The 135899-nt window shown below is 31.8% G+C and overlaps 2 protein-coding genes and 2 long non-coding RNA genes across 6 annotated transcripts in view; 1 reads left to right on the top strand and 3 right to left on the bottom strand.

Moving 5' to 3' along the window:
* Positions 1 to 15782: 15782 nt before the first annotated feature.
* LOC127709187 (transmembrane channel-like protein 7) lies at positions 15783 to 61129 on the bottom strand. 3 transcript variants are annotated; one of them, XM_052214582.1, is made up of 19 exons: positions 56551 to 56668; positions 54308 to 54476; positions 52367 to 52702; positions 48258 to 48272; positions 45638 to 45689; positions 43191 to 43272; positions 42240 to 42502; positions 37555 to 37712; positions 35308 to 35452; positions 34697 to 34858; positions 29815 to 29975; positions 29392 to 29539; positions 27856 to 27953; positions 26425 to 26538; positions 26099 to 26174; positions 24986 to 25113; positions 22478 to 22645; positions 20665 to 20743; positions 15783 to 18257 (listed from the first exon to the last, which is right to left on the bottom strand). In XM_052214582.1, the coding sequence occupies exons 1-19, from the start codon at positions 56621 to 56623 to the stop codon at positions 18135 to 18137; spliced, it is 2550 nt and encodes an 849-aa protein (XP_052070542.1). In that variant the 5' UTR covers positions 56624 to 56668; the 3' UTR covers positions 15783 to 18134. The 3 variants fall into 3 exon arrangements, with proteins under 3 accessions (XP_052070542.1, XP_052070543.1, XP_052070544.1); XM_052214584.1 differs by lacking the exon at positions 56551 to 56668 and adding an exon at positions 60941 to 61129 and having other exon boundaries at positions 15784 to 18257; XM_052214583.1 differs by lacking the exon at positions 48258 to 48272.
* Positions 61130 to 67029: 5900 nt separating this feature from the next.
* On the bottom strand, positions 67030 to 98560 carry LOC127709579 (transmembrane channel-like protein 7). The gene is made up of 16 exons (XM_052215182.1): positions 97587 to 98560; positions 96876 to 96945; positions 96231 to 96312; positions 93805 to 94052; positions 92938 to 93083; positions 92207 to 92357; positions 90947 to 91108; positions 86802 to 86971; positions 86216 to 86366; positions 85128 to 85225; positions 82109 to 82222; positions 81025 to 81100; positions 73572 to 73702; positions 69288 to 69452; positions 68807 to 68885; positions 67030 to 68333 (listed from the first exon to the last, which is right to left on the bottom strand). The coding sequence occupies exons 1-16, from the start codon at positions 98558 to 98560 to the stop codon at positions 68259 to 68261; spliced, it is 2892 nt and encodes a 963-aa protein (XP_052071142.1). The 3' UTR covers positions 67030 to 68258.
* LOC127709202 (uncharacterized) lies at positions 88375 to 90095 on the bottom strand. The gene is made up of 2 exons (XR_007985545.1): positions 89181 to 90095; positions 88375 to 88511 (listed from the first exon to the last, which is right to left on the bottom strand). It is a non-coding gene; the product is annotated as an uncharacterized LOC127709202 (long non-coding RNA).
* Positions 98561 to 125227: 26667 nt separating the features above from the next.
* LOC127709201 (uncharacterized) overlaps positions 125228 to 135899 on the top strand; it is an 18613-nt gene continuing 7941 nt past the window's right edge. Inside the window, exon 1 of the long non-coding RNA XR_007985544.1 lies at positions 125228 to 125344. This is a non-coding gene — a long non-coding RNA (uncharacterized LOC127709201). The remainder of the gene's footprint in view (positions 125345 to 135899) is intronic.

Raw genomic sequence — 135899 nt, 5'->3', positions numbered from 1 at the left:
CTAGGCCTCATTTCACAAGTCAATATATTACCCTATCACCTATCAAATGTACTGATTATTATATAACTATATATATACTGTTACAATAGTCACGGGGCGGGCTCTGGTTCCGAATACATTTTGGGATTAGAAATACATTACAAAGGAGAAAATAAAGTTCCAGGACTTCACCCTCCAAACTTTGAAGTTCTAGGTCCCCTACAGGTTTCACAGAAAAAAACTCCGAAAAGATCAAGAAAAGCTGTAAAATAAGCCCGCATTTCTATGCACCTGTCCTATTAAGTCAGGAGCCTGTTGTTCAGTGGTTGTCGCTTGTTGGTGTGGTTCATAGGTGTTTCTCGTTTCTCGAGTCGTTTTTTATATAGATTAGACCGTTGGTTTTCCTGTTAGAATTGTTTTACACCAGTCATTTTTGGGGCCCTTTATAGCTTGCTGTTATGTGTGAGCCAAGGCTCCGTGTTGAAGGCCATACTTTGAACTATAATTGTTAACTTTTTATAAATTGTGACTTGGATGGAGAATTGTTTCATTGGCACTCATACCACATTTTCTTATTTATACTGAAGAAAATATTTTGAGTACTACAGGCACACTCAATGATACCTGGGAACAGTATATCTATATGTTCCTGATGATACAGTTTGTGTTTTAGTTTGTAATGCAGTTAAATCTAGGATAAAGATAATAAACTATACAAGGGTATCAGATAAAATTGAATAACCAGAAGACATAAAAATAGATCAAGTGTCAGCAAGGATTTGTATAGTAGATAACTATACAAAATAATCCTTGGTGTCAGTAATATGATAAATGAATAAAATGTAAAAAAAAAAAAGAAAAGTGCTAGCTATACAGACCTCAATTACTTCCAACGATTTTTCGACACTCCAAAAGTAATTTTATTCCACTATTTTCAAAGGCCTTGTGTATTCCGTTTTATAATATTTTTTAAAATTAAGTCAGATTATGTCTTATGTATCATGTCCCTGATTAAACAAGTCATTTTGGGGGTTAAGTGTTAATTTTTAATTGACTGAATAAAAAACACAGAGGCAGTGAGTCTTGAAAACATTAAACTATATTCGTTGTATCATTACGATGCCATGGGCTGATCCCAAAATGCCGAACTGCCATGACTACTGTTGATTCATTTATTTTCTTGGTTACCAATTTTCGTGGATGGAGAAACACAAATAGTTTCGTGGATATTTGATTTGTGTTTATAAGTATAATAGTCCCAGTTTCTACCAAAGTTTGCATATAAACCCATGGAAATTGTGTACTTAGTTGAACATTTAAATTTGTGGTTCGTGTTTACCCATGAAATCACGAAATTGGGTATCCAACGAATAATAATGAATCCACAGTATTAGAGAATATACTCAACACCAATATTATGAAACATTTTGATCAACAAAAAATAATATATGTGTCTACCAACCGATTCAGGAGACATCGCACGTCACGTGAAAAAAAGCCAACTAATTATTGGCGTAAACTTTCAAAGGATTGACTTCAAATTTACCATTACAGCACTTGGTTCTAAAGCTTCTATGTAAGCAACACACCTCTAGCGAGGAAATAATGATAGAGAATGCAAGCTTTGGAATTTCGTATCAATTTGGAGATAAATAATCCTTATGCAAGCGCTGCTGGAATGTGTAAAAGAAGACAACTATAGTACCACAGGTTGCAAATATTTAGGTTAGGTTGACCTCGGATGGTTTTTGTCTGTGTTGTTAAGACATCCAAGTTTGATTTTCATTCTTTTATATAGCTAATATTTTTACTTTTAACACATTCGGACAAACACGCACCTGGTGGTGAAGCTAATTCATGAAACACGTAGTGTTATGCACACATATTTTGGTCTAACTCGTTTTTTGATACCACCAGGTCTGTACCACAGCTGGTGGACTAGCAGTGTCCGAGGATACCGTCCGCTCAGTAGTCAGTTCACTTCGGTATTGACATGATTTGAATACAGTATAAATACAATTTGTTTGTCAATTTCGACTTCATGAATTTTGAAATTGCACTTAAACTACGGTTGTAACTTCCTCAATCATCGGTTTGTCGGTTCTTGTAAGCCCATTTAGTGTTAATGCTCTAAACTGTTAATCATTTCGGGATTTCCAAACTTTTAGTCTCGAACGTACCTGATCAGAGACATATAAACACGGTGTATATATGTCTCTGACCTGATGAAGGTAATGCAAGATACACATTTTGAGCAGATGCAAACTATTGTAAACCCCTGGATCATTGTCAAAGTAAAGTATATATCAGTTCCACCCTCCCAGTGTCCACTGCTTCTGTATTTCAAACATGAAGCATATTGAATGTAGTGTGCCTAGTCATAGAATGCAATTATGCTACAGATAATGTTGCACCCTCCTCAAGCAAAGTTGACCTTAGAAGGCTTGGAATGTTCTGTTTAGGATTTAGGACTCTCCAACGTATTTTTTTTTTCTATCCAAACTGTTAGTCTCGAATGTACCGAATGGAAGTTTTGCTATAGACGCACGTGTTTTGTGGTATTAAATATCTGCATTTTAGCATCCGACAGAATGGCATCAATTTAAGAACATATAGTTCAAACAATATACCATGAAAATATAAAAGAATATCAAAGATATTAAAATGAATAATTACATGTAGTTATCGAGCGTACTGACTGCATGCAATGGAGGGAGTATATATTGGTTGTCACATTGATGTTTACTTAACGCCTCCTTTTTCATACTAATACTTTAGTACCGAAATCATTAACGATTGTTTTCCAGCCATGATTAGCTGTCATAAAAAACGAACATTTCAAGTCAAATCAACTACAAACACTTTATGCCAGACCGGCATAGATCTTTTAATAAATATTAAAGAAAAGTGGAGCCGATTGAATAAAATGAGATCATGGTCAAATAAAAGTAGATCTAGCTGACATATTATTACCCACTACAAATGAAATCTATCGGCAAACTGCTGTGTTGAGGTATTCCTATAGCCGAGAGTCTGACTTTATCAATAATCATTTTTAAAAAGTCATTATTGAGCTATGAACAAATACAACTAGCGCAAACAAGAGCATAAGGCAACAGTAGTTTACCGATGTTAAAATATCATAAATCGAATAAGAAAACAAACCAAGGTTAACAAAATAAAAAAACCCGAAGGAATCGAATGAACTCTAAAAGGTGCGAGACCGGATGAGTCGACAGGGTAAGCATCTACTGCTATGCATGCACCACCCGAAAGCAAAATGTCACACCCGGGAATAGGACATAAACGGTAAAATTACAAATAACTGATTAGACAACGTTGATTATTGTATGACTATATACAATAAAAAGGACAGTGGGTGCCAAGCAAAGGAAAAATCGGTATACTATGTATATAAAGATGAATAGAATGAAATAAAACGTATATAAAGTGGATAGCCGCACGACAACGCCGCTGCTACATGTATTTATTATAAATAATGCACCAATATGTAGATATATAAATATGAAAACTTACTATCAAAACATAGATATCAAACTAACTTAAAAATTTAACGAGCGAACAGTAGGACGTTATCGTGCTGAATGAAGAACTATGGGAAAAATTCCCGCGAAACACTGCCAAAAGCGGTAACAAACTGAAACGCCATCTATACATAGAAATAATGAAAACACCCATGATTCTATTTCTCTTTGTTCAACCGAATGAAATTACAAGTCTATTATGGCTGGTTATGTCCCAGGTACTGTATCTAAAAAAAAATTAGACCCTTGGTGTATTTGTTTTTTTTTTTAACCAGTTTGGTCCTTCACAAAGTAAGATCAGAGATTATGTGTCTCTGGTAGGATTTTTTATGACATAAAACAAGAAATTTGTATCTACGAACTCCATTTTTGTTGAAAGTAGTACTGAGACAACGATGTGTTGAATGAGCCGATGTACTTGATCTTTCAATTGAACATGAGAAAAAGTAATGTAAAGTGTGGAGAAATCAAGTTTTGATATTACAGCAAAATTTTAAAGATTGTGATTTGAAAATTTTGTAGTAGAAATGTTTAAGTATTCACATCTGATTGACACCTTTGTTTGAATATACCCCATACAATATTTCTAAAAGCCGTCTTTTACTGTAGATAGAATGTTGTAAGAACTGTAGAAAAATGGGGGAAATGATGAGATTATAACGGATCAAGGTGATATACTGTGTAGTTTTAAAGAGTATTATAAAAATTTATACTCGACGCAAAGCCCTGATAAAACATCTAGCGATAAATATATATTTGAGACAAAAATAGACAAAGAAATGGATAAAATGATAAATCAGTCTGCGATGGGTATATTTATACAGTAGGCGAATGCTCAGATACTATTTATAAAATGAAACTTAACAAATCTCCTGGTTAGATGGGTTAACAGTCGAATTTTATAGAAAATTTTGGGATAAATTAAAGTACATAGTAGTAAACATTTTTAATATTAGATATAAAGATCAATCACTTACATATTCACAGCGTACAAGTGTATTAACACTTATATTTAAAAAGGGCGATCCCTTGTCACTAAATAATTATCGTCCTCTTTCTCTTTTGAATATTGACATACAACTTCTTTCGTACGCTCTAGCACAACGATTGAAAAAGATCCTACCAAAGCTTATCAAAGAAGATCAGACTGGATATGTAAAGAATAGATTTATTGGTTTTAATATTCATCTTCGACAGATACAAGATATTATTCATTTCACTGATTTATACAAAATTGAAGGACTATAGTCTTTGTTGATTTTTCTAAAGCGTTTGACTCTTTAGAATGGAATTTTATGTTTTCAGTTTTAAAACATTTTGGATTTAATGATTCTTTTATAAGATGGATTCAAACTTTATATAGCGATATTCAAACATGTGTTATGAACAATGATTGGATATCTGATGTCTTTAAAAACACCAGGGTATACGCCAAGGATGTTCTTTATCGGCTTTACTATTTGTTTTATTAATTGAAATCATGGCGTCACGATTAAGAAGCAATACTGATTTTAAAATTATCAAAATCAAACTAGATGGCAAACATCGTAGTATACAAATTTCGCAGCTAGCAGATAACATTTGAAAGTCCCGACTATGTACTGGTTACCTAAATTACACAAACAACCATTCAAATTTCGTTTCATCTCCGCATCTAGTAAGTGTTCTACTACTAATATGTCAGTGCTTCTAACTACCTCCCTAACTACCATCAAAGAACTTGTTATTAACTTTTGTAATAAAGTTCATGAAAATAATGGTATTAATTATTTGTGGAGTGTTGAAAATTCTTTAGAGGTTTTAGATGAAATACGTGCTTTTGGTGGTCCTTTTAATTCTGTTGACAGTTATGATTTTTCTACTCTCTACGCTACACTTCATCACAATCTTATCAAGAAAAAGTTTTCATATTTAATTAAATGGTCTTTTGAAAAATCTCATTGCAAATTTATTTGCTGTAACTCGTTTAAAGCCCTTTTCATTAACGAAAAAGGAAAGTATGCTAGATACACTTACAAGAAATGTGAAGATATGATTGAAGCTTTAAATTTTCTCCTGGACAACATATGTGTACGTTTCGGCGATAAAGTGTATCGACGGGTAATAGGTATTTCTATGGGCACTTATTGCGCCCCTTTAATAGCAGATTTATTCCTACATTGCTATGAATCATAGTTTATGGCAAAATCAGTAAAGACACGTCATTGTTACATTTAGTTGACACACTCAACAATACCTACCGTTATCTTGATGATATTTTTTCATTAAATAATTCAGAATTCTCTTAATATACTACCGAAATTTACCCAAAGGAACTTACTTTAAATAAATCTAACATAAACAGCAGTAGTTGTCCTTTTCTAGATTTAGACATTTCAATTTCTAAAGGGAAACTCCATACAAAAAATTACGACTAAAGATACGATTTTTCATTCCCTATATATTGTTAATTTTCCTTTTTAAGACGGCGATGTTCCTTTGGCTCCATCTTACGGTGTTTATATATCCCAACTCGTTCGTTACGCCCGTGTGTGTAGTGATGTCATAGATTTTAACGAACGTAATCAATGTATCACTGGTAAATTATTAAGTCAGTGATTTCGTTACCATAAATTAACATTTACTAAGTTCTTTCATAGATACAAAGAGTTGATTAGTAAATTTGGTTGTACCTGTAGAAAACTTATTAAAAATGGTATTTCACATCCTAAATATTACGGTAATATTGTACTAAAAGCGCGGAAATCACTATGTGATCCGTGTAAACTTATCGAACCTTTAAACAAACTTATTTTTATTAGTAAAGGTTATCTTATTAATGTTGTTATAAGATCTTTGAATATTGTTTTCATTGGCACTAACATCGATTTTGTCATCAACAAATTAAAACATAACTAAATTTGTATTCTTTTCGAATGTTTTTTTTTTTTTGAATGTATATATATATACACATCAATCTTTATTTTCTATTTAGAAATTGTGTTATCTATACATAACATCATAAATATCTATCATAAGGTTAAATCCTAACTATCCTACTGCCTGTCGTTACTTTTATTTTGGCATTGCACAAGTCATGTCTTCCTTGACTGTCCATGGCGTTAAAACACTAAATCCCTGCCTGGGATGTGTTTTAATTCATTTTAGTCTCTGATGCATAATTTTTGATTATTAATTGTATTTGGCTTTTAACTAGCTTTCAGTAACTGCGAGTACTCTCAAATCGTACTTTCGTGTTAATTTGACCTGGTGACATAATTTATAATTCATTGCTATTCAATGTTTACTTATTTTGTGCTATATCTCGTCTTACTATTTAGAATAGGTACCACCTTTGATAAGTATTTACAGAGACATATATATATGTGTATATATGTCTCTGGTATTTAGTATGACGAAAAAATTTTCACTTCTGTACTCGTACTGTGAATAACTAATTAGGGCCCCGCCGAATGGCGGACGCCCTATAGTGATCAGTCCGTCCGTCCCTCCGTCCGTCTGTCCGTCCGCCCACCCTTCCATCTGTCTGTCTGTCCGTCCTTCCGTCCGTCCGTCCGTAACAAATTGTGTTCGCTCTATATCTTAAGAACCGTTATGATTTCAAAGTTTATACTAGACATGTATATAAACCAACACCAGAGGGTGTGTCATAATTTATGTACAACTTCCTAGGTCAAAGATCAAGGTCAAAAACTGGTTTCAGTTGACAAACCCATGTCCAATGATAAAGATACAAATTTTTTACCACACATTATTCACAGCGGGGCCCACAGAGATGGCTCCCATCTCAATGATATCTAGTTTATTTTGTAAAAACCGTTTCTGTACTCCTAACAACAGAATAATTATATTTAAATTTATCTGTGTACGTTACTTTTTTTAACGCCATTTTGTCCTAGGTTAAAGTTGTCTTTTTGACATCGAAACATCTTTTTTATTTATATTGTGTCATAGATCAAACTTATTCGTTTAGTGTATATTTACTTGTTTTTGTGTATTGTCTTTTTGATCGAGTTGAGCCTTGTCAATGGATATTGTATTGTGTGTCTTTTTATGTTGTAATGTTATACCACTCTTTCAGGTTGGGATGATGGTTGGCGCCTGTTAAACGTTTAAACCCGCTGCATTTGTTATGCCCCTGTTCCAAGTCAGGAGCCTATTTTTCAGCTATTGAACCAAAAAAATGGCTACGTATTCTTAATATAGATGATGTGTTATATCAAAACAATTTATATGAATTCTTGTGTGGCCTTCGGCTGTTGTCTGCTCTATGGTCGGGTTGTTGTCTCTTTGACACATTCCCCATTTCCATTCTCAATTTTATTATTCATATATTTGAAAGAAAATAAACTTAAAATGTTTAGATGGAAATGAATACAACATATTCTACCTTTAGTAGAAGAAACTTTTATTTAAGTGGAAAATTGTAAACAATAGTTTTTGTAACTTTTGTACACAAGAAGAAGATTACGATTCTTCTTTATAATATGTCCGTATTTAGAACATTTTTGGAACAACATACATGAAGTTTTAAAAGAGAAGTAAAATAACTTTTAAGATAAAATTAAAACATTTAGTATTTGGATATAAAATTTCTGATGAAGAATATTTTGGTTTTAACTACTGTTTTTGATTGTTAGTTTTTCAATTTACAAGTCGTATTACATATCTGATAAAAAGACAAAAAATGTCAATGTTTTTTCAATTTTCATTAATGAATTCAATAGGATAGCAAGTGTGACATTTAGTAACCATTAAAAAACATTTGAACAATCATTATGAGTGATATTATTGAATATATATTTGATGTAATATAAATTTTACAACTAATGACTGCCCTGAGTGATTAGTGGAATGTAACAGGGTACATCAGGAGGAGCTTGGACTTCTGAAGGATATTGTAACAAGCCAGTAATTGAAATAAATATTTAATTATGTTGTTAAAAAAAAAGATCTGTAAAAAATGTTAAGTCAACAAACACATATTGATTTTTGCTTAACAACATAACCAAACCAAGCATAATGCATGTGCGTTGAGGCAATGGAAGGAGTAGATGTCGCAATAAATATCTCCCGATTGCTTGACTGCTTCGGGAATAACAGTGATTGTTGTCTTTTCGCTTTTGTGAATGTGATAACTATACTCTCGGAAGTCTTACCTGCATTTTGACGAATCTTTTCATGTATTTCGACTTCTCTACGTTTCTTATAAATTGCATTTTTTCGTCCATGCATGTTGCACATTGAAAGTATAACTTTATTTCAGAAGCGGAAATCTTGTCTCGATTTAACGTAAGTCGAGTTGCTGATACTATGAATTAATAAAATGTTTTGACATATTTCATATTACAAGTGGTAAATACTTATGTAAATCCGCTGTATGTATATACATTTATACGACATACGTGATGACCTTAACATCATTATTAAACTTAATGAAGAAAAGAACATGATCTAAATACTGGTATGACCGTATTGTAATTTTTCATGTAAATTACCGTCTCCAGGCAAGTTCAGTCCCTTAAAATGTATTTACAGGAAATTGAAAACTGTCATTTTATGTTCCTAAATGGTTTTATGACTGATCGATTTTTTATTATGTGTTAAACGCCACTTTTAGCACTATGTTTCATGGCGGCCAGTTTTTATTGGTGAATGCTTGTATGACAATTTCACAGTAGACATACACTTAACTCCAGTACTACTCCGATCAAAAGAATTGCAGGAGATGGACAAAATTGAACACTTCATAAGTTTTACAGTGGCAACTACTATCTAGATTTATGGCAGTTTAGGATCATTATCATTTAGTAACGTACGATTTGGACTCATGTCTATCGTAGGGAGCTCATATGAAGACACACGCTGTACAGTTAAAGCCAGTTGCACGACAAAATTGAAAACACTGTCAAATTATCATGATTTTCAACTGTCAAATGCCATTCGTTTTACTTCTTCAACATCTCAGTATAGTAAGGTGTGTTTAATGAAAATTCGAATTCTTATTCACTGATAGCGTAGACACATAACTTGTAGGATGCACATCCAATGATTGCCTGGCTGTAGGTTTAGTCATTGTCAGACTACCGGGGTAGTCGATGATAAATTGTTACAGCAAGTTTTCTTACCAATTACAAAGCCTATGAAAAGATGGATTCATAAGAATTTACTATCCAAAAAATGAGAAACACACATAAATCTGCGGATGGTATACATAAAGCTTTCGGAATTACATCGTCAACGTTCCATGTTTCACGATGTCATCTCAAGTTAATGCAAACATTTTGTATAGTGACTTAATCTATATGTATGCATTAATTCAGTTACACTAGGAATACAATATTATTCACCGATTGGTATCACAATTATCTTAGTGAACTTCTAGTAGGTCTGCCGGTAATCATCTGTCGACTTTTTAAGATGTGCATTCTGTAATATATTCTGATTTAAATAGAGAGACACTAATATAAATTCAGAACCAAAAAAGAGCATGCTATGTACTGTTTCATTTTCAACCTTAATTTTATACCCGATAAGATATGCCTGTCAGAAAGAGCAATTCGAAGACACATTTGCTGTTTTTTTTTTTTTTTTTATTTCGGAAAGACAATGTCAGTGGAGACTCAAACGAGTATTTCAACAAATTTTTCAACTTACCCTATTCGATGAAAGGAATAATAATAGCTTCATCTTCAGAAACCAATTTTCAAAATAAATGATAATGCAAGATATTTTCAACCATTTTTTGTTTTGAGGGCAAATAATTGAATTTCGAAACGTTGGATACAGCATACTCTTAAAGTTTTAATTATCGACCAAAGAACAATTTTTGTCCAGAAAAGTTGTGAAAAAAATTCTGTCAAAATCTGATTTTATTTTTTTTTTGCTGCATGTGCAACAGTGATTTCCCACCCAAAAATGTCGACACTAAATAATTTCAAATGCAATTTGTGATATAAGATGTCTATTACTACCTAGTAATTGAATTCTGGTAATATAAGCCATCAATCAACATGTTACGGATGACTTATACCTAGTGGTCCTCATTTCATCAGAGACATATAATACATTATATGTCTCGGATTTCACTAGAAAATGACTCACGACCTGGTTTTAATTTCACTACAGAATGATTTAAGACCAGAAGTCCTCATTTCACTTCAGGATAACTTCCGACCAGAATTCTTCATTTCACTACAAAATAACTTCCGACCAGAATTCCTCATTTCACTACAAAATGACTTACGACCAGAAGTCCTCATTTCACTACAAAATGACTTATTACCAGAAGTCCTCATTTCACAACATGATGACTTCCGACCAGAAGTCCTCATTTCACAATATGATGACTTACGACCAGAAGTCCTCATTTCACTACAAAATGACTTACGACCAGAATTTCTCATTTCACAACATGATGACTTCCGACCAGAAGTCCTCATTTCACAACAAGATGACTTACGACCAGAAGTCCTCATTTCACTACAGGATAACTAACGACCAGAAGTCCTCATTTCACAATATGATAACTAACGACCAGAAGTCCTCATTTCACAATATGATGACTTACGACCAGAAGTCCTCATTTTACTTCAGGATAACTTCCGACCCAGAATTCCTCATTTCACTACAAAATAACTTACGTCCAGAATTCCTCATTTTACTACAAAATGACTTATGACTAGAAGTCCTCATTTCACAATATAATGACTTACGACCAGAAGTCCTCATTTTACTTCAAGATAACTTCCGAGTAGAATTCCTCCTTTCATTACAAAATGACTTACGTCCAGAAGTCCTCATTTTACTACAAATGACTTACGACCACAAGTCCTCATTTCATTACAGGATGACTAATGACCTAAAGTTCTCATTTCACTACAGAATGAGTTATGACCAGAAGTCCTCATTTCACTACAGGATAACTAACGACCAGAAGTCGTCATTTCACCGCAGGATAACTTACCACATGAAGTCCTCGTTTCACTGCAGGATAACAAACGACCAGAAGTCTTTATTTTAACTACAGGATAACAAACGACCAGAAGTCTTTATTTCACTGCAGGATGACTTACCCCCAAAATTCTTCATTTCATTTCAGGATAACTTCTGACCATGAGGTTCTCATTTCAGTACATGATGACTTCTGACCAGGATTCCCCATTTCTCTACACGATAACTTACGATAAGAAATCTTTATTTCACTACAGGATAACTAACGACCAGAAGTTTTCATTTGACTACAGGATAACCTTTGTCATGAAGTCCCCTTTCGTTTAAGATTGTATGAATTACAATCAGGAGTCATAATTCAACCGAAGAATTTATGACTGACCATGCTTCAGAAGTTCTCGCTCAACTAAAGAATGTATGACTTACAACCAGAAGTTCTCACTCAACTAAAGAAAGTATGACTTATCACCAGGAGTTCTCACTCAACTAAAGAATGTATGACTTACCATCAGAAGTTCTCACTCAACTAAAGAATGTATGACTTGCCATCAGAAGTTCTCACTCAACTAAAGAATGTATGACTTAACATCAGAAGTTCTTACTCAACTAAAGAATGTATGACTTACCATCAGAAGTTCTCACTCCACTAAAGATTGTATGACTTACCATCATAAGTTCTCACTCCACTAAAGAATGTATGACTTAACATCAGAAGTTCTTACTCAACTAAAGAATGTATGACTTAACATCAGAAGTTCTCACTCAACTAAAGAATGTATGACTTGCCATCAGAAGTTCTCACTCAACTAAAGAATGTATGACTTACAACCTGAAGTTCTCACTCAACTAAAGAATGTATGACTTACCATCAGAAGTTCTCACTCAACTAAAGAATGTATGACTAAACCATCAGAAGTTCTCACTCAACTAAAGAATGTATGACTTGCCATCAGAAGTTCTCACTCAACTAAAGAATGTATGACTTACCATCAGAAGTTCTCACTCAACTAAAGATTGTATGACTTACCATCAAACGTACTCACTCAACTAAAGAATGTATGACTAAACCATCAGAAGTTCTCACTCAACAAAAGGATGTATGACTTACAACCAGAAGTTCTCACTCAACTAAATAATGTTTGACTTACCAACAGAGGTTCTCATTCAACTTCAGAAAATATGACTTACATCAAGGTTCTCACTCAACTAAATAATGTTTGACTTACCAAAAGAGGTTTTCACTCAACTAAAGAATGCATGACTTATCATCAGAAGTTCTCACTCAACTAAGTAATGTATGACTTACCAACAGAGGTTCTCACTCAACTAAATAATGTATGACTTACATCAAGGTTCTCACTCAACTAAATAATGTTCGACTTACCAACAGAGGTTCTCATTCAACTTCAGAAAATATGACTTATATCAAGGTTTTCACTCAACTAAAGAATGTACGACTTACCAACAGAGGTTCTCACTCAACAGAAGAATGAATGATTATAACTAGAGGTTCTCACTCAACTTTTTAAAAGAATGTATCACTTACATCGAGGTCCTCATTTTACAGCAAGATGACTTATGACCAGAAGTTTTCATTTCACTTCAGTATGACGAATGTCCAGAAGTCCTCATTTCACTACAGGATGACTTACAACCAGAAGTCTTCATTTCACTAAAAGATGACTTATGACCAGAGGACCTCATTTCACTAAATGATGTATGAATTCAAGAACCTTTAGTAGGCAAGCCCACATACTCCATGCTCCCAATACAAACGTAGAAAGCTTATACCTGATGTTGTAGTTTTTTTTTCTGATTACTTTTCAGTATGATTCTTTTCTGTTATGGTTTTAGACAGTAGTATTGTCTTGAACAAATAATTTTTTTTACCAAGTAACTTAAAAATCAACAAGGATTTTCTTATTAATTGTTACCTTATATCCAAGTAAAGTTGCAATAGCATATGTTCTACATGTTTAAGCATCTTGAAATCACCTTTTTTGAGCAAATTTTTGTAACAAACTTTGACCTTTGATTAAGCATCAGGAAACCATTTTTGGCACAAATTGTAGTATAATTTTAGTAACTATGACCTTGACCTTGGACAGTGACTTGAAAATCAATAGGGATCTTCCTTTCATTATATGTGACCATATATCAAAATAAGGTATTATAAACATATATAAAGTACAAAATTTAGCATCAGGAAACCACTATTCATGCTATTTGGCACAAATTGTAGCCTCGTTTTCATAACTATGACCTTGACCTTAGACATAGTAACCTGGAAATCAGTAGGGTTTTCCCCTCATTATATGTGACCACATATCCAAGTAAGATTGCAATTGCATATGTAGTATTTGATTAAGCATCCTGAAACCCCTTTTGTGCAGAAATTTCAGTTTATTTATAGTAACTACGACTTTCACCTTTGACTAAAGATTGAATGACTTATCAGATATCCTAATTGCACTAAAAATTGATTGACTTCTAACCAAAAGTCCTACAGAAATCATAACATATAAATATCTCTAACAAGAGAAGTTTGACATATTCAAAACTCCTCAACTCTTCAGTAAGTAATTCAGAGATACCATACTACCCAAGTCAGCAATAAGAATGTTGTAAGTAAAAATATGCCAGATAATAGAAAAATGTAGCTTTTATATTTCCCCAATATCTATGAATTCATTTATTTTTGTTGGTACCAATTTGTGTGGATAGAAGAAAACTTGTATTTCGTGAACTTATAATTGTGGTTTTGGCAAATTTTGCATACAACCGTTTCAGAAATTTGTACTTTATTGAACATTTAAATATGGTTCACCTATACATTTTTTTAAAAACTCCATGAAAATTGGTACCCTACAAATAATAATGTATCCACAGTATTGGTCACTGAATGAATCAAAATACTTTTGAGCATTGATCAAAAATCAATACAAAGTACCTTACATTTTTTATCTGAAAAGGCTCTACTGCCCCTAAATTGTGATATCTGTATGCAGAATATGAGTTCAACATAATGACTATAGATTGTTGCAAGGACGTAACAATATTAAGTTCTAAATAACAATTTCACCATAGAAGAGAAAATTATAAAAGATATAAAAATTGAATAAGACATCATTGTTATTTAATTTTTAATAGTTAAGATTATAAAACAATGTTAACAATGAACTGTGGAAGACAGAGTACATTTAAAGTTATTTGGTAAACTGGTTAAAAACACTCTTAATTTTACATTAATAATAAAAAGCTCTATTAATCATACAGTATATTGCATAAAAATCTTTGTAAATATATACTTTAATCTGACCTTACAGTGAACACTATATAATAAAACGATGCATTATCACAATTATTAAAATGACATCAATGATAACAAAACTACACAAGATATCGATCAAATTTAAAAAAAAAAAGGCAATAGTTTTACTTCTTGTGTTTCATTATCTAAAATAATTGCTTTATTTCATTATCTCTATTATGCATATAATATTAATCATCATGAATCACTAGCTTGATGCCAAGCTAATATTATATTCAAAGGCATTAAAAAACTAGCCAAATCTTATTCTGCTTGCACCATGAAGTGTTAATTCTAAAATCATTTTTTGTGTTAAGTGTATATCTATCTATATATGTCATCCCTTTAAAACAAGATGTATAATTACACAAAATCATAACAATCATTCTTAGTAGAAACACGGTATTTAGATCTATATAACCCAGTAAATAGATAATTAATATGCAAATATGTTTACAAATTAAATTGCACTGTTTTGTCAAACACTACATGTAAAGTTCCTCTGCAAAGCATATTTGTAAATTTAAACAAATTTGCAATAAATAAAACACAGAAAATTCATCAATACCAAAAAAGACAAGGAAAATATAATCTCTTTTGTGCAACAGTTTTACTGATATCACAGAATGATTGTTTTGCTGCATAGCAATTTCTGAGTATTTGTAAGATTTTTTCTATAAGACAGTTTTCTATTGATGTAATTGGAGGTAGAGTTATTTCCCTTTGCCACTATGTTAAAGGGCAACTAAACCAATCAAATACAACATGTTATACTGACCTTTCATTTATTTAAGCATTTTTTAATTCAAAGTTATGATCTAGTAAGGATATTTTATTAGACTTGCTTGTATCACATGCTTAAATTCAATTATTTAACCCTGAGACTACTATAAACAGGCTATTATTTGAACTTGGAATTATTTTTAATTATGGAATTTGCATTATTTCTTGTGCTTGAAATTTTTAATGAATTCCATGTTTATTGTGTATTATTATGTTTTGAGCGGTGACAAAGAAGATAGCACATTTTCAATAGAATGTACTGTGCCGTGCACAACACTATCTATACAAAATACATTGTGTGGAAAGTGTGATGCACCGCTCAAAACATAATAATACTTAATAAACATGGAATTTATCAAAAATTTCAAACACATGAAATTATGCAAATTCCATAATTAAAAATAATTCCAAGTTCAAATAATAGCCTGTTTATAACACACTGTGATATAGTAGTCTCAGGTCAACCAGTTAGCCCTCCAAATGGTGGCCAAGGAAAATAACTCGAACTCAAATTATGTAAAATATGTACCGGTAATTGGAAAACTATCTATTGATGACCAGGTTTACTTAACTATGCAATCTGATTGACAATGACTGATTTTTTAAAGAAAGTGTGCCAAAGTTCATATTTGTCAGTTTTTAAAATTCGCAAATATTTTGGTCCCAAAAATGTAATGAAACTAATAATAAATATAAGTGTAAATCAAACTACATTAAATGACAAACTCGTATAATTCATATAATCATTTAAAAAACAAAGTGATTACTTCATCTGGCAGTCTGTTGGGCTTTGGATTAATGTTTCAAGCGATTGTCTAAAACTCTGTATGTTATTGATATACATTCTAAAAAAAGAGGCTCCATCTTGAGAAGGTAAAAAGTTACCTTTTATTTAAATCAAACCTTCAAAATATATAAGATGACCAAACAATTGAAATTGACAGTGTCTTTTATAAACCAATTCTAGTTTAAAGGGCCATTTTGTTCCTAACATTATATGAAATGTCTGAAGAGAAAAAATGTTAAGTCTTGGTGATATGTTCATATATCTATCAAATGTTCTCCTTGCAGTAATTTAATATTGTTCAGACACCTCTTGCAGTGTATCCAGTAATAATGTTCTGACATTTTATATAAACTATTCAGTATTGAATGTTTTGCATAGGTAAATGAGTTTAGCTATTGAACATTCAGACAGTAGACTGAACACAACTTATTGTACTGAGGCAAAGTACCTGACTGCCACTTTGAAAACCACTGTAAGTATGTCAGAAAAAGTGAACACACCTCACTAATTTTCTATTCAGTTTTTAAAGACCAATTCAGATAAAATTAAACTTTTCAATTCAAAACCTTTGTATAAGGTGTGGTTAAACCTGAAGTTCATTTCAACAAATTAATGTTAACAATCACAATAATAACAATTTTTTGAGATTCATTGTATATGTTCTATACCACAATAAAATTAAAATATGTTTTTTACATTATCACATAAATACAAGCTGTTTCTTAATATTTTTAAGTTTAAGCCTCTTTTGAGTTGCACATGCAATTTCAAAACTTAAATGCAACCATCCACTTAATGTTTACTCCTCATCAAAAATCAAGTTTTGAGGTAAATGGGACTTTTGGAAGGGTTTATTCAGCACTATTTTATATAGTATATTATATATAATCGTATATATATAACACTTATTCAGTGTTTATCAATTTACAATTTCACATGCAAGTGTATATGATTTTCTTACTTTTCTGATTAAAACTTTTGTTTCCATACATTTACAACAACTAGTTAAAAGCTTAACATTTCTGAGAACAAAATAAACCAAGAAAGTAAAAGGGTATTGTATTCTCAAAAGCTAAAACCTTTGAAAACAAAAGGGTAATGTATTCTCAAAAGCTGAAAACTATGTAAAGAAAAGGGTAATGTCTTCTCAAAAGCTGAAAACTATGAAAAGAAAAGGGTAATGTATTCTCAAAAGCTGAAAACTATGAAAAGAAAAGGGTAATGTATTCTCAAAAGCTGAAAACTATGAAAAAAGGAATCCAAACTGACCCACCCTCAATGATATGTTTTTTATTGTTTAATTTTAAAATTACTTAAACATGATGCAAAGGTAAGGCATTTTTCCACTCATTGCATTGTTTGAAAATTTTCATACTATTTTTTTTTTCAAGACAAATATAATGCAATGAGTCAGAAGAGATTTCAATAATACATGAACAGTTCTTGCTATTTTGATTGGTCAATATTTTGGTTTTTACCCAAATCTTACTATATGATTTTTTATTGTCATCTGAAATTCATTTCATAACAATAATTATTTTTTTTATAAATTTCCCTTAGAAGTCCATGACTTTTCAGATTTCCCTAAGAATTCCATGGCTTTACTCCAATTTGCCTAAGAATTCCATGGCTTTACTAAAATTTCCGTAAGAATTCCATGGGTTTACTCCAAGATTTTATGCCTTTAAATAATCCTTTCTGTAACAAACTATTTCTGTACATAGCAGTATGTTATTACGTGTTGCTGACAATCAATCGTTATTCACCAGACTATTAATTATGTTGTTATTATTGCTGAAACATTTTGTAAACCAGCATTATTCAGTGTATTCTGATTGACTTCTGTACTCTCTAGGAATTCTGCAACTCTCTCCATGAGATATTGCTTATCTTTTCCTTCCTGTAAAACATGTTGTATTTTTATTTTACTAATATTAGGACAATCCTCTAGAAAATATAAAATGAAGTCAAATGAATATAAAAAACATACAATTTATTGTCAATTTTTTAAAGTCAAAAATCTGTTTAGAAAATATAAAATAAAGAAAAATAAATAAAGACATAAAATGAATTTTAAAACATAAAACTATTCCGAAATTGATGCCTCCCTCGTTATGGTCTATTGAAATACAATGTAGCTCTTTATAAACTGTTTTATCTCTTATAATCAAGAAATTATTCATAGGGGCTTTGGTAAAATCAAAATAAACTCAAGCCCCAATGATTTATTTCTATTGTAATAGGACAAAGACAGCAATTCTTTTGAATTGAAGTGCTCTATGTGAAGGCAAATATTTTGAAATTGTAGGTCCTCAATGCATTTCAACTTCATACTTAATTTGGCCTTTTTAACTTTTTTGATTCAAGTGTCACTTATAAGTCTTTTGTAGACAACACACACGTCTAGAGTACAGAGTTTAAATCCTGGTATCTATAATGAGTTTATTGCTGTTCCCGTAATTGAACACACTATTCATACTGGCGTAAAAGACAAAGAAACTGAATAAATGTTATGCTTCACATACTTAGACAGATTAGGATGAAATCAAATGATTATGAAAATGTAATAAGTGTGCATGTTTCTGTTGGAAAAGAAGAAACTCATCTTTGTTACATAAAAATTCTGTCACTGTCCAATGCAAAAGCACGTTGGATGTGTATCACTTCCAAGAGGTATTTGTGTATGCAAACCACAAATAAATATTTTAGACCTATATCAATTTCATTTGTATAATTACTTACTTGATAACTACTGAACAAATTTAATCTCTTTTTAAGATAAACTGTTATCACAGAGATATGTCTCGCCTTTTTGTAATTTTGATAATGCAAATGTTGAAATTAAAATAGCAATACTTTAACATGTAAGTTATGCAAATATTCAAAGTCAATAAACCATGACTGAAGGTACATGCCTAAACAATCTCCATGGAAATGAGATGTGCCAATGCTAATACAACTGCATACCAAATACCATTGACTTATTATAAGTCGTTCCCTTTAAACAAACCTAAACACAAACATTAACTTGTAAACTATGTAAAAGTTTCAAAGTCAATGAACCATGATCAGGGGTGGGGCTATATAATCTCCTTGGAAACGATACTTGCAAATGCCAATAAATTTGCATACCAAATATCATTGACTTAACATTAGCAGTTCATCTTAAACTGATCTAATCACAAACTAATACATGTAAACTAAGCAAAAGTTTCAAAGTAAATAGACCATGACTGAGGGGGTGGGGCCAAATATTCTCCATGGAAATGAGATGTGCTAATGCTTATACAACTGAACACCAATTAACATTGGCCTACCACTAATGGTTCCCCTTGAACTGACCTAATCACAAACTTATACATGTTAACTTAGCAAAATTTTCAAAGTCTATAGACCATGACTAAGGGGGCAGAGCCAAATAATCTCAATGGAAATGAGATATACCAATGCTTATACAACTGCATACCAAATATCATTGACCTACCACTAGTAGTTCCCCATAAATTGACCTAATCACAAACTAATACATGTAAACTATGAAAAGTTTCAAAGTCAATAGACCTTGACTGAGGGGGTGTGGCCAAATAATCTCCATGGTAATGAGATTTGCCAATGCTAATACAACTGCATACCAAATATCATTGACCTACCACTAGTGGTTCACCATGAACTAGACCTAATCACAAACTAATACATTGTTGACGCCGCCGCCGCCCACGCCGGAAACAGCATACCTGTCTTGCTTTTTGACTCTGTCAAGGCGAGACAAAAATGGGCTTTCAACCAAATTTGTTTCATTATTTTATTTCCATGTTTTTATAATATGACTTTCACATTCATGAGTTTCCTGTACAATGTTTGTATTCAAACTATCAGTTAGAATAGATCCTTCAATGACGTCATTTGCACTAATTGACCTTGGGTAACTCATTCATAAAAAAAATACAACATGGGAGTATGACAGCTCAAACAAATCATGATGTTGCGGATCAGCTAACATACAATATATTTGTATTTTACCACGGGTGTGTTACTATCAAAGCCTTTGAAGAACAAAATATCAGAATGATACATTGAACTATATATGATTGTAAATTAACTATTAATAAATATCTTGTAGTATTACTATTAACTGTAAATAATTTATCATTATTATCATAATAAACATACATGTATTTATTCTAAGACACAGAGTATTTAAGTTTAAAGTAGACAATATCCCAAAAAACTTCTTTAAAAACTTTGGTATGTCATACAAATAATATCATACCTGCAGTGTACCAACAATATAATCTATTATATCTTACCAATTTTAGTTGATGTTGGAGAATTTTTTCCGTCTTTTTGTAACCTTGACCTAACAACCAGTAGTAGTACATCAATAAACTGTAAAAGAAAGTGACAATTCATTACCCTACTAAAAATATAATTTACTGCCAAAGCTACAAATAATAAACAGCTGCGCCATGAGCGCATGATACGCCCGTCGCTTTTTTAAAGAATAAAGTTCAATAACTTCTCAATGTCATTTCAGAAATTTATGAAAAACTAAAGGGAGGTTAGCTTAATAGATATAAACCAGTCAACAAAGTTTCATGAAAACTGCTCAAAGCACTCGAAAACTGGAAAATCACCCCCTTTTTATAAATAAAATTCCATAACTCGGAAACCTAAAATCTAAAATTTATAAAAATCAAAAGGGAGCTTATGTCAATAGATATAAACAATTCACCAAATTTTCATGAAAACTGCTGAAAGCATTTTTGAGTTGTTGTCCGAAAACTGGAAAATCCCCCTTTTTTTAATGAATAAAACCCCATAACTCGGAAACATAAAATCTAAAATTAACTAGGGGACTAATAAAAATCAAAAGGGAGCTCATGTCAATAGATATAAACAATTCAATAAAGTTTCGTGCAAATTGGTGAAAGTGTTTTTGAGTTATTATCCGAAAACTGGAAAATCCCCCTTTTTTTAATGAATAAAACCCCATAACTCGGAAACTTAAAATCTAAAATTTATAAAAAACAAAAGGGAGCTCACGTCAATAGATATAAACAATTCACCAAAGTTTCATGCAGATTGGTTAAAGCATTTGAGTTATTGTCCTACATGTTGACGACAGACGGACAGACGGACAAGGGTATACCATAATACGTCCCGTAAACGGGCGTATAAAAATGATATGGTAAGCTGTGTAATAATTTCATCTTATTTGTACAGAGATTAACATTTCTCTAATTATGCATGCATTTAAACTGGCTCTGACCAGTTTGATTAATTTTCATAAACCACACATTGATTAAATTTGTTTTATGTAATTTCAAACCATATTCCTATTCATTCAGAACATTGCACTGTACCTTTTCCTTATCCAATAGAGAAACAGATTCTAACACTCAACCACATTGACTACAATCATTACTAACTCTCAATAGCTTGATATTAAAATTTTTAAATACTTGGTAAACCTCACATAATAAAGTTTAAAAATTTAGCAATCTTGAGTGGAAAAATATTTGTAGCAACAGGGTGGTGTGGTATAATCTATATCCATCAATCAAGGAGAAATACACGAGGGTCTGGATGGCAGGTCTTCATTTCTTTATTGTTTTATAATTTTTCAGGTCATTTTTCATTTTTCTCTATTCTTTTTAGTTTTTTGGCAATATTCTCTATTCTATATTTTTTGCCCTATTTTTCTCTATTCTATATTTTTTTTCTCTCTATTTTTTGGTAGATTTGGCCCATTATTCTCTATTCTATAATTTGTTTTCTCTCTATTTTTCGGTAGATTTAGCCCAATATTCTCTATTCTATATTTTTTTTTCTCTCTATTTTTTGGTAGATTTGGCCCATTATTCTCTATTCTGTAAACCCCATCCAGACCCTCATACATGTACTTCAGTGTTGATCAGAAACTTACAGCAAATACATCATCATTTATTTCAGTCATGACTTGAAAATTTAAACTTGTCATTAATATATAACAGTACATTAAAATGTTTTGACCTCGTTTAAAAGTAAATTACAAGTCATTCATTGCATCAATTTTATCATAAAATATCATGTATAATCCATGATATGTATTACTTAGTAGTAATCTCTATACTAACTTACCACAAAGCTATAATGACTGGCACAAAAAATCCAACAGTTCCAAGAAAACTGAATAAACCTCTCAAAAATTCTGGCCAACTAGCTACTGTATATGATACTGTATTAAACATAACAACATTGGCATCAGAATACAGCCTGAAGGGACCACAACTCTGGCTTGGCTGCAGACTGTGAATGGAATAAATAAGATACTGTATCAAACAAAATAACATTGGCATCAGCATAGTCTAAAGTGGCCACCACTCTGGCTTGGCTGGATACTGTATAGGGAATAAATTAGATACTGTATCAAACATAACAACATTGACATCAGCATAACATCTAAAGGGAACACTTCCCTGGCTTGGCTACAGACTATGTTAGAAATAAATTAGAAACTGTATAAATCATAGCAACATTGGCGTCAGCATAAAGTCTAAAGGGACCATAACTCTGGCTCGGCTGGAGAAAATGTAGGGATTAAAAGTATTTGTATAATAAACTGTTAACACAAAGATATGTCTCGCCTTTTTGTAATTTTGATAATGCAAATGTTGAAAAATAGCAATACTTTAACATGTAAGTTATGCAAATATTCAAAGTCAATGAACCATGACTGAAGGTACATGCCTAAACAATCTCCATGGAAATGAGATGTGCCAATGCTAATACAACTGCATACCAAATACCATTGACTTATCATAAGTCGTTTCCTTTAAACAAACCTAAACACAAACATTAACTTGTAAACGATGTAAAAGTTTCAAAGTCAATGAACCATGATGAGGGGGTGGGGCTATATAATCTCCATGGAAGCGAGACTTGCAAATGCCAATACATTTGCATACCAAATATCATTGACTTAACATTAGTGGTTCATCTTAAACTGATCTAATCACAAACTGTAAATTAAGCAAAAGTTTCAAAGTCAATAGACCATGACTGAGGGGGTGGGGCCAAATATTCTCCATGAAATGATATGTGCTTATGTTTATACAACTGCATACCAATTAACATTGGCCTACCACTTATTTTCTCCTTGAACTGACCTAATCACAAACTAATACATGTAAACTAAGCAAAATTTTCAAAGTTAATAGACCATGACTGAGGGGCGGAGTCAAATAATCTCCTTGGAAATGAGATATGCCGATGCTTATACAACTACTTACCAAATGTCATTGACCTACCACTAGTGGTTCCCCATAAACTGACCTAATCCCAAACAAATACATGTAAACTAAGCAAAAGTTTCAAAGTCAATAGATCATGACTGAGGGGAAGGGCTAAATAATCTCCATGGAAATGAGATGTACCAATGCTAATACAACTGCATACCAAATATCATTGACCTACCACTAGTGGTTCACCATAAACTAGACCTAATCACAAACTTATAAATTGTTACACAGAATTTTTGTTAAAGTATTTTATTTGTGGCAATCAAAGACCATGAATTTTCAAACGCAACAAAATAATTTTTTTTTTTATTAATTTGTAATGTACTTACCCGGTATAATGGTTTACTTTAATAAATTTTGACTTGGATGGAGAGTTGTCTCATTGGCACTCATACCACATCTTCTTATATCTAATTAGTCTGAAAATTAAGGTTTAAGATTTTGCCAAACAGTATTCCTTTATAAGCTAGATCATTAAAGTTCTATTTCACTTTCTCCCATGTTTATGCATCAACTTGAATCACTTTTCTTTTCGAAAAAATGGACATAATATTGTGGGCCTAACAGGGTTGATACCAAACCTACTTCATTATAAGGATTGTTAATGGAATTGAAGATGAAGTATATAAGAAATATTATTGCTATTTTACGAAAATTTCCTTTGATCTTATTGACTGATAATTTCATTTCTCAGCAGAGTCAAGTGATATGAAATTATCACTAGAAACTAAGGGGGCACGTGCCCTTGCTAATGAAATTTACACGTCATCATAGGTAAAATAGCGATAAACAGATTATCATTGGTCATCTCAACTGGATTGCTTTTCTCACTTTCGACGTACCGACTCAAGCGAGAAAATCAATCTCGTTGAGATGATCAACGATAATCTATAAATATCAAAACCTTCTCCCCATTGAAAATGAAAATAACACTTAACATACTACATTGTATCTTCAACAAATTTTGTTGCCTTTTTCAGGATTTACCTTCATCATGGATGCTCTTACCCAAACATTTGAAAGTCAGGGAAGTATAAATACATAGAAATGTTTGGATAGCTATTAATTTTAGGTCTACTTTGCCTGAGGGAGTTGGTCCATTAGTTTCTTAGTAATTTTTTTAACAGTTAATTTATTAGACTAACATTTTCAGTAATTTACTAAAGAAATATGATTTACTCAGTGTAGAAATCTTCTCTACCACCTCCCTTAAGGTGTCCACAGAAGAGGTTAAAGTCCATGACAACAGTGCCCTGGCAGTTATTTCATAACCACAAAGATATATGCATTCAAAATTTTAATCATTTAAGTCTTAGCTAGTATATTTATGTATATAATTAAAACTTACCGGCCAACCATATACCCTATAGGTGCTGCAGCAAACACGAAGGACAATAATAGCACTAACATGAATAATGAATTAGATCTGGATGTACGATAAGGACGCTCTTGAGCTTCACAATACTTCAATAAAAACTGAAATATATGGAAAAATTTAAGTAAAATCAGTATTCATAGTATGTATACAGATTAATATGTACAAGTTTTTGGTCACAAAACTTAAGCCAATAAAAAGAAAGAGAATACAAATGGAATAATTAATATCACAAGGGGATAATTAAAATCATAAGTAAAAAGAAACCAGACAATACCAGCTCCAAAAGAAAACAAAAGATAAAAAGACCCCATATAAAAACAAGGTGAACAAAACTTCTTACTTTGATTAAATTAATGAAACAAAATGACACTATTATATGATCGTCTGTACAGAATATTTTCACATCCTATCAGATATAAGATTTATCCATCTGGTCTATACAAGGGTTTCACGAAGTTATCAAGCATCAAACAAAATCCTCTCATAAGCACATTTATCTGTTGCAACTGATAAAAAACAAGAATGTGTCCGTAGTACATGGATGCCCCACTTGCAAAATCATTTTTTATGTTCAGTGGACCGTGAAATTGGGGTCAAAACTCTAATTTGGCATTATAATTAGAAAGATCATATCATAGGGAACATGTGTACTAAGTTTCAAGTTGATTGGACTTCATCAAAAACTACCTTGACCAAAAACTTTAACCTGAAGCTGGACAGATGGACGAACGGACGACGGACAGACAGACGAACAGATGCACAGACTGAAAAACATAACGCCCCTAGGTGGGGCATAAAAACTAAACTCTTGAAATGTAGAAATTTAAAAAGATAATAATATTGGTATCATATAATATTTGAGATGAAGAACAGCAATAAAAGCATTGTTCCTTTGTTTTTTGTGTTTTTTGCTGTGCATGTACTGATTTTGTGTCATGGATGGATACCCCATATCCTTTGTTTTCTATCATATGATATTTTAAACAGGTATATATTTCATAGTCTTTAGCTTTCAACCATAATAAGAAGTATAATAAGCTACCACAATGATATAATATATTATACATATGTACCTATACTTACTTTTTTAGAATAAAAGAAGATTAAGATTTTAAGAAATGTCATAAACGGAATTAAAGGACTAAACATCATTCCCAACCTGTAAAAGAAAATATATTATATATTACAAACATGAGTAAAGTAAAAATAACTTGTTTAATTTCAACTTGTAAGGTCATTTGAATACTTGAATATTCGTATTTCAAATAATTTGCAATATGTTGCAAGATAAATTACTCACAGAGAACTGATAATCTAGTCATTAATTTAATTGTATCTTAATATCAATGGATTGTACAAAGAAAATAAATTAAAAAAATTATGTATAAAAAGGCAAAATAGTTACTCACCAACATATATTTTGTGAGTAAACAATATCTACAACACTCTGAGTCAAATCAAATTCTTGAGGACCAATCGTCTTGATCACTTTTGACTTGTCCTTGAATTTTCGATACAATATACTGAAAGAGAGAAATTGATATTTAAAATATTTAAAAAATGTTAAAAGTTAATAGGACTACAGAATCCAGAAACATAATTTTTTTCAACTTTAATCCTTGGAATCTTAAATCAGTGCAAGTGCCTCCATGAAATTGCTATGAAGTGAATAACCATTCAGTTAAAGTATAAAATGTATGATGTACAAGTGAAATGAATAAGATAAAAGAAGAATGTGTATGAGGACACAAATGCCCCCGCTTAAGCTTTGCAATTTTCCAAGTTAAAAAGGGGCATCACTCTATAACAGTTAATGACCCACTGACCAAATTCAAACTCTTGTTTGTGTGTTGTGGTTCTTAGCAGTGTGTATGAGTTTCATATATTTGTATGAGGCAAACTTTAGAGTGTGGAAATGAAATTGAGATGGACGGAAGGACGGTCAAGGGTAACACTAAACGTCCCCTTTGCCTACGACAAGGGCATAAAAAAAAAATCTAAACCATGCTTATATATGATACAGATCTTTATTTGGCCTTTTCAACCTTTTTGATTTGAGCGTCACTGATGATTCTTTTGTAGACAAAACATGCATCTGGCATACAAAATTATAAGCCTGGTATTGTTAATGAATTTTTATGCCTCCGCTAGTTGAAGAGGGCATTAAGTGTTACCCTTGTCCTTCCGTCTGTCTTTCCATTTGTTCCATTTTTGTTTCCACACTCTAACTTAAGTTTTCTTTATCCAAATTACACAATGCTAAGAACCAAAAGTGGTGAACAGATTTTGAAATTGGGCAGTGAGTCATATATCGTTCTGGAGTTATGTCCCTTTATAACTTGGAAAATTGCAATTTTTTTTCTTTTCTGCACCCTTACTAAAGTTTTCCTCATGCAAATTATATAAAACTCATACACTCATACACGATGCTAAGAACCAAACTAGCAGACAGAGGTCCAATTTGGGTAGTGAGTCACTTACTGTTCTAGAGTTATGCCCCTTTATAACTTGGAAAATTGCAAATTGCGTTTCTTCCTCAAGCAAATTTTATGAAACTCATACACTATGCTAAGAACCAAACAAAGAAGCTTGAGCGGGGTCATTCGTATCCTCAAACACATTCTTCTTTTATTTTAAGTACCTTTATTTCTGCAGAAATGAAAATTTTCAGATGTTTACAATACTTTCTAAAAATCAAAAGTGCTGATTCTTTTCAAACAGGAAAAATATCAACTACTAAATTACAGACTTATAAACAGAGCAAACCAAACAATCTGATGCTGTTTTTTGTTCTAAATCTAAGATGATTCATGACAAATCTATCTTAAAATATATCTGACCTTCTCGGAACATTTCCAAAGAATAGAATTCCACATTCTACAAACAGATCCAATAGGACCAACTTGTACACCTGTTGTCCCACATATGTCTCCCAACACTAAAAATAAAAGATGAATATTTGTCTGTTTCTGTACAGCTTTTGTTATTCATGTCATTTCAACCTTGAATATGTAATATTAGAATTATCTCATTAAAGTAAAGTTGATTTGTTTGTCCATTGATAAGTAACAAGATGTCTTATATTTACTTTTATTCCATTACTTATTAATGTAGCAAATTAATGATATATATATTTCACAACTAATAAATTATTTTTGTAAATCAGTTATTTTTTTATTAAAAGAACATCCACATATTTTCCCTATCACTGTAATATACCATAGTTTGACCCTAGATGGTTTTGGCTGTTTTGATTGTTTATGCTCTCAAACATCAGAGTCTATAATTGTCAAATTTACAACTGTTGTAATATCCCTTCATGCTTCATGTGACACTTGGAAATCCTGACCCAGTGGATGATTAATGCCTATCAATATGGCAATTATTACTATTCATGTCATTTTTACCACTGCATTGTCTTCCCTAGATGGAAACTTACTTTGATATCTCCCTTGTGTCCTGACCCTGTAGCTGATCATCTATCACTGCCACATTTTCCACTGTGTTATCTCCCCTGAGAGAAAACTTACTTTAACATCTCCCCTGAGTCCTGATCCTGTGGCTGATCGTCTATCATTGCCACATTTTACAGTGTTATCTCCCCTGCAATGAAACTTACTTTAACATTTCCCCTGAGTCCTGACCCTGTGGCTGATCATCTATCATTGCCAAATTTTCCACTGTGTTATCTCCCCTGCAACGAAACTTACTTTGACATCTCCCCTGAGTCCTGATCCTGTGGCTGATCATCTATCACTGCCACATTTTCCAGTGTTATCTCCCCTGCAACGAAACTTACTTTGACATCTCCCCTGAGTCCTGACCCTGTGGCTGATCATCTATCACTGCCACCTTTTCCACTGTGTTATCTCCCCCGAGAGAAAACTTACTTTAACATCTCCCCCGAGTCCTGACCCTGTGGCTGATCCTCTATCATTGCCACATTTTACAGTGTTATCTACCCTGCAATGAAACTTACTTTAACATCTCCCCTGAGTACTGACCTTGTGGTTGATATCTATCATTGCCACATTTGCACTGTGTTATCTCCCCTGCAATAAAACTTACTTTGACATCTCCCCTGAGTCCTGACCCTGCGGCTGACCATCTACCATCTATAATTGTAATATTTCCCACTTCTTTACTGTAAGTTTAGAAGTTATTGCGAGCTTTTCATTAATGTGAATAATGCGACTCCTTGAGTATCACAATAATAAGAACTCACATTATGACATCTTGAATATATATCCGTATGTATATTTTCTTAAAATTGCAATAATTGAATTGGCATTTTTGTTCATTCTTCAAAAATCACAATAATAAATGCATGCAATAATTTCTGCTTTTACAGTATCTCCCTTGAAAGAAAAACTTACTTTGACATCTCCCCTGAGTCCTGACCCTGTGGCTGACCACCTCACATTGCCACATTTGCCACTGGTTGAGTCCTTTGATGTGACAATCAGTTGCTCATACAGAATAGCTAGGAGAACTATTGGTGAAGATAGACGGAGCAAAACTGATCTGTAAGATAAAATATAATGTTTCAAAAGAAGATAAGCGGAGTAAAACTGATCTGTAAGATAAAATATAATGTTTCAAACGAGATTTGTTTCTTCTTAATCAATTGATGAGATTTGAACTTCTGTTTTCTAAATTTTTGACAATTTTATTTTTTCCACTTAATCACAGTCAGATGAAAATTTGATACCACCATTTTATACTCTAGTATAAATCTATCTGACCACTGACCATATATAAAATTTAAAAACAAATAAAATGATATTCTGATTACTCACCTTGCTAATGTTAATTTCAGTTCAGTTTCGTATTTATACATTTCAAACTGTACCAGTTTTTGAAAGATGATAGGTACACCCAAATTTAATATGGTGATCGTTAGATATGGCACATACTGAATGATCAAGATAACAATATCTTCATATTCTTTCTTCTGAAGCTGAAAGTATATCGATAGAAGAAGTAACAACAGAGAACAATGAAAAGATTTATCATATGGTGTAAAAATCGTCCAAAAATGTATATTCTTTATCAGATAAACTTTTTGGTTACTTTTGTACTGCATCTAATAGTACTAGTGTACGGGTCAAGGACTAGTAACTGTCAATTACTGTCAATGTAGACCGATTTAAAAATGGGGCCCAATATCCAAAATAGTAATAGAAGGTTAGAACCCCCAAAAATTAAAAGATTTTAAATTAATCCCATAGAAATTGGTTAAAAGATTTGTATTTATTTTCAATTGAAGATTTCTTGCTATTGCACAATACTTAGTTAATCTGTTATATTATATAAATAACACATAGCTGAGAGGGTGATAGAGCAGATTGTTACCCAGAGAAAACATTGTCAACTGAGGCGAAGCCAAGGTTGACAATGTCTTTTCCAGGGGTAACAATCTGCTCTATCACCCCCTCAGATATGTGTTATTTAATTTATTATACTGAATGTTCAGTTATTACTGTCGATTAAATTTCAAATTCAAAGTAACAAACTATGACGTCTTGTACATAACAACCATCCGTATTTGATAAAGTGCACACTTGATCAAGCATCTCCATGAAGGGTAATAGAGTATTTGCCATAGGATAGAGTGGTATTTAATAAAGTGCACACTTGATCAAGCGTCTCTGTGAAGGGTAATAGAATATTTACCATAGAATAGAGTAAATTAATACCCTCGTATAAGCCAATCAAAATATTGCATTTTTAAGTGAAGTATAATAAATAATAATATACACACCCTATATGGTGTGTATCTCCTGCCATATCAGTATTTGTTGATTTTATATATAAATCAGAAATAATCTATGTAAAAATGGAAAAATTTTGGGAAAAAAAACAAAAAATTTTGAAAAAAATTTTTTTTTGTAAATCTTGAAGAAAAAAAAATTAACCTCCTCCAAAAAAAGTTGAAAAAAATCCCCCCCCCCCCTCCAAAAAAAAAAAAAATTGCAAAAACATTTAATCCCCGCAAAAAAAATTTTGTGCAAAAAAATTTTGAAGAAAAAAAATTTGAAAAAAAATCCCCCCCCCCCCCCCCCCAACTTTTCGAAAACCACCCCCCCAAATTTTTTTTGAAATTTTGAAGATTATTTTCTTTTCAGGAAAAATGTACAATTTCAGAGAGTTCCATAAACTTTAACAAGTTATTGTCTGGAAACTAGAAAAATGCCTGTTTTTGGCCCCTTTTTGCCCCTAATTTCTAAATTTTTGGGGTAATTACCCCCAAACTCAATCCCAGCCTTCCCTTTGTGGTATGGAACCTTGTAGTACAATTTCAGAGAGATCCATACACTTTTTTGGTTTGGTACCATTAAAACGTTTAAACCCGCTGCAATTGTTTGAACCTGTCCTAAGTCAGGAATCTGATGTTTTTGTCGTTTGTTGATGTGATTCATAAGTGTTTCTCGTTTCTCGTTTTTTATATAGATTAGACTGTTGGTTTTCCTGTTTGAATGGTTTTACACTAGTAATTTTTGGGGCCCTTTATAGCTTGCTGTTCGGTGTGAGCCAAGGCTCCGTGTTGAACACCATACTTTGACCTATAATGGTTTACTTTTATAAATTTTGACTTGGATGGAGAGTTGTCTCATTGGCACTCATACCAAATCTTCTTATATCTACTTAAACACAAGTTATTGTCGGGAAACTACAAAAAAGCTTGTTTTTGGCCCCTAACTCCTAAACTGTTGGTACCATAACCCCCAAAATCAATCTCAACCTTCCTTTTGTGGTATTGAACCTTCTGGTTAAATTTCATAGAGATCCATTCACTTAAACTCAAGTTATTGTTCGGAAACCAAATATGTCTTCAGATGCCGCCGACCATGACGACGGCATGATAGCAATATACGAACGCAAATTTTTTGCGGTCGTATAAAAACCTCTTTTTTGTTTGATCTGATTACAACAAAGAACTGTTGAGTTTTCTTAGTTTTTAATATGTAATGGGAAGAAATGTATCTTAACAGTTTAAAAATCGGGAAATTAAGCTAAAGAGGATCTAAAGCATATCTTATACATGTCATAAGTGTTTTTACATACCCATGATTTTGAATTTTGAAAGTTGGCAGGTGTGCACTCATGGGGACATATGGCACAATTACTTATGACAAACTCTGTTTTGGATTCCAAAATTTGGAAAACTTTAAACATTTTCAGACAAAGTTATATCAAAGCTTGCTTTAGAAAACACATTTCTTTCAAAAGAATTGATAAAGGTTTATATAAATTAAATAAATGGGGAATGTGTCCATGGGACACAGATGACGCCCCTGCTTGCATATAACCTTATAAAGGGACATAACTCAAGAACGGTAAAAATGACACTACCCAAATTTGTACTTGATCTGAGTTTTGTGGTAATAAGCATTGTGTATAAGTTTCATAACATTTGGATGAGGCATACTAAAGTTAGAGAACGGAAACCAATTTTGGGACGTACACACGGAAAATGGGTAAACTTAATGCCACCTCTGCTACAGCGGGGGCATAAAAAAAAATGTCTCTGTTTCATCTTCAATATAGTGCAAACTGCTGACAGAACTCCTTGAAAAATTTCAGCTTTAGTGAAGGAAGAATTTATTGGCAGTATGATGATGTATTTCCAAAAGGAGTACCTTTTAAACAGACCTGGGGTCAATTACATGCCAAAGTAATTAATTACATTGCTTTTTAAATGTAATTAATTACATCACAATTACATTGATTTTCAAATTAATTAATTACATTACAATTACATTGCCAATGTAATTAATTAAATTTCAATTACTTTTGTCCATGGACATACAAGAACTATATCATTTAGAAAAAAATCATAAAAATTACATGAGGCTAGAATAGAACAAAACTTTTATATATATATATACATGCACTTTTTAACAGTGAAAAAAATTGTACAAGATTTGTTTAAAAAAAAATGTTTTCAAATTTCTTAAGTCATTGTTACATTTTATCACCATTAAATTTTCAATGCTGATTATTCGATTGCATTTCTTATTTTTATGGGAAAAAAAAGATCCAGATTAATATAAAAAATTGTATTCTTAAAATAATTTTCTTACAAGTTCAAGTTTCTCCTAAAAATGTTAATTAAGATTTTAAAGGTTTTCTTATGAACCTCATGTGAAATTTGAAGTAACTTAAAAGCTTCCATTTATTACAGAAGAAGTAATGGTAGCATTTTCCAGCCTTGTCTTTTATCAAATTATATTGGACTCCATTCTTGTATGTTTTGACTGCTGTTTTAAAAAATATTATCCCCGGCTTAGTATATTTCTAGGAGTTTGATTGGTTAACGCACGTCGTTACAAAACCCATAGCCCCTGGGTGTTGCTAACCCATATCCCCGGACGTTGCTACCCATTACATCGGGGAATTTCACGAGCGTTTTCCTTAGTTCCATGGTTATTCCTTATGAAATATCGAATTCTGTAGATTTTCCATGATGTCTGTATAATTAAATACTTAATTCCCTTACGATTTTATCACTATGCAGCCACATTGTCAATGAATGGTACTACTGACCTAGCTATGCAAATGACCCACGTTGACGTCACACCATTTATGATGTAACTCTCACAACATTGCGCGCCAAATTCGACCCATTTCAGTTTCTCTGTCTCTAGTTTAAAAACGTCTTATATTTGTCTACATGTAGGGTTCTACCAAAGGTAGTACCCTACACCCCGTTAAAAATATGTCAAATTCCCAAATTTCAATAAAAGATATTCAAAAAAATGAAAAAAACGTTGCTTTCACGTTAAACTTTGTGGTCGAATTTCTCTAAAAATCGCCAGATTTAGACTAAGACCGGGGATAAATTCGTTATCTACGTTCATATCCGTAGATATGGATATTTTAACACCCTTCAGTACCCTATACACCCTTCGGCTGCGCCTCAGGGTGTACTTGGATACTTCAGGGTGTTAAAATATCCATATCTACGGATATGAACGTAGATAACTTATAATATCCATTTGTACAGATTTTAACATGAACATATTATGGTTAAAAAAAAAATGCCTGTGGCAAACTTGTACTTCATAATTAGTTAAGTGAAAGGAATAACCTGAAGCTAAGATTATTGTTAATTGTTAGAACAACATATTTACAAATTGTATGTAAATGAATTGGTATTGTTTTTAATTTTTGAGATTTTTATGTTAACATGTGAAAAAATTAATGAATTAAATACAAAAAAATATTATTATACATCCTATAATGATTAATTAAATATCAAGGAATTTTATATTTTTTTCATCATGAAAATTGTTTGAAAAGTATTATAAAAAATCAAAGTACCAAAATGTAATTCAAAGTAATTGAAAAGTAATTCATAATTACATGGCAAAAAGTCAATGTAATTCATTACTTTCAATTACATGTAATTGAAAATATGCTCAATTACACATTACATTAAATTACTTTCAAAATTGTAATTAATTACAGCTAATTACAATTACATTTTTAATAACCCCAGGTCTGCTTTTAAACAATAGTAAAAAAAAACTGAATTTTTGACAATCCAGTAAAGTAAACAGATTATTCATATAATCAGTTGAGCTGAAATAAGCTAGCAACGGTAGGCAGCCTAAGCTATCAATGCCAAGGAGCCTCCCAGTAATATTATGCCTAACTGGTACCTATATGTAATACCTCAATCATCTGTTGAGCTGTATAAGCTATCAATGCTAGGGAGCCTCCCAGTAATATTATGACAAGCAGATTTATGACAACTCTCTTGAAGTATATTGCACATCTGTCACCAAATTTCTTCAAGTTCCAAAGTTCAGTTCTTGTCTGTTCTTTTAAGTCTGCCTATATTTAATAACAAATGTAATTAATGTCAGTAGTTATACTGGTATCTGGTCTGGGTCATAAAAAACTCAAATGTTTCAGCTTTCTGTATGCTTAATCTTTTCTTACCACTCAATAATTAATTGATGGCTATCTAATGTCCAGCAGCAAACATTACATGCATATTGAGGAAATTAACATGTTAATATCATTTCCTGCTTTCTTCATGGTAGTTCACAAGGTAACAGATGTAGGGACAAAATTTACTACCAATAATGATACAAGTTATATTGGTAAAAAATAAATGGAAATTCAATAACATTCCTGAAAAAAATATAGTTTTTGAAGAAAATTTTCCTCTTGATGAATGTGCTTCAATTTTATTTTCATTAAACAAAATACCAACCAATATGTTAATTTAAAGTTATGAGAATTTTAAAAGTGTCCTAATGTGTTAACAAATTACTTACAGTTATTTCAAATTTAATGCCAACTGATTTAACTTTAGCATTTTTCTGATTATTAATACAATAATCCCAGGCTGCAAACACTTTATTTGTATATTTAGCCACTGATGATTCCAACCCTAGTGATACTTTAGCACTTTTAGATGCACTGAAAATAATAAAAAGGACAATGGTATTCAACTATTGGAGGAGGATTTAAATCAAAAGTGATGTTCAGTCTACTGTGGATTCATTTATTTTCATGGATGGAGGAAAAAATGTATTTTAGTGGACATTTGATTTCAAGGTTGTGCCAAAGTTTGCTTACAAGCCTATAGAAAATATATATTTTGGTGAAAATTTAAATTCAGGGTTTACCTATACCAGAAAAAGTTGGTACTCCACGAAAAATAATGAATCCATGGTATATCCACGGTAAATCAACGAGACAGTAATGGACAATCAACTCAAAATCATCTTAACTTTACCTTTGAAAATCTAACTTGATGGATGGACATTTAAAACTTATTGGATAATTGTACAACTCTAATCAGGAGAAGGGAAAGTTAATGCCATGTAAAAATAGACTCTGCTTTGTCGTAAACTGACATTAAGCTTGATTATAGCATGCTAGTCCATGACGTAATTAACAGCAGAAACATGTGCCCCTCCTCACTTCTTGCCCCATTGTATTTTACCTCTTTGTTTTTTTTTGTTAAAAATTGTTACTGTAAGGTTGGTAAATTGATCTACAAGGTCAGTTACCTGATTGAAAACTATAATAGATAGATACTTTAAATAAGAAAAAAATTTCAGCAGGATAAGATCTACAATATGTCAAGATGGCAGAAATTTTGAGTCAACTCGTTATAGGCCTTATTGCTCTTTAATGGTGATTTTTACCAAATTTTGTATTTTTTAATAAACTTTGGCAGATAAAGAAAAACTGTAACCAGCAAAAATTATCAGCAAGACATGATCTACAAATTGGTGAACATAGCTGAAATTGTCAGTCGATTCCTTATAAGAGTTATTGCCTTTAAATAATGATTTTTTACCCTTTTTTTATACTGGGAAAAAACTATAGTGGATAGAGAGAAATTGAAAACAGTAAAATGATCATCAGCAAGACATGATTAACAAACAAGAGATTTAAGTCATGCATAATATTCTAGGCTACGATGTTGGAGAGTGGAAACTGTTGAAGATGCACTTAGCCATAGGTGAGTGACAAAATCTAGTTTTGTTATTCTTATACTTTTTTTTGTTTGTTTTTTATTCTTATTGTGTATGAAAATATTTCAAAATCAGATAAACTACAGTTGACTCTCATTATCTCGAAGTCAGTCAGACCAAAGAAATATTTTGAGATACCCATAGTTCGACTCAAATACCGGAAGTTTGACAGACAAAGGGACACAACTCTTGCTCAATTTAGTAAGGCTAAAATAAATCCATATATATGGGTCGGGATTGATATTCTGGTCTGAGATTGATGTAGCTTTTTATTGTCCTTTATAATTATAATAAAATTATGTTGGTTTGTTTGTCCCTTTGTTGTTTCTTTTACCGGTAGTTTTCGGCCGAGAGAATATTTTTTTACATTGATTCAAAGGCAAGTCAAAAGAAAACAACACACATTTTAATAACACAAGTAAATAATTTCTCAGATTTTAGAAAATTTAGATTTCTTTTCACTTTCTTTTATTTTGATTACAAAAGACTAAAAGGCGTTGATGTTCAGTTTTGAGTTGCGCACTTTATGCAGGACCAATCTCATTAATGTATAATTACGGTTAATTAATTATAAAACTTTTTAAATAACTGTTCATAAGCTAATTAAAGTGATCAAGGAAAATCTTAGGTAAACATTCTTGGGAAAAGAATGTCATAAATCAAAACAGTTGTCAATGTCCAGAAATTTAATTACAGATGTGGTATCAGATAAACTGGTCAATCCATTTAAATCCCTGAGGTCATGTTTTGACATATGTGTATTACTTCGACAAAACGAATGCAATTTATATGCATTTGTTAACCCTGGGACCTTAACTTTGGTTTGACACAACCAAAATTTCAACTCATCTGATTTCGACTCATCAGGAGTCGAAATCCATATTTTTGTATGGAACGAAGTTCGGGACCACGGGAAAATTTCGACTCAACTGAAATTTATAGTCAACCGAGTTCGAGACACCGAGAGTTAACTGTATTTAATTTCATGTATGCTGCTTCATGTTCTTGCTAATTACCTTTATATAATATACTTACTTTTTGACAATTAGAATGAAACAGATAATAAAACTACAGCCGACGGCCAGTAAATAGGCTAATGACATGTTATATGTTATCTCTTTCTTTTCTACAACACTATAATATGTCTTGTTGTAATATACACCATAAAACAATATAGTTCTCTCCATCCAGCCCTGAAATAATAAAAAGATATAATGACTTGAAAATCACACTTCTAAAACTAACAATATCTTAAAAATCCAATTGAAAATTTAAAAGTGGATTAAAAATTCATGTAACGTAAAAAAGTTTATTTTCATTGAGTTTGAATTTGGCGATTTCCAACCTGTTCAGAATGTTAAAGTTAGGTCATTTTTGTTCCTGATTCTGAACATCTTTATTGAGTTTAATGTTAGGGGATATACTCACAATGTTATTTCAATTAAGAAATGAAAATTTACAGTCAATTACAGAATCATATTTAATGTTATGCAAATGAAGTGAAGGATACAACCAGATATGTTTGTTTACATATAAAATTTTAAAAGAAAGGTGTACATATGACTATGTGAATTGGATACTGTAAAGTCAAAAATTACTGCATGCATTTATCACACAATTGTTGAAAAATGCATAAAAATGTGAGATTAATTACTGCGGTTTCAGGAAATGTTGCATACAAATACAGCTATCTAAATTAAAAATGAAAGTTTCTATTTTTGCGATATCCAATCATGTCACAATTTTTGCAATAATAAAAACAGCGCAAACATTTATGAATTTACAGTACCAGATATTTTTACTGAGTTTTGGTAGCTTCTATGGGCCATTCAAATATCTCTGGAAACAAGATTCTCGGAACCTCTCGAAAATTTTTAAATCATTTATACAGGTAGTTTTCTATGTCTTTGATACGGTCCCTCTATTGATAGGCTACCACGTGACATTGTATATTTCAACAATCAAAGTTCATTTGTAGATCGGATGGTAAAAAAATAGACTAGGTTGTAGTAAAAACAAGCATTCTGATAGTATTGCATGGCAATACATAGACCCCTACCGGGTAAAAATTCATTATACTGGAACAAAATGCTAACTTGTTCTATAACTTGTCATGGTGTAAACAAAAAGTAAATATCATGTCAATATCTTCAAGCATGACTAAAAACAGTGTTGAAAACTGATTATATGAGTGAATTTTTCAAGTCCAAGGACCATAACTCTGCACAAAATTATGAGACCGAAACAAAAATTTGAACTTGATCTGTAACTTGTCATGATAAAACTATATACCAATTATCAATCAATATCTTATAAGCATGATGAAAAAAACATTAGATATGATTAATAGTTCTCTAGAATTAGATATGATGTAATACAGTGTATATCTATTTCAAATTATAATCAGATATAATTAATAGTTCCAAATATTTTTTTCTTTCATTTGTCACAAACTAATATAGATTTGTAACTTATCTATAAAATGTCAACAACTTTTATCTACACAATGTAATGTATTGAAATATATACATTAATACAAATAGATTATTATCTAATTAAAGGATTTCTCTTCATAATTTTTTTTGATATATATACATTGTAGCATTCAGAAAATTAGTTTATACTAAATAACAAACAAACCTGTCAAAAAATTCTTCAAATAATTTAACAAAGAATGTCTTTTAAAAAATGAGTTATCTCCCTTTGTACAGAAATATGGTTTAAGATAGTACTCCAACATTAGATATGGTCCAGAGTTATGGTCCATAACTCTGGACTAAATCATCAGACTGGAACAAAATTCGAACTTGATCTATAACTTGTCATGATAAAACTATATACCAAATATCAAATCAATCTCTTCAAGAAAGAAGAAAAAAAGTGTCGAAAGCTGATTTGCCGGACTGATGGATGGACAGACGGACAGATGGACAGACGGACAGACGAATAGATGGACAGAGTGCAAACCGAAAGTCCCCTTCGACTTCGTCGGTAGGGGACTAAAAATTATTTATATGTTAGAACCTATTTGCCTTTTGACAAAACATATGTGTTTTTAATAATTTTAATTATTAAATATCAAGAATAATGATAACGCAATTATATAATTCATACTTTGAGACGGTCCCGGTACAGGTTGTGTGTGTAGTATTTAATACAGCGTGCTGCTGTGGATTGTGATAATAAACCTGGGAATAGTTTATTAATATATAATGTCCCAGAATAAACTGATTATTTCTAAACGTTTATTTTGTATTTTAACCATAGCCTGGGAAAATGTCGAGAAGCATGCAGAAAATTAACAAAACAATATTTCTGTTATAAATATTTATCTAAGGTCAGAAACACAGTGGTCAGAAAGCTGAAAGATAATTAAACAAAAGGATTTTTCTGTTAAAAGTATTTAATTTTATTAATATAGACTACCAGACCAAGAGAATATTCAGTAAAATTATCAAGTTTAAACTAAGACTAAATTTATCCTTAATAGAATATAATTAAAAATGTTACATATAGGTGTATTATGTCCCACAGGTTTGAACAGTGAATACATTTATGAAAATTATATGCAACATATGAGAACCATTGAGCAGGGATGCGTATACATAAGTCAGTATCTAAATTTTAAATGGTAGTGAATGAAAAAAATACTTGCATGGTTTCAATTCACAAGGATTTTAAATCCTTGCATCTCACAAAAAAAAAAACGTAACCAATATTTTACAATAATCATTAAAAAATTTAATTACTACGTTAATTATTTTAAACAGTTTAGTATGGATTTATAAATCTCTGCTTATATTTTGTATAGCAATATATTCATATAGTGGAAAGTTATACTTTAAGAAGAGATTGATTTGATAAATAAAATGTCCATCAGTAAATACTTGATGTTTGTGTTTATTGATATTATGTTCTAAATTTTCGGAAACGATTCATTGACAGGAATGTATGTTAATTATTAAATTTAAATTCTTTTTTGTTTGTTTTCAATAGTTCAACCTTATAGCATCTAAATCTTTGCAATATGGTATTTTGAAAATTGTATTCATTGTGTTGACAAGCTATCCTAACGTCTTAGTTCATTTACATTATATATCATCCTGTTCACAAAACACACTATCGGCTTGCGTATCATTTTATATCTACATATCTTTTTATATAAATTGGTTCTTTTGTGAGTATGTTCAAGTAATCATAAAACTTCAGAAAATAAGATATTCTTCAAAACCAAGTTTGCCTGTAGAATATCTGGATTAATTTAAGTAACTTCAGGAAATCCTTAAAATCTGAGATGTTTTACAGTCAAGGGTCTAACTTAAATAATTATTTTAGAAAAATAACATACATTTGTTATTGAGGGCTAAAAAATCAAAAATCTGTGATAACATATGTATGTTACATGTTTTAAAGGGGCATTATACATCCTTTATTTTGTTAAATTGTGTACTAGTTCTATTGATATTATAATTGTCTTTATGTATATTAAACTTTAGAAAGATATAACAGCCCATAGTTTGCCAATCATGCATAACACACCCATGTTATTACAGAAAACATATGCCTGTAATAACTAAAGGGTGTTATTACAGCTTCTCTACATCTCTTCAAAGTCTTTTCTCCTACATATATCACAATGTATTCTAATTTATTGTAATAAATAATGATAAGAGCATGTAATGAGGTTCTGCACAAGCTTCCTAGTCATTCCCAAGTGTCTCATGTATTAAGTTAAATGCCTGTAGTAACATAGCCTTGTTATTACAGCTTAGTTATCACTTAAAAGCCTTGTCTCATTGATTTACCATGGTTGATCAAAAATGTATTAATTGAATTGGAAAATTAGTTTTCAAGGTTATGTATTAAGTTACTGCGCAAGTTTCAAGAATTCCCAAGTGCCCACTGGAAATAAAAAAATTTATGGTACATTTAACTGATAACAAACATATGTTACTACAGATTAAGAGAAAGTATCCTAATAACACATGTATGTTATTTTTCTCTAATAACTTATTCAAGTTACACCCTTGACTGTTTTATGAGACCAAAATAATTGTCAGTATATAAGAGGTCCCAAATGAAGCTGGTGTGTTACTCTCAAAAAAATATATATGTAAGCTTCTTATAAATTGCATGCCACAGGGTTTGGCTTCACATGGAAATTGGACTCTTAATTTATCTATACAACATCTACCATAAGTACAGACAGCTTCAATAACGAGTTCAGTATAAGAACAATTGAAGGCATCCAAGAAACAAAATATGAATATATGATAGATAAAATAAATGCATCCAGATTATAAAGCAAACTGAGTGCTTAAATTTATATTGCGATTGATTTGTGCATTTTGCATTAAACATCCGGTTTGCAGAAACTGGGATTTGCAATAGGACTATGAAAAAATGATGCACACTCCCAAGTAATAAATAAAATAGTCAAGCCTTAAAATGTAAATTTAAATAGTAGCTGTATATATACACTTTTCTATTCACAACTATCCAACATTGCTTTCAAATGACTTGTGCAAGAATCTACACACAATTACATAGTGTTTTAACATCATCATTATCTTATTCTATTCACTAGTCAATTATTTCAAATCAAAAGCAAACAAAAATTCAGCAACAATTCTATGGTGACCAGTCAGAGGTCTCGGGTTCACGTATTGCTTTTCTTTTTTTTTAAAGAAAGAACTTGTTATTTTCTTTCAGATACTTACAGTCCCTTGAAGAAAATCAATAGCCATTTCTCCTGCTGACTCCTGACTGGTGAAATTATCCATGTAATTTATATATTCTGCCGTACAGTCAATAGAATCCTGGCTATTGTTAACAGATCTTACAGAGTCTTCATAAGATGAGGGTCCTAATACTAGAAATGGTATGGTTATCACACAAAATGTTATTAACATTGTATATAGATTTAACCTCAGCAGCCATTTAAGAAATTTGAAATATGTCATCACTGCAGTTCCATATTCACCTGGAAAAAATATGGAAATGAGAATTTACATCATTTAGGCAGCAACCTAACATAAAATTCACATACAAAAAACAAAGAAATAAGATAGTTCTGTTCACAATACAACTGTTTCATATCTGCCCAAAAAAATATAGAAAGGTGAATCAAACATCATTGAGACAGCAAACCACCACAAAAAAAAACAACAAAAAAACCCACAAGTGGAGAAACATATCAGAAATATTGTCAAATATTGTATTAAACTAAAACATACTTTGTTTTAAGCTTTCATTCAATGAAACCTGCCTTCTCTGATATCTTCAGACTCACTTACAGACTAAAGGTTAAATGAGTGATAAGTTGAGTTAACACATAAATGAAGTCTGTAAAAAAAAACCTATATCATCTATAATTCCAATTAAATGTACTAAAACTATGCTCAGATAAAAATTTAATCAACATTTACAGATCTATTTCACCAGAGAAGGAATTTATACTATTGGCATAATGAAACAGATTTACACATGTATAAGTTTTTCGTTTGCCATGACTATATAACTACAATGAATTTATAACAATTGTATAACAGTTTTGATTTGCTCTTGGCCTAAAACATAAAAGTCTACAATTTTCTATGCACTGCTAGCATTCCCTCTAATTGTCTTTCTCAAATCACATAATGTTTATGACATATTTTATAATTATTTACCTTCAATTTTTTTAAAAGTACTGTACCATAGTGAGATTGTGTGTGAAAATTCATTGTAAGATCTCTTCACATTTTTCCATGTCTGTAATTTATTAAAAAAAAACAGTTCATTTATTAGATAAACACACACAGGGTGGCAAGAAAAAATAATTTCTTATACAGTAGATGGAATTCATCATTTTTGTGGGATAACAATTTTCGTGGATTTTGTGGGTGAACCATGTATTTCAATGTTCATCAAAGTAGAATTTTTATAGACTTTGGCACATCCACGAAAATCTAATATCCATGAAAATACAATTTTTGCTCAATCCATGAAAATTGATATCCTCGAAAATCAATAAAATCCACAGTACACATATTTTTCAACCAATATATATGACAATGACATGGAAGCCCAGTATTCTGCTAATGAAATCTGCTGATTTTTCACATGCTAACAGTGCTGAAACCATAATAATATCTGCTGATTTTTCACATGCTAACAGTGCTGAAACCATAATAATATCTGCTGATTTTACACATGCTAACAGTGCTGAAACCATAATAATATCTGCTGATTTTTCACATGCTAACAGTGCTGAAACCATAATAATATCTGCTGATTTTTCACATGCTAACAGTGCTGAAACCATAATAATATCTGCTGATTTTTCACATGCTAACAGTGCTGAAACCATAATAATATCTGCTGATTTTTCACATGCTAACAGTGCTGAAACCATAATAATATCTGCTGATTTTACACATGCTAACAGTGCTGAAACCATAATAATATCTGCTGATTTTTCACATGCTAACAGTGCTGAAACCATAATAATATCTGCTGATTTTTCACATGCTAACAGTGCTGAAACCATAATAATATCTGCTGATTTTTCACATGCTAACAGTGCTGAAACCATAATAATATCTGCTGATTTTTCACATGCTAACAGTGCTGAAACCATAATAATATCTGCTGATTTTTCACATGCTAACAGTGCTGAAACCATAATAATATCTGCTGATTTTTCACATGCTAACAGTGCTGAAACCATAATAATATCTGCTGATTTTTCACATGCTAACAGTGCTGAAACCATAATAATATCTGCTGATTTTTCACATGCTAACAGTGCTGAAACCATAATAATATCTGCTGATTTTTCACATGCTAACAGTGCTGAAACCATAATAATATCTGCTGATTTTACACATGCTAACAGTGTGAAACCATAATAATATCTGCTGATTTTTCACATGCTAACAGTGCTGAAACCATAATAATATCTGCTGATTTTACACATGCTAACAGTGTGAAACCATAATAATATCTGCTGATTTTACACATGCTAACAGTGTGAAACCATAATAATATCTGCTGATTTTACACATGCTAACAGTGTGAAACCATAATAATATCTGCTGATTTTACACATGCTAACAGTGCTGAAACCATAATAATATCTGCTGATTTTTCACATGCTAACAGTGTGAAACCATAATAATATCTGCTGATTTTTCACATGCTAACAGTGCTGAAACCATAATAATATCTGCTGATTTTTCACATGCTAACAGTGTGAAACCATAATAATATCTGCTGATTTTTCACATGCTAACAGTGCTGAAACCATAATAATATCTGCTGATTTTTCACATGCTAACAGTGTGAAAGCACAAACTAAAGGGGACATCCAATACCAATAGGTCTTAGTAGTTCATCAACAGTGATCACTAGACTGTAAACTGTTTGAACCCAGCTTATGGAGAGGCACTTCAGCTTCCTCCACCAATAAAAACTAGCTACCATAATATAGCCATTGTCACTGAAGTAGCTTTAAACAACAAACTCAATGATTATTTTTCAATTTTTTATATCATAAACTACAATAATATTTTTTTTATTTTCTTGAATCACATGATGAAACCAACTACAATTACAGTTCCCTGTATGGATTGTATTCTAGACTTTTGAAAGGGGTAAATGTAAATGAGACACCACTCCAAAAGTACAATAAAACCAACTTTGGTAGTCTTGACATATTGTATACAAACTTGTCTATTGTTTAAGACTGTATGTTGATATCTAAATGTCTATTGTTTAAGACTGTATGTTGATATCTAAATGTCTTTGGTTAAAGACTGTATGTTGATATCTAAATGTCTATTGTTTAAGACTGTATGTTGATATCTAAATGTCTATTGTTTAAGACTGTATGTTGATATCTAAATGTCTATTGTTTAAGACTGTATGTTAATATCTAAATGTCTTTGGTTTTATTTTGTGTCATTTGGTTGCTCTCTCATTGAAACATACCCGATATTTCCTATTAGTCAAATTTATGCATAATCCTTTACAGAATATCAAATATATCTAAATGGATATTGCAATTTTCGCAATAATGAAAAAATTTAAAACATTTTTGAATTTATAGTATCCATTATTATAAATATTTACATACCTTAGATCCATTGCCATGTCTTAATTTGTTCATTTTCCTCATTGTTGAATCTCTGAAAACAAAAAAAAATATAAAAATATCTGCATCAACTTTTTACTTATATTTTATATATTATATCTTTGTATATATATAATTTATCTAAAATTTAGCCCAACAATGTTAGATCGTCAAATTTGTGTAACTAGCAAATATACATATATATTACAACATATTCTTCTGTCTGAAATAGTATGATGGATTCTCACTTTCAAATAACCACCACTGGACATAAAGCAACCAACAATCAATCAATCAAATAACCATTCTAATGGTATCAAGGTTATTCATACATGCCAAATGATCCTGATAATGTTTCAAAATTATTGAGAAAATTCACATAATTTGTCATACTCTAGAAGAGAAAGGCATAGCAAATGTAATAGTATATTCCTATCAAACTGCTTGTGAGCCCTGAATGGTGAAGATTACATTCATTTTACAGTGGGAATTAAAAATTTAAGCATTTTAATCAATAACAAAAAATGACCTTACATAAAAATGTTAACTAATGTTTTAATGAGACTTTTCAATTATGGTTATTCAAATTCATTTAAGGTAAATTAACTCTATACTGCCATCTTGGATTGTAAAATAGCAGTACACAATTGGCATGATCAGTCTAGTTCTATGCTTAAATCTGCAAGTTTTGCGACAGATTGGAAATTAATCTGTTAGACTGTAAGAAAAATAAGTGCTTTAGTGAATTTTTAGACTGTTTTAAAATATAACATATATTTTATTGGTTTTCTTTAAGTGTTTTTTCATGAATAATCCATGCAAAATTGCCCAACTTGTAGCTTGAAAATAGACTGGAGACCCATACTTTTTATTTCATTTTTGAAAAAAGCATGATAAAATATATCTTTTGGCAAAAAAGTATAAGAAAATTCTATCTGAGGAAATACAAAGTGATGATCCACCTTAAATATTCCGAAACTCACATTTGGAATTTAATGTAACATATCATCTCATATTTTTGATAATGTCACTCAATTCTGTTGAATATAACACGTATTTTAAGCTGTTATTTTTTAGGTAGACTTGTATGTTAAAAAGAATTGAATCACAGAAATGGCTTATCTAAATACGAGATTATGAAAGATATGCTGAAAGTCAGAGAGGTCAAGGTCATACAACACACTGAAACCAGGGAAAATTGCAATTATTTAAAAGACAACATATCTATTAGTTCTAACACAACACTTAAAACAATTAAACATGAATATAAGGATGATTATACAGACCAGATATTTAAGATACATATGAAAACTTTAATAAACAAGTATTTCATAGGGTACTTAAAATAAATGGGTTTATTTTTTATCCCTTTTATTCATCAAAATAGGCATTAACTAACTATATTTCTTATGCATCTCAAATCGACAGGCATGGAAACCCAAAAAAGTTTGTGTTTCTGTAGCCACTTGTATTTCAGTACGGTAAATTGGTATTCTAAAAATGTGTAGGATGCTTATTTCAACTTGATCCTAATGTAAAAACATGAACCATGAATACAAGGTTTATATCAAAACTTACAATTACAATTCTATAGATATTGAGAAAAATACATTGTAGTTAAAATGGTATCAATATAAACTGGAAACTGATACAACAACCATAAAAAAAAACGTAACTCTACCAGATGGGCGTAAAGAATACAAATAATCTACACCAAAATAAAAATGATTACCAATATTACCAGTTTACTTTGATCTATTTATTATGCATGAGTGATTCATATCAATAATCGTATATATTAATTTAGGTATTGAAAGTCTGTGAACTGAAACTACTACTTTACTTGATGCCATATTGTTTTTTTTTCATATTTTACTTTTTATCTTTATCCTTTACTTACAATTTTCATATGATACATATTTTTTCCAGTAATATTGAAAAAGTATAAATATATATTATGCTTCATGAACATGGCCACAAATTTGGAGAGAAAAAAAGAGTTAAGAATGTTTGTTTGCATGAAAATGTTTATATCAAAGACACTTTGTACTTTGTTGTTAAAAAACACATTTGCACTATAATATGTTATTCATAATTGAATATGTTTACTATTTCAAATGGATTTATCCACCCTATTTTCCAGCAAGATGCATCTGAAACAAAAAATTCTATATAGCACTTAAAACTATTGGAATCAAATAGATGATGACTCATCACTCTGTATATATAAGGAACATATTTTGAGAAACAAAAATGCAAGAAAAATCATAATGAAGCATGTTCCATGCAAATTCATGCAAATAAGCTCATTAAGCAGGAACCTAAATAATCTACGTTCATACTGTTATACAGCAACTTACTACACAACAGGTTTCACATGTACATAATAGTTAAAACATTCAGACTGTTCTTTACTGAACTATTTTAAGGGAAATTAAAAATTGGTTTTGAAATGTTTTAGATTTGGTGCCTCAAATTTAGATTCAAACTTGAAGAAAGAACTGTAGCACAATGAAATGAAATTCATGCCCAATGAATTTGATTCATTTTGTAAAACCTGTAATGTAGCTATGATCAAAGCATGTCTATAATTAATTTGTTAATTCATTATCACAATACTCACTCGCTATGATCCTGCCTGTTAATACATAGGGCATTCATATACAAACATGCAATATACAATTCAAGCTATACAACATTACAAACCAATGCTACTCATCTGCTCCCAAAGTTTGCCTAATACAACAAAAATTCAACTCCCATGCAATTATCCATGCATTTTGTAAAATTTTTTTTCCAAGGACTGTGCTAAGAATCTGATAACTAACTTGCAGTGATAATTATCTGCAAGTGATATTTTTAACATACTGTTATACAAACAGCAACTTACTACACAACAGGTTTCTCATGTACTTCAGTTAACATTCAGACTGTTAGGGGAAATCATATACAAACATGCAATATACAATCAAAGCTATACTAATTCACAAACCATTGTGACAGATCTGCTCACAAAGTTTTTCCTCAGACAATAACTAATCACTCATGCAATTATCCATGCATATTGTAAAACATTTTTTTTCAGGACTGTCCTAAGAATCCTATAACTCACTTAGTGCTAATATTTTTGTTGTTTTTTACATCGCGATGACCTTGAGGTCATTATCGATGTATTGCTATCGCCTAGATTTCCATTATGTAAATTAGTTTTGGGTTTGTAACCGATCTATAAACATGATAAATATGCGCACATAAACGAGTGCAAAATAACATTCCTTGTCATTTGATATAAATACATCTCTTCAATGAATACTGATAAAAATATTTTTGTTTACAACATAAATTAATAATGTGAAAATGTTTTGTAGTTAGATATATATATATAAGTAAAAAATCATTGATAATATCAATGCACACGTACCGAAAAATTGTGTTAAAGCATGCGGAAGAATATCTCAAAGAACGTTTTGCGACAGGACCGGTAACTCTGTAATTGTTTTTGCGGGAAAATATGAATGCCTACTCGTATCCAATCTTAGAAAAATCGAATTTTTACAGAAAAGTGTCCACCATGCACTTGCATTGCACTATTATTAGAACAGTAGAATAGAATGATATACAAACGGATGCAAATCATATATATATGTAACTGTTATTTTAATATAATATATAACAACAAATCAGTGTATACTGATTTGTATCACTACAATATAATAGTTATTACGGTGAAGTTGAATTTCCTGTCATTTATTCATCATACTCGCACGCACTTGTCTAGAAAAAAATATATCTCTGTACATTAACCTCAGTTTCAGGTAAAGAGATATGTTGTTTTTTTTCTGAGACAAGTGCTTTTGACCATCCTCAAGAACTTGTGGTCATCCGATGTTCAGTACTTCAGTACTTTGATTTAAATTTAAGGTTGACAGAAATGTTCATCAAACAAATATTTCTTCTGTTTGAACTAAATATGTCTGTACATTACAATGCCCCTGGTTATAAGAAACTTTGTTCTTATTATTTTGCAATACAGCAAAGGGGAATATAAATTTACAAACATAAAAAATAAGATAAATAGATCTTAGAATATGACAATAACTATAAAGTATAGATAATTATTTATTGGATTACTAATTTCTTCCTCTTAAAACTACAAGGAAACAGTGATTTGTCAAAACTATACAATATTTCCTATTGCTGAAGTTATCCAACATTTCCTTAATTTTCCCATATTTCAGATAATACAAATAATCAATAAACAGGTAATGTACAATTTATTAAGATATAAATGAAGTTATGACACTATGGTTTACTGCGGATTCATCTTTTTTTGTGGATTAAGGAAAAATTGCATTTTGTGGATATTTGATTTCATGGTATTGCCAAAGTCTGAATATAAACATATAGAAATTTGTACCTTGTTGAACATTTAAAAAAAATTCAGCCAATGAACATTCTTATGAAAATGTCACTTTATATAAGGGACGGAATTATTTCTTAATGATAAAGAAAAAAAAAACACCTTTCCTGATACAAAATAAACAAACTTTTTATTTGTTTGTCATTATATAATAAATAATACAGTAATATCTTTAATAAAATGCTCCGCTGGGCGCAGCTTGATACAACCGCAGAGGTCGAACCCTGAACAGTTGGGGCAAGTATGGACACAACATTCAAGCTTGATACAGCACTGAATTTGGATTGTGATTAAATATTTGACACAGCATAGGTTTCTGACACAGAATGAATGTGGTCTAAGAACTTAAAAAAATTTAATTTACCTATTCAAACCATATCATTATTATTTGCTTTTATATATAAATCAAAAATAACCAATTTAAAAAGGAAAATTTTAAAGAAAAAAAAGGAAAAAAAAATCCCTCCCCCAAATTTTTTGAACCCCTTATGATTCATCACCCCAAAACTCAATCCCAACCTTCCCTTTGTGGTATGGTACCTTGCAGTATAATTTCAGAGAGATCCATACACTTGAACACAAGTTATTGTCTGGAAACTAGAAAAATGCTTGTTTTTAGCCCCTTTGAGGCCCCAAATTCCTAAACGTTAAAGGCAATTACCCCCAAACTCAAACCCAGCTTTCCCTTTGTGATATGGAACCTTGTAGTACAATTTCATAAAAATCCGTACACTTACACACAAGTTATTGTCCTGAAACTAGAGAAATGTTTGTTTTTTGCCCCTTTTTGGCCCCTAATTCCTAAAATTTTGAGGAATTACCCCCAAAATCAATCCCAGCCTTCCCTTCGTGGTATGGTAGGTTGCTGTACAATTTCAGAGAGATCAATACACTTGAACACAAGTTATTGTCTGGAAACTAGAAGAATGCTTATTTTTGGTCCCTTTTTGGCCCCTTATTTCTAAACGTTTTGGGCAATTACACCCAAACTCAATTCCAGCTTTCCCTTTGTGATATGGAACCTGATATGGAACCTTGTAGTACAATTTCAGAAAGATCCATACACTTACACACAAGTTATTATCATGAAACTAGAAAAATGCTTGTTTTTTGCCCCTTTTTTGGCTACTTATTCCTAAAATTTTGAGACAATTACTCCCAAAATCAATCCCAGCATTCCCTTTGAGATATGGAAACTTGTGATATAATGTCAGAGAGATCCATACACTAACACACAAGTTATGTCTGGAAGTTACAAAAATGCTTATTTTTGGCCCCTAATTCCTTAACTGTTGGTATCATAACCCCCAAAATCAATCCCAACCTTCCTTTTGTGGTATTGAACCTTATGGTAAAATTTCATAGAGATCCATTCGCTTAAACTAAAGTTAGAATGGGAAAACTAATGTGTCTTCGGACGACGACGCCAACGTCATACCAATATACGACCGCAAATTTTTTTTGCGGTTGAAATTTTTTTGCGGTCGTATAAAAATGAATAAAAAAAAAAATGAATAAAGCAGTTTTGTTGTATAAAACTGACATTACACATATTCCTTTAAAATAAAATGAGCTGCACTGCAATCTCAACATCATACCATTGGTACTTTTTCAAGTACCCTTTTAATACTTCTTATGCACAGCTTTAAGAATCACTTACTGTACACTTTTAAAAAGTCAGAAGAATTTAAGTGTGGGAAAGTTCATCTTAAGTATAAAAATCTCTAATTCCTCTTAAAATGGTGAATCTCCTAGGTGCACTGAGGTTAAAACTCAGGCTAAGTTTCATAGTGTCTTTTGTAAATTATTATCAAGAGATCTATACTAGAGGACTGGAGGATCAAATGCATTAGTCAATTATATCAATATAAATTTATAATACAGTACATTGTACAATGTGACAAATGTCATAGCATGCAATGCTTTGTGATATGAAAGCCTTCTATCACACCTCAAACATATCATTGTATATGTTGCAAATATTATACAGGTGCATGCTGAAAGATGCAAAAGCATTCTATCAACTCAAATGTGACATTTTTTATTCTATAGAATTTAATCAGAATTGTAGAGAATCAGGATTTGTTAATCAGTATGTAGATAAATAACAAATATTTGTAACATTGAATAGTGCATTGTAAATAAGAATTTAAAGTTGAAAACTTAAATTCCGACAAAAAGAATGTTTTTACTTTCATTTATAACCAAAATTATGATTGGTCAAATAAATTTTCCAAACATCAATGTGATCAGAATATATATTGCAATATGCAGCCTTATATCCAAATGACATGTATAACTAAAATATTTACCTCATCAGGGTGGCCAAATTTCTGGCAGTGACACCATCATTGTTTTTCATTTCAGAATATCTTTCACCAAGAGTCTTTGTAGTTTTTAATGAATCTTTCTGTGTAGCATTTCTCTCCAATTTTCTTTCCTTTAAAGTCTTGGATCTTTCACGTCTTTTGGATTTAGTTCGTTGGAAATAAGAGTCATCATCACCATCTAGTTGATCGAGTTGATCTAACTTATCAAATATCTGCTCCAACTTGACAGACTTTTTACGATTACGGACAACCAAAGTATGAGGTTGACTAAAACTTCCATCAGGGACATGATCATAACTCATAATTGAAGTATTATGTCTGTAAACACACAATGAAAAATTAAAACTATATCTATATTATACACGCTGTATTGTCTCCCCTGCTTTACTTATCTTGATTGATTTTATGTTGAGTCTTTAATGTGAAGGTTTTACTATGAACTCACATAAACCTAACATTATCAATGATCCATGTAAAAAAGGTCAAGGTCAGATGGACCCTGCATGAGGGACATGTGAACCTAACAATCATACCATACACCAAATACAGATAACCAATTGCTTATAGTATCTGAGAAAAAGACTTTATTACCAAAACTTAATGTTGACACATTAACCACAAAACAAAATTAAGGTCAGATGAACCCTTCCAGAGACATTTACACCATGCATTCATTCCATACACTAAATATAGTTGACATATTTCATTTAGTATCTGAGAAACAGACCATGAAAACTTAACACTGACCAATGAACCATGAAAATGAGGTCAAGGTCAGATGAATTCTACCAGATAGATATGTACACCTTTAAGTTATTCCATATTTGACCTATTGCTCATAGTATCTGAAATATGAACTTGACCACAAAACTCTACCTTTATTACTGATCAATGAAATGAGGTTGAGGTCCGGTGAACCCTATTTGATGGACATGTCAATTTTATAAGGATCACATTTACCTAATATAGTTATCCTATTACTCATAATAAGTGGGAAATACACATGACAAAAAAAATATACAGATTTTTTAAGCAGTAGCTGAATCCTGAAATGAGGTCAAAAACATGGTACACATGACAAATGGAAACTAATCTACCCTCTGAAATATAAAGCTTTATACTAATAGTTTATGCTGTCCACAAATAAGAATCTGTAGGTCTCGAATTCTGCAACTTTCATTGCAGAAGAGACAATAAAACAAGTTAATAGGCAGTTACATAAATCAGGCAGTTAGTTTTTATTTTAGAATTGTTTCACGTTTTGTCAGGTCAGGGCTTTTTATAGCTGACTATACAGTAAAGTGGATTCATCATTATTCTTTGGATACCAATTTTCTTGGATATTGTTGACAAAGGTGAACCATGAATTAAAATATTTAATGAAGGAAAAATTTTCCATAGGCTTTTATGCAGACTTTTGCATAACAATGAAATCAAATATTCATGAAAAAACAATTTTTCTACAATCCACAAAAATTAGTAACCACAAAAATATATTAATCCACCTGTGACCAATAGTTGCCTATATCAACATTATTTGAACTCTGGTCGATTGTTGTCTCATTGGCAATCATACCACATCTCCAAATTTTTAAATAATATTCAGAGATTCTGAAATTCTCTACATTTGAACATTAAAGAAAAGGAGAGGTTGAACATATTCTTCATATCCAGGTATAAAGGTAAAGTAAAAGTCTGGTTAAAATGAGAATTATAATACATATGTAAACCTTGTTCACTACAAACTGTCAACCTTCATAAAACTTTTAACTGTGCATTATCTCCCTTTGGTATGTTCATATAAAGGGAAAAATTATCGATATCTAATTAATGTCTAAATTGCATGCTAAATAATCTCTTTGAAATAATTCAGTACAAATATATATCATAAATGATTTGCTAATGTCATGAAAATTTAAATACCTTGGATAATCCTCCATAGGAACAACTTGGCTACCACTGTCACCCCTTCTGTGGTGTCCATTATTGTAATCTCCAAAGTTTGGTTCTTGGTTATACCCATATCCTGAATCACGTGGTTCCATAGTGCCAGGTTGATGTTCTTCTTCTAGGATTTGGAAAGGTTCATTTTCTATAAAAAAAAAAAACAAATATTTTAGGTGACAAAAAAAATTCTACATTTACCATTGATCAAAAAGTATCTTTTTGTATGGCCAAACCCCTTGATATGTATGGTTTTAAACTGGCATTATGACCAATAGTTTTTTTTTTAAGCTAAGAAAATTTAGATCATATATTCTTATGCTTCAAACATGTAAAAAGAATGACATTTTTAGACACTTTCTAAGGATGATCTATCAAATTTGGACCAAAGCAGTTCGGTAACATGTTATAGAGGTATTTCCCTTTTTTTTTAGTGGTATGTTGTTGTAACACATAAACTGAAAGTTAGAGAGACTTGGATGTTTTTCATACGAGGTCCTCAGTCCTTAAGCAGGGAATTGAGCACAAGGTCAATGGTCGAAGCTATGTTATAAATTTTGAACTTTTTTTTGTTAATGTTACACTCATATTAAAGACCTGAGGTCTTTGGATTTGAGATCCCTGACCTTTGACCTTGAAATTTTGTGTAACTTTGTTCTGGTACATGATAAAGCCAAAATGTCTTTGTATTAGCTGGACAATATGTGACCTTGAAAAGGATCAAATAAAAAGTGACATTTTGAAAACTGGAAGTAGTCATTTTTGCACTAATTTCATGTAAAAGTTCCAAGAAACCATATGTATCAGTTCCATGGTTGACAGTCAGAGTCATCGTCAACAATTCTCCAAAAAACTTTAAAAGAGAAGACTAAATGTAGAGTCTCCTTCTGTTGTAACATAGTTACAATATTTCTCCACCTAAAAAAGATTGTCAACTACAACAGAAAAGTGCCACCAATGGCAGAAAGAACCTTTAAAATTTGTTTAGTCCAACAGCAATCCTAAATTGGTTCGTGGAGTCATCTGTTGCTTTAGACATACATGCGCATGCAACTGTTTTATTCATTCTTTTAATTGGTTTATTTATTTTTTGACACATACTATTCCTTTTAGCAATACCATACAATGTACATACCATAGGGACTAGTGTCTAAAGGTCAGATATATATCTAGCCCTTTATTCCTTTGTGAATGTGTAGATAGTAAAAGTACATGTTTTTTAAAGAAATACATTTAGATGATAACAATTTTTTTTTATCTGATATCCCAAATGAGGAATACAAAATGACAGATGCTTGAATTGTATACAATTATGTGGGCATGTCAGCATATATTTGTGTGCATATTCCACTGGAAACTTTGTTATAAACAATGTCATAATATATGTTCCTGTTGGAACAAATATTCTATACCATTTATTCCGTTAGGAACATATCCTGTAATATTTATTCCGTTGGAAATAATATTCCAGAATATTTTTTCCATTTGGAACTTATATTATGAAGGAACTTCTATTTCGTGACGTAGCAAAGTGTTCACATTGATTATACAGGATAAAACAATTTAATTGTAAACACAAAAATAATGAAATGATACTCAAATAATGTGAAAATATCAGATAATACACAAGAACCATCATAATTATTGTGCCAGGATGCCTAGAAGGCCCCCAGTCACTTGTCAAACAGGAATGGAATTCATGTAGAAAATGTCAGTTGAAGGGTTCAAAAGTATGGTTTCTTCTCTAAGCCTGCAATACCATTTTTAAGGACTGTGTGGTCAATTTTAGTTAGCTAGCAGGTTTCTCTTGTCAAAACATTCGCCTGTTGAGAAGGACATACTGCTATGAATGGAATCTAGTGGTGGCAATAGTTTACATGTATATTGCCCTTTGGCTAGATGATCATAAATGACAGTCAAATTTTAACACTGTTTAATAATATAAAAATGTGTAGCAAATGAATTTTTTTATTTCATCTTCTTAACAGAAATTCAAGATTAAAAATGTCTACTGCGTATATTTTAAAAGATTCAAAAGTCACTTACTAACACACACATAGATCCTCAATACATCAGAATGTATAATCATAAACCATGTCAAACACTTGTGAATGAACTTAAAATTTTATTTAAGTTTTACTGTCCTGAAGCTAAAGGGTCATGGTGTTCATTTAAACTTATATACTGGTCAATTATTTGTTAAAGTTTGTGTGGACAAATACCTTGATTTTCACCTATTAAAGGTGTACAAACATCTATCCCATTAGCATCGGAGTTATTCTCAATACTAGCCATGTTTGTTTACATCCTGAAACGTCAATTTCACCTTACCTTATTTCTCAATATGAACTTTCCTATTTGACTTTATAGAAGAATCCATTGTTTAGTTTTGGGTGAATATTGCATTGTCTCCCTTAGTTTCTATTTCTATTTCCATATTTTTAAAATAATGAATAGAAAACTTCAAATTAAACTATCTAGTACATGATATAAAATGATGCAGATGCTATTTTACAGTTTTTACTGTCACACAAATTAAATACCAAAAAAAGGGGCATTGGAAAAAAGGATCATATCTGAAAATCATCAAAATCAAAATGTGGCTTGTCTTCTTGAAACCTCTGGATCATAGGCGGATCCAGTGGGGGGGGGGGGGGGGGGGGGGGGGGGGGGGGGGGGGGGGGCCTGGCCCCCTCTTTTGTGGGAAAAATTTGGTTGATTATATAGGGAATCACTGAAGCATGACTGGAGAGGGCCCCCCTTACAAAAGGTTCTGGATCCGCCACTGTTGATCATTGTAAAACCAGAGACATATATACACATGTGTATATATGGCTCTGGTAAAACAATTATAAAGGTACATGTGAAACATAATTCTTAATCATTTACTAGTAACTCCAATATCTCTGCAGTGACTTATTTAAAATCCTCAGATTTTAATGGTGACTTTTCAAAACAAAGGAGTTTGACAACTATTTCAAATTGGCACATAATATTTGGAAATACACAGAGTCAAGAAATAAAAATGAAAAACATAAGATTTTTTATCTGATGATGTCACGATTACGTCATAATATTATATGAACCATTTTCATGAAAACATTTGAAAAATACAGAATTTATGTAGTTTTCCATCGTTATTTCCATTATGAAAGCATCATGCACAGCCAAGAAACAACAAAATAATTTAAGAGAAGCTTTATTATAACTAAATATCAAGTTGTTTTTTGGCCTTGAAATTCAACTTTATCATAAGATATCAAAATGGCCATAATTTGGTTCTTAAATGGATATATTTCAAAAACCTTACAACTAGATTAAACAAATCTCTGCATTAGAGTACATTCTAAGCTTCAAAGTAAGCACATTTTGGATAAATCGTCAAAAAAACGATGATTTTCAGTATTTTTCAGACCTAAAAGCTTGAGGAAAGCCTGGGCCACAACCTAGGATCCCAAATGTTCTATTTCCAAAAATTGCCAATGATGATATTGAATCACTAAACACAAAAAATTTCTGGATCAGGGGTGGCGGCCAAAGTAAATTATGTTAAAAACTGTTAAGAATTACTGAAAATTTGACCAAAACTGACGTTACAACACAAATAATGCATACTTGAGGAGTCATTTCTTCTTCATTTTAAATGTGATGAGCAAAAATGAAGTTATTTTGTATTAATAGTTATATCACGACTATTTCTATGTTCTATAGTAGTATTCTGGCTCGATTAAAAAAACATCAAATTCTTAAGGCCAATCTTAACCCTTCGTGAACCTATACTCCTTTAAGAATATGTATGATAACTTTTAAATTTGCAGTAATATCTGGGCCAAATAAGGGCTTTATTGCCCCTACTCCTTTAATATTGAGTAAATTTTTAAAGCTTTTTTTAGCTTTTGACGGTTTGACCTCAACAATATGAAACATTTGGTGTAAAGTCTGAGGAATATTTAGAATTAAACGAATCAAAATAAAAAATAATACTGACTTAAGTTTCATTGAATTTTACATTCACATTCTTTTATATCAGTTATAGTTATAATCAGAATAATGTAAAACTTTTAAATATTTATTCCCCAAAATTTTAAAATATAGCTCAAAATTTTTTTTCTTACCTTGGTGATATTTTGACTATTACCAATGAGTTTACATTCACATTCATGAGTTGTTACTTTAGTTCAATACCATCATATTTATGAATTTTGTCTAAAACTTACCTAAATGGTTATTTACCGTATTTTATCTTCTTTTTTATTCCTCAAAATTTTAAATGCTTAAAAATTGTCATTCCGTTTCCTTGTATTAAAAATTGTAGTTTTCTTTAAAGACATGTCAACAAATTGTGTAATAAATGTAATTCATCAAATTTACAATGAGATAAAACATCAGGAAACCTATTGATCAAACACAACAATAAAATAACAGGTTATGAAATCACATCAGTGTTTTTGTAAAATAGATTTTCATTTTATTTCAAATATATTTTGGCATCTGGAACTATTATACTAACAATATATAATGTCCCAGTTTGGCCTATATATTTGTATTGATCATTCATTAGAAGTAACATATCAATTTCAATCATGTCCTGTCAATCTATATGGAAAAATTTACAACAGCTGCAGTAATTTATTGTTTTATAAATAGAATATTTTTCAGGGTCAAGATTAAATTCTTAGTACTTATTTTATAGTGAATTGAAGTTCAAAAGAGAGTAAAATGAAATTACATTAAACCTGTCTTTTGAATGGCTTCATTTATTGAAATAATTCAATAAAAGTTTGGAAATACTGTCTTTTTAATTGTTAGAGTTATCTCCCCTTTTCTCTTTAATAAAGGCCTTTAATGGAGTTTTTTTATTGTTGTTTGCTCAACATCCAATGGCAAATAGTTCGTTCATGTTCAGGAGGAGAACAAATTAATAGTTAATACAATAGATAGGGTCTGCAGGGTCTACTTGGATGAAGGGTGTGGAATTTATACTGCCACTGGAAAATGAGAATATTTTGGATAGGGAGACATTTTACTTTATAATAGGCAACCCAATGACCACTCAGAAAGAGTTACAAGGGTTCTTTAGCATGGCACTGGGACCATAAATACAATGTATTGTGTAGAGAGTATTATGAATTTTTATGGCTTATCAAAGTTTAATAGAACTTACTATATACTAACACTCAATTTAGTTGCAGCCAGTTTAAATACATGTATATTGAAAACAAAAGGATGTCTACTATTATTACATAGGAACAACAAAAGCATTATACTTGTGTGGAATTGGTGATAGAATGGAGGAGTGTAAAAAGACAAGGAACCACCATATATCTTTATAGATTCAGATTGAAGTAGAAAAAAAACAGAATAAATAATGCATTAAAGACTACTCAGAATATTAATTTCTTCTCAAGATATGCCAAATATATATATATATATATATATATATATATATGTAGTTTAAAAAAATTATTTTAATAGACATCAGTCAAAATTATAAATAACTGCATTATGAAATTAATTCAAGTTGTGTTCCCTATTAACCAGCCTTTTTACATGTAATTTTTAGACAAAATTATATATGATTCCTTTTACTTGCAAATTCATAAACAATAACGATTCTAAGTACTTCCTTCCTACTGATCATATATAAGTCTACTTGTCAGAACATTATAGACAAATCAATAGAACTTTATATAACTATTTTACTGTCTCAACTTTCAATATGTAAGTTCTTCATAAGAGATACTTCAAAGTAATTTAAACCTAAGTTGGTGTGAAGTACTGTCAGTAAGTAACTACTAGTACTTAAAGTAAGAACAGTTATCATGTGCATGGGACAGTTATACCTTTTAAACAATAATGTTATTGTTTCACTTCATCACAAGTTCATAATCAACAATCTACAATCAGTTTCCTTCCTTTAATGCCAATTTCAATTCAAACTACACTGTTTTGTAGAAACTTTATACATGTTCCTAAAAAGCACCTCTGATTTGACATTATATGTCTTATATGCAGATAAGTGATAGTTTATAAGCCAGCTGAAGACCACCTCCGAGTGAAGGAATTTCCGCTGCATTGAAGACCCATTGGTGGCCTTGGTCTGTTTTCTGCTCTTTGGTTAGATTGTATTAAAAAAATACAACCTTAACTCATTCAGTCAAGAAAACAGTTTTATAGGATTGTGTTTGTGTCTTTTAAGCACTTTGTATCACCAATTCCACTTTGCTTTACATTTTTTATCCTTAATTTTTCTTAATCTAAACGTTTTATAATTGAAAAAAAAACCTAACAATTAACAGTATTTTCACTTCTAGAAAAAGAAAGGCAGCTGTATTTCCACATGTCGGACAGTTCATAGTAATTGGAACTCTTATTGTGTGGTATAAAAACAGTGCTTGTGTTCCAATAGCCTGCTTTCACTTTAAAAATTTCCCACCAGTTTGAGCATTAATAATTTAACTGATAATATATATAATAGAAACATTCCTTACCTTTAATCAGCCAACTCTGTATCAAGGTATTCAACAAATAAAATTTAAATCTATGTAATATTAAAGTTCATTCATCGTGACATTAAATTCTAAATAAACTCATACAAATACAATTACTCACCACTTGTTAATATGAAAATAGTTCATGTCCTTTTCTTGATCACGTTGATTATTTACAATGATATCATATTGATATTTTGATAATTATGATTTGAAATTTACTTCCTAGATATTGAGCTCTACCTAAGGGAGGCAATATGAATGTAAATCTTTGTTGTTGTTTTTTATTGATTGAGAGGATCAATTTCACCACTGTCCTTGGGAATTTGTAATTAAATCCAGGTAACAAGGTAATTGTTATGGGACTAACTTTCCCAATCTTAACAATAAGAACTAAGATAACACTTAACTCCTGAATAGGAAATTGTCAATCTATAAAGAAAGGATGTGTGAAATTTCTCACAATTTAAATTGCTTAAAAACCAACTATATATTACATCATGGATTTCAAGTTGATTAAACATTTTATAAACTTGAAATACTGATAAAACTTCTGATACCAGTGATTAAACATAGGATAATGGTAATCTCTTAATCATAAAAAAGCTTCTGCCAAAGTTTAATAAACAGCTGCGCCATGAGCGCATGATACGCCCATCGTCTTGTGTGTGAATTTTTATGCAATAAGCATAAATAGTTTCTGACATACGGCGTGACATGCGAAAACCCCCCTTTTTTTTACAAAAAACTCAATATCTATAAAATAAAATTTTGAATCAAAACCAAAAAGTATACAGATCTTTAGATTAATATAACTAAGAAGTGTGTAAAATTTTAAGCAATAATCATAAATCGTTTTTGAGATACGGCGCGACATGGGAAAACACCCCTTTTAAAAAAAAAAAAATCAATATCTCAAAAATAAAATTTTGAATCAAAACCAAAAAGTATACAGATCTTTAGATTAATATAACTAAGAAGTGTGTAAAATTTTAAGCAATAATCATAAATCGTTTTTGAGATATGGCGCGACATGTGAAAAACCCCTCCCCCTTTTTTTACAAAATACTCAATAACTCAAAAATAAAATTTTGAATCATCACCAAAAAGTATACAGATCTTAAGGTTAATATAACTAAGAAGTGTGTAAAGTTTTAAGCAATAATCATTAACTGTTTTTGAGATACGGCGCAACATGTGAAAAACCCCTCCCCCTTTTTAACAAAATACTCAATAACTCAAAAATAAAATTTTGAATCATCACCAAAAAGTATACAGATCTTAAGATTAATATAACTAAGAAGTGTGTAAAGTTTTAAGCAATAATCATAAATTGTTTTTGAGATACGGCGCGACATGTGAAAAAAAACACACACCTGTTTTAGTTACTAAGTCCCGTAACTCAAAAAGTTTTAATCTTATTTTCACCAAAAAGTATACAGATCGTTTGACCATCATAAGAAACAACTATGTTAAGTTTCATGAAATTTGGATAAGTCATTCTAGATTTACGGTGCGACATGTTTACGCCGGACAGACAGACGGACAGACGGACAGACAGACGGACAGACAGACGGACGGACGCCGGACATTTGTATAACATAATACGTCCCGTCAAAAATTTGACGGGCGTATAAAAAAATTATATGAGATCTGACAAGGTCATTGATGTGTAAGAAACTTTAACACCAGACTGTATCTTAATTCTTGTTAACAGTAAAAAAAAACTAGGTCCATTTATCAGTAAAATACGGAAAAATGAAAATAAATATTTTCAAAATTTTGCTCTGGATACTGTCTTTTGGTCATAAACAAGCTTGTGTTCAAATTTCATAAAAATTCCATGAAGGTTTGACAAAGTAATTGATGTCTAAAAAAAACTTTAACCACAGACTGAACCTGAATGTTGAGGCTGCTGACGCCGCCTACATAAAGTTGGATCGCTTTGTCTCGCTTTTGAAACATAAATGTTGCAGGCTCGACAAAAAGGGGGGATATAAAACAGTTTCTATAAGCTTGGCCTTTAAATCAACTTTAAAATTTAAATATAGAACATGGCATGGGTGAAAAAGCAGGGCTGAAATAAATTGTGAAGAAATCTTACACTAACAATACTTTAAATGGCATTGTTACAATAGGTTTTTAGATGTTCAGTTACACTGGCCTACATATTTAGTCAAGAGTAAAATTATCTAAATTCCATATCTGAATATATTAAAATACATGGTAATGTAACTGCTAATGAGAAAGTGCCTATATCCTTCAGTCATGCTGTGGTCATCTCAATATATATTAAACACATGCTCATACATTATTTGTCTTCTTTGAGGCCCTACTTATATAAGGTTCTCTAATGTTTATATGCAAGTTCATGTATGTATGAATGTATGAATCTTACCTAATGTTTGCATATGGATTATTACAACTTGAATGGGACTACATTGTCTAATATATTCAAACTAGTGTTCTAAACTCTAAATATAATTTGTCTCTGTTGATGAACCAATAAATAATTAGCTGATCTATTTGTGCAAATTTCATAGAGTCAGCATATTGTGTCCGACTTCTGGGATCAATTAAAAAATTAAAATTAAAATCTGTCTAAATTTCATTATTTGAATATGAATCAACATTATAGTAATCTAATTTCTATCAGCTTTTGTGTGAGGTTTTAGGTCCTAACTTAAGATTTCTTTTTTCAAGCCAAATAAGCAGCTATTAAACTGAAAAAATTTGTAAGGGTTCCGCGGAACCCAGTGTCTCGCCTACTTTTGCTGTTAATCGCAGGCTCAACAAAAATGAGATGAGGAAAAAATTTAATAAAAATATTCCTCTCGATACAATTTTTTTATTGTAAGAAGCTCTTGTCCAAGTTTGGTAAAAATCCAGGATAGTTTATGAATCTAATAAATGTTTTAAAAAATTTAACTGCAGACTGTATCTAATGTTAACTGGAAGAAAAACTAAGTCCATTTCTAAGTAAAATATGGATAAACAAGTACAAAATTTTAATAAAAATTTCCTTCTAGATACTAGCTTTTGATCATAAACAAACTTCTTTCCATGTTTGGTACAAATCCAGGATAGTTTAAGAAAGTTATTAAAATTTTAAAAACTTTAACCACAGAGTGAATGTAATGTTTCCTGGCAGAAAAACTATGTCCATTTATAAGTAAAATACGGAAAAACAGGAATTTTTTTTTTTAAATTTACTTCTGGATATACTATCTTATGATCATAAACAAGCTTCTGTCCAAGTTTGGTAGAATTCCAGGATAGTTTGAGAAAGTTATTAAAATTTTAAAAACTTTAACCACAGAGTGAATGTAATGTTTCCTGGCAGAAAAACTAAGTCCATTTATAAGTAAAATACGGAAAAACAGGAATTTTTTTTTTACAAAATTTACTTCTTGATACTATCTTATGATCATAAACAAGCTTCTGTCCAAGTTTGGTAGAAATCCAGGATAGTTTAAGAAAGTTATTAAAATTTCAAAAACTTTAACCACAGAGTGAATATTTGTGGACGCCACCGACGGCGATGCTGACGGAATGTAGGATCGCTATGTCTCGCTTTTTCGACAAAAGTCTAAGGCTCAACAAAAATGAGGAGATGAGGTATGATTGACAATGAGACAACTGTCCACCAAAGTTCAAATAAAGTGGATGTAAGCAATTATAGGCAACCGTACTGCCTTCAACAATGAGAAAAATTCATACTGTATAGTCGGCTATTAAAGGCCCCGACATGAAAAATATGTAAAAATTCAATTGAGAAAAGTAACGACCCAATTTATAACAAAACAATTAACGAAAAACAAATGTGACAGACATGAACCAACGACAACCACTGAACTAGAGGCTCCTGACTTGGGACAGGCACATAAAGAATGTGGCAGGGTTAAACATGTTTGTGAGCGCTCAACCCTCCCCCTAACCTGAGACAGTGTTGTAATAGCACAGCAAAAGAACAATAAATGATTATTTCACCAAGTAATATGTAGGTTTATGTACCTTCCTGTGAATTCCTTGAGAAAATAAAGAGCTGTGCCAAAAGCACATTGATACGCCTGTCGAACTTTTAGCTAGTCTTTATGCTTTAAATGCATTTATATGATCAACTAGACACACTGTGAGCACAACTCAAATAGACCCCCTTTTTGAACGAATAAAATTCTATAACCTTCCAAAGTGTGAAAAATGGGCAGTTTTCAATGATTTTTCAAATAATAAAGTTCCATAACGTTCCCCTATGTTATATCAGAAATATATGGAAAAAAAAACAAAATAAAAGGGAGCTTATTTCAAAAGATATAAACAAGTCACCAAAGTTTTATGAAAACTGCTCAAAGCGTTTTAGAGTTATTGTCCGAAAACTGGAAAATCCCCTCTTTTAAATATAAAATAAAGTCCCAATACTCAGAAACGTGATATCTAAAATTTATAAAAATCCAAAAGGAGCTTATGTCAATAGATATAAACATTTCACTAAAGATTCATGAAAATTAGTGTTAGCCTTTTTGAGTTCTTGTCTGAAGTGTTGACGACAGACAGACAGACAGACAGACAGACGGACACAACCGGCTGAAGCCTGCCACTGGGTTCGGGATTTTCTCACTGTGTTGAAGACACATTGGTGGCCTTGGACTGTTTTCTGCTCTTAGATTGGGTTGTTGTCTGTTTGACGCATTCCCCGTTTCTATTCTCAATTTTATATAAAAAACCACTTGTTTTGTTTTGATATGAGCAACAGGCAAAATATGCCCTCCTATTTCAAATTCACATATTTTTTTTATTATTCAAAAGAAACTTTCAACAAGGGTTCTATAGCAATCCCAAGTCCTTAAGACTTTAATACCAAAATTTTCCAAATGTTTCACTTATTTACAAAGTAACAGTTATATGTAATAACTATCTTGTTTAAAATATGTACTATTTTCTTGTATGTCCTTTCTGACTAGGCCCACATCAGTGGTTCTATACCTTAACAAGAGGCTCTCAAGAGCCTGAATCGCTCACCTGTATTTCAGAGGAGGAGATTTTTAAATGTTAGCAAACTTGATGAACAAATTGTGTAAAATTGTCTTTAAAGGGCAATAACTCCTTAAGAGGTCAATTGACAATTATGGTCATATTAACTTTTTTGTAGATCTTACTTTGCTGAACATTATTGCTGCTTACAGTTTATATATATCTATAATAATATTCAAAATAATAACAAAAAACTGCAAAATTTCGTTAAAACTGCCAATTCGGTGGCAGCAACCCAACAATGGGTTGTTCGATTCGTCTGAAAATTTCAGGGCCAATAGATCTTGACCAATTAAACAATTTTACCCCATGTCACATTTGCTCTAAAAGATTTAGTTTTTGAGATATAAGCCAAAAACTGCATTTGACCCTTATGTTCTATTTTTAGCCATGGCGGCCATGTTTGTCGATGGATACAAACTTCGGATACAATTTATAAACAAGATAGATACCCTAAGGAACATTTAGTTAAAGTTTGAAGGTAATTGGCCCAGTAGTTTCAGAGGAGAAGATTTTTAAATGTTAGCAAACTTGATGAACAAATTGTGTAAAATTATCTTTAAAGGGCAATAACTCCTTAAGGGGTCAATTGACAATTATGGTCATATTAACTTTTTTGTAGATCTTACTTTGCTGAACATTATTGCTGCTTACAGTTTATATATATCTATAATAATATTCAAAATAATAACAAAAAACTGCAAAATTTTGTTAAAACTACCAATTCGGTGGCAGCAACCCAACAATGGGTTGTTCGATTCGTCTGAAAATTTCAGAGCTGATAGATCTGGACCAAATGAACAATTTTACCCCATGTCAGATTTGCTCTAAAAGCTTTAGTTTTTGAGATATAAGCCAAAAACTGCATTTGACCCCTATGTTCTATTTTTAGCCATGGCGGCCATGTTTGTCGATGGATCAAAACTTCGGATACAATTTATAAACTAGATACCCTAAGGAACATTTAGTTAAAGTTTGATGGTATTTGCCCCAGTAGTTTCAGAGGAGAAGATTTTTGAAATAGTTTACGACGACAGACGACGACAAAAGACGACAACAGACGACGGACGATGACGCACGCCAAGTGATGGCATAAGCTCACATGGGGCCCTTTGGGTCCCGGTGAGCTAAAAATAAGGAAGAGATTTATATACTACATACTGAAAAAGTAAGCAGAGAGAAGTCAAAATATAATTTATTAAATGCTTAACAAAAAATCACAGATAATAAACAATTCTAAGAAAATCAAAAAACATAATAAAATAAATACATAACAAATAATCAAATTCAAACAATTTTACCTTAACTTTTGATTGTCAGGCTAGATATTGTAAAACTCTCAAGAACCATAAATAAAACTTAATACACACAAATGATTGTGTACTTTATGCAATTTCACAAACATCAAAGTAGGTAAAAACTTCAGGTATTATCTGTAGGCAAGTATATTTAACTTTCTTTATACCAATGATAACAATGATTAATATAGATAAACGTTTTTTAGAAGAAGAAACTTGAGTATAAGTTTAATTTAAAATGCTGAATAGTGGGTTCATTATTAATCGTGGGATACTAATTTTCATAGATTTTGTCAGTAAAGGTGAACCATGAATTTAAGTGTTCAGCAAAATACAAATTTCTATTAATGGCTTGTATGCAGAATTTGTCAGAATCCTGAAAAAACATAAATATTCCTGAATCCTTAAAAACTGGTTCCCATAAAATGAGTATATACACAGAATACAGAAAAAAATTATATTAGAAATATAATCAAATGAACGAACTACTTTTGCAGTTTGAAGTACCATCTATTTGCTTTTCTGAGATCTTTCTGCCGAGATAAACCATTTTGTGAAAACATTTTATAGAATATGATGTTGGTGAGCAGAATAATTTAATGCAGGAAACATTATTCATTTTTTATAAAAAGTTTCAAGCTCTGCTTCTATGCATATATGACATCTGAATCAACAGCATACACTCAGAGTATGATTATTGCTTAAATTTATTACCTTTAGATTGATTTTGTTTTAGATGATGCCCTATGTAAAAGTCTTGTTCTGCAAACTTGACTCTTAATCCTTTGTGTATTTTTTCTGCCATTATTCAGAAAAAATAGTACCTTCATTTATGCATAATTCAAAAATTCACAGATAATTATTTTATGTTTTTGAGTTAGTCATCAGAAGAACAAAATCCTAAGAGTCCATCATTGTACTCTGCTGTTTGATGCATTAAGATGTAAGTATTGAGTTTACAATGGCAGTTTCCTCTGTAGAACACTTGTGTTTGACGTTTTACATTATGACTTGAGTCTTGAGTTTACAACGGCAGTTTCCTCTGCAGAGCACATGAAGATGGAAATGAAATACTTCAGTATTTGAGAAAACAAAACATTATGTCATCCATTAAGAATTAGTTGCATCTAAGTGTTGTAGGATTTCATTGACTTGAGCTACTAGGAATTGTTTGTCTCTTCCTTCCTGTTAAAATATAAATGTATCAGTATCAACATGATCAATCAGTGACAATCATTTTTGCAGGAACAAGTACTTGTATGGTCTAATAAAAAAATTAAAGTCAACCTTAAACAAAAATTGTAAATAAACATTGACTATACATCAATTTGATAAACTCCAGTGAATTTTCTTTATACATTAACAAAACAAACAACTATGAAAAACTCCACTGGAGCCTCTTAACATAATTAAACAATTGAATTGGTCAAAATCATGTAAGCTATCTTAAAACATTGACCATTGAATAGTATTTTGACTCCTGTTAACTTCTCTTTTAATCTTTTAGTTTGTAAGGTCGACCATTTGATTTTACTTGTACTTTTATGATACATGCTAATGTTTGATCATACATTCATTATAATAATTACAGTTGAGTATTCTTTGAGAGCTATAGATACGTAGGAGAAGAAATAGTAATGCTTTGTGTAACTACTTACCTCAGTCAGCTCTTCTTGTATTAGTTCTGCCTGTCTCTTACTTCCTTCTTTAGATGCCCAGTAACCATACATTATAGAACTGAAATGACACACAAAATCACTACATTCACATCAAAACCAAAAGCAAAAGCAGAGCTGTTGTTCTCAGGGGCGGATCCAGGATATTAGGTTAGGGGGGGGCGCAAACTTAAATTTTTTTGAGGTAAAATTATCGACATATACATTATTAAGCTGAGGACAACCCATGTTTTGCAAATTTTAGGGGGCGCACGCCCGCCACGTCCCTGCCTGAAACCGCCCCTGGTTCTTCATCTCAAGGTCAAATTATTTACTTAATTCCTCTGCAGATAAACATTTCTTTGTTTCAAACTTTTTTTTGTTTTACATTTATTATATTTTTTACTTTGAAATAATGGAAATACAATGAATAATTTCATTTTCTGTATATGTAATTATAAAAATGTATACTAATTAAAATTACCAGACTACAAGAATTGCTGGTATGAGGAAAGCTGTTGATCCAAGTACTGTGAAAACTTTTACTGCTGCTGAAGGCCAAGTCTGTATTTCATTAGGAATGACATCAAAGAATACATAACCTCCCATATATTGTCTGAATGGCCCACAACTCTGGGATGGGGAAATACTGAAATATGCAAAAATATGTAAACTTTCTCAGTTTCTGAATGACCTATAGCTAAGAGGCAGTAATACAATGTATTCTGATATAAAATGTCTATATATGAACTATAAACTGCCAAAATTGAGATCGTAAAAATTGTAATAATGCCTTACACATAAACAGTCTGGATGGCAAACAACATATTAATGAAAAAAAAGCCAATAATAAGACACAAAACATATTCTGTTTGAATAACCCACAAGAAAGTAATGGTAAATAAGCTGCTGTGCCAAGAGCACATGGTACGCTCTTATTGTGTATATTGAAGTTGCTGCAAGAATAAAATGAAACATTTAGAAGGCATTTAATCAAAAGCAAACAAAATGGCTCTGTAGAAAACCTTGCTTGAGGATACCTTAATCCTAAAAATAGTGTGTAAAATATGACTGTTAAAGTCCCACAACTCTGGATTGACAAACCAGACAATTTTCTATATAATTAAAGAACCTTAGTGAGCGCGCTCACATACCCCACGTCCCCACATTGTCACTGGAGAAATAAAATAACTAAGAAAAAAAAATTGTATAAGAAAAAAAAATTGAATCATAATTTCCTGTCGATATGCACATCTAGGTAGTATGTCCTTATTATCTGAAAAGGTATCATGAAATTCTATTGTGTGGTTTGAGAGGAGTTGCGATGACAAAAGGTTGCAGTAGTATATTGGGCAAATAAGTTCAAAGGAGCGTAACTCCTGGAAAAAAAATTGAATCATAATTTCCTGTCGATATGCACATCTACGTAGTATGGCCTTATTATCTACAAAGTTTTATGAAATTTTGTTGTGTGGTTTCAGAGGAGTTGAGATGACAAACTGTTGCAGTAGTACATTAAAGTAAATAAGTTCAAAGGGGCGTAACTCCTAGAAAAAAAATTGAATCGTAATTTCCTGTCGATATGCACAACTACATAGTATGTCCTTATTATCTAAAAAGGTTTCGTTAAATTCTGTTGTGTGGTTTGAGAGGAGTTGCGATGACAAGAAACAGGACTGACGGACTGACGGACGGACAGACAGACGGACGGACAGACGGACGGACGGACGGGTCAAAAACATTATACCCTCTGCAACTCGTTGCGTGGGGTATAAAAAAAAGGACTACTTCATTTTAATTTGCCTTGGAGTTTGATATTTTTTTGTTTGACCTTTTCACCAATCCTAACAACGGTTCTAAAGGAGAAGGTCCGGTAAGGGCTTATTTTGGCCTAAAATATGAAGTACATCTCATGAAAGATTTTTGACATTTTTTAAACACTTAAGTGCCTTCTTCAGTCGATTCAATTAGTTTATGTAAAAGATTTAAACTGATTTGGTCCTTAAAGACGCCTTAATTCAAGATTAAATATGAAAAATCTATCAAATATGCCACAAAACATCACTTTTCAGATGATTTTTGTCTAAAATGAAAGTGGCCGCATTCGTGTTCAGTCTCAACCTTTACATATGTCATGTATTATCATCAAATACAACATATATTTAAATATTAAGACTGAACACAAGTGCGGCCACTTCCGTTTTCGACAAAAGCGTCTAAAAATAAGCACAAATGCTAAAATTGTGAAGATTTCAATAATTTTGCATGCATTAATGATGCTAGTATCTGATGCATGTGCATTGTATTGTCAAAAACAGCCCATATTTATGTAACAAAAGTATTCTTCTTTCCAATAAAATGCTAAAAGTCTAAATTTTTAACAAATTTTTGAAAGGCTATATTCTGGGGCCAAAATGGGGTCTTACCGGGCCTACTCCTTTGTAGTACAAACTAGAGCTAGTTAATGATATTTAAAAAATGCTTTTTATTTATCCGACTGTCAAAGTCCCATAACTCTGGAATGACATATCAGATTTTTTTTTAAATTGAATGGTGTGATATGCGCACTAATTCCAACAATACTGTTAAATTTCCAGTAAATAAATGCAAGCAAACTCAAGAAAAATAAATTACTGAAATCTGACAATAAAAGTCCCTTAAGATTTAAACTACAATCCAGAAAGTTAAAAAAAAATTGAAATTGATCTTCTTTTTATCAATCCTATTACAGTAATAAATTCAAGTTTTGAGGAATTCCATTATGGCATACTGAAGTAAGTGTGTGATATGTGAAAAATTGCCTTAATTCTAACGATTATTATTATGTTACTCTTGAATGACAAATCAGAAAATTAAAAAAAAATATCACAAAGAAGATTCCTTTTACCAATCCCAACAATAATGTAAATTTTTGAGGAAATCAATCCAGGCATACTGGAGTTAGTGTGTAATATGTGAAAATTGCCTTACATCTAACAGTAAAAGTCACGTAACTCTTGAGTGACATAGCCAACAATTTTTATAATGATTTTTAATCGAAAGGGAGCTTTCTTCCTTCAATCCTAATGTTGTGTTAAAATGTCCTGTCGTTGACAACTTATTGTAAGATATCGACAAATAATTCCATGCTCAGTGGGTAAAATGAAAATTTTAAGTACATGTATTGCCAAACAACAAAGCGACTGCCAGGTAGATCTGAATTTCACTTACACAGAACAATTTATCATACAGTTTAAGACCAAACATCAAACTAAGTTATATGTAACCAAGTTATGATCAGATAAATATAGACAAATGAATGAACAAGGAGATTGCAGTATACTCTATGAGTGGGGATATAACATGTTACTGTCTTAATGGTCCACAATTTTGCATTGTGAACAACTGAAATAAATAATTACTATAGCTTTTTTAATATTTGAAAATTGTGACAAGGGAGATAATAAAAACTTTTCTAACATACGGTAAAACTATGACAAGGGAGGTAACTGTACTTTTTAAAAGAAACATTACAATTCTGCAAGTAGATAGATCAATAAGGTACCAGTCTTGTATTACAACTCCAGTTTCCGGTGCATGTCAAAACATGGAGTGAAATAAAATAGTCCATTTTTTTCTGAATTTTTTTCTGGACTCAATTTTCTGTTTGATAAAAAGTTTATGCTGAATTGAAACATCTATTCACTAAAAATATTGCATGTTTTTGGGGATATCAAACCAGTAAACTGGAAGGATATTGTGTTTACTGGAAGTTGTGCGGCCTAGTAAAAACAGCAAACAGAAAGTAGAAAAAAGTAGTTTTGACTTCAGGGTTTCATAACCTTTTTTTCCCATTAAATCACAATTTCACATTACAACATACATGATATGTACATAAAAATAATTCTATGTAGCATTTTATTTTTAAAAAATTTCAAAGATCAGCTGTTTTGCATGTAAGCCTATGAAGCAGTCAATTACAAGACTACAGCCATAACTCTTCTCTGTCTGAGGTAATTTTTAGTTGCAAAGGTAAAATTTTTGGTTAACAGTTAGTAAAATTTTAAAGATAAAACTGCAACATTAATGGTCATTTTAAAATTATTTTTTTTCATATATTTATACACACTATAAATAAATTTCCAGAACTATGGGATCTTCAATTTCACTATATTATTAGAAATACTGTATGTAAAAAATGTGTTTCTGTGACAATAGAAATAGATGATAAATATAGAATCTTCCTTTGCATTAAGCGTAATACAAATTTTCAAATGTAGAGTGAAGAAATATTTCATCACAAGTGGTACAGTGGTGGAACCACTTTCTTCAATAGTTTTAAGACAAATTGAAGCCAAACTTTATTTCATTTTTCAATGTATTTAACAATTGTGTTTTTTTTAAATGACATTATCAGACATAGTTGTCTTATTTGGTGATGTCATAATACCAAAGTTAAAGGGAAAGCAAGAAAATTTGATGATCTGATTTAATTTTGATCAATGCTGTGCTGAAATCAAGCAAAGCACATGTTGATTGACATAATCAATTGTTTGGAGAAAATATAAATCTGAAAAGAGTAGAGAAGAGGGTGAACATGTCATTTTTCTTGCTTGCAATTACTTCACAAATAACTGATGTCTGATTATCATTAAAGATGAAATCAGATCAAGAACTTTTACAGTTGTTCTAATGTTTATATTTTGCATCTAATATAGTCAGCTATAAGAGACATCTCATTATTACACTGTAATAAGGATACATAATATAGTATATCACATTTACCTACCTGCCTATGAGATATGCAAGTGGTATTGTTGCCAGCAGAAACGAAAGGAATAATACAGCAGCAAACAAAGAGTTAGTTCTAGATGTTCTGTAGGGTCGTACTGGTTGAACACAGTTTTTCATAAGGGATAGCTGAAAAATGTATGAAAATGTAGTATTCAGAAAAATTTCAAATCTTCTTTTTAGTTGCTAAGAATTCTTGATAATTTGGGAGGTAATACATGTAATTTCTGTTAATAGTGTAAAACAATTTTTACGTTCTGAAATTTGTGTCCTAAGTACATGGAATTAAACATAAGAATATAATTAGTTAACAATGTAAAATATATAGTATGTACATTGGCTATTATGAATTCAAAAGGTTGATTGAATCCTTCAAATGTCATGGATTTACCACTATTGAAGGATTCTTGGGTTTGAGACATACCTATTGATTAAGGTAGAGAAATCCAGTCTGAGATCGTGTTAGGGAAAAACGATATTTTTAAAAGTCTTTATTAGTTGAAATTTGTCTAAATTTATATTTGCTCCTCCTGGCCTGAGAACACAGTTATTTCATAGTGCATTTCTTTTAGACAATAAATTCAAATTAAAACTAGAGGCTCTAAAGAGCCTGTGTTGCTCACCTTGGTCTATGTGAATATTAAACAAAGGACGCAGATGGATTCATGACAAAATTGTGTTTTGGTGATGGTGATGTGTTTGTACATCTTAATTTACTGAACATTTTTCCTGCTTACAATTATCTCTATCTATAATTAACTTGCCCAGTAGTTTCAGAGGAGAAGATTTTTGTAAAAGATTACTAAGATTAACGAAAAAATGGTTAAAAATTGACTATAAAGGGCAATAACTCCTAAAGGGGTCAACTGACCATTTCAGTCATGTTGACTTATTTGTTAATCTTACTTTGCTGAACATTATTGCTGTTTACAGTTTATCTCTATCTATAATAATATTCAAGATAATAACCAAAAACAGCAAAATCACCTTAAAATTACCAATTCAGGGGCAGCAACCCAACAACGGGTTGTCCGATTCATCTGAAAATTTCAGGGCAGATAGATCTTGACCTGATAAACAATTTTACTTCATGTCAGATTTGCTTTAAATGCTTTGGTTTTTGAGTTAAAAGCCAAAAACTGAATTTTACCCCTATGTTCTATTTTTAGCCGTGGCGGCCATCTTGGTTGGTTGACCAGGTCACGCCACACATTTTCAAAACCAGATAACCAAATGATGATTGTGGCCAAGTTTGGTTTAATTTGGCCCAGTTGTTTCAGAGGAGAAGATTTTTGTAAAAGATTACTAAGATTTACGAAAAATGGTTAAAAATTGACTATAAAGGGCAATTACTCCTAAAGGGGTCAACTGACCATTTCGGTTATATTGACTTATTTGTAAATCTTACTTTGCTGAACATTATTGCTGTTTACAGTTTATCTCTATCTATAATAATATTCAAGATAATAACCAAAAACAGCAAAATTTCCTTAAAATTACCAATTCAGGGGCAGCAACCCAATAACGAGTTGTCCGATTCATCTGAAAATTTCAGGGCAGATAGATCTTGACCTGATAAACAATTTTACTTCATGTCAGATTTGCTTTAAATGCTTTGGTTTTTAAGTTAAAAGCCAAAAACTGAATTTTACCCCTATGTTCTATTTTTAGCCGTGGCGGCCATCTTGGTTGGTTGACCAGGTCACGCCACACATTTTTAAAACTAGATACCCCAATGATGATTGTGGCCAAGTTTGGTTTAATTTGGCCACGGAGTTTCAGAGGAGAAGATTTTTGTAAAAGATTTAGATTTACGAAAAATTGTTAAAAATTGACTATAAAGGGCAATAACTCCTAAAGGGGTCAACTGACCATTTCAGTCATGTTGACTTATTTGTTAATCTTACTTTGCTGAACATTATTGCTGTTTACAGTTTATCTCTATCTATAATAATATTCAAGATAATAACCAAAAACAGCAAAATTTCCTTAAAATTACCAATTCAGGGGCAGCAACCCAACAACAGGTTGTTCGATTCATCTGAAAATTTCAGGGCAGATAGATCTTGACCTGATAAACAATTTTACTTCATGTCAGATTTGCTCTAAATGCTTTGGTTTTTGAGTTATAAGCCAAAAACTGCATTTTACCCCTATGTTCTATTTTTAGCTGTGGCGGCCATCTTGGTTGGTTGGCCGGATCACGCCACACATTTTCAAAACTAGATACCCCAATGATGATTGTGGCCAAGTTTGGTTTAATTTGGCCCAGTTGTTTCAGAGGAGAAGATTTTTGTAAAAGATTACTAAGATTTACGAAAAATGGTTAAAAATTGACTATAAAGGGCAATTACTCCTAAAGGGGTCAACTGACCATTTCAGTTATATTGACTTATTTGTAAATCTTACTTTGCTGAACATTATTGCTGTTTACAGTTTATCTCTATCTATAATAATATTCAAGATAATAACCAAAAACAGCAAAATTTCCTTAAAATTACCAATTCAGGGGCAGCAACCCAATAACGGGTTGTCCGATTCATCTGAAAATTTCAGGGCAGATAGATCTTGACCTGATGAACAATTTTACCCCTATGTCAGATTTGCTTTAAATGCTTTGGTTTTTGAGTTAAAAGCCAAAAACTGAATTTTACCCCTATGTTCTATTTTTAGCCGTGGCGGCCATCTTGGTTGGTTGACCAGGTCACGCCACACATTTTTAAAACTAGATAACCAAATGATGATTGTGGCCAAGTTTGGTTTAATTTGGCCACGGAGTTTCAGAGGAGAAGATTTTTGTAAAAGATTAAGATTTACGAAAAATTGTTAAAAATTGACTATAAAGGGCAATAACTCCTAAAGGGGTCAACTGACCATTTCAGTCATGTTGACTTATTTGTTAATCTTACTTTGCTGAACATTATTGCTGTTTACAGTTTATCTCTATCTATAATAATATTCAAGATAATAACCAAAAACAGCAAAATTTCCTTAAATTACCAATTCAGGGGCAGCAACCCAACAACAGGTTGTTCGATTCATCTGAAAATTTCAGGGCAGATAGATCTTGACCTGATAAACAATTTTACTTCATGTCAGATTTGCTCTAAATGCTTTGGTTTTTGAGTTATAAGCCAAAAACTGCATTTTACCCCTATGTTCTATTTTTAGCTGTGGCGGCCATCTTGGTTGGTTGGCCGGATCACGCCACACATTTTTTAAACTAGATATCCCAATGATGATTGTGGCCAAGTTTGGTTTAATTTGGCCCAGTTGTTTCAGAGGAGAAGATTTTTGTAAAAGATTACTAAGATTTACGAAAAATGGTTAAAAATTGACTATAAAGGGCAATTACTCCTAAAGGGGTCAACTGACCATTTCGGTTATATTGACTTATTTGTAAATCTTACTTTGCTGAACATTATTGCTGTTTACAGTTTATCTCTATCTATAATAATATTCAAGATAATAACCAAAAACAGCAAAATTTCCTTAAAATTACCAATTCAGGGGCAGCAACCCAATAACGGGTTGTCCGATTCATCTGAAAATTTCAGGGCAGATAGATCTTGACCTGATGAACAATTTTACCCCTATGTCAGATTTGCTCTTAATGCTTTGGTTTTTGAGTTATAAGCTAAAAACTGCATTTTACCCCTATGTTCTATTTTTAGCCGTGGCGGCCATCTTGGTTGGTTGACCGGGTCACGCCACACATTTTTAAAACTAAATACCCCAATGATGATTGTGGCCAAGTTTGGTTAAATTTGGCCCAGTAGTTTCAGAGGAGAAGATTTTTGTAAAAGTTTACGGACGACGGACGACGGACGCAGGACGACGGACGACGGACGCAGGACGACGGACGACGGACGCAAAGTGATGAGAAAAGCTCACTTGACCTTTCAGGTCAGGTGAGCTAAAAATCACACCTGCGCTTTCTCAATAATATTTTTACAGTGTGGTGTATACTTTGGGGACAAATCATATATCAAAATTATAGAAAACTTCATTAACTTTTTCTCAAAATATGTACAATTTTATGTTAAAGGGGTCTTGAATTCTTTTGACAGCTTTCGAAATACTAATTTTTAACCTTTTCAGCTGGATCAAATCACTACTTTACCTTAAAATTCATGACCCAAATATTTTTACAGTGTAATTTCATCCCCTTTCTTGCTATTTGAGGCATAAAACATGAAGAAATAAATTTGGAAGGGGTATGAAAAAAAATTGCAAGTAACACACTGTCCTCACTAGAGACTATATTTGTAGACAACGAAAATCAAAGGACGATAACTGTGTTCCTGGACCACACCGATCAGATTAATTTAAATTCTCTTTTGTAACTTCCACCAACCTCCATTAAATTTTGGACAACATAGTTCATCTTTTTATTAGTTCTTCTATTTTGCAAGCCAATATTATTTTAGGGAATTAATCATGTTTGTAACTGCATGTTGTGTTCTGTCTTTGTAAAAGACATATCTAGCTGCTTTTTTATCCGATCAATTTCAGTAATGTGATGTTTTTTGTATGTTTTCCAAATTACCTGGGGAAGAGTATTGGACAACTAGACATACAAGTAATGTGTACCTAAGGTTTCAAAACCTTACATGTGCTGTTTTTTTAAATTTCTACAAAGAAAACCTAAAGTTTTGTATGCCTTATACCAGTAGCTAATATTATTTATATGAGGTCCCCAATCAAGATCATGGCAACCCAGTATTTACACATTTTAATAACTACTGTGGATTCATTTATTTTCGAGGGTATCAATTTTCGTGGATAGAGAAAAAAAGACGTTTCGAGACGTTTCGTGGTATACGTAAATTCGTGGATCGCTGATCACAAAAAAAAAATAAAATTCAGATTCGTAATTCGTGGATTTCTTTCTGATTTAGGAGATCATATAACCTCTTTAGTTTGATCAATAATAAAACAAACAAAAAAGAAGGAATTCATTGAAAAAGTTTTGAATTGTCAAAATCCTCGCTTGGTCATTCTAGGTTAAAGTGTTCATTGAAAACTTCTATTACAATAATGGACAGAGACAACTAATTATTTGTTTGTTTTACAATTTATAAATTCTTGTCGGAATTTTATAAGGCATTCAAAACTCTATGATTGAAAGCTCATTTCCCTAATCACGATAAAATAAACAGTCATATAAGTAAAAGGTGTGAAAATAAATGTTCCTGTCATAAACAATATTACCTACGGGCAATATCCCCGTACTTAATCCTATTGATTTTTAATCACCAGTAAACCAAACTATGACACGGTAATTAACAACTTGCAGTTATTTTCCATGAACAGTTTTAATCAATTTTAAAAAGTAAATTATCACTGATATTTGATATATTTATTATTGATTTAATCAAAATGCTTGTTTGTATCTTCTTTCAATAAAAACACGTGTTATGTTACAATGTTTATCGCTAGTCAACACTATACATGAACTGCATAACATAACCGGAAATAAACAGCCGACTCATACACATTTTTCGGGATTATTCTTCGTTGAATTCTTAAATTCGTGGTTTGCTGTGACCCACGAAACCCACGAAAATTGGTATACCACGAATAAAAATGAATCCACAGTACTATTTTTGACAGATTTCAATATAGGACTATGCAAAGTATAATTACAAGAAGGAGGTTTAAGGTTTTTAAGATACTTGTATAACATGATATTTTGCCTGGTTTATTTTCATCAGCCAGATCCTTTCAGATTCCATAAACTAGTCAATCATTTTGAAGTAATTTTGCATCAGACTTTTTACATTTCCATATAAAAGACAATAATCAGCAAAAAGTAAAGCATTACAAGTAACATCAAAGATGTGGATAATTTTTGTTTTCCTGTCAGACATTGGGTCCTGCATGTAAGACAGTTTTGCCAGTCCTATCAACTGTTTGCCAGACCTACTTTTTTCAAAAAATAATAACTAGTTCCCAGTTGGATTAAGATACGCCTTAAAACCTTGACTAGAACGACCAGGTTAACTAAGGATATGACCATAGGGTGGTTTAATGACTGAGACCATATTCAATTTAAGTTATCCTGCAACATCAAATAAATAAATGAGAATGTTGTACTACACTTGCCAATAAGACAACTGTTCATTAACTTTATGGATAGTTGTCTTATTAATTGGCATAAGAACAATGAGATCAAAAACAAAAACAGTTGCAAATTACATTTAGGTCATAATAAATATGTGTGTTCAAACATTAACTGAAATGAAAAAAAATACTTGAAGAAAACTAAAATAATACTTGTATTTGTTTAATTTGATTTACATAAATCCGGTCATAAGTTGTCTTTTGGTTTTTAATGCTTTTTAGTTTGCCATCTATTGTTCCAACTGATTTAATTCTTGCACCACTGATTTGTCATATGGAGACGAAACCCATGTTTGTCGTATTAAAAACAATGTTCTCGTTAAGTCGCTCATTCGCGTCCTGGACACATGGTTTTCTGTCTGGATGCGCCATTGCATGAACCATGTGTTCGAGGGACGCATTCTGATAATACTTGCTGAGTGTTGTAATCATCAGAATTATCCCTCAGCTACCAAAAAGAAGCCGAAAACATGCTTCTATTCAATATTTTTATCGGAAATTTACTTTCGTTTTCATTCATTGCTATGTGTAAAGATAAGTCCCGAGAAATACGAAAATAATTATGGTCACATGACCAAGCTAATTGGATAAACGCAGAGAAGATCGAAATCCATTTACATCAGCACATTTACTTATTACCGGCAATAAATGTGTCATTAGAACTTTTGGTTTTCAATGCTTTTCAACTACACAATTGCATTGGAAGCCAAGGTAACAAGGACCAAGAGAAATTTCAATTTTGACAGCCTAAAACAGTAAAAATATTTGCCGGTCATTGGGTCTGACACAAAGACTTCATTTGCCAGACCTTCTAAAAGTCTGCCCCCTAGGTCCGACAGGTCTGACGATTAGCTGCATCACTGTAATATGTTGTGGTAAATCGTTAATAAAAAGTCAAAATAATGTAGGGCCTTATATTACTCCTTGAGGGACACCATAATCAGTAGCTAATTTAGAAGATTTAACACCATATAGAAGTACCTGTTGTTGCTTGTCGACTGAAAAGTCTATTATCCAATCTAAGTTGGATTTCTAATTATAAATATATTTTATTATTACAAATATTAAGTTTATTAGCTAATCTTTGATGGTGGAGTTTATCAAAGGCTTTTGAAAAGACTAAAAGTAAAACATTCATTTGAGTGGCAAAATCTTGGACACTGATAATGAGTTGAGTCTCACCATACCTTTTACACCTAAACCCATGTTGACTGTCATTTAGTTCTTTTTGAATCAGTATGGAATGTCTACAACATACCAGTATATTTGGTACAGTTAGAATAATAAAATAAAATCATAGATTTTGGATACTTCCATAAACATACCTTTCTGACATAAAAGAAGATAAAACACTTCAGGAATCCTAATATTGGGGTCAGTGGACAGAAAAACAGTCCCATCCTACAAAATACAATAGTAACAAAGTCAAGTTTAGTTCTTTAGAATTAAAGTATATAATCTGATGTTACCAGTTGAATAGGTATTTTGTTTTTACCCTACTTATATTTGTAATGTTTTAGTATGTGTCACTGAGTATTTTACAACAATCAATTTTACACAACTCCTGACAATTGAAATATCTGTTGAACTTTCACTTTGGTAAGTAGTCCAAATAATTATGACGTCTTGAAAGGCTATTTTATTTTAAGGCGTCAATGCAAAAAAATAAAATAGCCTTTCAAGACGTCATAATTATTTGGACTAGGTGGTAAGTATCTTAAGTCCCAATTCAAATTCTGATTTTTTACAGACCCTTGTTCTTAGGTAAATCTTATATTTTTTAAGAAGCAATAAGGTATCCTTTTTTTTTTAAATTTTCCTGTAAAAACTCTATCAGTTTAACTTTGTATACAAGAAATGATTATATCAAAAATTTATTTTTATTTTTTTCAAAGGGGCAGGTACATTTTCTTTTCTGTAATGTGGTCTGTGGACACAGTTATCATCCTTGATTTTCATTGTCTATACAAATATATACCCTAGTGTGGACAGTGTATAACTTGCAAATTTTTCTCATACAACTTCCAAATTAATTTCTTTATATATTATACATAGAATAGTAAGTAGAGGAATGAAATTACATGTTAAAAAAGTTCAGGTAATGGATTTTCAGGTAAAGTTAAGTGATTTGGAACAGTTGAAAAATGTAAAAAAAAATTAGTATATATGAAGCTGTCAAACTGAATTATAGACCCTCTTAACATGGAATTGTCAATATTTTGAGTTAAAGCTGGTAGGCTTTTCTATAAGTTTGATATAATTTATGCCAAAAGTAGTACACTTCATTGTAAAAATCTATTTGAGATATTGCAGGTGTGATTTTTTTTAATCTAAATTTGTTGTCTGAAAGAAATGCATTACGAAATAACTGTGCCATGTAACTTTTAACTAACATTGTATGTAACATACCAGCACAAAGTCTGTGAATAAACGATATCTAATACAACTTTAGGCAGATTAAATTCTTGTTGTCCTACCATATTCACTAGTTTGTTTGTATTGTGAAACTTCTTATATATGATTCTAAAATGTAAAAAAAAATAATATCAAGTGTAATAATGTTCTAATAAAGAAATGTACACTGCAGATAACACTAAAACTAAACCATATGAACACCAGAACTTTACTATTTATCAAAATCAATAAGAATTCTTGTTTTTTAGTCTTATTGATTTTGAAATTTCTATTTCTGAACTTCAAAAAGTAAACTAAAAAGGGGTAAATGTCCAGGTTTAGACAACATAAGTAACGAGATGCTTATATAGTTGTAGCAGGGTAAATAATCATACAGCATCTCCTTATCTTATATCTTAGTATAACATTTACATGTGCAAGCCTTCAAGCAATCAATTTATCAATCAAACTGTTTTATAGTAAAAAAATACCTATTAATACCATTTTTCAAGGACTTAAGCAGTTCCCTATGTCCACTTTTCTTACATGGAAAACCATCTCCTTAAATTGTCCACAAATCTCACAGCAAAAAAGTTTGTGCACTTTTAAATTTGAAAGAATTTGATCCTTAACCTGTACACCCGTATGAAAATTTCAACAGGAGTTCAACTGGACTCTAGCTGGACTTGAGACGTATTCCAGTCTGACATGAGCCCTACACGTACTTTTTCTTATACTTGGGTTATTTGCCAGCCGGTATTTTCTTAAAAGTCCAACCGCACTTTTTGTAATGCTTACAAGAAAATAAACACGGCTGGACTTTTGAGGAAATTTATTCCTTTCTGTAGAATGATCAGCAGGATTTTTGTCTTAGAAAATTTTACATTCATTTATGAGCAGGAATTTAGACTTAGAAAATTTTCATCAGCCAAATATACCCTTACAGAAATAAAAAGTTTGCCACAATAGATTCTGTCCTTTGAAAGGAACAATTCTTTCAAAATGTAAAACAGTTAAAAATGAAAGTTTGCAAGTAATTAATAATAATGATAAATATTTTTTTGCAATATACTTTTAGTTCAAACTATAAGATGTGATACTTTCCCTAGATTTTCAATTCCATTTAGGGCATTATGAAATATTTAACATAGACTGTTGATGGAAAGTTAAAATTTAATTTTGTTGACTTTTGATTGAATTATATCCAAGTTAATATGTTTAATATACAGCAATTATTTAACATTTCTACTTTTTTCACAAAAAAAAAAACACTAGCAACATCTGTTACAGGTCAAATTTATATATTTTCTAGTATATTTATATTTAATTAGATGAATGCATAAAATTAATAATTATCATTCATTCTTTAACATCAATTAGAAACTTGAGCCATATAACAGTGATCAACAGTGATTTAATAGCAGTTAGTCTTGTAGAAATGTGCCATCTGTTTTCAATTAACCTCAGTCTGGACAGGTCACAGGAAGTACTATCTCCACAGAGATTGAGGCCATATGTGGGAGAACACATTTCGAAATACATACTTCTGCAATTACTATCACTTTTATTAAAAATTTCATAATTAAACAAATTAATAATTGATTTTCTTTTTTTAATATATCACATATTCAAAATTAAGGCACATGCAATTAGTCATAAGAGGAACATTTAAAACAACTCCTTCTCATGTATTGCAATACAACAACATTTGAATTTGGAATAAACAGGAAGATGTGTCTTCTTTCTTGAACAAAATGAGAATTTTATATCATTGGATGTAAATCAAATGTTTGGAAGTAGTTCTTTTCACATTAAATAGAGAAGATGGATCCTTCTGACTGGCATCAATGACAATTTAGGAAGATTGCTGTTTGCATGTGTTTTGGATTGCATAATTCTGGTAAGTACAATAAATTGAATTCCACCATTTTGGTGATATTATCTGATATGCTCTTTTTATTCAACATATTAATAAAATAATTACAATATTATAAATAGCTAAATTCTTATTTTTGAAGAGTAAAAAGAATAAGAAACCTACATCAAATATTTATATTCATGCAATAATTTTCATCTTGTCTGTTATGTCACTGTCACTTCCTGTTTTGAATTGTTGTGTAAAAAAATGTATTGTTATATTTTTTATTCCCTCTGTATTAAGGAATGGTTATTATTTGAGTTGTTTTGAAAGTTTATTGATTTCTACACTTTAAGTGATTTTGAAAGCCAACTTTATTTTATTTTTAGCCACTTTAAAATTATTTAGGCTATTTAATTACCACAAATTTTTAGAAGTTATCATTTAGCTTCTCAATACCCCATTTCTTGGTTTTGCCAGTAAGACAGTACAAAAAAGAAAAGAAATAACCAGTATATATGCATAATGTCATCTGTTTTTTTTTCTATTTTCAGATTATAGCAAGGGATGCATGATGCAAATTAAATCAGAAGAATCAACCATCTGAAGAAAAAACTGAGCAGTGGCGGATCCAGGGGGAGGGTTCCGGGGGTTGGAACCCCCCATTATTTTGACGATCAATGCATTTGAATGGGGACATATGGTTGGACCCCCTCCCCCTATCCTGAGTTAGGAACCCCCCTCCCCCTTTTGAAAATAGCTGGATTCACCCCTGCTGAGATCATCTTTAAAAGTCAAACCGCACTTTTTGAAGTCCAGCTGAACTTTATAGAGTTAAGCTGGACTTTTTAAAGTTCAGCCGGACTTTGTAAAGTCCGGCTGAACTTTATAGAGTCCATATTTTTGCCAGAAATGCCGGCTGGATTTTTTTTCAGACGTACTTTTATTAAAGTCCAGCTGGACTTTATGAACCAGACTCCTGCTAATTTAAATATTTCGAGCCGGTTTACGGCTAATTTCGCTGAAAGTCCAGCCGGGGTATCTATTATAAGCAATTCAAAGAAAAGTCCAAATGAATATTATAAGTACGGTTCTCAGTACTGCTACAGTACGGCTACTGTCCGACTGGAGTACGTGTCATGTTTTTCATACAGGTATGATCATAACTATTCTTACCTTCGTGGAAATTCTACCACAAATGTAATGATTAAACCAACTAGAAAGTCTAAAATCATCAATTTGTAGATTTGTTGTCCTACATAAGTCTCCCAACACTGTAAAACACATCAAGAATGCATTTTTAAATATAATAAAAAATTTAAAGAACTGTCATACAAGTAGGATGTTTAACTAGCTATTAAACCAGGTTTAACCTACCATTTTCTTCATAAGGAAATGCCTGTACCAATTCACGATATGCCAGTTGTTTTCAATTCATTCTGTTAGTTGGTATAGTTGAAAGTTGGATTTTTTCAGGTTTTATGGACTTCCCTCTTTTTTAATTTACCTTGGATTTCAGTATTTTTGTTAATAATTTTATACCACAACATATAAGAATAACATGCCTGATTTAAATGAGTCAATATCTCTAGTGGCACCTCAAAGTCAGGAACACAATTATGATATGTAAGAAAAGAATCTCTGCTATGATATTGGACTTGTTGCTATTTTTAATAAGTGACTGGGATTGTCAACGTATATTTGTTCCGCCTAACAGAAGTTCCACTGGAAACTTTGTTATAAACAATGTCATAATATCTGTTCCTGTTGGAACAAATATTCTATACCATTTATTTCGTTGGGAACATTTACTTATTCCAGAATATTGCTTCCATTTGGAACTTATATTATGAAGGAACTTCTATTCCGTGACAAGATCAACCATTTGTGTTGTTTTGAACAGCAGATGACCATAAAATAGAAATGTAAAAACTATGGAGTTATTAATGCTTAAAATTTCCAACTAATTGTGTGAGAATAGGAATTTATCACAGTAGCATCTGATTATTAAAGTTCCCTTTGTGGTTTTCTAAATTGTGGAAAATTTAACCACATGTGAAAACATCTCAGCTTCTATACTTGTGATCATACATATCCAACAAGATTATGATAGTGACAGAGGAATTGAAGACAACGTATTGCCCATATTGACCAAAATATGGAACCTTCCAGTTAAACAATTAAAATGCAATAAGTTTTAGTTTTCATTTTGAAAACTGTGTTAGTAATTTGTTGCATACACATCCATGATAAGTAATATAAACCTTTATACTGCTTTTAACTTGTCGGTTTTGATCGGTGACTTCCCATCTTTGATTTCCACAATCTGCCCTATAATCATCAGCAGGAGAAGCAATAATACGGTACATTGATCCAATTAAAATTCCAAGGGAGGCTAATCGTAGTAATATAATCCTAAAAAAGAAGAAAATATAGAAAATAACTTTAAGAAGTTCATGTACATGATTTAATAATACAGCCACACTATGTATTATTTTCCCAGAATTAGACAAAATTACATAATATTACCAGTAGTTGAAAGCATTCATGAAACAATTTTGAGTGGTGATAACATATATAAAGTTTTGCCAACGTTATCAACTATAGTTGCTACAAAATAACAACTATGGGCTTTCATCACAGATGAAATAAAAACAGTTACCAAATTCTGCTATTTGTAATCATTAAACATAATTATATTCAACATTTTGATAGGAGTAAATCTTTTTCAAACTCTTAGATGAGAGCCAAGCAACACAAATATTATTGTTTGAATTTTACAAGTACCCTTAATAGGGAACAACATATTTCATCTCATATGACTTAATTCCAGGCAATCTTTGTACTTACCTTAGTAAATTTATCCGAATCTCAAACACAGGTGTATAGTCTTCAAATATTACTAGCTTGTTAAATATCACAGGTACTATCACATTTAAGAGTGTTATAGTAATGGATGGCATATACTGAATTAAGGCCTGGACAATGACATGGAGCTCAGAAAAATTACTGTCCTGTAGCTGTAAAACACAGTTAGATATTAGGTGTATTGAAAAATAAGAGGACAAAAACTTAAATCTTTTCCTCTATAGGTGCACATTGTTTTGAGAAAAAAAAAAAGAAAAAAGTTGAAAACATCATTTAAAACTATAAAGAACTGACTGAGGGTTATTCAATTAAAATGGATATGGGAGGTTAGGAAGGGACATTTAAAACCCACTCACAACCAAGATCCTTTCTTCAAGTAATTTTAAAAGCATCTTAATAAAAATACAACCTCAAATGACCCACAACCCATTTCTAAAAATACAAACTTCCTTTCCTACATTATAAATACTTATTATACTCTACACACTTTAGTTAAGAATTGAATTCTTCTATTTGTAATTTTATTGAGGTGTAAAAAGTAAAATAACTATAATATTGAACTCCAAGGAAAATTCATAACGGAGAATCCTTTATTAAATGGCTAAATCAAAAACTCAAACACATCACACGAATGGAAAACAACTGTCATATTCCTGACTTGGTACAGGCATTTCCTTATGCAGAAAATGGTGGATAAAACCTAGTTTTATAGCTAGCTAATCCTCTCACTTGTATGACAGTCACATGGAAGTCCATTATGTTGGCAACAATGTGTGAGCAAAAAAAACAGACATAATAGGTAGAAATGTCAAAAATTGGGGTACAGCAGTCAACACTGTGTTATATTCTTAATCACTATAAAAGCAAATAACAATTTCAACAAAGAAAAACAAAAGTGGTAAAAAAAAAGGAATTATTTGAATTTGGAATAATTATGAATTCTGGAAAATTGATAAGAAATTTATGATGAAAACTAACCGAATTTTGGAGGGTTAGCAATGCATGCATGGCTAAGGAAGACAGTTAGTTCATACTGAAATATCAGTGAAAGTAAAATGAACCTTAGCCATGTGTGCATGGCTAACCCTATTTAGTTGGGTTAGTTTTCATCATACATTTCTTTTCAATTTTCCAAAATTCAAAATTATTCTAGGTTCAAATAATTCCTTATTTACTAGTAAAAGTGCTTCTTTCTAAAACATGTGCCTGCCCTTATGGAAAAATAAAGCTTCTTGCAAATATTTGCGGCAATGTTGCTGCAAATATTTGCAGCAATATTGCTGCAAATATTCATTTTTCGTATGTAAATTAGTTTTCTTGCAAACATTTGCTGCAATATTGCCACAACAATTTGCGGCAATATTGCAGCAAATGTTTGCGGGAAAATCAGTAGCTATGATTGTTGCAGCAATATTGCGGCAAATTCATTAGCTGCAATGTTGCAGCAATATTGCAGCAATATTGCAGGAAAATTAATTTCTTGCAATATTGCAGCAACATTGCAGCAAATCTTTCAACAATTTCAGTTGAAAAATTAGGAATTAAAAACTAAGCATTTAAAAAAGTATGATTTAATAATAAAACAAAATTTTCTCTGTCCTCTATAGGTTGTTGTGTAACATATCTGTGTATCCTTTAGTTCTGTTTCTCTGTACTCACTGTCCTTAAAGTTGAATTTTCTGATTTCAAATACTGCAAAATAAAAGTTGAAGAATTTAGCATACATTAAAAGAATAATTAAACATTATAAAGATATAAAGATATAAGTTACTACTATATATTGTAAATTCTGGACTTGTAAAATGAAAATAACTCTTTATAAAGAGATGATTACAGACCAATTTTTCCAGCATTTGTTTCACTTAAAGGGGTCAATGTCTAAAAGTGATCAAGTCCTTCTAGAAATTGCATATTACTATAGAATACATTTAACCTTATGCCAGTACTAGGTTGTTATTGCTTTTTTGAATATTTGTTTTTCATTGAACTATAACATAATTGGTCTTGTCTATTCTTTAAAATTTTTGTGATTAGTTGTGTATATATAAAAGCTAAATATTGTTGCCATTTGTTGATAGACCTCTTATTGGCAGTCAAATCACAGATCTCTAATTTAATACCAAACTGCTTTTATTAGAAGATTTCTTGTTTCAATTTAAGTAATGTACTTTCTAAAACACATAGTCTTAAAAAAATATCTCCTGTCTTACACAATTTTAATAATATTCAAGTGCATAAATCTATTGTCTTATACTTTTGTCAACTCTATTAAGTTAAGAAAACTCTTTAAATATCACTATTTTGAACTGTAAGAGCAAGCACTTATTCAAAATGGTGGACATTCAACTCCATTGTACTTACCAAAAGATGTTATCCAAATTATGTGTAAACACCAATCTTCCTAAATCCAAGAGTCATGTCAACTGAAGGCTATCATATGCACTATCCAGTGTCAATAGAATTAGTTGGAACTTTTGGATCTAAATCCATTGTAAAATTCATATTACTTTGTTCATGATAGAAGACATCTTTGTTTGTTGTATATGCATGCATGTTCATGTCCAGTTCAAATTTTGAATATGTTGATCAAGGTTGCTTAGGGTATTGTGACAGTGTGATCCCTTTGAAATTTGCCCCTAATTATCAATTGCCTAAATCTTGAATATTTGTTATATATTATAATAAAAAAATAATTATATATATATATTTTTTTTTTATCTTTGATGTTATAAGTTATAATGGAAATATATACAAAGAAGAAATGCTCTACCCTTAATTTGGCCTCAAACTCTGTGTACATTAATTTACGGTACTTCCTGTCTTTACCACTACACAGAGATAAATGAAAACCAGATGGCACATTACATTTCTATCACCAGCTCATATTACTAATTGAGATAAGAAAGATAATTTGTGTATACATAGTTTTAAAATAATGATACTAGAAATTAAACAAAATGCAACCTGCAGGTGAGGCTAAATTCATTTGATGGAAAATATTAGAATTAAAAATATTGTTCATAGAAAAATGTCACAAAAAAGTGACAAAAAGGCATAATAATACATGTAGAACAAAAATTATTATGACTCAATTATTTAGATTAAACTTGTTGAAATAAATACCAAAGTATTCTTGAAATTCTTTCCTTACAAAATATCATATAAATGTGATGTACAGTTTAGGAATTCTAAAAATATAAGCATTGTTATTTGAAGATTTATTTAAAATAAATTATTCAAATATCCAGATATTTCTGAGTAAAATAAAGTATGACATACGACAACAAATTTAGATAGTTAGAAGTATCCATAACCAAATGTTCAAAGAACAATATGTTGTGAGTATTATTTGAACCTTAAATCTTAAAACAAATAATCATATGTAATATTTTAAAATGCTTGAAATATTGGTGCAAACTATCTGATTGTCTGACATTATTAAAGAAACTTTTCTTGCAAAGTTGTTGCAAAAAGTAATTCCTTAAATAATAAAAGAAAAGGTTCCTGCAACTTTCTAGCAAACAAATTCTTTCTTGCAACATTGCAGCAAACTTGCTGCAATTTTCTTGCAAACAAATTTTGTTGCAGTAACATTGCGAGAATGTTGCAGGTAGCTGCAACAACCTGCAACTTTCTTGCAAACACTTCTTGCAAACAAATTTGTTTGCTGCAATATTGCCGCTATATTGTTGCAATATTGCAGCAAACTTTTCATTTCTGTAAGGGTGGTCAATGCTTTTACAACATATAAAATTACAAAAAGAAGCATACAGTTCTTATCATTACATTTATATGCTACAACCATAAAATTACAAATAATACCAAGTTTTTCATGTGTTTTCCAATGCATTGATATCAATGGAAGCACATGCAGTCATGAATGTTGCATTTTATTCATAAATAAAACATAATTTTGGAATGCCTCTGGATTCTTATGGAACATACATGTCTTATATCTATATGTGATGTAATTATTCTGCACTGCAGTGAACTAGTACTGACCTCCCTGAAAAGAAGTAGCTTGTATCAAGATATAATGTTTAAGAGTCTGAAATGAGCTACAGAATATAGGCATAAATCTGAAAAGGAAAACAAATTACATTACATTACTTTTAAACAATTATTACCTCTAACATCTTTTCATTTGTGAAGAAAATAAGGTACAAAGATCCACTCAAGGCAGCTACAACAAATATATTAACAGCCATTCTGATAATATAAAGTTTAATCTTATCTTTAAGGGTAAGACTCTGTTTTCTCCAAATTAATCTCTGTGTTTCCAAATCTCCCTAAAATGAAAAATATAACATTTAACTTTATCTTTCATTGCAGTGAAACTTTTAAAATTGCCTTAATATGTAAGTGAACATTGTCATGTGGTACACACTAACAATTTCAGTTTACATTGTCATGTGGCACACACTAACAATTTCAGAGTTTATATTGTCATTTATTATACCTTACATTATATAGTAATTATTTGATTGGCTAATGTGGAATCACGTGTCATAGTTTAATTTCGATGGTTTTCCAAAAATTAGCAGAAGCGGTGAATAACCCCAACAAATTGAAGCCTCCATCGAACAACCCTATTATTCCCTGGTGAATAACCCCGACAAATCGAAGCCTCCATCGAACAACCCTATTATTCCCCAGTGAATAACCCTTGTCGTACCTCAATGATCACGAGTTAACTCCCTTTAAAGTATGACGTCACTTAATGTCAGATAAATAAAAACAAATATGGTAACGGCCATGTTAGAAGCCCATCAAGTGACAAAGAAGCAAGTTCAAACAAGGCTTGGAAATTCATCTGGTGACGACAATATCTCTTGTAAACAGCTTTTTTTAGGGCCATCAATATTTTACAGAAAGAGTCTAAATTTGTTGTACATAATAGAAATGTTAATAGACACAAAATAGTTTTCTAAGGTAAGTGTTTTGACAATCTGAATCTGTTACAATATTTTACTTTTAATTGTTTGTTCGGTATAATAAAACAGTTATGGCCCATTGAGTCAGTGAATATCCAAAATTAACAACCCAAGTAAGGATTATTCCCCTGAGGCTAAAGCCCTCATGAAATAACCCTTACTCGGGTTGACAATTTTGGATATTCACCTCCTCAGCGGGCCATAATTGTATAGTGGTACACACTAACAATTTCAGAGTTTAAATACATTGTCATGTAGTACATACTAACAATTTCAGAGTTAACATTGCCATGTAGTACACACTTACAATTTCAGAGTGTACATTGTCATGTGGTACACACTAACAAATTCAGAGTTCACATTGTCATGTTATGTACACACTAACAATTTAGTACCAGTAAATTGAAGTTCATGTTCTTTTTAATTTTACTATCTAACTTTTTGTTACAATACCTGCAATTCTTGAAAAAAATTTCGATGTCTCCTTTTAGCAGCTTTATCAACATTTATACAGAAATCCCATCCTCCACAGAAAACTTTGTTTGTGTACTGGTTTACTGTGCTGTCTTTGTTCATAACTCCTCGTTTTATACCTTTCCCTGTACTACCAAAATATATCAGTTCACATTTCTGGTTTAACAAGATTTATTTTTGTAGTTGATATATTTCATGTTAAGTGATGTGGTTGGTGTTGGTTGCTTTCTGTCATATTTGTTTTTAATCATTGTTTTAGTATAAATCAGCTTGTTGGTTTTCTCCTTGGAATTGTTTAACATTTTTTCATAAGAGCCTTTATAACTTATGGAACAGTATGGGTTTTTCTCATTGTTGAAGGCAGTAAGGTGACCTGTAATTGTTCAGATGTTGTTTTTTGATCTATTGATAGTTGAACCATTAGCAATTATACTACATAAACTAATTTTTATGTCAAAGAATCTTCTCTTATCATGAAATCATTTTTTTTTATTACTGGATAAGGAGACCAGGCTGAGAATGTCAAAGGTATTCTATAAATATTTAACAAATAATAAAACTCTTATATGAATTAACCTCAAATTGCCTGAAAGACAAACATGTGCTACAGAGATTGAACAATACTGGGTTCAATTTTTAATATTTACCTGGCTACAAATACTAAAGGGAGATAATTCAAAGAAATATCAAAGAAAAAAAGCAGTCCTTACTTTCTAACAATAAGGAAGAAGCTGATTAAGAAAGATCCTCCAGTGGCTAACAAGTAGGCCAAACTCATATTATATGTTGTTTCATTCTCTAACATTGTCTTGTTTCGATAAGCACCATAAAACAAGACTGTCTGCTCCATCCATCCCTGCAATATATACAAAAATTTATATTAGCAGCATGAAAAGTTAGATTACAAGACTGACATATAGAATAAAATTGTATTGCTAAATCATAAGTTTTCTGTGTAGTGGTCTGTGGACTTTTTTTCTATTTATTTTTTTTTTCTCATGCTGTTGTCTGTTTTTCTTAAATTTATGGTTGAGACTGCTCCCTGGGTATTTTCTTTCCTTTTTTGTTAAAGTAGATGAGATTTCAATTGTTGGACTATTTTATTTAAAAAAAAATAATGCAACGTATCAGATAGTAGTTTTTGAAACTCTGTATTCATACAAATATTTCTTGGTTTATTCTATAATAAATCATGCAACTCTGTTATATGCAACTGAAAGAAATAGCCCATATGTTTTTTTAAGTAAGAATAATGAAACTCACAAATAATTTTTTTTTCTTCATTTTTATAGATATCATTACCATTGGTACAACGCAATAGACCTCACACCCTTTGGCAGGAGCATAAAAAAATTCTATTTTCACAGTAAAGTTTAATATTCAGGTTAACTTTATTTGTTTGGATACATTGGTTCCACAGAAATAGCTTTACCTTTGATGGTGTTTGTAAATAGGAGAAATTTAAAAGGATACAGTTATATGTACTGACCTTCATTTTCGTCGATTTTTTTGGTTTTTGGTGTCCGTGGTAACTACTATGTAAATGAGATACAAATATTGAATACTGAATTACTTACAGTTCCTTGTATAAAATCAAATATCTGATTTCCAATATTCTCATTATCAGTGATATTATCAATATGTTGACCATACTCTTCAGTACATTGTATTGTTTTATTACTAATGGTGTTGTTAAAAGGTGAATCCTTTAGGATAAAGTGGGGAACCAGTGTCACACACATCATAATAATCATCGTGTAGAGATTCATGAACATCAACCATCTGATGAAACGGAAATAGTTCATTATAGCAGTCCCAAATCTACCTGGAAAATATACATATGTTAGCATCAAAATTGGTTCTAAAAGGTTTAAAACAAACTTAAATCAATTCTACTCATCAAATAAGTAAAGCTATTGGAAAAATAATAAAAAAATACCAAAATAAAATTATACAATTTTATTCATTTATCATTTTTCCATTAGAAACACAAAATGTTTTGTTTGAAATTCAATGGCTTTTATTTCTGAACAAAAAAGTAAACTTATATTGCAATATTGAAGTAAGTAAATTCCATTATCTCTACTTAAACATGTAGGAGAGGGATAATATCACTTTATGGGTCTCCTCAGGAAGTGGTTTACTATGAAATGTCTAGCTGTTAAGAGGAGTATAACATTTTGCCACAAATAACTCTACCTCTAGTCAAGTCATAATAAAATGCTCCGCTGGGTGCAGCTTAATACGACCACAGAGGACGAACCCTGAACAGTTGGGGCACAACATTCAAGCTTGATACAGCACTGAATTTGGATTGTGATTAAATATTTGACACAGCATAGATTTCTGACACAGAATGAATGTGGTCTAAGAACTTAAAAATTTTTAATTTACCTATTCAAACCATATCATTATTATTTGCTTTTATATATAAATCAGAAATAACCAATTTAAAATGGAAAATTTTAAAGAAAAAAAAAGGAAAAAAAGGAATAAAATCCCTCCCCCAAATTTTTTGGACCCCCTTATGATTCATCACCCCCAAACTTAATCCCAGCCTTCCCTTTGTGGTATGGTACCTTGCAGTACAATTTCAGAGAGATCCATACACTTGAACACAAGTTATTGTCTGGAAACTAGAAAAATGCTTGTTTTTAGGCCCCTTTTTGGCCCCAAATTCCTAAACAATTAGGGCAATTACCCCCAAACTCAAACCCAGCTTTCCCTTTGTGATATGGAACCTTGTAGTACAATTTCATAAAGATCCATACACTTACACACAAGTTATTGTCCTGAAACTAGAAAAATGCTTGTTTTTTGCCACTTTTTGGCCCCTAATTCCTAAAATTTTGAGGCAATTACCCCCAAAATCAATGCCAGCCTTCCCTTTGTGGTATGGTACCTTGCAGTACAATTTCAGAGAGATCCATACAATTTAACACAAGTTATTGTCGGAAAACTAGAAAAATGCTTATTTTTGGCCCATTATTCCTAAACATTTTGGGCAATTACCCCCAAACTCAATTCCAGCTTTCATTTTGTGATATGGAACCTTGTAGTACAATTTCAAAAAGATCCATACACTTACACACAAGTTATTGTTATGAAACTAGAAAAATGATTGTTTTTTGCCCCTTTTTTTGCCCCTAATTCCTAAAATTATGAGGCAATTACCCCCAAAATCAATCCCAGCATTCCCTTTGTGTTATGGAACCTTGTGGTACAATGTCAGAGAAATCCATACACTAACACACAAGTTATGTCTGGAAGTTACAAAAATGCTTATTTTTGGCCCCTAATTCCTTAACTGTTGGTACCATAACCCTTAAAATCAATCCCAACCTTCCTTTTGTGGTACTGAACCTTATGGTAAAATTTCATAGAGATCCATTCACTTAAACTAAAGTTAGTGTGCGAAAACCAATGTGTCTTCGGACGACGACCACAATGCCGGACGACGACAATGCCGGACGACGACAACCAACGTCATACCAATATACGACCACAAAATTTTTTTGCGATCGGTCGTATAAAAAACTACTAGTTTTGTTGGTACTCTATGAATGCCCAAGGCAGAACCCTTATCAGAAAAAGTTGGTCAACTGGAAGGAAACACAAACTTTCTACCTGTTTGCCATCATTATACTCTAATGTACCAAAATTCAGATCAATTTTAGGAATAACAGAAAAAAGTCCTGACAACTGTTTGATTTCAAAAGACAGACATAGACAACACTATTATCCATGACAACTTGATGATGGAAGTTTTTAACGACCTTGACTGGCTATACAGCCCTGGCACAGTCAGCCCTGGCTTGTGCCTTTTTGGGCATTTAAATAATCTAATTTTTACCATGACAACTTAATGAGGGGGCATAAAATTTATAGGTAATAGATTATGAAGTGTGAGGTGATGTCAATGGCGAAATACCTGATTTTTCTGTTGAATTGTAGGTATAAACATCAAATATTCATACTTTTAATGCTTAAATCATATAGCTACCTTCTACAGTTTTAAAAGAACCTGCCCAAGGCTCAAATATTTTTGCAATATTTTTGACTTGTTGTGTGAAGGAATTCCATCTCTAAAAAAAAGAGAAAAGTTAGTCTTTAGTAGATACAAACTAAAACATAATAAAGCTGACTACTGGTTTACATGTGTTTTTTTTGTGTTATTTTTTCTGGGATCTACAGTATGCAAAATGTAAACCAATTAATGGAAAGGGAGATAACTCAACAAAGATAGAAAAGTTTCCTCTCATATAAGTTATACAGCATTCATTTATCTCTTCTTTTATGTATAGTCTTTTGTTTTAGCCTCCCCAGTATTGTTGAGAGGACACCAAATAAGAAAAATCTAACAACAAACCTAGTATTTTAATGAAAAATTCTAAATATAAAAAAACATGATTATGTTTATATGACACATATTGTATTACTTGCACAAATTATTTAATGTTAAGTTTCTGACAATTATTCATTTAGTTTAACCTCTAGTGGAGCAGGAAACTCACTTCAATTCTTATTATGTAAGGGTATGAAGACATTATTCTATAAAAGACAAACAGCATTGTTTATTGGTTGGAGGTCTGAGAAAAACAAATGTTCTAACTTCCCAAAATACATTCATATGGAATAGCTCTATAACCTGAGTCTGTCTGTGTCTCCATCCAGCAAATCCTTTCTCAATAAGTTCAGGCTCTTTGAGAATTTTCTCTCTACAATCACAAAAATATATACAAAAATATAGACGAAGGCAACAGAAATTATAATGAGTGGTCAAAACATAAAAACTATATTTAGTCAAAATTCTTTAAAAAAATAAATGTAAATTCAGAAATTTATGTGTGCATTTATTTTTGTGATTGAGTACATGAATAATTAATACAATTTCAGGAAATGATACATACAAATAATGCTATTAAAATTATAATGCACAATTTTATTTTTGAGAAACCTCTCATTATTCACAGTAATGAAAGTATTGCAAAAACGTCTGAATTTACAGTACTGTAATAAACGAAGCGAAGTACAATATGCATACATGTCTTAAATAAGTAAGGAGAAAACAATAGAAAGGCAGGTCAACAAACACCAATATTTGCTTCAAAATTTGTTAAAAGGTCTTTATCAGGCTGACTATTTGTAATAAAATTGAGAATGGAAATGGGGAATATGTCAAAGAGACAACAACCCACCAAAGAGCAGACAAGAGCTGAAGGCCACCAATGGGTCTTCAACGCAGTGAGAAAATCCCGCACCCGGAGGTGGTCCTCAGCTGGCCCCTAAATAAAATTGTGTACTAGTTCAGTGAAAAATAGTATGCTTCTTTTCTAAACAGCAATATATATGAACAAACCTAAAGATATTTACAACTCCATGTATAGTGTCTTGTTCTTCTAACATTTGTTTTTTTTCTTTCAGTGTTACTACATTTTCTCTATGACTAGGAACATATCCTTCTGGTATAGCAGATTTTCTTTTGACTGTTGATCTACGGTGTGATGCTGTCCTTGAACGTCTGTCATTTATAGGAATAGCCTTTTTTCTAAAGACATATGTCTTTCTTCCATCATCCAGGATAACACTGGAGTTTTCTCCCTTATCTGGATGTCTCATTTGCACAAGATTATCTGAGCCATCAGGACTGTCCAATTCATAATCACTTTGAACTTCATGGCTTTCAAAGGCATTATTTTCAATTCCAAGTCTAAAACCCTTTTTTCTTTCATTAGAATTATCCATCAGGTAATTCCTGGGTGAGATTTTTTGTACAAGAGTTTCTTCATAGTCTGGTTCATCTTCTACAGATTCATAAATCTCTTCATTTAGGCTTCTACTATTCCTACTGATGTGACTGGGGTGCTCTGATACTCTGCTCTGATCAGATGTATAATTGTTTCTTTGACCTGTGTGGTTTATGTAATCTCTATCCAACATGGATTCAGAATATTTGGGATACTGAGCCGAATGTCTGTTCTCTCTGGTTTCATTTCTTTGTTTACATTGGAAATCGTTAGGTTTATGATGTCTGTGATCATATTCAGAACTTGCATTAGTTGATCGAATTAAATTTTCTGAATAATTCTGTTCCATATCATATCTAGAGGCCCTTTCATTTAGACTGTCATTTCCTTGATTAAAATTCCTGTATGAGTTTCTATGATTTCCATCATCAAAATAAGATGAATCGGTCTCATAAGGTGCATCATAAAACTCTTCTTGATGACCAGTATAATTATTCAAATTTCTGTTGTGATATTCATCTTCGCTTCTTTCATATGATTGTCTTTCAAATCCAAAGTCTCCATGTAAGTTCCCTTCAAAATTCATACTTGAATGTCTGAACGTTTATCAGATTTCAAATGGCTGATACCCTAGCCCCTTATGATCCATGCAAAAAACTTCATAGGAAACCATCAATTGAAAGTTTTTGAAAGTAACATGTCAAGCGTCTGCAGACACAATACAAAAAGTCCTCATAAATCAGTGTCAACTGCTTATAGATATTTGAAATCAAATGTTACAATCAATAAAAAATCATTCATTATGTAAGAGACCATACAACCAAGGTATGCTTTGAGATCATTATAAATTTTCACATGGCGATTAAGCATGATCAGCATTTATAAGTGTGATTTATAGTACATTTCTACTGATAAACTACTATCTTGCCATATGAAACAATCAACCTTTAAGACTTAAGACAGTCTTTTATCTGCAATTCAATTATATACTTACCTTTTGTATTATGAGAAAATTGAAATTAATATCAAGAGAATTAATTATCCATAATAAAACCTTTTATTTGTAAATACTACAAAAACATAACTCCACCATCATTAATCATTAAAATAACCATACAAGAGACTAGTTTTAAAAACAAGGGGCTCTTCACAGCCAAAATATAGCACCTGGCAAAAAAGTCTACACTGAAGATTCATTTATTTTTGCAGGTATCCATTTTCATGGATTGAGAAAAATTGTGTTCTTGTGGATATTTGATTTTGTGGTTTTTCAAAATTTGTATGCAAGCCTTCAGACTTCATACTTAGTTGAACATTTAAATTCGTGTTTTCCTTATACACACAAAATCAACAATAATTGGTATCCCATGAATAATAATGAATCCACAGTATTAAAATTAATTTTCACTTTTATTGCAATCAGTGATTTTTATAAAAAAAAAAAGGAGATGTGGTATGATTGCCAATGAGACAACTATCCACCAAAGTTCAAATGAAGTTGATGTAAGCAATTATAGGCAACCTACGGCCTTCAACAATGAGAAAAATCCATACCGTATGGTCGGCTATAAACGGCCCCGACATGAAAAATATGAAACAATTCAATTGAGAAAACTAACGGCCTAATTTGTCTATTTGGAGATCTAAGTGTGCTGATTTTTGCTGTTGAAAATTTAACTTTATCTATTAATGTTTTCAAGATAATTGCCAAACATACAAGATTTGGGAAAAAAACCTTATGTCATTTAAGGGCATACTTCCTACAAGGAGTCAATAGACAATTCCCTTTATTTGTTTGTATGCAGATCTTATTTGATGTTTACAGTTTCTTTCTACCAAGCTAATAGCCCAAAAAATTAAATTGTTAAAGGTTAAAACTCTTTTGAGAGTCAATTGATAATTTGGTTTATGTTGGCTTATTTGTAAAATTATTTTGCTGGTCATATTTGCTGTTTGTAATTTTACTATTTTTATTAAGGTTTTTCCAGAAAAATCCTAAGCCAAAAATGCCATAAATGGTTAAAATTGTCATTCAAGGGCTATAACTCTAATAAGAATCTGATTGATAATTTGGTTATGTTGACTCTTTTGTAGATTTTGGCTTGTTGATTTTTGTTCCCAACTACTGTTTTTCTTAAGTTTCTATCATAGCTTTCAAGATAATTGTTTAAAAAAAAAATCATTAAAATCATCATTTAAATGCTGGTCATATTTGTTGATTGGCAGCAACTATAAAAAACACAAACATATACTAGATACCATAAAGATCATTCAACTCAAATTTGGTTGAAATTGGTTCATTGTTTTAAGTAGAGATTTATGAAAAATGTTTACAATGAGGAAGGATAACAGACAAAGAAAGACTAATGATAATTAGGGATGCCAAGAAATTGGTCATCTTCAGCTCAGAAAGACTATATTTTTCTCTCATTATTGTCCCTGTACCAGAAATCTATGGGCTATTCACCCAATAATATTGTAAAAAATCAGAGACATAACATCACATATTATATAGCTTTAAAATCTGTAGGAACATAAATTTTTGCCAATTTTGGGATAAGTGGATGTGAAAATGATAAATCTTCTAAAACTTTAACACCACTAACATATATGAAATAGGTTCATCCCCGAATACAATATCCAGAAAAATGAAATTTATAACCCTGATTAACAATATAGTTTGAAATGTCAACAGTGTCAATACATTGTTTTAAGGTAACCAATGAGGCCATATATTGGTTTTGATTATTTACTTTGGAAGCTCTGAGTACTTAGATTGTCCTCAGATTATCTATTTGACAGGTGAGAGAACTTCCTGGTTTTTATCTCTAATGACCTCCAAAGCATATTAGTTTATGTGCATAATGTGTAAACCTTATGTAAACACACTAAAAATATTAAAATTGATGATAAATCAATATTCAAATAAGAGTTAAATTATTGTTACACAGGGGAAATAACTCAAAACTGTTCTAAACATTTAGATTTAGGTTCTCTTCTTGCCAAATATGAATGGTTTGGTCATTGGTTTTATGTCTATAAATATAAGACTAATTGTTCTTCTAGTCTTAAACTCACATCTTCTTATTTAAAAATATTGAGTCTTTTTCTATTTACTAGAGATTTTGTCCAAAACAAATAAATGGATAAAAATCACCATTTAAGGACAATACCTCCTAAGGAGTCAATTAATGGTTTGGTCATGTTGGCATTTTTAGTATCTTGAATGGCTGATCATTTTGGCTGTGACATTGCTATTCTATGTTATTACATTGGTTGCAATGAATTACCATGATTTCACAGTGAAATAAAAACCGATAATTTCACATGTGAAATAATTGCGATAATGTCACTCCTTTGATATCATGCAACAATGGGTGTTGTCAAGACGTTGTGGATGATATTGCATCAAAACTAATTGACAACCCATAGAAAAAAATATAGTTCCTGCCATTTCTACTTTATGTCAATTAATACAAGTCCATGGTCAATGTAATAAAAAGAATAACTAATCCAATAATTCAAATATCGAAAAATATTCAACTTGTGACCAAACAACATTGATAATTAACTCATGCGCTACGCACATTCGTGAACTACTTTGTTGTTCGGTCACTTGTGGCATATTTTTCTATATTTGAACTCTTGGATTAGTTATTCTTTGACTATTGGTTAATTCATTTAGATATCAGAACTTTATAAGAGTTTATACTAGTACCTACTTGAATTTTCTCTTAATATGGATAGGTGCTGTTATACATTTGATACTTTCTCTCCTTTCCAGTTGATCAGCTTTTTCAATGGTAATTCGTCCAGCACTGCCAATAGAGGCCAATGACCTACGTCTTCTCAAAACTTTCTGCTGAATTTCCTCTTCATCGTCATCTGAATCCTGCAAGAATCCTGGAATAGTACATATGGAGGAATGTCTAGGCATATGCAGAAAACTTTGACTTCTTCCTTGTGCAGTTTTGCAGGAAGCTATAAGATGTGTATCTGATAAAATACCTCGATTGCTTGGTAGGCTTGAAAGAATGGCAGCATGGATTCCTCGCCTCCATCTTAGAACTCTTTCTGGAATTTCTATTACTTCTGCAAGAAAAAAGCATGATTCTTTTCATACAAAAATAAATCTACATATATATAAAATGATCACATTTCATGTTATTAAAGTTTCTCTTTTGCATTTTGTTCTCTTAGAAAAAATATAACAGTTGTACTGTGGGGTAATTTTTATTCATGGGATACCATTTTCTGTGTTCTTTATGGGTACAGCCTAGGTGAACAATGATTTTAATGTTTAAATAGCATGTATGCAGATTTTTTCAAAACCAAGAAATCAGATCATGAAAGTACAATACTCCCTCAATGCACGGAAATTGGTTACCACAAAAAAAACAAGTGAAACTGCGAGCTACTGCTCACTGATGATACCCCCGCCGCAACTGGATAATTTTAATAGTGTAAAAATATGTAAGTGTTCGGTAAACAGGAAGTTGTTGAGTGATGAATCTGAAAACTCATCACACTGTTTAGCTGACTTATATAAACCCTGAAACCAAATTTCAGAAATCCTTATTATGTAGTTCCTGAGAAAGATGTGACGAAAAATACTCATGGGACGGATCGACGGACTGACAGATGGATGGATGGATGGACGGACAGATGGACAGATGGACGGACGGAGGTAAAACAGTATACCCCCACTTTTTTAAAGCGGGGGTATAATTATTCCACATATTCTCTTATCATAATCGGATTAGATTAGATTAGAACAAATATTCCAAAATATTACATTCCAAAGGAAAAGCATTTGTAATATATTTTTTCCCGAATGGAAAATTTGTTTTTCACTATGCAATGGAAAATATTGGTCAGAAGAATTACATGTGGTATTACAAAATATTCCAAATCAGGATATGAGATGGGGGGTCCTTCATTTCTGTATTCTTTAATTTTTATACTTTTTGCCAATTTTTCTCTATTCATTATATTTTAGGACCTCATTTTTCTCTATTCTTTATTTTTTTGGTTCGTTTTTCTCTATTCTTTATATTTTTTGCCCATTATTCTCTACTCTGTAAACCCTTACCTAAACCCTCGGACATGATGTTATCCCAAAGGCTCTGGCCAGTTTCAATGTCTAACATTAGGCCTTTATATTTACATTGTACATCGACATATTAGGACCTAACACTCTACCAACTTTAAGTAACATACAACAGATAATGTAGATATTATAAACAAGTGCTAATGAGGTATAAATTTTCTCTTTGACGGTAGGGGAAAAACCACTGTATAACTTAACAGACTTTTTCAGATGTCTATTCTTTTATCAAAATCAAGTTTGAAACACAGCACAATTTACAAAAGCATGTATGAGAATATATAAGCAATAACTATGATATTTGTTTAGGTGAAGTTCAGTCAAGATAAAAAATGGCTTTTAATTGGATAATAGACATCTTTATATGTCCACTGCAAGTCACAAATTTCGTACAGAATGTTAGGTTATAGTCCCAAATTCTCCTCAGTCTGTTATCTATAAGCCACTGGCTGTTTAGAGCTGTTTAGAGCTGGATAAAGTCCTGGAATATCATAGAGTAACCAATAATTATGAATACATAGAAATGGTTGACCACACTTGTTGTGAAATATTTCACTTTTTATTGGAATATAAAAGGAATAAACTCAATTATATAATTAAGAGATGAGATGACAGGTTTTTATTAAATAGTTTTAAAAAAAAATAGAGAGATCATTGATGATGTGGCAGATTTTTTTTTATCTTGGTACATGTAACAGCAGGGCAAACATCTATTATTAAACAAAATTATCTGAGTTATCTCCCCTCATAAATATTTTTTTTTTAAATAATTCTGAAGTGTAAAAAGCTAGTACAATAACACTGAATAATATAAATGTCTTCACTTATAAATTTTCAATTATGAAAAAAAATGCTTTTATGTGTAATAAAGTTAGTAAATCTTATCAGTTATTGATGAGAAACTAATGTTTCAACTCGCTCAGGCAAAGTTCACCTTTAGGTGGATTTGGCTATCCTTTTTATGTCCTTTTTGGTTTATACCTCTTCAACTGTTAGTGTCCTATACATCCTTGGCTTTTAAACATTCATCATTGTGCGGTCCTGATGAAGGTAAACCCAGAAAAGCTATTAGGATGCATGGAATTTATAAAGTGTTGTTTTAATTTCTTTATCTTTTTTGTAAAAATAAATTGATATTTATCATAATATTAGAATATTTTAATACAGATTATATAAAGGTATAGATGTAGTTTATTTCAGAGACAAGTGCCATTGTATTCAAAATAAAAACATGTGTCATTAGCCTGCATAGGACACTTATAATGCCCCTCTCACAGTTAATCACATTTCCATGTTCAGTGAACCCTAAAATCTGAGTAACCCTTAACATATTTTAAAAAGTTTACATCATAATGACCATGCATACTAAATTTCAAGTTTATTTGACCACAGCTTCATGGTTCCTTAAATCAATATAAAACTTTAACCTAAGGCTGATATGGGACAAACAGATTAACTGATGGACAAAGGAATAGACCCAAAAAGATAATGCCCCTCTATATATGTAGGTGGGGCTTAAAAATGTATGGCCTAGAATAACCCAGGTATGATTCTACTCTTTTGTGACAGTTTGGGACCCCATAATTAAGTTCACAACTGCAGCCACCACACTTAAAAATTATTTTATAATAATAGCTTTTTGCCATATCCAGTGACCTATTTGAGTGCTTTCTACTAAAAAAGAAACAAACCACAAATAAATGAATAAAAATGATACAGTAATGGTAAACAGTTTCTCTTAAAAATTTCTGTCAACTGGATGCCACCCAGGTGGGCTATGTAAAATAATCAAGCAAAATACCAAATATTTGCAGCAAGTCTTTTATACAAATTTTAAATACTTGTAGCTGGACTTGTAAAATGTTTATGATTTCAACTCATTAAACACCCATCCAACTTTGAAAATGACAAAAATCCACCAATATGATCTTTTAAACGGTACACATACACAAGAATTGCGGACAGCTCAGCTGGATGGCTTTATCAGCTACCACACAGAGAACCGTAATCATTGAAAATTTTTTAACGTTATTGTCTATGGGGAATTATGACCACTAGCTAAATAAACGAATACTATGTCTATTTTATAAATCTCATATAAAATTAATAAATTATAGAGATCTCACCAATTTTTTAGCTTTGAAATGGTGTAATAAAATCCACTTTATCTTGATATTTACTGGTGTCCCTATCATGTTGAACGTCGGGTTCTCTTTTGGTTGAGATATGTTAAATTACGAGGTATACATATATTATAAAAATTCATATTAAATTCATTTTTTATTGTAAATCAAATTAACAAATTATACAGTATTGGCAAATAATTTTCCTATCAAATGGTATAAGAATCGTCATTTTAAAATAATGTTTACTGTTGTCCCTAAGCATTTGAAAGTGAAACTTCATAATTTATGAATACGATGTATGTTCATTCAACTAAGACTGACCGTATTCAAAGACAAATTGGTCTTGTTATTTAGTTGAATTCTCATTTTTATGATGTGAACTTCTTTTCTAATTACATCCATCATTTTAAATATCTAGTTAGGTTTTAAACAATATATAAATTTCTATTATACCAAAGAGTTCTTTAAACATCAAAATTTTAAAAGTAGTGTGATTTTGTTGACATCTTGAAGAAAAATATGCAAAAAGTGTTTTTTTTTCTTCTTTTCTTTTTAAAGGCTCTGTCTAATTGATCTTATTTTGATTTGAGTAATTATATTATTATTATCAAACATTTGAATACACAATTGCATGATTGTATTATTGAAAAAAAATGTCTACGAAATCTGAAAAACTAAATTGAAATAGAAAAGATGACAACGTGCAATTTTTAATGTTACTCAAAACATACAAATTTTTTTACAAGTTTTGTATAAAGAAAAGGTATAGGGAATATTATTCTTATCATTATAAGAAATGATCAGAGGAGTAAATGCAAGTATTTTGAATGTATACAGTAAGATATTATAGCATCAAAATCATTGTTAGGATATGCTATCTTTATGTTCTCCCTCATACATTAATCCAAGGAATTGTATATTTAAATACAATTCCTTGATTAATCTTATTGTTTAGTACAAGGATTTGTATAGTACTATACAAATCTTTGTTTAGTATATTCATAAAATGTCGTTTAGTAATACAAATGACGAAAAACATCGAAGTCCTTTTTAATAATTCCATAATTATCGATCTCAGCTGACATATAATTACGAATGTGTCAATATTTACATAGTATATTGTTTAAGCGTCCCATGGTGCCACTGCAAATCCTTTCCGGTGCGGTATCACTATTCAATACCATATGTTACTATTTTATCTTATCATTGAAGTATTATATTGAAAATATAGTAGTCCATGCAAAAGAGATTGTTGGGAGACCCCCTTTTTTATTTTTTGCAGTTAATTTATAATTTGAAAATAGTCTTTTCACATCAACTTTTTTACCTTGTCTTAAGTGTTCAAACTCTTATCAATGCGATTTAACAATAATAATTTATGTATGTTGCCCTCTATTCTTATGTTTAAATGTTTAAGAGTATTCTACACATATGAATATAGGGTAACACATATAAACTAATTTTATAAAGTAAAAAAAAATTGAGATACAGCTGAAATATGAACGAATATTTTCAAATAAGATTAATTACAACAAAAAAATAATTATAAAATTAACTAGACAAAGTGATGCCCCGCACTTCACTCTGAAGTAACTGTATCATAACAAAGATAATGTAGAACTTTATCTGAGATTTAATTGTGTCTGGCAGAAACAAATGATGCCCCCGCAGATGCAAAGTGTTATTTTAAAATAACTTCAACTATCTCCCAAAAGAGCAAATATTAAACCCTGACCACATGCACACCTTCGATATATGTACAAACCACTAAACTTTAAGGAGAAAGTCTGCGGTTTTATTTAATGATATCTATGTCTAATTAAGGGTAGTGAATTATGTAAGTTTTATGTTCCTAGAGGACAGGACAATATTACAATTTAATCCACAGGTGTTAATGAGTTTACGTGTTACCTATTTCAAATAAAATTCGCATGGAGTATACATCTGGCTTATACAAAGTCAATGTCGAATACATGTGACCTACCCATATCAAATAAAATCTAAAATTGACAGTAACAAAATGTACATCTTGTCATATTCATGATTTTGCCTTCTGTAGCTTTTATTTATATGTTTTATGAGATTTCAACCCTCCCTCTATACCTCTAGCCTATGTAGAATAAACAAAACACAGCAATACGCACAGTAAAACTAAGCTTAAAAGAAGTCGGAGTCCGATTTCAGAATAGATAACAAAAGTCTTTTAAGACACTAAGCAAAATGGCAATGCTACATGATAAATAAACTAAAGGACTACTACAGCAATAACTGACATGCCAGCTCCACACTTCAATTAAACTGATTGAAAGATTATGTATTCGTCATATTCATAAATTGTCTATATAGATCCTTTTCCAGAATCACGTTGAAGAGTTAAATGCTATTTTTTTTTATATAAAACATAATCTAGATAATACTCAAGCCTGCTTGATGTTGAAAGGATTTGTATATTGGATTTTCATCTAACCCAATTAAAAAGAAATTTACAAGGATAGATCAGTTTGCCTGCGGCTTTTATTGAACTTGTTAAAATCAGAAACACCGATTATAAATTATTTGGACTATCTTAAAGCTTCCGAAAAGGTCGTGTGTAGTCTAAACAGGGTTACAAATTTCATACAATAAGAAAATTTACTAGATTAAGAAAAAAAATTAAAAAAAGTATTGATTAAGAGATATACATATATTATAAATATAGCAAATATAATAACATGTAAACCTGGGAACAGTATATCTAACAAAATATATGTTCCTGTGTAAACGTATCTCTTTTGAACCATCGTTAACAGGAAATATTCTTTCTACATCATAGAGCATGCAAAGCTTTTCTTTTTTTAATTATTTCTTTCCTATCGGCAATTTCTTCATCATTCATCTGTGTATAGTCATGGAAGTAATATTTAAAAGTTTAAATATTACTTCCATGGTATAGTGTACGCGGGGTTTCTTTCTTAAATCCAACTGCGTTCGGAATTATCGTATAACTGCTAATATCATAAATTACCCTATTGGCATAACGTCAAAGTGACATCTATTGGCGGGGTGTTCGTTTAGGGGAGTTATCTATTCTTATCTACTGGTCACCAGACGATGAGAACAAGATGGAAACCAGAATAGAAAAGTAACACGAGTTATCTCGCCTTGAAATGTCCATAATTCTTGTACATGAACCTTACTATCCCCTTTCAGTATTCCAAATAATTATATGGCCGGTTTTGGAAACTTGTTTTAATTTTGCTATGGTGCCTTCCTGACAGCAAGAGATCTTTAAAAGTCAAAATCGAAAAGTAAACTCTGCAGAATTTGTACGTAAAAAGCAAAGTTTTTATTTGAAAAATAAGAGTAAAAATCAATAAAATACCTTCTCTTGCAAATAATACTGATTTCCGCCTAGATGTTGTTACATCTGTCATGTTTTCAGTAAATGACAAATATGTCAAAGCTATCAGTTTGGTATCCGAAATAGTAATAAATCATTCAACAAGCTCATGAAAAATTCACGTTGTACGTCACTTTGATGTTGGCCAAAGAATATATTTTCCGAAACAAGACTGGAAACGATTACGCAGCCTGATTCGGTACAGACTGCGTTTTATATTTCATTTTTAAATGTCATATATCTTTATTCTCGTAAACCAACGTACAATGGTATAGAGACATATACCATTAAATTATTATACAAAATACAAATACAAATGCAAAATAGAGACATAAAGTGGTTACCCGGGTGATTTTAGGCGTTCAATAATTATTCCGTTATAAATTTGCACAACGTATTTAGTTCAGACGGATTATTGCTATTCAAAAGATCCTGAAATTTTAAAATATTTGGTCTGTTTACAAAATGATGCTTTATAAACGGTGGTCTACTTTCGTCTATTGTCAAACATTCAAAGTATCACCGGTACTAAATAAAGAACCGGCACTGAAATACGGGTTTCCCTCTGAATTTTTGCCAATCTACCAATTTCAATAGGAATTTGTGTGTTCAAAGTTCCAAATCTACAAAAGAAAGCAATACTTTTGTCATCTAGAAGACCGAAGAAAGTTTCAAAATTTAGACTGCTTTTGAATACTAAGTAATCTCTAGTTTATAGGATTTTCTCGCTGTGTTGAATACCCATTGGTGGCCTTCGGCTGTTTTCTGCTCTTTGGTCGGGTTGTTGTCTCTTTGATATATTCACCATTTCCATTCTCAATTTTATTTGGAGAGTTCTGTAAAGTAGCATACCATGTCTGTCTTAACTGGCCAGTGAATCTCAATTTAACAGTATTATACAACCAGTTGCCACTAGTAAAATATTTAACACAAAACATCTGCATACAAGGTATGAAGCATCCAGGTCTTCTACCTTCTGAAATATAAAGCTTTACACAAATCTCATGAATGTCCTATTTATAGTTGAGACAAGTAACAGAATACAATGTTTTAAATCTTAATATCGGTAATAATTTTCATCGGGTAGGATGTTTAAAATGAAAGTTCCAACATCTGGTATGTTAGTCCTATATTAAGAATGACCATTCATCAAAAGCCGATTCATTATCCTTATCAGTAGGGTAGCAAATGACTTATGTAGGATTCTTAGAAATTTTTATTTTACTTTATTTCATATCATTTAGTTGCATTTCTTTCTTTCTAAATTTGAAGACGAGTAAGTACATTTTTAGCTTATTTATTAGGATAAAAATGAAATAAAGGTACACACTGGAATTAAAAAAGAAGAATTATATAAAAGATTTTCTGGTACTGGAAAGTTGTTGACGGACTATTGAACAAACGTAGTTGAATGCATGATTACTATGCACTAAGCTGACCAAATGCAAACTATCCGCTTAATGAAAAAATATGGACAGCAGCTCGGTATAAGACATTCGTGTACTTACAATCTAATCCACTAGTTATGAAATAATTTAATATAGATTTAAAATAAATACAATTATTAGTCTTGCATACGATTTGGACCCCCAGGCATATAAAATTTCTCACCCAAGCATGTCCGTTACGGCGGAATAGATTTAAACAAAACTCACGAGATAATAACTGATTTTGTGTTTTGAGTTCGTTCGAGACAATCTTCATAAGGTAAGGTATTGGTTTTAAGAAGAAATATTTTTTGTTGTTTTCTTTATCTTTTGTCTTTTATTAGTATGGACATTTTGAAGAGAAAAAAATCCTTGTTTTTTTCAAATTATGTGAGCAACAATTGATTTCCACGTATGATTTTTAAGGTTCATGTGGACCCTTTGGCTAAAATGGCCGCATTTTCACCTCAAAATTTACTCTGTGTACAGACAAACCTGTGTATCTGGAAATTTTTGAAGGCATAGCATGCCCTAGATAAATAAAATTCAAATATATTCTATGTTTAAGAAAATTAAAAAATTAACAGGATTTTGCAGTGCACTTTTTTTCATTTCTCAAGAAGGTGCCAAAATAAACTAAGTTGGGAAAGAGGTTTGAGAACTTCCCCACAGGAAATAATTGAAGTGAACTGTATTGATTGACATGGACAATAGATGGACAATAGATACGTGGCAATAATTGGTGATTTAAACTGTGTACCTGAATGGACCATATCAAGTGAAACTCAACTGTTTGTTAATTTTATCATCTTCTGCAGGAAGTTTTAAATTTTCTAAAACATACAATGCATTAGAATTTTATTTATCTAGGGCATGCTATGCCTTAAAATTTTTCCAGATGCACAGGTTTATCTGCACTCAGAGTGAATTTTGAGGCAAAAACGCAGCCATTTTAGCCAAAGGGTCAACATGAACCTTAATTGGTCCTTGGTATTGTCTTACTGTTATCCATATATATGTGTAAGATTTATACATAGCTGTTGTTGATGAGGTAAATGAAGTTTCTTCCTGTCACATGTGTATCTAACACATAAAAAAAGAACTGGACTTACCAAAACATTTAGACACTCCTAAGGTTGACTGGGTATAGAAATAGTTTTACGTTGGTCTTGCTGAAATTTTTTTTTTCGACAAAAACAATAATTTCAGCTTTCCAATTGTTTCCATTTTTGCAGAGATGGGTTCTAAAACGTTGGTATATAGTGTAAATGTGGTCACAAATTTGACATTATTTACATTTGTGGACTTTTAGTCTCTGTTCAATTGTACAAGAGAAAGGCGAAAGATACCAATTGGACATTCTAACTTACGTCAAAATCCATAGTGGACATTTAATAACGAGGACCTGTGTGCATGTGAGTAGTGTGATGTGTGCAAACAATCTAATAAAAGCATGTAGCTACGGTAATTAAAGATATAACAAGTAAGCTCATTAGTTGATGTTGGTTCTCCTTGGCTGGTTCTCCTGGAGGGATGCTTTGATAGCCTCTAGTGATGGTGCGAGCACAGCCGATTCTGACAGAGTGTTCCAGACGGTAACTCTTCTAGGAAAAAATGAATGTTGGTATATATGTTGAATCTGCAGTGGTATAGCAGGAATGTCAAACTGCGGCTATTTTTAGTTCTTATTATAGTAACTGTAATTTGAATTTAGAGTCTTGGTATAGCAATTATTTGGTGGACTACTTTGTAACTGAGGGTGACATATGGTTCTTCTTTGTTCAAGTATATTCCAGTTGAGGTTATGAACCATTGATGTTACACTGATTGACTTCTCTTGGTTGTATGATTGGTTCTTTGAAAATCAGGCAGCATTTCGCTGTACCTGCTCTATCTGTTTGATCAGGGTTTTCTGTTGTAGGTTCCAAATGGGTGTTGCATACTCCACTTACGGCCGGACTAGACTTTGGTATTCTCTTTATTTACCTTTGGTGGACAACGCCATGGCAAAAAAAGAAAAAGACTAAAAGACAAACAAAAGTATACAAAACTCAACATAGAAAATTAAAGACTGAGCAGCACGACCCCTTCCAACAATCTCAAAAGTACGTTTCTATGCAACAAAATTCCCGCAGCGCCAGCATAAGTAGTATATCTCCCAGTTGATACGATATTAGGGACGTTAAATCCGGTATTTTCATTAGAGAGATTATCACGCTCTTTGCACGTTAAAACTCTTTCAACAATTCTTTGAGGGCTCCGTAGATAAGTCTGCAAAATTTCTGTCCTAAACAATACCGACTGCTGTAAACAAAAAATGTAAGTCCTATCTAATACCGACTGTTGTGGAAACGTATATACTCACATGGTGCGACCATACGCGTATGGTCCGCGTAACTGACACGATGAACGTTGAAAAGGTGTCACATAAATTAAGAGTTTTAAAAATGAAATTTTGACTTATTCAATCATATGGTAGTCGTTTTTACATGATTAATTTAATAGAGTGAATATTACTTACAAGTAAGAATTATAGTAAAATAATGTTAACATGGTCATTATCGATGTGTCCATACGAAACGCAATATGTCGACTTAGGAAGATTACTGCAAGAAATATCTACTAGCAAATGAACTGTTAAACAATAAGTAAATTGCTTAACTCACAGACACTTTGGTCATTGAGTCTCTTTCTTTTTTTTTTAAATTTCTTTTTAAAATTTCTTCTGGTGTTTAAATTAGTTTTTATTAAATTATAATTTCTTAAAAATTTCTTATTTTGTTATTAAATTTGTTCATGTGTTCTTGCGCCTATTCATGCGATCTTACATTGACAGTAAGATAGTATGAATAGGAGCAAGAACACACCAGTTTAATGAAAATAATTAGAAATAAGAAAAAATTTTGTTTCTGAAATAATAATTTAATCACTAAGAAAACACAAAAAATCCATGCCAAAACGCATGTTGTTTCACTTACGGAGGAATATCGGCAGTATAAAGGCGATTTGAATTGACTCTTAGCGAATGCAAGATAACAAATACACCAAGATTTAGACAATATGTAAAAGATTAAATAATTCAGGTAGTAACTTGTGCCTTTTTTGTTCAGAGAATGAGCTGTGTGTTCCTGCAAAGAAACATAGAATTATTGGAAAAATACCTATATGGTCTAATACTCGTATGGTCCGGCCCGTTAATAACCAAACGAGTATAATATTCATATGGTCCAACCATGCGCGTATTGTCGGACCATATGAGTATACGCATATGATCATGACCATTGACCGTATGGTCCAAATACTCATGAGGTCCGGAACACAAACAACGCGTGTTACTGGAATATAAGCATCAATTTAAGTACGCTCGAAACCAATCGTCTGGAAAGCCAGAATATAACTCGTTTGATTACAGGAGCGATAATTTGTAAAAAAAAAAAAACAAACAAAAAAAACCCAACAATATTCTTATCCAAAACAGCATTGTTGGTGAAATTCACATTTCTATGGAACCAATTTTGTTTTTCGCTTCTCGTCGCCCGTTATCCTTGAGTAAAAACAAAATGCAAATGAATGCCAAAAGTAATGTTCCACTACCGAATCAAATATCAACATTGACATGAACATCCCAATATGTTTTAATGAAACGTATATCCTTGTAGAAAGTAATTATAATCAAGAGAATAGTAAGAATTATTTGTTGCCTTTAAGAAAGGTCTTTTTAGTGAGTATTTTTGTTTTGTTTTTAACACATGACTTAATCAACTTCGTCCCAAGGGGGACATAGGGCGACTACAGTTTCTCTCCATTTCTTCCTGTCCATGGCTGTTCGTTTTGTTTCTTTCCAGGTCTTCCCAATTTTAATCAGCTCTGTTGTTAGTCCCCTGCGCCAGGTGTTTTTTGGCCTCCCCCTTTTTCGATGTCCTTGGGTGTTCCTTTCTAGGGCTTGCTTGGTGATATTTGTGTCTTTTTTCTGAGGGTATGCCCGATCCACTTCCACTGTTGTTTGGTTCTTCTCTATAACTCATTGTTGGATATTTTGTTTGGCCATCTGATGTTGAGGATGTTTCTCAAACATTTATTGACAAAAGTTTGGATTGATTTGATAGATGCAGCTGTTTCTCTCCAGGTTTCTGATCCGTATAAGAGTACAGATTTGACATTGGTAGTAAATATCCTCAACTTTGTGCTAGTTCTTAAAGCATTACTCCTCCAAACAGGTTTAAGCATGGAAAATACCTGTTGTGCTTTCTTTTTTCTTGCCGATATGTCTTCGTCTGTGCCTCCTGATGTACTGACAATACTTCCAAGGTAAGTGAAGTGTTGTACATCTTCAACAGTAGAGTCGTCGATCTTAAGACAATATTGCTGATTTGTATTTAGTCTCATTGATTTAGTTTTCTGTGTGTTGATGTATAGGCCTGTTTTTTTGCTACTGTTTCAAGATGTTGTGCATCTTGGAAGCGATGGGATAGTGTACAAATGTCATCAGCAAATTCTAGGTCTTCAAGACGTGTTGTGAGAGTCCATCCAATGCCTTTCGGATCTTTGTAGGCTGATTTACCAACCCAGTCAACTACTATTAGGAAAAGGAGCGGAGAGATAAGACAACCTTGACGTACCCCAGTTGTAACGGGGAATGGTTCGGTCATAGTTCCACCGTGTATAACTCGACAGGAAAATTGGTCGTATAGCAGTTTTATCATTTTGATGATCTTTTGTGGAATTCCATAGTGTCCCAGAATGTTCCAGAGGACCTGGTGGTCAAAGCTCTCTGGAAATCCTCAAAATTTAGGTAAAGTGTCGTCTGCCATTCTATTGTCTGTTCAATAATAATTCTCAATGTGGCTATTTGGTCTACACATGATCTTTCTTGTCTGAAGCCAGCTTGTTCGTCTCTTAATATCTTATCGACTTCATTTTTCATTCTGCTAAGGATGGTGCTACAGAGCAGTTTGCTCGGTATGGACAATAAAATGATACCTCTCCAGTTGTTGCAACATAACGTTATTTAAAGTTGAGTTTCATTTATTTGTTAACGTTAGCAACCGGTGTACACAATCCATAAAATATCCGTATCACATTGAAATAACTGCACAGAAAGGAAAACAGCACGAGAATACGGAAAAACAGCATCACGGAAACTAAAAAAAAAATATACAAACAGCTAGAATAATATCTATGGACTAAATGCAAAAATATCGATTGCCTGGACGGATAAGTACCGATTATCAGGTTGTCTGCATATTGATATTGCAAAATATCAGCTGCGAGTAACAATATGAACTTTTTTGTCGAGTGAGCGCAGCATTTATAACAGTCGTTATGCCAAGTAGTCACAGCTGATAATACGTCAAGCACAACGGGTGTTAAAAAAGATTTACATACACATGTACGAGTAAGAATATTAAATATGTTTATTTATAAAATATGTTTAAAAGAGCAGTATAATGAATTTCCTGGACCGGCTTAATTGATTCATGGAATAATGTTAATATAAGGATATAATAAAAGAACATATCTATTAAGAACAATGGATTAGTCCGCCGTACGACTTTCAACAATGAGCAAAACCCATAACATATAGTAAGCCATAAAGGGCCTCGGGAACTATAAAAACAAAACAAAAAACCAAAAAAATAAATAAGAGAAAGCAAAATACCTATCATCTACGTGATTAGTTAATGTAGTAATACATCAAATTCTACAATTATATTCTAATCACAATATTACTCACCGAAACCTATTGAAACAAACGAGTACTATATATTCAATATTTGTCCCATTTTAGCAAGGACGCTATCAATTATGGATTCACGGGAAAACGTTCTGGTAAATAGTAAAAATAGAAATAAGTAGAAATAAAAACAAAACTTCCATTTAATGTTATCATTTTCCTCATTTAGTAGCAAACGATGAGTACAGCAGACTATAGAAGCTTGATGTAAAATTGGTTTAAAATGTTGCTATACGAATTAATTCCTAAAGTACCAACTTCAATTTATTTTTCTACTGGCTGTATACCTCTCTGAAACATGCTAATTATCCGTATATATATACAGCTAGATCAGAAAAAGTCGGGGGGGGGGGGGGGAAAGTCCAAAGGAATCGATTGATATGCAACATAGATTGGCACTTTTGAAATTAAGTTACTGAGCAAATTCAAACGGACCTTATCTCGATGTAAACATTGAATGTGAATAGATCGAGACGCAAATACATGTACAAAAATCGAGACAACCTTTTCTTAAAATTGTATAAAAAATAGTAGAAATATACCTTCTTTATAAGAATAGTTGTCTTTAATTTCTTAAACAAGCACAGACAGACTTTTTAATTTTTTATATTCACGAAAAGACAATATTTCTCTATTGAATATACATGTGACAAGAGCAGACCGGTGTGCTCGACAACTTAGGTGTGAAAAAAGAAGTATACTTTGGGAAATTGTAACATGCTAAGGACTTTGTGGAACACTCCGAAAATTTGTGACCCGAAAGATCTTAAGATTTTGTATGTACTTGATTTTTTCCATTTTTTTTAATCAATATGCAGCAAAGATTGTCATGTTTGTCTCGCCTTGACGGAGTCAAAAAGCGAGACATAGGTATGCTGTTTCCGGCGTCGGCGGCATCGTCTACAATGTATTAGTTTGTAATTAGGTCTAGTTTATGGTGAACCACTAGTGGTAGGTCAATGATATTTGGTATGCAGTTGTATTAGCATTGGCACATCTCATTACCACGGAGATTATTTGACCCCGCCCCCTCAGTCATGGTCTATTGACTTTGAAACTGTTGCTTAGTTTACATGTATTAGTTTGTGATTATGTCAGTTTATGGGGAACCACTAGTGGTAGGTCAATGATATTTGGTATGCAGGTGTATAAGCATTGACATATCTCATTTCCATGGAGATTATTTGGCCCGTCGCCTCAGTCATGGTCTATTGACCTTGAAACTTTTGCTTCGTTTACATGTATTAGTTTGTGATTAGGTCAGTTTATGATGAACCACTTATGTTAAGTCAAGGATATTTGGAATACATTTGCAAGTTTCATTTCCATGGAGATTATATAACCCCACACCCTCATTGTGGTTCATTGACTTTGAAACTTTTACATAGTTTACAAGTTAATGTTTGTGTTTGTTTAAAGAATACGACTTATGAGATTTCAGTGGTATTTGGTATACAGTTGTATTAGTATTGGCACATCTCATTTCCATGGAGATTGTTTAGCCCTGTACCTTCAGTCATGGTTCATTGACTTTGAATATTTGCATAACTTACATATTAATAAAGTAATGCTATTTTAATTTCAACATTTGCATTATCAAAATAACAAATAGGCGAGACATAGCTCTGTGTTAACAGTTTATTTAAATTTCAATTTCACAAGCTTCTAATGCAATTATCTCGATAAATACTGAACATAAAACATCGTGTATTTGCATGTATATTTCTAATAACACAGTTTAACAAATATTTTCTTTAAAGTCTACAATAATTATTTAGAAATAGTTTTTGGTCAGTATCGTCACCGACATTGTTTTATTATTGACTTTCTCGACTATCATAAGAAGGGTGAATTTTCTTTTGATTTCGTTCACTAGATTTCCCACGGTGAATTACATTCCTCTCTCAAATCTGCATATTTTACCAACGATCTAAACGATTTTTTTCTGCTATTTTACAATCCAAGATGGCGGAATACACCCAATCTACTTCAGTACAATTTATTCTTTTCTATCTGTAGGATAGAAAGAGTGTGTGGTTTTAAATAAATCTGTCAGGTACTTGCTTTTATCAGTTTTAATTTTGATATGTTTGATTAATTTTGATTTATATTCTGACAGATACAATCATATTGACACAACAAAACAGAGGAACATGAAGCTGTATACATTCGTTCTTCTGGTTGCACTTTGTTTTTTTTGTAAGATGTTTTAATATTATTGAGTTATAAAATCTGAACAAGCTGGGATTAAATAATAAACAAAACCATTCAACGATTGTACCCAAGACGGGTAACATTCAAATATCCAAATAACGCCAAACAAGAATATTTCATAGATTAGATTTATCATAATTTATGAATTTGGTAGGTTCTGAAGTCATGTTTGATCCGAAAAAATGACCGTCATTGTATGTTAAGAGGACATTATATATAAGGTGATACATTTTGTGTTACAAGAGATCACGTCCTGACCGTGTCGAACAGTTGCTTTTTATACTTGTGTGAGATGAGAGTTTGACACTTTCCAAATACCTGTCTGTTATGTAAATGAGATCATAGGCAAGTGTGTATTCATTCATCTGTCATCACCAATCATCAGTCCCGCTAATAAAGGTTCTTATGGCCGGAAAGAGGAAATTTAAACCAGACAGCTTTAGCGTCAGTTCCTTTTTTTTTTGCACACACCAAGTATTTATCAATATATATTTAATCCTTGTGTTGACAGAGGGAAATTTTTAATACAGACAATGATTCAAATCAGTTCAGATCAAAAACTACAATTTAACAAAATTAGGCAATTAAATTGTTGTTCCAGTACTCTATCGAAACATTAGGTGTCCGTATCTTGGACTTGATTTCATGCCATTTCTGAATGTTCACTCCATATTTGTCTGTTTATACCCGGAATAGTGATATTTGAAATGATAGTCGAGAAAACGAGATTTAGGCGTACTGTTTGCGGCGGCGTCGGCGTAAACAATGACTTAGCTTGTGAATCAAACAATAATATAAATTTGCAAAATAAACACGGTAAAAAGATACATATTTGATAAAGATTTCCAATAAATATTTCTTAAGTGACCTTTATCAGATTCGCTCGATACCAACGCCAAATACATAACCCTTTTTGATAATCCTAAACACTAGAACAGTCACAAGAACAACCAAAATCGTCGACGTAGCATTTGCAACCCTCGTTTAAGAAAAAATATATAACATAAGACCTGGTAATTTACACACATTCATGATTAATTCATGCCAGTGCTATAATACATAGTGGATGTTTCTTCGATGCCAAACTCCATTAATGAAATATCTCTGTAACTATCTATATCAGCTTCATTTTTAAAATCTTGAGTAAGGAATTGTTTTGACAATTATAGGTATTTTTAAGTCGAATTCAAGAAATTGCGCCTCGAACTGAGTCATTTTAAGCTAATCATTCGACAGAACAATGAACTTTGAGAACATATTTGTCCGTAACACCTTGTAGATTTTTAGCATGAAAATTATACTTATATGCAAAATAATTCCTTTAAATACTTATTCATTTTATTCCGTCTATATATTTTTTAAAGGTATACTCGAATCAAATGCCAGCAAAGAAACTACATGCTTTCTGTCTATCGACTGCGGATACATTAGACCTCCGTGTGTTGCGGAATGTCGTCGAAGGGGCTGCAGTTCAGAAGGTGCCACGGGTAATGCCAACAGAAGTTGTTGTTGTCTGAGTTGTGTCTAACCAATATCAAATTCTGATTAAATAGTTCTTCTTTACAATTATTTTTCTATCTATGATTGTTATTTGTTTTATGTTGAATGGATACTTTTTGTCGAGCCTGCGACAGAAAGCTCGAGATATGGATAGTGATCCGGCGGCGGCGTTAATTAACTTCTTAAAAGCTTAATATTTCAAAAGGTAGAAGACCTGGATGCTTCATACTTTGTATATAAATGCCTTATGATATGAAGTTTCCGTCTCTCGTATGTCTATTGTCCTTGACCTCATTTTCATGGTTCAGTGACTACTTGGGAAAAAAAGTTAAGATTTTTTGTAATGTAAATTTCTCTCTTATTATAAGTAATATGATAACTATATATTTGGTATGTGCGTACCTTGCAAGGTCCTCATGCCTGTCAGACAGTTTCCACTTGACCTCGACCTCATTTCATGGATCAGTGAACAAGGTTAAGTTTTCGTGGTCAAGTCCATATCTCAGATACTATAAGCAATAGGTCTACTATATTTGGTGTATGTAATGATTGTAATTGTAACAGTAAATTTGGTCCGGTAGTAAAATTTGTCCGCCAGACTTTTTTTCCTAGTTAATAAAGTCCATGACCATTATTTTACTAGGACTTTAAGTCCTAGGACAAATTTTCCTAGGAAAATAAGTCCATAGCTAGTAAAATATGTCTGGCACTTATTTTCCAAAGAAAAATTGTCCTAAGACTTGTTTTTCTGGTAATTTTTATTATATTTTAAAAATTATTGCAAATAAAAAAACAACATATTTTCTTAGTTAAGATTGAAAAGTTCCATTAATTTTTCCTATTAAAATAAAAGGACATTGCCGGACGTTATAACCAGTGTAGGCATGTTAATGACATGGACATGATGTCCTAGGAAAATTAGTCCGGGGACATGAATTTTATTAAAATATTAATGCACAACTCTTAAACAATATTAAAACATAAAAATTGAATTTCCATTGTTTTCATGTAAATAATTTGTTTCATTAAAATTTTCCTTTTAAAATAAATGGCATGGACGTTTTTACCTAGGAATATTAATGACATAGACATGATTTCCTAGGAAAATTAGTTTGGGGACAAACATTATATTAAAAAAATTGATACACAACTCTTAAACAATATTAAAACATAACATTTATATTTACCTTTTAAAATAAAGGGCATGGACGTTTTTACCTAGGAATATTAATGACATGGACATGATTTCCTAGGAAAATTAGTCTGGGGACATGAATTTTATTAAAATTATAAATACACATCTCTTAAACAATATTAAAACTTAATATTTAAATTTCCAATATTGTATAAATGTAAATGATTTGATTCATTAATATTTTTCCTATTTAAAAAACACATGGACGTTTTTACCTAGGAATATTAATGACATGGACTTGAATTCCTAGGAAAATTAGTCTGGGGACATAAATTACTAACATCGGACTAAAAATACTAGTAAATTCTGTAACCATGGACTTTTTATGCTAGTAATATGTGTCCGCCCTGACATATTTTACCAGGACAAATTTATCCCTTACATAAGGTGTACATGTCCAACTGGCAGGTGTCATCTGACCTTGACCTAATTTTCATGGTTCAGTGGTAAAAGTTGTTTGTGTGATTTGGTCTGTTTTTCTAATACTGTATGCAATAGGTCAACTAGATTTAGTTTATGGAAATATTTTACGATGTACATGTCAGTCTGGCAGGTTTTATTTTACCTTGACCTCATTTTCACGGTTCATTACTCTTCAGTACCCTTTGTTACTCTACTGATCTAACTATAAAATAGGAGGATTGAAATCTGCAAAAATCTAGATTTACGCCACCTCATGTGCCTGTCCTATGTCAGGAACTTCTTTAGGACATGTCTTTTTGTTATATCTTAATGCTTTAATCTAGTATGAAAATTTTGTATTGATGGCAGCGGTGCTTTGCATTTGTGCCAATTTGCATTTCATTTTCGCAAACAAAAATAAAAAATCTTTCACTTGCGACTCAAAACATATTTCATTTGCGCCAAAATTAAACATTTTATTTACGCCAACAATTTAGGAAAATGGTAAATATAAGAATACTATATTTTGTATTGAAATCTGCCAAAGAAGACTTAGCAACTAGTTTTCAAAGGCTATTCTGAAAGTTATATTTGCAAATAATATGTCTGTAGATAAAAAAAAAAAATTATTATATAGTCTTATAGTGACCTATAGTTGTTAACTTCTACGTATTTTGGTCTCTGGTGGAGAGTTGTCTCATTGGCAATCACGGAACACCGGTTATTCTGGACCCTCATCACACGTAGAATTTTCACTTTTTATAGGCCTTTGTTTCTTGAACGGAGGAATGGCGATATCATATTGAAACAGAGATACACTGGACGGAAAATTTGTCTGCCTTTGTATCTTTGCCTGACTTCTTCATTGATTTGAACATAAATGTTTCAGATGCTCTTGAAACCCCCCTATTGGGACCTGCAAAAAGAGGTAATAATCATTCGGATACATGTATTCCCCTATTTGTGTAAATAAAGTTGAAAAATCTTTAAAATTTTATCCGTCAAAACCAACAGCAAAAGAACTAGTAAATGGTCTTCAATTTGGTTTCAAATTGCAATACTCCGGTCCACGGTTACCTGTTCAAGCAAACAATTCAAGTGTGACTATACATGAAAATAAAAAAAAAAAAAAATGAATAAAGAGATCGTTATGGGTAAAATTGCCAGTCCTTTCAATCATCCCCATTGCCAACTCTACGAATTTCACCTATATTTTTGGCCGAAAAGAAGAACGGAGATTTTCGTTTAATTCATAATCTTTCACATCTCCTACATAACTCTCTGGATGACTTTATAGATGAGAAATTTTGCTCAGTACAGTACTCTGAGTATTGACGACGACGTGAGGTTAATTCAAAATATAGGATTTGCCGGAAAGTTGTCCAAGTCGGACATTTAGAGTGCTTTCCGTTTGCTAAGGGTTTCACCTTCTGATTTTTATAAGTTGGGTTTCGTTTTTGATGGTAAGTTTAACTATGATCGTTGTTTACCACACGGAGCCTCAATCAGCTGTTTCCTGTTCGAAAAGTTTTCAACAACGCTTCATTGGTTTACGGAATTTACTTATGGAAATCCAAATATACTTTCACTATCTGTACGATTTCCTTTTTGGAGGCGAAGCAAATAGTCCAATTTGTCGAACACTTTTGACATTCAGGGGAATCTGTACATAATGGGGGGTTCCATTGGCCTAAGACAAAACTTTCCAACTTACAGAAAGTTTAACCCTTTTAGGGATCGAATTTGATACCTTAAAAATAAAAATGAGGCTCCCTGGGGGAAAATCTGACCAATTTAAAACGAACATTGCAGCTATTTCTACACTCAAAGAACATAACTTTGCGCCAGTTGCAGTACCAGTTAGGGTTGTTTAACTTTGCCAAGTTATTGCCACTGGAAGGGCTTTCTGTCGACGATTAATACAGGCTACTTGTGAAATAAACGAATGCACACCACAGGATACGGGTGTCATGCAACATGCGTGAAGACATTAAAGTTTGGATCTCTTTTTTATACTATTTTAATGGAGCCACAGTAATGATTGATAGTTTTTGGACTTCAAACGATACACTTAAACTGTTAACAGACAAAACAACGGCCTTGGTATTCACTTTCAGTGGAAATGGGCACAAAACTGTTGGCCAAAAAATTTAGAACTTTTCCCAGTTGTTGTATGACTGCAGACAGGGGGTGGGGGGTGGGGTTCAAACGAACCCTTTTCTATGTGGATTAATCAGGCAGTGGTAACAATCATAAAAAAAATCTTCAAAATCGAATAGACTTATGTCCCTTGTCAGAAATCTAGTTTTTCCACGTTGAAATATATTATCGTCTAACAAGCAGAACACATGTACATACCCGGTAAAATAAAAGTCATAGCTAATTCGTTATCCCGTTATAATTTTCAATGGTTCAGAAACCTTTGCCAAGAAGCAAATCAGTACAATACAGCGATTCCAGACCACCTTTGGATACTGCAGAAAGCGAATTAAATCACCTTCTGAACTCTTCTATGACACAAAAAACCGAAAAAATGTACAATACGGTAGTCGAATCTTTTAAATCTTTTCGCGCATCATATAACTTACAAGATATTTGGGCAGCCCAACTTAGCGATTTAAAATTTTACATCGCCTTTCTCTCTCTAAGGAGTATGTCAGCCTAGACCGTCATAACATACATGTCAGGAATTAGTTATCAACACAAGATCCAACATTTAACAGATGGTACGAATGCCTTTTTAGTCGGGGAAAACTTTAAAAGGATTCAAAAGTTTAAAACCTCAAAAATCTGACTTGCGGGTGCCAATTTCAATTAATTTCTTTAAACAAAGTTTGCTTAACCGCTCCTCCCGAGTTTCCTTGTTATTCAGCTTGGCTCAAATGATTTTTGTGTATTGACATCAGAGAAACTATTCATGGAACAGAATGGGACTTGCTTCAGTTACATGCATTATATCCAGGTTTAGAAATAAAATGGTCTGATATATTAATGAGATGGTACTGGCACAATGTCAATTGTGGAAAAGCTGTTGAAAGGGCTTGTAAGCGAGTGAATCTCCGTGTCAGGAACTTATTCCTGAATATTGGTGGATACGCGATAAGGCACAGGAATATACGTGCCAAAGAAAGCAATTTATAAAGATATGATGGGACACACTTAGCAAAGCTGGATTATGAGATATATTTGAACAATTTACAAGGAGCACTTGAAACGTTCATGATACCCGGAGGCCCAGTAATTTTTTCTCTGTCATTAAAAGCTATTATGAATTATGAACAAGTGAATCTCGATCAGGTACTTTAAGCTTTAAGATGGGTTTGGGGTGAAATTCTTTGGTATACCCCACTCATTTGGCAGGATATGGCAAGATGAAAATGGAACATGTACCCACATTGTACGCTAGCTTATATTTGGGATTTCCTTCTGTGTTCCCACAGAGATTAAATTGAGTCTTCTTTGAATGTATCAGAGAGACCGGTTCCCGAATTGGTCCCAGTTCGGGACTCAGAGTGTTCTCTCTGAATTTTATAATTAATAAGATGCTAATGATAACCCTAATTGGGGGGAATATTTGTCACGTATCCATACGATCTCTCTATTGTGCAAAGAACGTAGAGGATTGTAGCTTTTATTGCCTACCAGTGAAGCCCAGTGAAACCAACAAATAATGGTTTGGCGGTTTGTACGTTCATCTTGCCTTATCTTGTCTGCGCAAAAAAATCATACTGTGGCTATATCATTCCAAATTCTTTGTTTATCGTATTTATCTTTCACAAACAAAAGAAGCTGAAATTATATATTTTACACAAACTATATACCTCTTTTAAGAAATGGGTTGATCGTATATGAGACATATATTGAAAGCATTTTTGTATCTTTGATTAAATGATGATGTTATCATGAAAACCGATAAAAAGACTTTTGTGTCATGTTGGACTGCTGTTTCATCGATGTTTACCTCACGGTTTTCATATAGAAAGCAGCATATGAAATCAGGATGCAATATGCCTGCTAATAGCCTCGTTTGGAAAAAATCCATAATTCACAAATGTTACATCTATTCGGCTTACATAATTTTTAGAAAAATTTGATTCATTGTAATTTTTTTGAAAAAGAGCCTTCTACGAAAAATGTCAAACACAATCCTTTTGGGCATAATTTTGTGCCAGGTGTTGTGATATAATATACGGCTGTATTTTTTAAGTTATTATATTCCTTTTAAAATGATATATAAGGTAGAAAATAATCAAAACGTGAACAGTTATAAAGACAGCTTTCATAAGGTCTGTATCGTATAATTAAGCATGTTTTTTGTTTGGCTATTTTGTGTGTAACTTACATTCGATATACTCATTTTTTAACGTTTTGGATTCGAAAATATTAGTCTCAGGAGCAGAATTGCTAGGTTTTAATTTTATATTTTAATAATACATCTATTATATGTTTTATTGTATCAATTTTTATAAAACGAAACCGTTGTTGAAAATTTTCCAGAAGGATATAGGGATTGTTTGTCTAACTCCTCTTACAGTTAACAAGTCTCTTTATTTAAACAGTAGTCCATATGTTGAAAAGGTGCAAACTTAATAAAAAGTTAGTCGATTCTTTTTGTCGAGCCTTCGACTTTAGTCGAAAAAGTGAGACATAGCGATCCTACATTCCGTCGGCGTCGGCGTCGTCGTCGTCGTCGTCGTCGGCGGCGTCCACAAATATTCACTCTGTGGTTAAAGTTTTTGAAATTTTAATAACTTTCTTATACTATCCTGGATTTCTACCAAACTTGGACAGAAGCTTGTTTATGATCATAAGATAGTATCCAGAAGTAAATTTTGTAAAAATAAAATTCCATTTTTTCCGTATTTAACTTATAAATGGACTTAGTTTTTCTGCCGGGAAATATTACATTCACTCTGTGGTTAAAGTTTTTAAAATTTTAATAACTTTCTTAAACTATCCTGGGTTTGTACCAAACTTGGTCAGAAGCTTGTTTATGATCATAAGATAGTATCTAGAAGTAAATTTTGTAAAAAAATAAATCCATTTTTTCCTTATTTTACTTTTAAATGGACTTAGATTTTCTGCTGGGAAACAACACATTCACTCTGTGGTTAAAGTTTTTAAAATTTTAATAACTTTCTTATACTATTTTGGATTTGTACCAAACTTGAACAGAAGCTTGTTTATGATCAAAAGCTAGTATCTAGAAGGAAATTTTGTAAAAAAATAAATCCATTTTTTTCGTATTTTACTTTTAAATGGACTTAGATTTTCTGCCAGGAAACAACATATTCACTCTGTGGTTAAAAGTTTTTAAAATTTTAATAACTTTCTTATACTATTTTGGATTTGTACCAAATTTGGACAGAAATTTTGTTTTTTGCAGTTAACATTACATTCAGTCTACAGTTAAAGTTTTTAAACATTTATTAGATTCATAAACTATCCTGGATTTTTACCAAACTTGGGCATAAGCTTCCTACAATCAAAAGATAGTATCAAGAGGAATATTTTTATTGATTTACTTCCTCATTTTTGTTGAGCCTGCGATTAACAGAAAAAGTAGGCGAGACACTTGGTTCCGCGGAACCCTTACGAATTTTTTGGAAAAAAATCCCACCTAGAGTACAAAGTTTGCATGTACAGTCATTATGTAGGGTACATGCAAATACTATTGTAATTGCTTACATCAAATTCATTTGAACTTTGGTGGATAGTTGTCTCATTGGCAATAATACCACATCTCCTTATTTTTATAAGAAGATGAAGATGACCGTTTAGGAAAGATTTTGATTTTACTTGATTTCTCACAAAGGTCTTATTAGCTGATGATATTTTGTCAATTAGTTGTAAATTTTCCTACAAAATATATGGTTAACAATCAGTGTGTACATTCTGGTAAATGAAAAATATAAACAGAAATAATTGAGATTTAATAAAGATATGCTATTATTTGTAAAAATCTTTCATTTTACTTATGAATATCTTTGAAACATTCTTAGTTTAAATCCGTGAAACTCTAGAAAAAAATCTTTGGATGTACGAAATTTCTGAAGCGTTATCTTTTTTTTAATAGCACTATATCAATATCACTACTTATGGACTGTTAGTGCCCAATGGTACCATCTTCTCATGATCAGTAGACAGTGCTTTGGTACTGACATTATTTATAACACCTTTTTCTAAAAATTCCCATTGATACTGGTAATATGGCTCCTAATTTATAACCTCACTGGCTTATTCTTTTTTGGGCCATGAACGTTCCTGGTGACGGTAAATCCAGAAAAGCGCTTAAAATAAAGGAACTTTATAAAGAGTTACTTTTTTTACAAGCACTGGGTCGATACCAATTCTAGTGGACTGTTAGTCTTAGAAGTTATCATCAGCTTCGTAGTCGGTGATTCGGTACTGATATGGCTAATAGCATATTTTTATAAATTTCCCGTTGATAAATTAAGAAATTATTAAGAAACTAAGGTTCCACCTCCCTCGGGCACAGTTGACCTTAGATGAATTTTGCTTTTTTAGGGTCCTTTATTGTTACAAAGCTCTCATCGTTTCTACATATTTAAACACCACTGGCTATCAAATACTAGTATTTGGCTTTGAGCGTTCCTGATGAAAATTTAATCCAGAAAAGGATTTTAGAAATAGTCATTTTTTTTAAAACAAATTCTTTTTCAAATGATTTAAGAAAAATCTAAGCCAGCGTACAATAATCGACAATACACATGTATCTTTACGTGACAATATGACAATCACTTCGAGCCTAAAAAAATTTCCCAAGCCAAGAACCTTAGTTCAGTGGTTGTCGTTAATTCATGTCTGTCATATTTTTATTTCTTAATTTGTTTTGTTGTTAATTAGGCCGTTAGTTTTCTCAATTGAATTGTTTCATATTTTTCATGCGGGGCCTTTTATAGCCGACTATACGGTATGGGTTTTTCTCATTGTTGAAGGCCTTGTGGTTGCCTATAATTGCTTAATTACTTACATCTACTTCATTTGAACATTGGTTGATAGTTGTCTCATTGGCAATCAAACAACATCTCCTTATTTTAAATCAAAATCTCCAATAACAAAAAAAAACATTAGCCATAACTTACATCCTGATTTGGACAATTTCATAAACAGGTTGCGAGTTTAAAGTAGTTTTATTTTATACCTCAACCTCATTTCAGAGGTATGACAAAAGGTAAACATACATACAATAACCATTTTCATTGAACTAGTACACCATTTGTTTAGGGGCCAGCTGAAGCCCGCCTCGAGTACGGGATTTTCTCGCTGTGTTGAAGACCCATTGGTGGCCGTCGGCTGTTTTCTGCTGTTTGGTCGGGTTGTTTTCTCTTGGACACATTCCCCATTTCCATTCTCAATTTTGATAATAATCGGTAGAACATTTAACTTTATTATTAAAGTATAAAAGATGATAAAACAATAATAATCTGTAGAAAATTTAAACTTTATTATTAAAGCATAAAATATGATAAAAAAAACACACACAAAAGAACAAACAAAGCAATAATAAAGAACGATCAGATATTAACAGAATAGCAAATTAATCTGCTGATATTTAGTCAAGCCATACGTCAGTTTAGGAAGACATCATCTTGTGTAATGCCCTGTTTTTTTTAATTATTTACGTTTAATAACACATTTTTATCTAAGGAGGATACATCAAATGTAGATTATCTTAAACCGTTTTAATATATGAAGAAACAACACTACCCGAATAGTGGAAAGTGCAATAATCGAATAATCTTCTTTTTCTTTTGCATTTCAATATATTCTTTGTATAAATTATTCTTTTTGAGATTTGAACAACAGTAAACCGCTATTGCTTACTTTTCGGATTTTTTGAGTTCTCAATGCTCTTCAACTTGGAACTTTATTTAGCCTATTTAATTAGATTAAATATGTTCTTTTGATAATCTTTCTGTCTCATAATGTATTCAAAGAACATTATCCACGATTTGACCATATTAATTGAAAATTTAAAAAATTAAATTATATGATTTAATTGTCTTCAAACATTTACAAGAACGGAACATTGAATCATTATTCGTTATAAGTTGTCAGTTTGGTTCAATTTCGTCAAGGTAAGCCTAAAACATCGCTGATATATTATTGACTTTCAATACAATAATGCAACCTCTTTTAGGTCCATATGCATTCAACCTTTAACTTGAACTCAGTTGCAAATGATTACGTACAAATGTATGTTCTTAGTTGGTTCAGTTATAAATCAAATTTGAAAGCATGAGTCAATTTGATGGACATGAATTTTGGTAGCATGATGGGTGTACTAGGACCTGCCTACCCTTCAAGAACACCTGGGTTCACTTTAATGTTTATGTTGCTTAATCATTAGTTTTCTCTGTAATGTTTTATTTTTGTTGTTTTTTTTTCTTTTTGTCGTGTTTTCTTTTTAGGAATGGTTTTGTTATTTTATTATTGGAATTATCATATTATTATGGTATCTCTTCTTTCTTTTTAAAGCAAATTACTTAGTATTTCATATTCCACTAGTCATATGCATCGTAAAAACTGACAACGAAATGCCTGTGTTACAATGAAAAAAATCAACAAGTTAGAAGGAAAAGAGCTTGTCGCGGTATAGGATGCGGCCTTTTGTCACTTTAATAATGAGCACTGTGCTAATGATGAATGGAAACAGCCAAAAAGGCTTACAAATGCGACAGATAAAATTGAATGATTCATGTTTTGCATGTTTTAAAAAAAAGTTTATCACAACACATTAGCAACAGAAAACATATATTCACTCCCCGTTTTGCTGTTTTCAATGTGAGAAAAATTGAATACTCGGAGGTGTCTTTTGTTTCGTTTGGAAAACCAGAATGGACTGCCTTTTGATTACTGGAAAATGAAATTTTTGAATGATTAGTAAAACTTATACCGAATGGACTACTGCAGTCATGTATCACACTATTTACTAAAGGGGAATATAGGAACAGATGTGAAGGCCATGTAGATATGTATCCATTTTTAACAAATCTTAAAGATATATAACAGCTGTGTATTCCTGGAAGGATACATTTGTTCGTCAGTCATAGGCTTTGAACTAGCTGTAAGTAACTGCGAGTACTCGCAGATCTGTACTTGTGTCTTTACTGTTGGTAGTGATGTATAAATACCCTGCCACGTCCGATGTGTATTTTTGTAAGAGTTTTTTCTGCTTCGTATCGATCTGATGAGTTACGCCCTTTTTGAACTGATTTTTACAGTATGATCTTATTTTGTGCTGTAACACTACTGTCCAAGGTTACTCCGCCACATTGTGTATGTGCCTGTCCCAAGTCAGGAGCCTGTAGTTCAATGGTTGTCGTTGGTTCATGTTTGCATATTTGTTTTTTCGTAAATAGTTTTGTTATAGATTAGACCGTTAGTTTTCTCAATTGAATTGTTTCATATTTTTCATGTCGGGGTCTTTTATAGCCGCCTATACGGTATGGGTTTTTCTCATTGTTGAAGGCCGTAGGGTTGCCTATAATTGCTTACATCCTCTTCATTTGGTCTCTGGTGGATAGTTGTCTCATTGGCAATCATACCACATCTCCTTTCATTTATATAGATACATTTGGCCAGACAGTGTTCATTTACTTAATCACTTATGTATCCTTTAATATAACTATAACAAGAGCTATACTGTTTGCACGGTCATATAGATAAACAAAAATAACATTGCAATCATAGGGGTTTATTCTGGCTATTCCTACATTTTGAATTTTATAGGTAAAATAGTGAAATTTTATGTTGGGGTTCCAAGAATGTTTATGTAAACAATGGGATTATGTAGGATTATGTTGTAAAAACACTAAAGAAATGAACCAAGGTAAATCCAGGTAAATCTTGGGGAAAATGGTTCCAGAATGTTTATGTAAACAATGGGATTATGTAGGATTATGTTGTAACAACACTAAAGTAATGAACCAAGGTAATTCCAGGTAAATCTTGGGGGAAATGGTTTATTCTGGCTGTTCCTACATTTTGAATTTTATAGGTAAAAAAAGTGAAATTTTATGTTGGAGTTCCCAGAATTTTTATGTAAACAATGGGATTATGTAGGATTATGTTGTAACAACACTAAACTAATGAACCAGGTAAATCTTGTGGAAAATAAAGAAAAAGAGTAGTATATATTACAATATTTTATTTAATAATTTCATAGCAGATTTTGTGTAAATAATATTCAAAAGCACAATATGAACTTATAGGCACAATGTTATTCACAAATAGTTGAAAATATTTAGGTGAAAACATAAATGCATGTATATACAAGTAAATAATATCAATTGAAATATAAATATATTAAAAATGTAGTAATTATTCTTTGAAACAAAGCACTAAATTTTGAGTTAAACTACACATTCATTGAATCAAAGCACCGAAATGTACACTAAATTGACATTAAAACAGAGCACTAACAGTAATAAATTGCACTAAATTGAACACACAAGAGAATACAAAGTCTTAATGAATGTGCAGGAGATAAGACTGGACTGGCGTAAGTTCATCGTTCTGTAACCTTGTTTTCAGTGTTTGAAGTCTGTCATCTATTTCCCTGTATTTTAATGTTGATTCCTGGGAAGATTGAAGTGGCTGCGTTTCTGATGGCTATTTCGTAGTCGAGGAACATCGTGGATGGTTGTAGTAAAATTGAGAATGGAAATGGGGAATGCGCCAAAGAGACAACAACCCGACCATAGAACAGACAACAGCAGAAGGTCACCAACAGGTCTTCAATGCAGCGAGAAATTCCCGCACCCGGTGGCGTCCTTCAGCTGGCCCCTAAACAAATATGTATACTAGTTCAGTGTTAATGAACGCCATACTAAGTAGTATGTTAAATTGGTGACATAGATCTTGAAGAATAGTGAGTAGCCTCGTGTATTTCTGCTGATCTTTACCGGGTAGGAGACTGTAAACCAGTGGAAACATAGTACCACCAACTTTAGCATGGACAGTGTAAAGCTTGTAGAACAGTGTTGGGCAAACATAGAATGTTTCAGTAGATGGTGTCTGTTGCTGCTAGATGTATGAGGTTCTCTTGAGTAGTGAATACAAGCATTCGACCATTGGTGTTAATATCTGCAAGTAGGAAAGGTTGTCCAGTAGTAGTTTCAGCCCATTCACCATCTACTGTGATATCTGCTACTGGTGTTGGTAGTGCAGGTAATGTCTTGTGTCTCTCGTTGTAAAGCTGGTCTTTGATGAGTAGAAGTTTGGTATGTGTATAACTAGTTGGTGTGTGTCATCATTCCATTCCCGGTCACGGAGTTTTACCAATTCTTCTTCATTGATAGATGGAATTGCAGTGAGTTCATCTTTACAACGTGATTTCATTCGTTCTAGTACATCGTCTACTGCATTCTATCTGAGTGGTGATTGTGGTTAGCATCCACTTTGTTGTTGATGTGTGTGTTAATAGTGGCAGGGCAGTTACGGGTAGAACATTTCCAAAAACGTCTGTCTCCACGTCTTGACTTTATCTGGAATTGCTTATCTCGCCCTTTATTTTAAACTAATTCTAACTTATATTTTTGAATAGAAAGTTCTTGTTGTTCCTAACATCCAGCCAGGTGTCGAAACTTCTTTTGATGTATTGGTACGTGTCTTTATCTTGGTCTTTGTAGATGAAGTCGTGTAACTCCAAAGTATCGCTATTGACGAGCAGCTACAAGTCGTTGTCGACAATATCCATCACGTAAATAGTCTGTGGAAGGTCTAAGCATACTTTTTTTTCACTTTTCCTTTGGTGTAGCTACGAGCGTCTAGTTGCCTCTTTTTTCTCTCTTTCTGTAGATTTTTTTCTACTTCAGATCGACCCTCGACACCCTGTCGGGCGGGAACTACTTCTGTAGTCGTCCTTTTCTCCTTTCTGGATGGCTGTGTGTCGATCTTTTTTCTCTTCAGTTAAAGTCTGTTTTGCTGAGAGATTACTGTCTATAATTGCGAGATAGGTGTACCAGTGTCCATATCATCATTGATGGCTGGTGTAGGTAATTCCTTTGTCTCGACGATTGGGGGTGGTGCGGTGGGTCCCGGCTTCTCGGTGTTTATTATCTGTTCACCAGACTCTTGTTGTTTGCGAAGGAGGAAGGCTTGTCGTCGACGGCGATTCCTATCTTGGCGAGCTTTTGGTGACATCTTTTTCGGGAATATAGGCTTTGTGCTGTTTGCCGCCATTTTATCTGCATGGAGTATCTTCCATTCCGTTTGGTTAATGTCCAAACGGTTGGTTGATTCTCTACGAGTGATAGAACTGCTTTTATCTCATCTGGTGGTCTTTCAGAAGTTTCCATTCTCAACTCATCAGTTTACGATTTATGTATTCAACATTGTATTCAACTTGGTCGGCATACCTGACATGTTTAAATGATTGTATTGGATTAATCAAATGATCTGATATCTAACTGTGCATATCTGAACTGAGAATGAACACCACATGAAAAATCTTGCTATTTATTATAATGCTTACTTGTTTGGCATAGCTTGTGGTGTTCAGTTAAGACACTGTATACAAGTTAAAAGTGTTCAAAGCCAATCAGAGCTAAAAGTTACTTGGCTTGGCTTAATCTGTTAGGCCAATTAATGCACTTATCTATAATTAAGTACTTTTATTAACAGTACTTTTGATATTATATTCATTTTAAAAAACCATAATTTATTCAAATAATGAAATTAATCAATTCTTTGAAGCTAAAGTTGAAAGTGTTGGTTACTAGTAAATGCTTTAACTACCTTTTGGTTTAAATAGTTTTTATCAGACTTTTAAATTCGACAGTCACATTCAATAGCAACCATTGAATTCTAGAACATGACGGATATTAATGTCAGATAGACGGTACAAGTATTAGAAAATGAAGATGCATTACATCGTTTTTGTGTCGGTATTTGGTTGAAAAGTTGAATCAAATTGAAACAAAGTAACGATAAAACATTATCTGATTTTAATTTTTGAATTGATATATTTTTACCTACTTTTCTGAAGTTTTTAAATAAAAAGTATACTGTTTTATTTATATTAATATAAAAAGAACATGCTCTGGTATATGGTATCAGCTTAGATATGTAAAATAAGTAGTAACAGTGGATGTTCAAATCGTGTCTATTCAATAAAGATATAAAAACAAAATGAACAAAATTGAGGAAATGCATGAACTCCAGACGGACAGATAGGTGTGTTGAAAGGGTAGAAAATACATAATTTGAGACAGATTGTGTGTTAAAGATTAAGATTGGAGGTACACGAAACGAAAACCTAAATTGTATTAGTCGTAAATATGGATTGCAGTTTTTAATTTTTAAATCAACATCAGTCGATAATGTATGCTCCTTACGCAGAAACACTCAAACAGAGTTATGAGGAGGAAAGATTAAAAATGACACTCCGTAAATGTATGGACATCATAACGAATTGGTTGGTCTATACGATGTGTCTGTACACTAACGACATTTTTACCACGTCGTAGATTGTGGTTTACCATCTACGTCGTCTGGTCTGCTAACTACCGAACGCGACCTATTCCCGAATATGACTGTTTTCCCAAATGTGATTTCGCATTGCTATTAGACGTGTCTCGGTATTTATACATCCAACATTCATATATTTAGTTATGATGTTTCTTTTGTAAGTCTTGTTGGATTTTGTTTTATGTCTTATCGTTTGTGGTTTGAATTCTATTTTTATTTTCAATATGTATGTAAAAGTTAAGATAATTAATCAGCTAGTTCATTTATATGATTTTTAGTTTAAAGCAACTATATGCACAGGATTTATTTGTTTTTACACAGTTTTGATTTAGAAGAAAAACCGACATGGTTAGAAAATACAAATAATTACACCATCACTAACACAATTCTATATTAATATTCTTGTAATGGTAAGAAAATACATAAAAAAAAACACCATTACAAACTTAATCCCAATTTTATATTGTAGTTTTAGAAATTTACCTGTGACGTCACTTTTTGTGGCGTTGATACATTTGTGTGACGTACAGTTAATAATTCTATTGTGGTGTACATGGGAGGTGTCCGTTTGTTATTCTGTGGTTTAAATGTTGTAATGTATTATTATATTATTTATTTATGTATTTCTCTGTCCTGCGTGTTCTTGCGTTTATTTGTACTGTATTCATGTCACGTAATGTTGTCATTTTAGCGGTATTTCTAACATTGCCATATAAGCGGGAGGTTTGGCTAGCCATAAAACAAGGTTCAACCCATCATTTTTTCTTAAAACGTCCTGTAACAAGTCAGGAATATGGGAGTTGTTGTCAAATAGTCCGTTTGTATGTATGTTGGCGTTTGTTTTTGTAGCAGTTCAGTGTTTCTGTTGTTCCGTTGTTTTCCTCTTATAGTTGATGTGTTTCCCTCGGTTTTTGGTTTGTGACCCGGATTTTTTTCATTTAAATCGATTTATGACTATGGAACAGTGGTATACTACTGTTGCATTTATTTACATCTTCCAAATTGTAAAGGTATTTTTATATTTTAAGAAGCCATATAAAATTGTATCTTCCTGTTCTGTTTATAAATTTGTTTAAAAAATCTTTACGAAAGAAAGCTTCAATACGGCATTGTTAATTGACGAATTAAAGCTTTCAACTTGTGTTTTTGTTATCTTTCATACTGATATTCCTTATTGTCCGTTATTTTGAAACTTTTTGTTATGCCACTTGTCCAGAATAAAAGGGGGTGAAGATTGAAATCTTAAAAAACTTCTTGACCCCGCAACATTTTCTGTTGACTGTCCAATTAAGCAACAATTAGTCTTAGAATATAATTAATATATTATCGTATAAATGATAAACC

Source organism: Mytilus californianus, unplaced genomic scaffold (assembly GCF_021869535.1).
Source record: "Mytilus californianus isolate M0D057914Y unplaced genomic scaffold, xbMytCali1.0.p SCAF_7, whole genome shotgun sequence".
In the NCBI taxonomy this organism is placed as follows: domain Eukaryota; kingdom Metazoa; phylum Mollusca; class Bivalvia; order Mytilida; family Mytilidae; genus Mytilus; species Mytilus californianus.
Note: the sequence above shows the minus strand (reverse complement) of the source record. Positions and strands in the feature narration are given on the sequence as shown.

What these genes read in the sequence shown, in the direction of transcription:
- LOC127709579 (XM_052215182.1), bottom strand. Translation starts at nt 98,560, where the DNA reads ATGAATTTTGAAGGGAACTTACATGGAGACTTTGGATTTGAAAGACAA. An exon ending in CAAATGAAAAGATGTTAGAG is followed by an intron (nt 86,972 to 90,946) that starts GTAATAATTGTT and finishes TGTGTTTTACAG; the next exon opens with CTACAGGACAGTAATTTTTC. An exon ending in CCAGCAATTCTTGTAGTCTG is followed by an intron (nt 68,886 to 69,287) that starts GTAATTTTAATT and finishes GTGTCATTTCAG; the next exon opens with TTCTATAATGTATGGTTACT.
- LOC127709187 (XM_052214582.1), bottom strand. Translation starts at nt 56,623, where the DNA reads ATGGCTAGTATTGAGAATAACTCCGATGCTAATGGGATAGATGTTTGT. An exon ending in TTTAATAGGTGAAAATCAAG is followed by an intron (nt 54,477 to 56,550) that starts GTATTTGTCCAC and finishes TTTTTTTTATAG; the next exon opens with AAAATGAACCTTTCCAAATC. An exon ending in TTCATTCTAATTGTCAAAAA is followed by an intron (nt 35,453 to 37,554) that starts GTAAGTATATTA and finishes TATTATTTTCAG; the next exon opens with TGCATCTAAAAGTGCTAAAG.